The 139,703-nt window shown below is 38.7% G+C and overlaps 2 protein-coding genes and 1 long non-coding RNA gene across 15 annotated transcripts; 2 read left to right on the forward strand and 1 right to left on the reverse strand.

Moving 5' to 3' along the window:
• Positions 1-5,384: 5,384 nt before the first annotated feature.
• On the forward strand, positions 5,385-22,751 carry SERBP1 (SERPINE1 mRNA binding protein 1). 4 transcript variants are annotated; one of them, XM_025983250.2, is made up of 8 exons: positions 5,385-6,381; positions 10,017-10,167; positions 11,011-11,151; positions 11,280-11,351; positions 11,944-12,063; positions 15,227-15,404; positions 18,445-18,618; positions 20,535-22,751. In XM_025983250.2, the coding sequence occupies exons 1-8, from the start codon at positions 6,069-6,071 to the stop codon at positions 20,589-20,591; spliced, it is 1,206 nt and encodes a 401-aa protein (XP_025839035.1). In that variant the 5' UTR covers positions 5,385-6,068; the 3' UTR covers positions 20,592-22,751. The 4 variants fall into 4 exon arrangements, with proteins under 4 accessions (XP_025839035.1, XP_025839036.1, XP_025839038.1 ...); XM_025983251.2 differs by having other exon boundaries at positions 5,427-6,381; positions 11,262-11,351; positions 11,989-12,063; XM_025983253.2 differs by having other exon boundaries at positions 5,436-6,381; positions 11,989-12,063.
• A 9,648-nt stretch (positions 22,752-32,399) lies between these two features.
• IL12RB2 (interleukin 12 receptor subunit beta 2) lies at positions 32,400-104,114 on the reverse strand. Of its 10 annotated transcripts, XM_072730584.1 has the most exons (18): positions 104,038-104,067; positions 103,110-103,140; positions 101,973-102,028; positions 92,519-92,629; positions 90,701-90,988; positions 84,273-84,387; positions 83,172-83,356; positions 81,827-81,969; positions 80,654-80,804; positions 71,360-71,439; positions 60,637-60,856; positions 53,354-53,551; positions 48,511-48,609; positions 48,262-48,420; positions 43,704-43,841; positions 40,673-40,763; positions 37,783-37,882; positions 32,400-33,277 (listed from the first exon to the last, which is right to left on the reverse strand). In XM_072730584.1, exons 4-18 carry the CDS (start codon positions 92,592-92,594, stop codon positions 32,741-32,743), a joined length of 2,580 nt encoding a protein of 859 aa, XP_072586685.1. In that variant the 5' UTR covers positions 92,595-92,629; positions 101,973-102,028; positions 103,110-103,140; positions 104,038-104,067; the 3' UTR covers positions 32,400-32,740. The 10 variants fall into 10 exon arrangements, with proteins under 10 accessions (XP_072586685.1, XP_072586688.1, XP_072586683.1 ...); XM_072730587.1 differs by lacking the exon at positions 101,973-102,028 and having other exon boundaries at positions 104,038-104,062; XM_072730582.1 differs by lacking the exons at positions 101,973-102,028; positions 103,110-103,140 and having other exon boundaries at positions 104,038-104,114.
• LOC112907883 (uncharacterized) lies at positions 33,272-36,656 on the forward strand. Its single transcript, XR_003232831.2, has 2 exons — positions 33,272-34,706; positions 36,099-36,656. It is a non-coding gene; the product is annotated as an uncharacterized lncRNA (long non-coding RNA).
• Positions 104,115-139,703: the final 35,589 nt, after the last annotated feature.

A 139,703-nucleotide genomic window follows, 5' to 3' on the forward strand; every position in this document is an offset into this window, starting at 1 on the left:
CTACTGAGATAATAGCTACCATTTATTATGTGCTTATTATGGTTGAGCATTGTGCTTATAATTAATTATCTCTCCTAATTTTTCAGTTTTAGGGAGAACACCTGGACATATTCTGTCTCAGCTCTTGGTAATTCCTGATAAATAATATGATATCACTAGGAAGGCTTCTGCCAACAATCTTTGGTGTTGTTGCCTCTAATCCACTTCACAGAAGCGAACAACAATTGGAATATGGGGAGGGGGTGACTTTTCTCTTAGAAAATAAAAAAAGCAATGCTTAAGTTCCCATTGGATCAAGTAGGAATGGCTTTGCCCTCTTAATGCCAAAGGTATCAGGTTAGAACTTCCTCAAGAATGTGTTGATCTGGCCTCTTTAGAATAACAAATGCTAATTTTGATTATAGACTATTTTCCTCATTTAAATTTTAAACTGTATTACCATGTTAGTTGAGGATTCCTCTTTAAATAGGAAACTGGAAACACGCACAGTCTTAATTATGTTTGTATTCACTTCAGGAACTGTCTTCCAGATCGCCATCCCAATCTTGTGCTCATTTGTCTACAGACACTCAGATATTTGGTTTTGCTTTTTTCATCTTGGATTCTATAAGCTCCTTCCTATCTCTCGGTCTCTTGCTTGCTGTTCTTTCTGCTTTCCTTTTTTTTCCAAATCATTGCAAAGCTGGTTTCTTCTCATGATTCAGACCTCAGCTCAGAAGGCTTTCTGATCATGTAATCCAAGAAAGTTGTCCCTTCTTCACATTACACTTGCACAGGACTTATCACTCTGAAAATAATCTTAGTGATGTATCTATTTACTTGGTTTTAAAATATGTTATTAATTATTCATGAGAGACACACAGAAGAGAGAGACAGAGACACAGGCAGAGGGAGAAGCAGGCTCTATGCAGGGAAGCCAATAAGGGACTCAATCCCGGAACTCCAGGATCACGCCCTGAGCTGAAGGCAGATACCCAACCGGTGAGCCACCCAGGCATCCCTATTTACTTATTTTTAATTTATTTCTTTCCACCAGTGTGTAAACCCCATGAAAATGGAAGCCTTGCCTGTTTTGTTCACCAGAGAATCCTCAGGGCTCAGAATAGTGCCGACACACAGGTGGATGTTTAATAAATAATTGTTGAATTAAATGTCTATTCTTAGAATGACTAGATAGTATTAAGTGTAAACCATGTTTTCTATTTTCAAAGGGGTTTAGACAGATGTATTTGGATCTTCATTGGATGTGTTTAAACCTAAAAACTTGCTATTTATTGTAATATCCAAAATAAAAAAATTTTTTAAATAATATGAATAATAACAGTATCTTTTTTTTTCTTCTCAAGTTCTTCATTTTGGTTTGACATATTCAAAACTAATTTAAATTAAAAAGAAGGGAGGGGGGATCCCTGGGTGGCGCAGCGGTTTGGCGCCTGCCTTTGGCCCAGGGCACGATCCTGGAGACCCGGGATCGAATCCCACGTCAGGCTCCCGGTGCATGGAGCCTGCTTCTTCCTCCGCCTGTGTCTCTGCCTCTCTCTCTCTCTCTCTGTGACTATCATAAATAAATAAATAAATAAATAAATAAATAAATAAAAAGAAGGGAGGGGGCGCCTGGGTGTTTCAGTCAGTTAAGAGTCCAACTTTTGATCTTGACTCAGGTCTCGATCTTAGAGTGGTGAGTTCAATGCCCCACATTGGGCTCCATGGTGGGTGTGGAGCCTACATAAAAATTGAAAAGTAAAAAAATAAAAAAGTAGGAAATATATGAAACAAAAATAATTTTTAAATGGATGATAAGGGAACACCTGGGTGGCTCAGCGGTTTGGCGCCTGCCTTCAGCCCAGGGTGTGATCCTGGAGACCCGGGATCGTGTGTGTCCCCTGTCACACTCCCTACGGGGATCCTGCTTCTTTCTCTGCCTGTGTCTCTCATGAATAAATAAATAAAATCTTAAAAAAAATAAATACATGGATGATAGGCCTAAGTGTAAAAGCTAAAATTATAAAAATATATATATAAAAGTTTTGGAAGAAGACATAGATGACATTAGGGCAGCCTGAGTGGCTCAGTGGTTTAGCCCTGCCATCAGCCCAGGGCCTGATCCTGGGGACCCAGGATTGAGTCCCATATCGGGTTCCCTGCATGGAGCCTGCTTTTCCCTCTGCCTGTGTCTCTGCCTCTCTCTCTCTCTCTCTCTCTTTCTCTCTCTCTCTCTCTGTGTGTGTGTGTGTCTCATGAATAAATAAATAAAATCTTAAAAAAGAAAGAAGGCATGGATGACATTAAATAAATAGATAAAAGAAGGCATAGATGTAAATCTTTGTGATCTTGGTTTAGGCAAAGTCTTATTACATATGACAATAAAAATACAAGTGACAAAAGAAGAATGGAAAAATTGGACTTCATCACAAATTAAAAGCTTTTCTGCTGTAAAGGTTGCTATTAAGAAAGTGAAAAGTCAGCCCACAAATAGGATAAAACATTTACAAATCAAATAACTGCTAAGGCACTTGAAATCTGGAATATATAAAGAATTCTTACAACTTGATTATAAAAAGATAAATATACCAATTAGAACCTGAATAAATTTTCTCCAAAAGATACAAAAATGGCCAATTAATACATGAAAAGATGGTCAATATCACTAGCCATTAGGGAAATACAAATCAAAGCTCCAGTAGATAGTACTTCACAGTCACTAGGATGGCTATAATAAAAAAGACAGACAAAGCAAGCAGTAGTGAGGATGTGGAGAAATTAGAACCCTCATAATTGTTGGTGGGATTGTAACATGGTACAGCCTCTTTGGAAAACAGTTTGGCTCTTCAAAATGTTAAATGTAGAGCTACCATATAACCCAGCATTCCGTTCCTAGATATACATACAAAAGAAATGAAAACATGCCCACACAAGCCCTGTAAACAAATATTCTCAATAGCATTACTCATAATAGCCAAAAAGCAGAAACAGCTCAAATGTCTGTCAACTGGCAAATGGATAATTAAAATGTAGTCTATCTGTGTAATGGAATATTATTCATTCAAAATAAAGTACTGATACTACTCTACTATAAGTGAATCCAGAAAACATGCTAAGTGAAAGAAGCCACTCACAAAAAAACCACGTTATATAATTCTATTTATGAGATGTCCAGAATAGGTTAAACCTATGAGACAGAAAGTGGATTAGTGGTTGCCTAGAGCTGTGGGTGGAGGGAATGGGGAATGACTGTTAATTGGTATTGGTTTCTTTTGGGGGTGATAAAAATGTTCTAAAATCAGCGAGTGGTGATAGTTGCATAACTCAGTGAGTATACCAAAAACCTTTGAATAGTACCCTTTAGATAGATGAGTTATATAGGGTATATGAATAATATCTCAATAAATCTCTTTTTAAGAGTACAGTGCAGGGGAATAAAAGGAAGGGAAGTTTAAAATTAAGAGGATCAAACTTCAAAGTAAGTTTGAGTTGGCAAAATAGTGTAATATTTCTATTTTTAGCTTTGATATTCTAACTTTAGCAAGAGCGTAGACTTGCAATTTTATACTTAGCATTGCATTCTCAGATACAGAGGACTTGCCCTTTTCTTCACAAGTATCACCTCTATTGCTTTTGTTTTAAAGATGCATAATGTACTTAGAGTACACTAAATATTAGAGTCTTTTATTTACACTTATGTGGTGCCTATATCTAGTGTCCCCAAAGTATTATAATAATAGTTTTACTTTGCTAAAAGGTAATAGCAATATAAAGATGAAAGACTTTGTTCCCTCTGCCATTTCCCTCACAAGTATAACAGTTGGATGCTCAGACTGTGAGATCAGACTGCTTGAATTGTTTCAGACAAGGTGAACTTGGGAGAGGCACAAACCTCAGTTTCTCTATCTGTAAATGATACTATTTACTTCAAAATGTTGTTCTGAGAATTAAAGGAAATAACGCATATGTGGAACTTAGCACAAGATGTCAAGAACATAGTAAATGCTCAAATTGCAGGAATTGTTAGCAATTATTTTTAATTTAGCAATAGCAAAAAGGGATTGAGATCCTTAAGAAATGGGTAAAAAGTTGTAATGCGGTTGAGAATGGAGTATTACAATTCTAAAAATGAGGACTGGAAGGACGTATAATATTCTTACTCTCAGTTTTGTTAAAATTAGGTAACTATTCAACATTAATCAAGATATTTGAATAGTTTTAAGCATTTACTGCTAGAAAACTCTTTGGAGAGCTTGCTAAAGATAAAGCTGTGAAGCTGCCTGAATATTTTTCAGAGAACAATATGTGATTCAAGCATTGCTACAGAGACCTGATATTTTAGGCTACATTTCTAATCAGTGGTATCTTATCACTTGTCACTTTACAACTCAAGCCTTTGAGTAACAAATCTCCCAAGAAGTCTCCTTTCCTCCTCCCTTGAGGTTTACTCAGTCGATATTTTTCGCTATGGAGAGTAGCAGGAACTTCTTTTTTTAAGGACTATTTTAACTTCTTAGAAGAAGGAAACATGAGTGAAAATAATTACTTATAAAATAATAACTGACTGTGAATGTGAAAGAATTGCTATTTTGAGCTTTATTTGTATACTTTAAAAGTGGGCTTAAAAAGAAAAAGTGGGCTTTAAAACTTTCCCAGATTAACCGAAATTCCAGGAGATAAGAAAGGGAGAGAAGGAAGTTGAAAATATTTCGAAATTTCTCCCCTTTTCCCCCAAAACTTATTCTTATTTTTATATTAATAGGTAAAATTCTCTGAGGAGCACAAGTAAACCTCAGAAACTCATAGCCACACAATTCCTCTAAATGGGGCTTATCTGTAAGTATTCTTATTGTAATAACACTTGATAGTCATAAAGATCTGTTTGAGGAAACCAGGGATCTATACATAAGATAAAAATTGCTAAGTATAGTCCTACCCCACTCCCTAGCTTGTGGTAACAGTGGGTAAGTTAGTAAGAGTGTTACCAAATATGTTTGAATATGCACTGACATCATCTATTGCCTTACTGGACCTTAATATTCCCAACTAATATCAATACTTTTAGTAATGGCAATTAATTTGTTGACATATTTTCCCTACCCTCATTGCATCCCTCGGCACCCTTACACACTCGGATGCTTTAAAACGTTTCTTGAGCACATTTTGCTAACACCTAATCCTTGGCTTCCCGGACGCTAATGGACAATTGGATTGACTTCAGAAAGTGTTCCTACAAACAGTGCTTTTCGAGGCTTGCCCTCTGTCTAGTTAGTGCCGCACTGTTAGGAGTTAGCTGCGATGAAAGCACCCATCGCAACACTCAGGGAAGGCGCGCAACACCGCCCTGTGATACAGTTCAGCTCGTCTCTCATTAATTCTGCTAACCGAGTTCGTGTCCCCGCGAGAGAAACCGTATTCCTCCTCACGTTGAACACAAGAGTCTCGATTCATTATTGGCGGTGCAAGAGGGCGACTCCAGCACCTGGGCAGCTAGGGACTTGGAACGGATCTGGACCTGCCTCCGCGAGGCCCGCGGGGTACCTCAGCAACACCCTAGCACTAGAAGTTTGTAAAATCTGGAGTCACCTTGACCCACCCCCGGAGGTGAGGAAAGTTAGTCCTGGACTGGAGACGGGGTGAGTAAAACCAGAGACAGAGAACTTTCGCGAGCGAAAATCGCCGTCACGTTTTCCTGTTTTCGGTGTAGCTCAAGACCCAGAGAGTTTAAGGGTGGCTGGAGCAGGTGGCACGACTCCGCCCACCACCGCGCTTCCACTCCCTCTGCTAGCACGCTCCACTCCCTCCGGGAGGTCCCGCCTCTTAGGCGCGCGCGAAGAATTGTCACGCCACGCATCCTGGGAATTGTAGTCTTGGCGCCGGGGGCCGCCTCAGGAGAAGCGACTCTGGCCTACATACCCCATAGTGCCGTGCGGCGCTGGCCGCTCCCGGATGTGTGCCTGGCGCCGGAAGAGAAGCCGGCCCCCCTCTCTCGGCCCGGCCATCTTGTGGGAAGAGCTGAAGCAGGCGCTCTTGGCTCGGCGCGGCCCGCTGCAATCCGTGGAGGAACGCGCCGCCGAGCCACCATCATGCCTGGGCACTTACAGGAAGGCTTCGGCTGCGTGGTCACCAACCGATTCGACCAGTTATTTGACGACGAATCGGACCCCTTTGAGGTGTTGAAGGCAGCAGAGAACAAGAAAAAAGAAGCCGGCGGGGGCGGCGTTGGGGGCCCTGGGGCCAAGAGCGCAGCTCAGGCCGCAGCCCAGACCAACTCCAACGCGGCAGGCAAACAGCTGCGTAAAGAGTCCCAGAAAGACCGCAAGAACCCGCTGCCCCCCAGCGTTGGCGTGGTTGACAAGAAAGAGGAGACGCAGCCGCCCGTGGCGCTTAAGAAAGAAGGTAAAGCTGTGGTGGAAGGTGGGGGAGACCGGGATGGAGGGAAGGAGCGAGGGGGACTTGCGGCTACCACTTGCTTTCGGAGTTCCGAGGGTCCGCGGGAGACTTGGCCGCCGATTGCCTCCCATTTCTCCTCACGCTACAAAAGCCAGGTCCCGCGAAGGTGCCGGGAGCGTGGTAGCCCCAAGTTGAAGCCACCTGCGAGGCTCCTGGAGTCACCCCCTTCCCGCCTCATTTTCTGAGCGGAGGAGCGTGCTCCGGAGATAAGCTGCTGCTGCTCGAGCGCGCCGGCTGTCCTGGGAGGCTGTTGCCTTCCCGCCGGATTCCTTGGCGGGCGGGCGCGGCGACCGAGGTCTGGGCGAGCTGGCCACTGACTGAAGCATTTGTAGTTACGGGCAAGCGTGGGGTCCACGGCCCCTTCCCACTCGGAGCTCGCTCTCGGCGTGCTGCTTTGAGGTGCGCTTGGCTTCTCTCCTGCCATCTTGTCCCACGAGGGCGCGGAGTACCCCCCAGTGAGACGCCGGGGGTCCGAGTGCACCTGACCTAGTTCTGCGCTCTGTGGAGTGGGCTACGGCTTCAGGTGCCCCATGTGCCTTGTAGTCCCCTCTCCTCCCTTCAACACGTAAGAACAACTAACTTGCTGGAGCGAATTAAGCTTTTGAGAAGACAAATGTGCTTACACTGTGGTAAGCAGAAGCGGGAATTCTGAACGAAGACTGGTTATTGCAGGAAATCCTGAGCTCGTCCTCTCTCCCCGACACCCCACCCCACCCCCTCACTCAATATTTCATGTGGTGGCCCGGCCGGGGGCCTCGTGGTGAATTGAGTGCAGAGGCTGTCACAACGTTAGCCCCAGCGGAGCGCTTTTGAATCCGTAGCTTTTTTCTCCACATGTGCGTGAAGCATGGTCGGGGTTCATTGGCGGGTAATAGTTGTTTCCAGAGGTCACTGTAAACTTCGCGGGGTTGTCTTGAGGTTGATTTCTGCATTCACTTATTGCTGGTTTGCCTTCTGTGTGGACAAAAAAGCAAAACAGTTGGAGGATAAAATGTACCCGATCAGCTCCGGAACTTTAAAGTTGCCTTTTTATATTAAAGTTGAAATTACCTTTTACTGCCACGTGCTCCTGAAAGAAGTGGTTTCTCATTAGTTTTAGTTGAATTTGTAGCATACAACTGATTTTCAGAATCACCAATTGTGTTAGGTTTTGGCTTAAGTTTTTTTTTTTTTTTTTAATACAGAACTTCTGTGATGCTTGGAATGAAGAACCTATGATGAATAAAACAAATAATTAATTCTTGTATCAAAATTACAGGTTGGGGAGAAGCAGAAGTTGGAGTGTTGGAAAGTTGGGTATACTTCGTTTAGACCAAATATCTATTCAGTCATCTTAAGTTTTAAAGCAACCTGTAGCACAGCTAAATAATTATTTAATTTCTGCGTTAAGGGACACAGGCCTGTGTTAATTATTTTTGCTCAAGTTTACCTCCTTGATCTCATTAATCCAAAAAAGTGCCTGAAAACGTTGAGCCTAATGTATAAATCTTAAGTGTACCAGGTAGATGTGTTTCACCCATTTTGAATGTTTAAAGCATGAAGCCTGGTTTAAACCCCTCAGTTGTTTTGATCATAAAGCCCATCTTGGAGGAGGTAAGCACTTAACCTGGGACCTAGGATTTTAAATTACAAAGGTGGAGAATTATTATATGAGTTTATAACCAGAATGGAGTTCACCATTTAGTACTCTTTCCTTGGGAAAACTTCCATATTAGCTATCAACGTCTTCCTTAGATCAGCAATACATAGCAGTCTTGCTCTTAAATTGCATAAAATATAGTCTTAAAAGGGAAGTGTTGAATGAAAAAGATTTTTTTCAGACCCTACTACCTGTCAGTTGATGTTCGGGGCATTGGAGAAGGGTAGACCTGTAAAAAGTCTATCCACTTCGTGCAGTGGGAGAAATTGCTACCTGATGATGTGATCTTTGCCTTTGAATATAGGTCCTGGCAAATGCTAGACATACCTTAGATACAGTATTTAACAGGATAAGAGTTTTGTCGTTTGTCTTTTGTCCATTTGAAGAATTTGAGAACTGACACCACAGAATGTCATCGCTAAAAATGTAGACCAAGGCGTTTTTAAATTTTGGTTTTTTTTGTTCCGAAGCCTGGAATCGACTGAAAATCCAGTGAGTTTGCAAGTACATACAAGTAGGTTAAGAGAAGCTTGAATTTTTAAATGTCAGTCATTGGGTGAAATTTAGTAAATTTTTTAGGTTCTGTAGGCATAATAGTGAAATTGGGTGAGGAAGGAAGCCATTGTTCATTTGGGTGTGTTTGGCTTGGATATCATTGTAAGGACTGGTTCCATAGCTCCACCCCAATACACTATACCTTTGACAACATTTGTTTAAGATGCCTTAAGATCTAATATTTGTGGTTTATCCTGAGAGTTTATGTGGAATGGACCTTAAAATTTCATTTAACAGTTTGATATTTACCTTTTGACTTTAGTTACAAGCAACTGTATGATGGGATATATACTGATGATGGGTTACTTTCTTAGAAGGAATCAGAGTGAGTCAACTTAAGATCTTGCTATAAAATCGGTTCCTCAGCTGCTTTTTGACTGTGTAAGAAATTATGGTTTGGGAGTTACAACATACCTGAAATTTTACAGTCATGAACTTATTTACTTCAGGCCAACGATAATGCATGTTGGTTGCCTTTGTGGGCCTCAGATACCAACAGGAAAAAATGATACAGGGGGAAATCAGTAAATGCATCAGCCATCACTTAGTGCCACAAGTTTCTATTGCTTAAATACTGTTTTTAAAGGGGGTCCGTGTGTGTGTGTCTGTGTGTGGCTTTTAAAGATTCTTTTGAAACCTACCTGTTAGAGCAAAAAAAAGAGAGAGCTCTCTAATAAACAACTGAACTATTTTCTAGTTGCATAGCATTATGTTTTATTTAGTGCATGTGTATGAATATGGGTAGAAACATGTGAATACATATATAAAAACTAATAGAGGAAAACAGTACGTTTTTCTGGTTAATTAGTTATTTGATACTATGGAGATCTAACCTTCAGTGCTATTTGTTTTCCTTTCAGTTTTGTAATTTCATAGAATTATCACTTTTTACTGTAGTTTATTTCCTTCAGATCATGTAAATAGTGTGGCCTTCACTTTTTCTGAGAGTCCTTATCTGATGAGTATGTTGATTTCCTTGGGTATTACTAATGAATGGCCAGTGGTGTTAATCTTTTTTAATATCTTTAAAGCCGAAATGTATCATATACCTAAAATTCCTTAAAAATCAGAATTTTAAATTAAGACACTGGCATCTTGTGATGGGGAATAGTGGCTACCCTGATGACTTTCAAGTCAGTTACAGGTAGGGGGGAGGCATGATTTGGCAAACTAAACAAGTTTGAAACAAGTTTGTTGTCTTTAATAGGAATTTCTTAGATACTTTGTTATATTTTATAGAGATGCCCAGTTTTTGCCTTTTTCAGCAGCAAGTGCTCCTTACTGGATTAAAAGAATGGCTTTTTTTTTTTTTCATCTTTTAGTAGTCTGCCTAGTTTTTTTTGTTTTGCAAAAATAATTTGCTTATGCAGGTTATTTATCATTTCAGGAATAAGACGTGTTGGAAGAAGACCTGATCAACAGCTGCAGAGTGAAGGGAAAATAATTGATAGGAGACCAGAAAGGCGACCACCTCGTGAACGACGATTTGAAAAGCCACTTGAAGAAAAGGGTGAAGGAGGAGAATTTTCAGTTGATAGGCAAGATCTTTTTAATCTCTTCATGTTATGTCAGTTTATAGAGTCATACCTTAACTAACGCAAAGCTATAAATTGGGCATAATTAGCAAGGTAGCAGTGTGGCTGGTTACATTTATCAGTTTTTCAGAGAAATATCTGAGTGCATGCATTGTTCTACTAAGAACGTTTTAGTATCAGTTTTTTGTGTTCAGTCTTGGATTTCTTGTAATGAAACACTTCAGTTGAATGAATGGACAATTTCTTTTCCTTGTCATCCCCAGATGTTCGCAGGAGAGCCCTTCCTGTTGGGGAACTATTTATAGCAAAACATTACTCATATTATGCATGTTAGTTGTGTTTATTTTAATTTTGAAGTGTATTAGTAGTGGTGGTTTTACTGGATTATAACATGAATAATCATGGGAAAGTTATGGGCACTAGTAGTGAAGTTTCAGAGAAAACAAAAATGTTCTTGTTTGGTCCTGATTTCTTTTATGTGTTTAAAAGTAGATTATGTGTTTAGAAGTAGATTGTTTTGAGTTTTCTTTTTCTTTAAAGTTTTACTTTTTTGAGAGAGACGAGCAAGGGGAGAGGCACAGGGAGAAGGAGAAGCAGACTCCCTGCTGAGCAGGGAGCCCACCCAACACAGGGTTCCATCCCAGGACCCTGGGATCATGAGCTGAAGGCAGATGCTCAACGGACTGAACTGCCCAGGCTCCCCTGTTTTAAATTTTCTAAAACATGTGTTTAACTGTTAATTATTAGCCAGTAAATATGTTTTTACATTTGAGCCTTTGGATGCATTTGCTCTTTTTTTTCCCCCCTTCCTGAAAACCTTGGAAATATATTTTTTATTTGTTATAGACCGATTATTGACCGGCCTATTCGAGGCCGCGGTGGTCTTGGAAGAGGTCGAGGAGGCCGCGGACGTGGAATGGGCCGAGGAGATGGATTTGATTCTCGTGGCAAACGTGAATTTGATAGGCATAGTGGAAGTGATAGATCGTAAGTCTTATATTGGTTTTTATTGTTTTTACATTGGAATTTACTTCTTTAATAAAACAAAATTTGAGTTTCTAGAATTAAAGAGTATTATGTTAACTCAGTTTTGTTAGTTCTTTTTCACATTACAGTGGCCTGAAGCATGAGGACAAACGTGGAGGTAGCGGATCTCACAACTGGGGAACTGTCAAAGATGAATTAACGTTGGTATTCTGAATTTTCTGAATAAATAACTTTTAAATAAGATTGATTCTATGCTTTATTAGAGTTTTAGAGTTTAAGCATAACTGTTATATTTTACTTGTCCCCAGGACAAGAACAAATGCTCTCATCTCAGAGCAACTTCCTTATAATATCTTGTTGGATATGTTTGAGTACAATATGTCATATGACAAATTTTTCTACATTATGATACACATGAATTTTTCTTTTCATATGGCTATATAGCTTTTCCTGAAACCTTACAATTTAAGTTATTTGGGTATTCTGATTCTCTGTGTGCTTTTAGTAGTTCCTATTGTAGCAATTGGCCCTATGGTCATTAGAAGAATTTGATAGGCTGGGGAAGTTTTGTTTTAGAGGAAGCTACTCTGTCCTGCTACTTTCTAAATCAAATACTTGAACTATAGTTTGGATCATAATGTATTTTTAAATTATTTTTTCTTAGAGGTCTACTGGGAAGTAAGTTTAGTAAGAAAAGGGTCTTAGGGAATGTGAGGATTTTAAATATGTAAAAAGAATCCTTAAGCTACATGTAAATGGACCTAGCTGCTTTTCTCTTTCTTTTTTCCTTAGAGAGTCCCCAAAATACATTCAGAAACAAATATCTTATAATTGCAGTGACTTGGATCAATCAAATGTGACTGAGGAAACACCTGAAGGTGAAGAACATCCAGTTGCAGACACTGAAAATAAGTAAGTGGTTTTACGGGTAGTGGTTTTATGTATGGTTTTACTCCATAGCATTGGAAGTAGTTTGGGTTTTTACCAAGAAAATAACATAGATTTAATGCTATTATTTGGTGTCTTTTAACAGGAGACTTGTACCCCTATTCCTCAAATAGTATCTATTTAGAGGAATGCTTTACACATTCAGTTTATTGGGCTATATAACGGTTTGAAAAATAGAATGGTTATTTCTATTTGAAAATACCATTGTTATCTCTGAAAAGATAAGGAATACATATTTAAGTGTGATACCTGTTTGCCATAAGAACAAAAATTAACTATTTAACCTGGGAATTGGGAGTAAGAATAAGTTGTCCTGCATTTTACTTAGCTATACTTTACTTCGGAGAGAAGTTGTAATGAGTAATCCTGGTGACGATGGCTGTCCAGACTCTGAATAAGTGGGAACTAGAAGCTGAAGTTGGGGATTTCTAAAAATGTGACCAAATGGTTGTCATAAGAGAAATTATAGTATTTATTTATTTTAAGGTTTTATTTATGTATTTATTTATGTATGTATGTATTTATTTATCTATCTATGTGAGAGAGAGAGTGGGGGGGAGCAGAGACAGAGACATAGGCAGAGGGAGACGCAGGCTCCCCGCAGGGGAGCCCAATGCAGTGCAGCACTGGAGCCCAATGCAGCACTCTATCCCAGGACCCCAGGATCACGCCCTGAGCCAAAGACAGACACTAACCGCTGCGCCACCCAGGCATCCCCTTAACCAGCCAGGTGTCCAGAGAAATTATAGTATTTAGAACACATAATTCAAAGTCCTTTGAACTTTATATAAATTCTATTCTGAGACAGTTTAAACCAGAAGGTGTGACCTTTTTAAAATTTCTCTGGAATTTTTTTTCTTTCCATCAACATAGAATTTGGAACATAGCATTATTGGCTTGTTTTAAAATGTATGGGGAGAGCAAAAGGCCAGAATATGTTATCGATTCACTGGCTTTTCTTTTCTTAATCCTTTTCATTTTTTGAGTTTTTAGGTATAAGATTTGGTTTTGAAGTTTCTATTCAAGGGTGGAAGAATTGTAATGATAACAAGTTATTCTGGTAGAAGTGATTTAATGCCTTCCTCTAGTTTCCATCAACCCAGGCAGAAATTCTATGCCAGTCATTTCTTACAATATTATGGTTTAAAGTATGGAATTACCAGTTATTGAGGGCCTGTAACTCCTAACTGGAGGATATTTAAATTAGGGGATTCTTTGCTTTTTCTCCAAGAATTACTCCTACAGTGAACCATTACTGGTAATAGTATATTCTAGTCCATATTCCATTCAGTTGGTTTGTTGAAAGAAGGAATAGTAATTTATTTACTATTAGAGTAGATAAAAATATATGGTATTAAGTATATGTTGAACTTGGGGTAATATAAATTCATTTATATAAAACAGTATGAAGTCATAATTTTTAGTGGTAATGAAATTGTCATAGGTGACTGAAATGAACCTTAATATAAGTACTTAACAATGCCCAACACAACTGTTCCTTTAACAAAGCCCATGTTTAAGTGACCTTAAGAGTGATTTGCAAAGATTATAGCTGTTTATCAGAAGAAATGATATATATTGACAGTGTATTTCAAATAAATCCTTCATTCATTTCAGGAATGAAATAGGGGTTTTTAAGCTAAAGACCAAGGTGATATTAGAGCAGTCTCTAGTCTTACTCCAGGGTAGGGGAGAATGCAAATATAGCGTTGCATCTTGCATGTGAGCGCATGGATTTAAGAAGCACAGGATGACTTTGATTAACTCCCTCATATATAGTTTCCAGGACTTCTGTTTAATTTCATTTGATCCTTACAACCTCTGAAGGTAGGTGTTGTGGTTTCATGATGTGGTAAAGGTATGCCAAGTTCTATTCTTGGCTGTGTCATGACTTGGGAGTAAGTAGGACCTTTTCTTGATCTTTAGTTTTCTCATTTGTAAAGTGACAGAGTTGGACTTGATGTTGATAGCCAAGATCTTTTTTTTTTTTTTTAAGATTTTATTTATTTATTTATGAGACACACACACACACACACACACACACACAGGGACACAGGCAGAGGGAGAAGCAGGCTCCCTGCGGGGAACCCAATGCAGGACTTGATCCTGGAACCCCGGGATCATGCCCTGGGCCAAATGCAGATACTCAACCTCTGAGCCACCCAGGAGTCCCAAGATCTCATTAGTAAAATGTAAACTTGGTATAGGAAGTTTTAAGATAGAATTTGTCAAATGGTGAAGAGTAGAGTGGAAGGCAGATATTTGAGCTGTAAGGCTAAGTGAATCACCTGCTATCTTTGGAAGGAATCAGAGCTCCCAAAATAGCAAACAACTTGTTTGGTGACAATTGCAAGTTGAGATTAGACTAAAATAATGAATTCCTAGGCCCATGCTTTGTTTTTATAAATAGGGAAAAGGATAGTGTATAATAGTTATATCCTGAGACTTGTATTTGGAAATAACTAATTTAGTATTCAGTACTGAAACTGCTGTGTTTTGTGGAGGGTTCCAAAACCAGTGAAACCACAGCCTCTCCTGTCCATATACAGGTTGCTTGAAAGTTTGGAGAACATAGGATTTTGTTTTTTTTTTTTTTTTTTTTTTTTTTTTTGAACATAAGATTTTGGATTTGTGGGAACCTGGCTTTTAAAATTGTTTGCTGTTAAATGTTGATAAAAGCTAGAGGAACAGTTCTTTCATACTCTAAAATATGGATTTTAGTTCACAATCATCTAGTCCTAGATGATTGCCTTTATTTTTGTTACATGTGTTTTAGGAGAAGCTAGGTCATCTGTTAATCACATAAGGATACAGTTTTAAAGTAGTGTGATTTTAAGAAATGTATATTTTGGATAAAGACAAAGATTGTTTATTACCGATAGTTGATCATTTCATAGTTTATGAAGTTGAATTGTATATTCCTCAGTTATCCATGCTTTCACAATTCAACAAGCACTGAATTTCTAGCCTCTACCAAGTTATGTGTTAACCATTGGGTGACAAGACTGTATCCTCTTGTTCTTGGATAATCTTTTAAAGATTACCAAGCCAAGATTAACTTCTTCCTTTTGATCATAAGTTAAGATTTTATCAGCCCCTTACCGCTATAAAACATGTTTTTTCGCAGGGAGAACGAAGTTGAAGAAGTAAAGGAAGAGGGTCCAAAAGAAATGACTTTGGATGAGTGGAAAGCTATTCAAAATAAGGATCGGGCAAAAGTAGAATTTAATATCCGAAAACCAAATGAAGGTGCTGATGGGCAGTGGAAGAAGGGATTTGTTCTTCATAAATCAAAGAGTGAAGAGGTAAAATTAAATTTTGTGATGTCTGAAAATGTTCAGATGTTTATTGAATGGTATTTATAGTTTTTCAAAACATGGCTAATCCGTTTATAAAGAATAAAAGCTTTACATAGGATCATTTGGGGTAGATAAGTTGTTCAAAAAGGAAATAAACTGCATTACCATATATTTCAAGAAAGGTAGTCCTTCAGTCAATAATGTATTTAATGTGGTGGTTTTGTTGTTTTTTTCTAGAAAGCAATCAGGTGTTTATCATACAGTTACTAGTGTTTTAGAAATAAGGTAGGTCTTTTCAAAGTTGTGATAATATTTTTTAAAATCTTGCCTAACTGAATTGTTGAAAGGTTTGCATTTTCCTATGGTTTAACCTAAGACCGTAGCTTCATCAGTATTCAGTTTTTCAAACTCTCTGCCTTTGTCATTTATAATGATCAAGACTTTTTAATAAATGATGCTGTACTTATTGAGGACTGATGTCTTATAAGAACCAGCAAAGTAATTTACTAATGAAAATACTTGAGAAAGGTATGTTCGTGGTTTTTGATTGGGTAATCCCTGGAGCACGTTATTAGAGGAAAGTCTCACTGCTACATCATTTAAGGCTTATGCAAGTAGGAGATTCTAATCATAAAGTTAAATTGAAATGTTACTAAGGTAGTATAATTAAAAGATTCAATGAGATACTGCATCTTCATTTTCTAAACAAATAGCTGTGAAACAAACTTGGAACATTGTAAAATAAAATTAAGGTTGAGACACTTATGGTTTAGAAATGATTTTTTAACAACATTGACTCCATAAGATAATATAAACAGGGATATGTTGTAAAGTGTGAAGTCGTGTCGGAAAAGACATTCTGCTTCATTTGAATGCTTTTGCTTATTTAAAAAAAATTTTTATAATTCTTGCAGATAAAGTTGTGTATCTGGGTTAAAGTATTCCTGATTAAAGAAACAATGAAAATTCATCTTGGGGAGATTGTTAATTTGTAGTAATGATTAAACTGCTTAGGTTAATATGGAAAAGATTTACTTAAGGTACCTTTGGCGTAATTTGTAACTTTTTTGAGGTCCTGACAACTTTTCTCAAAAACAAGACACATACACAAAATACTGATACATTTTTCTTGATTCATTAATTACTCTGAAGTCTCTTCATGCATTTTGTAGACATCAGGTTAGGTATCATATTTTTACATTGAGCTTCTCAGAAATAACCGTTATATATAATTAGAAAGTTTTAAAATTAAAATGTGAAATTGATTATGAATAACTGAATTAGGGTATTAATTGACAGAGCTGAAGCCAAAGCTCTTATTTCCTGATTATCATTCACTGCTCTAGAAAAAAAAAACTGCAGATTTATCCTACTAGCTGTCTTAAAGGGATGTTCACCAACATTTAAACTTCCTCCATATTATTGTAATAAAACCTTTGAGGTGTTTCAGTAGTATATCAATTAGGTTTTTTTGCTTCTGTTTCCTAGAAACTTAAATGCTTCTAATTAATGAATTGATAATATTGTTTTGCAATAGCAAACAATTAGTATGTATAAATGACTTTGCAGGTTTTCTGGATTTACATTTAAACATTAATTTAAAATTGATTGTGTGTGTGTGTGTGTGTATGTGTGTGTGTGTATATATATTTAAAGATCTTATTTATTTATTCATGAGACACAGACACACACAGAGAGAGGCAGAGACACAGGCAGAGGGAGAAGCAGGCCCCATGCAGGAAGCCCGATGTGGGATTCAATCCCAGGTCTCCAGGGTCAGGCCCTGAGCTGAATGCGGTGCTAAACTGCTGAGCCACCCGGGCTGCCCTAAAGTTGATATTTTAAGAAGAACATCTACTGCCTTTAGATTGGCTTAGCACTAAGGAATGACAATTATTTTGGATATTAGACAAAGGGGCGAAGACGCAGATATAAAATTCATTGGTACTTAGAGTGGTAAGTTATTAACAGTTGTGGTGTTACAGGATTTTAAAAGAACAAAATGTTCATTATTCCTTCAGAAAAGGATTGTACCTGCATTTAGAAAAACTAAAACACACTCCAAAGTAGTATAAGAAAAGTTTGGAACTAGAAGGTGAAAATTTATTCATTCTAAACATACAGGAAGAAATTAGGAATTAAGCCGTGTAAAATTGTCTGGCTTTTGTTTTGTTTTTTTACAGAGTGGGTGGTATACCTTATATATAAATACAAAGGAGGACCTGGATTTCACAAATATGTTGACATTAAGGTTACCTGGCTATATTTAAGGCTTGGATTTATTTGTGCTTATAGCTTTTCAAGGTTCCCTGATTTCACTTTTGAGTCTGTAGTTCTGCAGTTTTCCCAAGTCAGACTTGGAAGAGCACAGAGCCCGAATTTTCTTTAAAACTCAAAAAGTGATTTAGTATTAATCACTGATACAGACCTCCCATGCAATCTGTACAAAAGTCTTCATCAGGGGTTCACATTGGAATCTAATCTGAAGGACATATTTAAAATGTACTTACCCAAACTTCACTAAAGATTATGATTTGGTAGGTTTCAAATGGGCCCTAGAGACTTGAGTGGTTGTGATTACATACCTCTGATCAAGACTTGCCAATATCTCATATAGTTTATAAATTTAAGAGAAAAGTGAAAGGAATTCATCCTTTAAGATCACAGCTGATCTCCAAGTTTACATATTACCTGTAGTGGCATTGATATTTTTAAATTATCATTTGTTGTATTTGTTCACGAAGTACAGATTGGATTTTTGGTCTTTTTTTTTTTTTTTTTTTTTTAAAGATTTTACTTATCCATGAGAGACCCAGAGGGAGAGGCAGAGACACAGGCAGAGGGAGAAGCAAGCTCTTTGCAGGGAGCCTGATGTGGGACTCGATCCCGGGACCCCAGGATCACGCCCTGGGCCAAAGGCAGACACAACCACTGAGCCACCCAGGGAATCCCGATTCTTGGTCTTTTTAAGAGAAACCTCAGTAATTAGAAATTTGCAGTGTTGCTTTCCTGTTAATCACCCCATGACCTACTCTTAAATTTTTAGGCTCATGCTGAAGATTCGGTTATGGACCATCATTTCCGGAAGCCAGCAAATGATATAACGTCTCAGCTGGAGATCAATTTTGGAGACCTTGGCCGCCCAGGACGTGGTGGCAGGGGAGGACGAGGTGGCCGTGGGCGTGGTGGACGTCCAAACCGTGGCAGCAGAACTGACAAGGTAATTTTAAGAATTCTTTTTAAAGTAATTTGAGGACCTCTTTTGGTAAATCAGTGCCCTGGGTCCTTTTGGGGCTAGGATTAGAAGGAAGAAGTAGTTAGATATACCTTCAAGAAATTACATTTTAGGCTGTATTTTTGCTTAAAAGCACTTAAATTGACTGAATAGTGCTGCTAGTAAAGTTAAATTTTCACTTTTTTGAGTATTTGGTGCTGGTCATGGTGGTGTGCTAGGTATTTTATGTACTATGGCATTTCATTCTTATTACTACATTGATATCCCCATTTTACAGAAGAGGAAATTGAGGGAACCAAGTTAACTTGAGCTTTAGCTATAAAGTCTACTTGAAATGCCAACTACCTCCTTTGCCTTGACTCTTGGCTACATTTTGAGTATCAGTGTAGCATTTGTGTGCATAATTGTGTGACACTAACCGGATGATTATTGGCACTTTTCCTAGATTATTATTTTTTGTTTTAGAAAAAACTAGACTGCAGTGTTGAAAGCTGGGATTCATTTTTGTCCTCTTTATAATTTAATGCCTCATACAGTGTATATGACAGGTTCTTAAATATTTTGATAGAAGACCTAGTGATTGATAAATTTTTACTCTGATCATTTGATGCCAAAGTATATGCTGTTAATGACTGAAATTAAAGTATTAGCAGTAACCTTTGCGTTAGGTTAATTCATGGTCTCTGGCTAGGAAACCAGTGACGTCCTCCTGAATTCTCAACCCCTGATATGCAAATTGGGGACCTGATTGAATCTGTCAGTGTATTATAGTGGTAGCTTAATATCATAGAATGGTCACCAGTAATAATGGAGTGATTTCTTTTTCTTCATCTGAACATTAGGCTTTTTAAAGGGCCAGTGTTGTGTGTATGGATCTTTTAATACATTTTTGTTGTTACTTGTTCTTTGATTGTAAATAGCAGTTGGGTCCCTTCCTAACATTGATGAATGAATCATTATATATAATAGGTTTCTTAGGCTGCTTTCAAATTGATGCCATTCTTATTTAGCAAGTGAGGAGAATAAAATACTAAAAAAGAATCCACATACATAAGTCCACATACATACATACACAGGTGAATCTACCTGTGTGATTTATTAGAAAATTAAACCCACGATATTAAAGAATTTTCCTAGTTTTTTTTTTTTTTTTTTTTTTTAAGATTTTATTTATTTATTCGTGAGAGAGAGAGAGGCAGAGACACAGCCAGAGGGAGAAGCAGGTTCCATGCAGGGAGCCTACCTTGGGACTTGATCCTGGGACTCCAGGACCATGCCCTGAGCCAAAGGCAGTGCTAAACTGCTGAGCCACCCAGGGGGTCCCCCCCCCTTTTTTAAAAAAAAGATTTTACTTATTTATTCAAGAGAGGCAGAGACCTAGGCAGAGGAAGAAGCAGGCTCCATGTAGGGAGCCCAATGTGGGACTCCATCCCAGGACTCCAGGATCATGCCCTGGGCGGAAAGCAGACTCTATACCGCTGAGCCACCCAGGCATCCCGTCCTAGGTTTTTTTTTTTTTTTTTTTTTTTTTTTTTAATTTTTATTTATTTATGATAGGCACACAGTGAGAGAGAGAGGCAGAGACACAGGCAGAGGGAGAAGCAGGCTCCATGCACCGGGAGCCCGACGTGGGATTCAATCCCGGGTCTCCAGGATCGCGCCCTGGGCCAAAGGCAGGCGCCAAACCGCTGCGCCACCCAGGGATCCCCCGTCCTAGGTTTTGACAGACATTCAGGACAAGACTCATTGCAAATATTTATGGTCCTGATCCTTAACAGTAAAGCTTTGACACATTTTTACATAGTACTTAATGTCAAGATTTTTTAGGGTTATATGCCTAAATGTAGACACTAGTAATCCAAGATTTGAGAATTGTTAATTTTGATTTGTTTCTTTTTCAGTCAAGTGCTTCTGCTCCTGATGTAGATGACCCTGAGGCATTCCCAGCTCTGGCTTAACTGGATGCCATAAGACAACCCTGGTTCCTTTGTGGACCCATCCCATCTGAGGTTTTGCATGCTTAAGGATCCCAAACGACTTAAGAATTTAAAAAAAAAAAAAAAAAAAAAGACTGTCATTCATACCATTCACACCTAAAGACTGAATTTTATCTGTTTTGAAAATGAACTTCTCTCGCTACACAGAAGTAACAATATGGTAGTCAGTTTTGTATTTAGAAATGTATTGGTAGCAGGGATGTTTTCATAATTTTCAGAGATTATGCATTCTTCATGAATACTTTTGTATTGCTGCTTGCAAATATGCATTTCCAAACTTGAAATATAGGTGTGAACAGTGTGTACCAGTTTAAAGCTTTCACTTCATTTGTGTTTTTTAATTAAGGATTTAGATGTTCTCCCAATTACAAACTGGTTTTAAATATTGGACATAATATCAGTTTTAATACCTGCTTTGCATTTTCACACATGGTCAGCTGGGTCATGTAAACTTTGATTTGTCAAATTTTATGCTGTGTGGAATACTAATACTATATGTATTTTAACTTAGTTTTAATATTTTCATTTCTGGGGAAAATCTTTTTTTCACTTCTCATGATAGCTGTTATATATGCTAAATCTTTATATACAGAAATATCAGTACTTGAACAAATTCAAAGCACATTGGTTTATTAACCCTTGCTCTTGCATGGTTCATTAGATTCAAATTTATAATTGACTCACAATTTCAACTATATTTACTTTTAAAATGTGTGACTTTCCCATTTTAAAAACCAGACTAGACACCTTATTGTTGAAAATTTAAGCTACTTATTGTTGATACACATCCTATCAAGTGAAGTAGTTTTATGGGTGTTGGGATTTTTTTTTCCTCCAAAGGGTGGGTGGAACAAGTTGATTTGGCTACTGCATAATATTTAAACTTGTGTAAAATAAGTGTCTGGCCACTCAGTATGATTTGTGTGTGTGGAAGGTCCCAAATCAAAATTGTTCTTCCATAATCAATAACCCTTAAACCTTTCCTTTTTCTAAAGAAACCAAAGGGCACTGGTTTGTATGGTAAGATGGGGGAGTATGTTAATTTTTAGAATTTGGAAAGCAGACAGCTTTACTTTATAAGGTTGGAACAGCAGCACCATCCATGAAATATACCAAAAATTTTACTGTTTCTGAATTTCATATATTGCTATTAATTTTGGTCTTAAGTTGATAGATGACTGTTCCACAGAAAGTGATAAGTATCTTTGACCTCTTCCTCCATTAGAAAATTAGATTAATGGATTCCTTAAATGGGAGCATCACCACTTACTAAAGCATACATGGAGAGAATTATCAACAGATTTTTTAGGATCTTTTTTTTTTACTCTTATGCCACATTTATTAGTAAACAGGAAAGGAATTTTCATGTACAGTTTTAAAGATCTTTTGTCACTCAGTATTTTCTACCTGTGTATGGTAATGTCCAGTTTTAAAATATTGAAGATCTTAAATCATAAAATGTCTGCTATTTAGCTGATTCATTCTCCCATATACTCCTAAAAGAAATTGTACAGTACAAGAGTTAATTCATTTGGATTAGATTTATTAATCTAGTTACCTGCTGGTTGGACATCTTAGGAAGGAGGTAATTGGTTTTTAATGATGGATAAACTTTTGTGCTGGTATTTTGGATCTTATGCTGAGCATGTTCTGCACTGGTGCTAATGTCTAATATAATTTTATATTTACAAACATACCTGCTACCCAGAGGCAAGTATTAATTTAGTCCATATGGACTATTGACCCCTCTTGAGATTGCAACATACACTCCTAAATCATTGTGGTTAGACTTGCAAGTATCTTAACTTGTTTCTGGACATGTAACGCGTTTATAAGCCTCTTGATTTTTAGCAACATATAGAAAACACCTATTAAAAACACTTCACAAGTTCTACTTAGTGTCAGCCATTGCTGGCATTCTGTCACTAGAGAATACAGCAATATCTGGTATGTTGCAAGCTTTCAAGATAGCCTCAACTTTAAAAAGTTGGTCCATTAGTTGTATCTGATGGATGTAAATTTGCCTCCTAGTTCACTTTGTGTCAAGAGCTAAAACTGTGAACCTAACTTTCTCTTATTGGTGGGTAATAACTGAAAATAAAGATTTTATTTTCATGCTCACTTCTTAAAAATCATGAAAACAATCAAATAGGAACCCATATATCGTTACATGTTTTCTGACCTGTGTGTGCACTCCAAGGTAATCATATTTCATCTCCCCCCCACCCCCCACCCCTTATATTTAGCGTTTGTCTGTGTGGAGTTTTTGTTAAACCAGGCCATCAGATCACATTTGGAAGGGATAATACCTACTACAATTAGAAAGTTGAATTTTTAACTTGTAAAATGAATTTCAAGGACTGACATGGCAATTGGCATTTCTTAGTAATTTACATAAGTGTTAAGGTTAATCATACTGAATGCCACTCTTTTTAAAAATAATATAATACTAAAAAAATCCCTTAATACACATCTCTAAATAATGGTAGCTGATATAATGTTTTAGTGAACACTTATCTTTGATGCTTTTACATAGGAATAATGCGAGAGTTCATATTAAGACATTTTCAGCTTGCATTGAAATGATTGGGATCTAGTTTCTCATTTAGTTGTCTTTGGAGACCTGTGTGGAATCAGGAAAGATTTTTAAATGTGCCATAGGTATTATATATCTAGTTATTTTACTGTACTTTAAACTGGAAGCATGACACATCATCTCCATGGTTGTAAATATATTTGGGGCTTATTTCTGGGTATGGGTTTGGAGGGGGCATATTAAGTACTCTGATTTTATTATTTTTCTAATTGTTGCTAGAGGTCATTGCACTGAAAAATTTAATTGTGCCATTAGGTAGTTGCATACAAAGTCTATAATGTATTGGATATTTAAAACATATCTTAGAGCACTAACATGTGGAAGGAACCAACAGCTATTAAAAGGTTAAAACAGAAGTGTGAAGCTTCTGGAACCTGAATGATTGTGACTTCAAGGTAAGATTTAAGTCAGGTATATTAATGTCCATCTTTCCCAACTTTGAAGTAACTGGTATGCAAATTCTAGGTTTCTCAGGTACATGTAAATTATACTTCCTAAAGAAAGTAAATTAATACTTAGCTTCCAACCCATACATCCGTAATTCTGAAATTACCTGTGTTTAGCGAGTCTAAACAGAAGCCACATCTCCAAATTAATTGGAGAAAGCCCAGAATGATTACTAGTACACTTTACAGGATATCTAGTAACAAGCTGTAAAATGATTGCTTACCAAATTTTCAGACCTAGTAATTATAGTGTACTAATTTATCAACCTGATTTGCAAAGTTGTCAAAGCTGTATCATTAAGATTATATTAAGTGACAGCTTTTAGGAATTGGGGTGGTTTCTTTTTGCTCAGCCTAGGTTACCTTGGAGAGGTGTTCTCTTCACCTTGAAAATCCTACTTGATTTTTAGGTTAGATAAATAGAGGTATGAGGACTGATTGAAGTGAGCCTGTTTCAGGGTGAGAGGAATTCATGAAATCAATATAAGGAAAGAAAAATTGTAACTAAGGAGGAAAAGCTTAATTTCAGAAAATGATTAGAGTATAAAAATAGAGGTATGGAGATTCTGGCCTCAGGAAGGGAACACTGGAAATGAGTGTTTAGGTTCTAGATCCCCAAACTTCAGCCTGTGGCCTGCTCTTGAACAGTTGATGAGCTAAGAATACGTTTGCATTTTTAAAGGGTTAAAAACTATAACTATACAAAGATGCATGTAGCCCACAAAGCTTAAAACTAATCTGTCCCTTTACAGAAAATATTTGCTGACTCCTGATCTAAGCTATCATTCCCAGGTCAACATAAAAGTTCTTTTAAATGAAAATTTAGTTCTAGGTACAAATTAAATCATCCTACCCTATGAGAAGTTGAGAAGTTAGAAGTATGTTAAAGCAAGTTACCTCTTCTACATTCAGAATAAGGGCATGAAATCTGGTAGCCTCAAAGATGGTCTTGTTATTTTTTAAAAGATTACATAGCTTGTAACTTAAATATATTCCGAAAACTTTAAGTATAAATTTGCTCTAAGAGTAAGCTTAATGCCACAATTAGTTTAGTGTTTTATGTTTAGTGCTAGTTTTTGTCAGTGCTAAAGTCTGTTCTAATTGTTTTTTTTCCATGAGGTGAGAGTTGTGAACATTTTGTATGGATGAGAAAACAAATGTCTTTTAATTAAACTCCATAGGTTGAGCTGGGGTGTGAAAGAAATACTGGCTTCCTAACTGCGTTTCTCAGCTTAGAATATTCATTTGGGCAGAATTTAGATTTTTGTGCCATTGTTTACCTCATAAATAATTAGGAGTCAATTGTTCATTTTAAATGGAGGGAAAGAAAAGATGAAAAATGACCATACAAGTTAGGAAATTACCAAATTACACTTTTGAGGTGTCAATTATATAAGTACTTACATGTTTTAAACTAGTAACAATGTCCCTTTTCCTGCCTGCTTGGGTAGGATGTAGTAGTTCCTAGTGTGCTTATGTGTATGCTAAGCTTTGTGCTTGGAAGACACAAAAAATATTTGGTGATAACTAATAGGTGATAATTCTGATTAATTAATGGATTTTTTAAACCTATTTTGGAAAACCGATACCAGGTGTTGAGAGAGTTCTTCTGACCTGATCTTGATAGGGCTTTTATTTCTTAAAGTGTTACTGGTATGGAAATGTGGAGAGGAGAGTAAAGGGCTAGTTAATATTCAGGATTTTGATACTCGAACTGAATGGGGAAAATGGGCAGTATTGATTATATTATCTCAGTTGCAGTTGTAGCTGATTATTTCTCTTAAAAGATTTTAGGAATTAAAGAGTTGCCTTAATTTGAAGAAATGGCACTGGTGTTCATCTACCTATCATGAAGATTTCTGTATGAGGTGGTCCACCTGAATATGGTTTTTGACATTTGACTGCATAGTTTTGTAACCTTGGGCCTAAAATATATTAGCTGATGAATAATGTCAAAATGTTTTGGGAACTTGAATTCCTTGTTTCACATGTTGGGTGTAATGTAATTTCCATAGGGAATTGTTGCTTTGTTTGGCAACCACACTGTCAAACTGCTCAGACTACCAAAGGTGGTTGTGGAAATTGATGACTAAATACATCAAAGAGGATGGTAGTTCTTGCCACCCACGTACCTCCCCTTCCAATTTTTAGGCTTTGGTGATTGGTGAATTGAACTAAACACAGGTAACCTTTCTGTTCAGAGAGAGATAGTTTGTCTTTTCCCTGGAAATCTTGAATTTCCAGTGAAGCTTCCACACTTTGTTCCAGTAAAGGAAAAAGTTTTCCAAAAACTACAGATAATTTTGTTTCAGCATGATTTTATGTACATAGTTACCAAGATTTCACTTAAGTGTTAAAGTCTAAAGAGCTGAAGAGTGAATGAGAAGAATGGACCTGTTTATTGGTCACTAGGAAGGAAATAAGCATAACTAGCTGGTATATTTTATTCATAATGGTATCCCTTGAAGATTGAGTGGTATTTAGTTACTGTATTAAGAAAATCCAGTAAATTGAAGTTTTTAACAATTAGACTGACATGTCACCCTCTTCCCCCCTGCTCCCAACACATCTTGGGTAGAACTCTGGAAGTCGTGTTGACTGAAGTAGAGAAGGGCTTTGGATGCTGTGTAATGCCAAGTGAAATAATCTGAGAAGACATTCTCTTCAGGAGAAAATGGGCAAGATTTATTAAGAGAAAATTGCCAATATATTATCGATTGAAGAACTGAAGTAACAAGCACCTCCCAGTTACAGGAGGCTGTGGATGTTCCCCTTTTTTTCAGGATCATCAGTCTTGCTACTTAAGAGTTATTAGACTTTAAAAATAACTGCAGGTTTTTAGATTAAAATTGAATTGATTTGAAGATTGCATCTGTAGCTGGAGAAATGACTTAATTATCCTTGCAAGTTATTTTGGTCTATTGCAAGCAGGTCAAAGTGGGTGTTTTCTAAAAACTTTGCTGCTGCTTTGAAATCTACCCTGCCATAGACCAGGAGGGATAAACTAAAGGGAGTATATAGGAATGCAAAGGAACCTAGTCATAATGAAGTTACAGTACAAGTATTAGGAGAAAAACTTTAGGAAAAATATTTTCTGCAGGGTTGTGGAAAGATGGCAAATGATCTTTTACTCTCTGTGATGGAATAAAGTAGGATTTCTGTTTCTAAATGAGATCTTGCGACACCCTATTTTTACTTCTAGAGTTTTTGTTTGGGAAGGGTTGGGAATGGGGGTTCCTAAGGTTTCTTGGTTTAGCTGGCACAAGAAATGTGCTCTGAGCATAGGCCATACTGTCTGCTATGATTGTCATTTTAGCAGGTGAATTTTTTCTTTTCTAAAGAACAAGTTATGTTACTGGTTTTCATCTGATTTTGAAAGGATGTTTTTGCAGGTTTTTTTTTTTTTTTTTAAGATTTTATTTATTTATTCATGAGAGGCAGAGACATGGAGAAGCAGGCTTGCTGCAGGGAGCCCAGTGTGGGACTCTGATCCTGGGACCCCAGGATCATGACCTGAGCCAAAGGCGGACTCTCAACCACTGAGCCACCCAGGTATCCCTGCAGTTTTTTGAACTAGTAAAAGTATCCTGCTATGCGATATTCAGGCCTTTTCAAAGACAGTTCAGGGCCTTTGAGAACAGTTTTTTTCTCTGAGAAACTCTTAATAGTTACTACAGTATTTCTCTTGGGTCCTATTGACCTATAGGTAGTCAAATATTGGACACTGACAAGGAGGGGTATTTTGAATCTCCCATAACATTCTTTTGCCTAGGGCAAGTCCAGGGTGTCTTAATAACTTTGGAAACTAAAAAGAGGCATGAATTGACATAAAGGGAACTCATGACAGCACATGAATAGGTTTGTAGGTCTTAGAGATGTGATTGAAATCTGGGAGAACCAACTTAATGGTTTTGCTGCTGTAAATAAATGACCACTAGCTAAATGTGGAACCAATTACCACAGAATGGAGGAAGGACATTTATGTTTCAACAGTTCACATACACAACAAAATTAAGTCAAATGCAGCCCCAAGAAAGCCTTCATGTGTGAAAAATTCAATAGGTCAGTTGGCTGGGGTAATAGCTGTTTTAATTAAAGAGAAAATCCGATGCTGTGGTTAATTTTCTATTTAAAAGGCATAATGCACTTACAGCCTTAAATACTAAATTCCTTAAAATAATGGACTTTACTGGGAGTGTTACTTCCTTTCTGTGGCCTACCTGTGCCTTCTATGAGAAGATTTAGATTAGCTGGGTAGATAAATTTGTAAATTCAGGGGTGCTCGATTTTTTTCTGGTCATTTAAGATTTACGAGTTTTAGGTTAGATTTCTCAAGAACCAATAATCATCTAGAACTTTAGAAGTATGGGAATGCACTTTTTGGCTACCTAGTAAAAATAGGCATCAAAGGTTTTTATGGAATTAATAGGCACCTAGAGTCAGGACCTTGGTTGATATAAATTCTAAAGGTTATGCTCTGAAACAAGACTGCCCAGTATCAGGTACCAATTGAGTTAATTTGTATGTTTCCCCACCTCTGTAGTGGTAAAATACCTTAACCAGAGTGAGCATTGTATTACGTCCTTCAAAACTGCATGTACTAAGGACTGTGTTAGATGTATTGATTATTATCCCTCTTTTAGACCTGGGGATTTGGGAAAAATTGGCTTGTGATATAAACTATTTCCAAGATCATTCTTTAAGTTACTACCCTAAAATTTCCAAACCCCACCGTCATTGAGTGTGTCCTTTACTTTGCCTCTATTACTCTTCTGCTATACCCTCTGACAGGAGTACTAATGGTCAGTGAACGTGCCAGACATGGTGGAGGATGAAAGTGGCATGGGCTTAAAGAAAGTGCTCAATAGGGTCTGTCTCTAGATCTACTGTTCAAAGTCTTCAGAAAGAAATTGGTAATACTTAATATTTATTGACTTTATCCAATTTTAAGAGTAATGAGTATTTATGAAAAAAATGCAAAAAAATGTAATTTAAAAAACCTGTGGCTGGAGATAACCACTATAGCATTTGGGTGTATATTCTTCCAGGTTTTTTTGGGGGGGGGGGGGTTGGCATTGGTTTATAAAAGATGATTCTATTAAACCTTTTGTAACTATTTCCATGTCAAATTTTGTTAAACTTCTAAGGAAAGATTGTATAGTATATTTGTCAGCAATTCTAAAATCCATTCCAATTTCTGCCATGTTAAAATGGTGGGGACGGGATCATCCACCATAGAAATTGACGGCATATGACAGTTTAATTAGCAATTTTTTCTTCTCAGAACATAAAGTAATGGTGTGTCCTAAAACTGGTGGAATCTTAGATTCCATGAAATTGAGTGTTTTATTATATAGATTATGATATAATCAGATCCTTACTGAAGGACATTTAGGGCCTCTCTCCATTTTAATCTGTGGTGTGATCAATCATTTATCCCACTTAATGATATTTATACTGTTCTTTGGTCTACAGTGCTAGGAGTGGAGTAACTTATTCAAATTTTGCTGAATATTACTGCCCAACTGCCTCCAGATAGGAGCCAGCTAACATTCCTGGTGTGAGCACCAGTTTCTCTGATTAATACTGGCTTGGTTTTTCTCTTGATTTTGCTAGTTTGATAAGTGAAAAACGGTATTTAACTTTCATTTCTTTGATTACAGGTGATTTTTTTTTTTCATGTTTCTTGGGCAATTGAGTTTGCTCAGTCCATTTTTCTTTAGTGTATGTGTTTTGCAAACGTTTTAATTACTGGAGATTTATTCTAATTAATCTAGGTTGTGATGTAACGATCTGACTTCTTTCCTCATCTCTTATTCTAGAGAAGTGATTTATTTCAGAGTTCACTTATAAGCCTTTCATAGAGTGGATAATGTGAATGTCCAGGAGTCCTGCAGGTTAGGAAAAGAAAAATGGGTCTCTTTGGAGGGTTTAGCTGCAATATTGGAACAGATCACAACTGTATCAGATGAAGGAAAAAGCCTAGTGGAGAAAAACCAAGAATCAAACATAAAGAGATTGACTAGAATAGAATGTGCCTAGCTTGGCTTGTCTTTCACTGGCCTCAGGGCATTGGTGAGTTGCAGCTGTGGGCTATTAATGGCAGCTGAGAAATTAGGACAGAATGGAAGGGAAAAGTCAGTAAAGGGAAAGAACTAGCTAACACTAGTTTGACTTTATTGCCAAAAAGAATGGTAGAGGTCCAGGAAGTAGAATCTCTGACTTTTGGCAAAGAGGGCCCTTTCAAGGAGCAATTTAAAGAGAAGGATCTCTACACAAGAATTAATGGTGGAGATTCCCATGAATGCACTAAGAGAACTTGGACTCTATTTGTAGTAGTTAGGTCTCAGAATTAAGGAATTTGGTGTGTTTCAAAAGAGCAGAGATTTCTGGGTTGGCTTTGCGAATGTACAGGAGTGAGGATTAAGATCAAAGCTAATTTTCCTGAGTAATGAAAACTGGGTATATGAATATACATGAGCCCCACCTAGTCCTGGTTAAAGGAGGCAACCTGATTTGGTATTTTGACTGCATCTGCAGGATAAGGGGATTGTGAAGACTACTACCTGGCGAGGTCAGAACAGTTACCTATCCTCTTGTTTGTGAAAAGGTTACTTTATCTGGTAGAGTGAGCAGCCAAAGGCATGCTCAAAGAGGGCTTTTTAAAATAACCACTGCTACATGTATTATATAGCAACGTCGTTAGTGAACAGTCGTGTAGAGTGTTGGGAATGAAGAACAAACACAAACTCAGTAGCCCCGGTAAAGAGGGAAGTAGGCACAACTAGACTGGCTTCTGGAATTGAAGGAACAAGGTGAAAACAGTAACAGGTGATGGTTCTTTTTATCGATAGCCTATTATGAACCAGGTGTGCTGGGGAAGCAAATTACCATCATTCTTGCCTTTAAGTTATTTAGTCCAGTAGAGAAAGTAAATGGTATGGACATCGTAATTACGAAAGCATTGAGGGGATGAGAGCTCTGTTTTCTTAAAAGGATCCTTTAGGAGTCAAGGAATTCTCTTTTAATTTTTTTTTTTTTTTTTTTGTATTTTTTAGGAAAACAAATGCAATATCCTCTTGGGAAAGGAAAAGCGCCTAGGGGGTAATGAGATGGGAGCTGGGTGTTGGGTCCAAGCGGGGAGGGGATGAATGACTAAGAATGGGCAATCAGAAAATCAGAGATAGGTAAAGCAGGAATTGTAAAAGAAGTTGCCTCTCATTGTCAAGAGGTGATAGGTTAACCAGCTTCTGAGGGGGTGGCCTTGTTGTATGACTCATTGTAAACAACAGGGACCACATCTTGGGTATAGACAAACCAACTCTGAAACTGCTGAGATGCAAGGAACCATGTGCAAGGGTGCTCCTCACCACCTAAATAGAATAGAGATGGAAAGAAGGATCTGCTTTTCAAAGAAAGCCTGAGGAAACTATATTATATCTGGAATGGCAGGAAGACTAGATAAACATGAATAAGCAAATATTCAGGAGTTCAATTTCTAGAGCTCTGAGGGACATCTGGTAAACCACCGCTGTCTTGGTGCCAGTGTTTGGGTTGGGGTCAAGGTCCGGGGCTTAACAGGGATTTAAGAAAAAGGTTCTTGGACTTTCATCTTGTTATTTTGGGAAGGGTACTATTAGCATTTTAAAAGACTTCCCTACCATCTTTGCCCAAGGGCCTGTAGTGAAGGGATAGAGGCAGTGATGGGATAGGGGAAGGGGCCACAGCTTTAAATGAGTAAAGCATGTATCATGTTCCAAGTTCATGCTGGGAAAAAGAAGTATCTTCTAGGCTCAACTTCAGCTGTCTGAGGACCAGCTCAGTCTTCCTGAGGAAGGAAAACAGGATGCCTTGGAGAGAAGGGGATGACACGAGTTTAAGTAACCTTGGTGGTTTGGGTCTTAGACCCGGAGACAGCCCTGATTCTGAAGGCAACAGCTGCTGCAGCAGAAGGAAGAAGAAACAAGGTGTCAGCCTTTGGGCCACTACTTTCCAAGACACTGGATTTCAGAGAAGGGAAGCTGTTGGCCCAGGTTCTTTACAGCGGCTTTATGGTTAACTTTCCACCATCAAGCTACTGTTGCTTCACTGAAATAAGACAAAATAAAGAAGACAAAATAGGAAAAAGGTACTTTTGTGTAGGCATTTGAAGAAGTCCTGGCTATTGTGGGAGGCCTTTTATATTGGTGTTCACCAGCATTTTTTATGTCCTCATCTGTAAAATTGGGTTGATCTGTTTTGAAAATTCATATTCTTTATAGTCTGTCATTTAGATTTGTGCCCTCCAATACAGTAGCCGCTAGCCAAGTGTGACTAATTACAATCAAAATCCAATTCCTCAGTCATACTACTACACACATTACAAAGTGGTCAGTAGCCAATGTGGTTCATATCTACTGCATTGAACAGTGAAGAACTATAGAAAACATTTCTATCTTAGTCCTGTTGGGTGCTACTGACCTAGGTATATGACCTGTTATAGAGCTACTTTATGAATAGTTGTACATGAACCTGTCCCCTGGACTGTTAGTGATTGCTAGTAAGAGCCTTGGTTTCTACTTTATCCTTTCCCTTTACTGGCCAACATAGCCAAGAAAGTTGTAGGAACTCAGATTGTAGATGCACATGGTGTACAGGTGACCCTTGAACAACATAGATTTGAACTGTGCGGGTCTATTTAGGTGGATTTTCTTCAGTGAATATAATAAGAGTACTATACTTTCCTTATGATTTTCTTAACATTTTCTCTAGCTTTATTGTATGAATACAGTATATAATACATACACAAAATATGTCATCAGTGGTCAAAAGGCCAACAGTAGTTAACTTTTTGAGGAGTCAAAAGATATGCTGATTTAAGCCTGTGCCCCTAACCCTCACATTGTTCAAAGGTTAACTATGATCCTAAGGCTCTGGAGAAGGCAAGTTGAGGTATCTGGGCTACAGCCAATTCTCAATCCCCAAGATTCACCCCGAGCTGCCTGTCTGCCCTCTAGTTGCAAACATGCCTGATGGCAGCACCCAGAGGTGATGACTGGGGAGGTGGGACACACTGCAGGCTTCACCACTCAGAGCATGAGGGAGCTGCACCCCATCTTTAACCGATCCAGAGTCAGCTTCTTGTCACAGGAGAAGGTGAGAGGGTGAAGGGAACTTGAAGGGAAAACAGAAAGACAGATGTGCTGAGGCTCCAGTTCTTCCAGAGAGTCAGTCATAGGATCCTCATGTGAAGGGAGATACTCTATGTTAGAGGGTAAGTATCCCTCATGAGTGGGAAGGTAGTCCACTGAGAGGACTGTCAAGGGGCTGGTTAGGTGTTCTGGCTTTGAGTCAGGGCCCCTGCTCCCCAGCATCTTGTACAGATCCACTAGTTGTCCTGTCTCTGCTATGAGAGCTTTTGGAGGTGGTAGGCTTGGGGCACTATATGCTGCGTCTTCCTCAGAGGTATAGTGACCTTGGACTCCTTGTCCCTTGTCTGGCCAGTTGGGGTGATGGGGATGTCTGAAGACTGGGGTCACTTGAAGGACTTCATTGATGACCAGGAGTTCAGGTTCTTCAGGATTAGACCAGTCTGTCAGGAGCCTGTCCAAGGGTAGCTGTGTCTTCTGAGAAAGGGGAAGAAGAGGCTCATACATTATGTAAGTAGCCCTTGACAACTGACTTCTCCAGGGTTCTGAAAGGCCTTGCTGCCTGCACTGCCTAGTTGGTTTGAGATGGGACACTGTGGGCCCTTGACTTTGTGACAGGTTTGAAGCAATTAACATTGAGAAAGACAGGAGCCATGAACTCCTCAAACCCACCACCCACCCCTCAAGCCAATGAGTGACTCACTACCCAGCTCAACCTTCAACCAGACTCTGATGAGTCCAACTGCACTAGCTCTTTATCTAGGATAGAGGGCAGGGTGGGTGCAAAGGAAGGCTGAGCTTGCTCCTGTCTGGGGGAGGCAGCAGGGAAGACTTTGAGAGTCACACTAGAGCTGAATCTTAAAAGATACTTCCCAGGTATGGAGGTAATGGGCAAGGACTGATCTGCTCTGGAACCTGCTAGTTCTTTTGATAGGCAAACTGAGGCTTTGGAAATCTGAGGTCACGTGATGAAATTTTTAAGGGCTGTTAATGAGTTTGGGCTTTGATGAAAGGTTGAGGGTAATACTCTATCAGTTCTGCTCTTAAGAGAACCCAGAGTAACTTTTGGAAAAATGTTCATTCTTTTTTCCTGCATGGCTAATTTTGTCTGTCTTCTGTCTTCTCTTTGTCAGCATCACATCAATTATCAGCTCTTCAGTGTCCTTTCCTTTCCAAACTAACTGCGGATTCCTGAGTCCAAGCCCAAGCACTTTGATAACATTTCTCTTTCTAGGCTTTATTGGGCTCTACCTACACCCTAAAAACTATCACACTGATCATTCTAAAGCAGAGTTCCAAAGCCTTTATCAATTCAGACTCACAACTGCAGTGAAGCCTCTAGCCCTTAGTTTGGTAGTCAGGTTCCTGCACCTTCCTCTACCTCTCCAAGTGTCCATTCAGAAAGGATTTCAGGTACACCTCAGTGTGCTTCCACTGCTAGCCTCCACCCTGCTCTGTTTGCTGCACCATTTCCTGCTTGATGCTCTTCCTCCCTCATGAAGCCACGACTGATTGTTTCCTACCCTGGACTCCTACAGCAGCAAAGAAACCACCATCAGGTTCTTGGCACATGATGATTTATACTGTCACTTTTTTTTTTTAACATGTTCATAAACCATCTACAAATGGGGATCATTCATGAGAGAAGTAGGATGACAAAAAATACCCTTGGGACGGGGAAAACCTGAGGACTAGTCTCAACTCTGATACTCTACAGCCTGGGGAAACTCCATCAACCTCTGGCCTTTGGTTCCATCATCTGTCAAATGCCAAGTTGTGTAAGAGTGGTTTGGTTTGGATTGGCCTCTGATGTCTGCTGCTTTCCTTGAGCACGGCAAGCATCCAACAAATGAATGGTGGTGCTGTCTCAGGACAGCCTTCTGTAAAGGACACTGACAAACTAGAGGTAAATGTGTGCCCTTTTCTGATCATTACCCATACTGGCCCTGGCATAGTGGTCTGGTTTGGTAGATGGCCTTCAGCTCTGGAAAGCAGAGCTAATCAAGCATTGTTACCCTAGATGTGGGAAAGACTATACAGGATGCAGAAATGGTTTGTTTTTGTTTTTGTTTTCATAAGGTGAGGCATCTGCTCTGCCTTCTTGAAGGCTTTGGCAGTATCGATAGAGCCTGCTCCTCCGAGCTTGTACAAGGCAGGCCTTCTGGCTAACGAGTCCTGGGACAAGGAGGGCCTCTGAGACCAGTGTTAGTTCAGGTGCCTCAGACACAGTTTGGTTTCTAGAAGTTCAAAATGGAGAACACCCCAGTGATCCCCCTTTATGATTTGGCCTTTTTCTCAAGAGCTTGAAGACCTATTTTAGCCCATCTTAAAAGTGGTAAGGGGGAATCTAAGGCCTGAGAACTCAAAAGAATTCTGAGAATTTTGTTGGAGGTGAAAGAATATTGTGTTTCTAATGTCTACCTCAGCCTGTCACCAGGAGAGCAGTTTGGTTCTTTTAAAATCGTCTACCCACTTTGGGGTTCAAGTGACATGGGGTTCTGAGGCAGCCTCAAGGCCATCATCACAGATGCCATGTTTAAGCTAAATTTTATTTTCTAATTTACCGGTTATTTTTACAAGAGATATATATGCACACAGTTTTGCAAAAAGAATTTAAAAGTTTGAAGAGACTTTGTTTTTTTTTTTTTTATGATAGTCACAGAGAGAGAGAGAGAGAGAGAGGCAGAGACACAGGCGGAGGGAGAAGCAGGCTCCATGCACCGGGAGCCCGATGTGGGATGAGGGAGAAGCAGGCTCCATGCACCGGGAGCCCGATGTGGGATTCAATCCCGGGTCTCCAGGATCGCGCCCTGGGCCAAAGGCAGGCGCCAAACTGCTGCGCCACCCAGGGATCCCTTGAAGAGACTTTGTAATGAAAATTAAGTGGCCCTCTTACCTCCAATCCACCACTTAAAGGCAACAAACCTTATCAGTTTCATATGTAGGCTTCCAGAAATATCCTGTCCATATACTGCAGTTGTATATGTATATAAAATCGCCCTCCTCTTTATACAAATGAGAACCCATTTCAGACAACTGTTACAAACTGTTTTTTTCACCTTTAAATTATCTTAGGGATTTTTAGATGCACATAGAGATCTCTTTTTTTAGTAGTTGCACATTATTCTGTTGTGGATGTACCCACATGTTTAACCTCCTCCTCTGGTGGCAGGTTATATTATGCCCAATTTTTTGGCTTCTACCATGAACATACTATATAGCTTTGGACACATGTATGCCAATTTCTGTTATCTTCTCCCTGTGTTACTATCTTTAACCCATTGTGTGTCTTTTTCAGCATTTCTTCTAGGTTTCTATGGGCCCTTCATAGGCCCTGGATGCCTCTGTATCTCCTCATGCCCAGGCAGAGGCAAACAGAGACCATGATGCCAAAGCTGCAAGTTTGGGAGCCAGGTGTCCGGGACTGACCCAGAGAGATGCTTCCCACTGTGCTATTTCAGGCTCTTAGGACATGGGACTGTGGAATCTCAGCATTGGAAGAGAGAGATCTTAAAGCTCAGCTGATTCAGCTTCTGGTACCTGAATCCCCTCTGACACCAGCAACGGCATCCTTATCGAGTGCATGCCCATAGGTCATCAGAAGATTGCAACCAAATGCATTGCACACTTAATAGACTGCAGTGTAGTATAAACATATGTACTGGGAAACCTAAAAATTCATTTGATTTTATTGCAATACTTGCTTTGCTGCCGTGGTTCAAAACCAAACCTGCAATAAATCTGAAGTATACCTGTATATATGTATATATAAACATGAATATATTAAATAATACAATTGTATCATGTATATGACATATGATGTAAAAATATATATAATTAAATATAAGGCTACTGTTGTTGTTATTGTTCTTGCTATTGTAACTTAACAGGGAGGCAGTCCCTCAATAGTGAAAGGAGATGTCAAATGTGAGTCTTCCTGGGAAGAAAGTGAACCACCTGTGCCTTGTCCGACCCACATGCCTTACATGGCCTCTTACTTAATCCTCACAACAGTTTACACTAGAGATACTGTCAATTCCTGTTTCACAGAGGGTGAAACTGGGGCTCAGATCATCAGGCAAGTTGCCCAAGGGCCATCCACATAGTGAGTGACAGAGGTGAAGTTTATGCCCCACCTTTCGATTTCAAAGGCACTGACACCAGTGACTCAGGTGCCCAACTGAGGCAGACCTGGCTGAAACCTGCTCTCTCCCTGAGCAGTGGCTGGTACCACTGGCTTGTGGCCTGAGGAAGGGTGTGGATGAGAGGATGCACAGCGTAACTGAGGAAAAGAATCTTGGAAGAGAAGCTCTAAGGTGTGAGGAAGAGTGCAAGGCTGCCAGGGAAGAACACTGTCATACCTCCTTCCTCCACTTTGTTCCCCTGAAATGCACAGTCGTGCTCCATGTGCAGAAGCCTCCAACTCCCAGACCCCTCACCCTAGATGACCATCTTGCCCACCGTGAGCTATTCTCACCTCCTCGGGCTGTGCAGCAATGACCTTCTCATCCTTTAGTCTCTGCTCTCCCATCTGCCAGCCGAGCAGCCTCTCCTTTAAAATCCTTTCCTTACACAATGGAATAACTTACTGGCTTCCTGCCAACACCAAAATAGTCAGAGCTCTATTTATCTGTTCTATGCTCAGGACAGGAAATGTCACGTTATAAAGCTCCAATTCTCTTGAATTTGGATAAGTCAGGCTAGTGCTCAGAAAATGGCAAAAATACTTGCTTTTTAAATTTCTTTTGAAGTAGTTGAGGTAAGGAAGGGAACATAAGGCATAAAGAGGAATGAAAAGCTATGGGTCTGTCTTTTGGTCATAGGCTTCAGAAAATTCCTGTGCATGGAAGGGGGTGACTCAGTAACCTAGCAAAGGAGGCTTCAGCTCATCCATAGGAAGTAAGTACCTAGGTCTCCTTGTAACTACAATGGGGAGTTCGCTGGAATCCTATCAACTCACCACTAAGGCCTTATCACCTTACCTCCATGATGGGGTATTTCTTGGCCCAAGTGCTGTTCGCTGGGTCTGGAATTTCTTTACTACACCACTGAGGTCTGAGGGCCGAAAGAAGAACAAATACCCTGTAGATAAAACAATGACAGCTGATTAAGTGTGTATATGGTGGCATGGAAGCGTTGGGACTTAGTGCACTGATTTCATTGTAGAGGTGGTTCAGCATAGGGGTATGCAAATGAATAAAGTAAAAATCCTGAAGGAGAAAGATGATGCATCATGCAAGGCTAGACTAGTTTTCTGTGAAGTTTGGATAGATGATAGAGTTATGATGCAGCCATTTGGGATTTGCTAAATAAACTATGAAACTTTTACTCAATGTAATGTTTAGATGTCACTATCCAGCAATGCATTCATACCGCAAACATTGACTAAACCCCTAATCTCTGATGAGTATGTGCCACATACTGGGGATGGACTAGCAAACAAGAAGACATAGTTCCTATCTGTGGAGAGCTTACTATTTAGTTTAGAATGTTTATAAAGAGTTTGTATTAACAGGTAAACTATTATGCTAAAGGTAAAGAAACAAAACAAACCGAAAATCCTTGTAAAGAGCAAAACAGGATACAAGGACACCTGGGTGGCTCAGTGGTTGAGCATCTGCCCTTGGCCCAGGGCGTGATCCCAGAGTCCTAGGGATTGAGTCCCGCATTGGGCTCCCTGCGAGGAGCCTGCTTCTCCCTCTGCCTGTGTCTCTGCCTCTCTGTGTGTGTCTCTCGTGAATAAAAAAATAAAATCTTCAAAAAAAAAAAAAAAAAACCAAAACAGAATACAAATGGCATAAGTAGCTTGAACATAACCATGTTTTAAAAGAATGCTGAGAGGGGATCCCTGGGTGGCTTAGCGGTTTGGCGCCTGCCTTTGGCCTGGGGTACGGTCCTGGAGACCCAGGATCAACTCCTGCGTGGGCTCCTTGCATGGAGCCTGCTTCTCCCTCTGCCTGTGTCTCTACCTCTCTCTATCTATCATGAATAAATAAATAAATCTTTAAAAAAAAAAAGAATGCTGAGAAAAAAAACAACAAAGGAAAATAATTCAAACTGTTAACCATAGTTGTATTTGATGATCAGAAGAAACATGGTCTTTTTTTTTTCCTTTATCATTTCTGGGTTTTTGAAAATATTTTAAAATGTGTTTGTATTACTGGAAGGAAAAAAGTCCTAAAAATGTGTCTTATAAGTGCATGTGACTTAAATGTTTTGATTATTTATAAAAAACTCAAAACTAGTAAATATTTTTGAAGAATTTGCTTTAATAAGCTTTGATGTTTAATAAGAATGGAAGGCTTCCAGGATGTTCAACCCTTTGAAGCAAGAGATGTGCCCATGTGACTAGTTTTTCTCCAAACGAATGTGAGCAGATCACGCAGATGAGGACAATGCCCAAGGAACGGAAGAAATGCCAGTAAAGTGGAAGAAAACTGGGTCCCTAATGACTGTGTGGAGCACAGCTGCCAACCAACCTGGATGACTTACCTCAGGACTACTCTATGGGAGAGAAATAAACTATCATAAAAGCCATATATCTGGGGACTTTTTTTTTAAACAAAAAAGCCTTCACCCTAACTGATAATATTTCCCTGAAGAGGATAAATGTGATCCTACTTGACTATTTAAATTAAACTTTTTCAAAGTCTACCTAAAGAGAGGTCTGCTTTGAAGTATCTTTCACATATGAGAGCTCCAATACATGTAAAGCCTTTTAGACAAGTTCAATGACTAGTAGGATGACTCTGAGTTAGTTTTATTTTGGCCTCTTCTCTTACTTTACACAACACGATGAAGACTCTGTGTTGAATAACTCATTATAAAATTCTCTTTATAAAATAATACTTGTTTAAAGAAATTGTAGAAAATTAGTTAAATAGAACTAAAATCACCTCTTATTCTATCCCCTGATATAACCACCATTATTATAACCACTCTCTTCCTCAGGAAGAGGATCCTGATTTACTGGGATGACAATCAGCCAAATATAAGACCACAATTTTAAGTCTCCCTTGCCTTGCCAAGTTCTGGCCAATGAGGTGTGACCCAAAGTGTCACGTCTGACTTCTTCATGTAAAGGCTCTTGAACAGGGAGGTGTGGGCACCTTCCTTCCTTCCCTCTGCAGTTGTAGAATGCAGGTATGATGGCTATAGTTCCTGCAGTCATTGGACCAAGTGAGCTTGAGGATGGAAGCTAAAAGAGGATATTGGCACAAAAAGATAGAAGGAGCCTAGATTCCTGACCATAGAGCTACTACACCAGTCTTCAGCCTCAGTTTACTTCCTTGACTTGGATGAGAAACTGTCAGCTAGTTTCAGTTATATTATTTTGGCTTTTTATGTTATATAGAGCCAAATTTAATGCTAAGATACATCTTGCATATGAGGGTATTTATATGTACTTTTTAAAAAGAGAAAGTTTGTACCTCTTTGTAACATTTTTAAAATGTAATATTGCAAATAGTATACCATTTAATTTTCTTCTGCCTCTTTAATGGATATAATATGCCATACAGCATGAGATATATTTTGATGCCTTCAGCTCAAGGCATGATCCCGGGGTTCTGGGATCAAGTCCCGCATCAGGGTTCCCTCAGGAACCCTGTTTCTCCCTCTGCCTATATTTCTGCCTCTCTCTGGGTGTATCTTTCATGAATAAATAAAACCTTTAAGAAAACAAAAAAGGACTGAATAAGGAAAAAATATTTTTAAAAAAATTATCATATACTGTTGTCCAAGAAAGTTGAATAAATTTAGTCTGCTACCAGCAATGTTTGAGGAAGCCCATTTCTTTGACCCATAATGGCAACAGCTATTACCGTTTTAAAAAAGTGAATTTACTGAAATTGGAAAAAGTAACCAACTCACTTTTGCCGGAAGTAACGCATTGAGAAAATGCCCACTATGACGACAGCAACGCAAATGCTTGGTGCCACAAACACACTCCAATTGGCTTTACCTGAAAAGTTAGCAAACCCTGTGACTGAGTTATCTGCAATGAATATCTAAAAATACTATTGTGTGAACCCTCTGGCACCTGCCCACAGCAACTAGGTAGCTGGGCTCAGGAATGAGGCCAACTTGTTTTTGTCCCTTCAGTTCCAGGGAAAGGGCCCTAAGGGGGCCAGCCCTACAAGGGCTCTGTCCTCCAACAAAGGCAAAAGGAGAAGGGGGTGTGGTATACAAAGCACTGGCTGTGAACTGGGAGCCCTGAACTCTAGTCCTGGTTTTGCCACTGACTGCTATGTGATCAGTGGACTTCAGATTCTTGATCTATAAAAGAGGAATGATGACATCTACCTTGCAGGTTGTTGTGAAGAGTAGAGATGGTGTATATAAAGCATGTGGTGATGTATCTGAACATAGAGAGCCCTTGAGAAATGGTAGTACTGATTTTCCCAAACCACTGGATAAGCCTTCTGTCTAACTAGGGTCTTTGAAGTTGTTCTGATTCCTTGCTATGAATAAGTGTTTTGCTCTGCATCAGGATTCTTCACTAATTCATCCATTTATTGAGTTATTAATATATCAGGCAGGCCCTTGTAGGAGCTGGGATGCAAAGATGAAAGGACATGGGCTCTGCTGTCTTGGACTAGTCATGAAGCTAGTCCAGGAGACAGATGTGTAAACGCGTAAGCCATGATGCCATGGGATACACATTTTAAAAAGGCATGTACAAGGCAGTGTAGGCTTGGACCAGCATGGGAAATGACATCAAAGGCAACCCAGGATGTTCTCCCAAAGGCATGTCAAAAGTCACAGATTTGAAGGATGGAGCTAGCAAAGCAGACAAATTTAGGGAAACGGACTACACAGAACAAGGCAAAGGCGCAGAGAGCAAACAGGGCGGCACTTTCAGGGGACTACAGGTAGTCTGGTCTTGCTTTCAAGTATGAATGATGAAACTGTGGCAGAGGATGAAGCTAGATGAGTGATCAGGAGCAGATCATGCAGGGTTTGAGAACGGAGCAGTTTGAATTCCAGCTTGAAGGCCTTTGGGGAACCACTGATGAGTTGCCACAGGAGGTGAATGCCAGCAGGGATCAAGGTGTCTTGCAGAAAGATTCTTCTGATAGTGTCAGGATAGGTGCAGGTGGAGGGAGGAGAGTGAGCAGGGAGGGACAAGAAGCCACAGACCTGCCAGCCCCCGTGAGAAATGTGTCACCAGGGCTGAACAGGGGAGTTGACGCAGGCAGCTTTGCTACCACCTGGCACAAATTGACATTTATTTAGCATCTGCCTTCCTTCCTGGGCAGATGGGACAAGTCTGGAGTACTACAAACAGGAAGATGTGGAGTTGTTAATCCAATTGCTTGCCCACAAGTTAACTTTCATGGGAGTACTAGGGGATGAGAAGAGGGCTTGCCAGCTTTCCCAGTGGAGAGGTACCTGGCATAGAGCAACAAAGTCCTGGATGATCAACTTGATACTCCATGTTGCAAAGCAAGAATAGCTTGTTTCATACTTGGAGCAGACGCAGACAGGTGCTGCCAGAGAACACAGCACCATTTAAGCAATGGAGGGAAGCCCATGTTAGCTAGTCACTTCTTTATATACTCCAATTTAACTGAAGTCACTATGATCTGAGTTTGATTTGTAGTTTTGCCACTTACCACTTCTATGACTTTGGGTAATCTTTCTGTACCTTCTGGACCTTATTATAAAAGTTATCTGAATCCCTTTTTATTCCTTTATTCATCTTGAATTGAGTACCTGGTACTGTGGCCAGGTAAATCATGTAAAGCAAGGACTTCATGTGGCTATGGTCAAGGATTAAATGAGTAAAAGTAGTGTTACGCAGGTTGAATTGTGTCCTCCCACCCCCAAAAATCCATATTGAAATTATAACTTCCAGTACCTCAGAAAGTAACCATTATTTGGAAATAGAATCATTGCAGATGTAATTAGTTAAGACTGGGTCAGACTGGATAGGGTGACCCTACTCCAGTATGACTGGTGTCCTTATTAAAAGACAGGAGATTTGAATGGAGACACACACAAGGAGAACTCCATGTGAAGATGAAGGCAGAGATCTATAAGCCAAGGAACACCAAAGACTGTCACTAGACTTGAGGAGGAGAAGCAGGGAACTGATGCTCTCATAGGTCTCGGAAGAAACCAACTCTGCTGATACCTTGAACTCGAGACTTCCACCTCCCACAACTGTGAGAAAATAATTTTCTGTTGTTTGTGGCACGATGTTACAAAAGCCCCAGCAAACTAATGCATTACGCAAAGCACTTAAAGACTGGTGCATGGTATATGTAATAGCTGCTATTATTATTGTTGAGATTATTTTCATTGGTCATTGGAACAGAGATTTAGTGAAAAAGTACTATGTGCCGGGTACCATACTAGACCTTGAAGATAAACAGGTAACAGTTTCTGCCTATTGGATTCAGAGTTTCGTTTTTGTTTTTGTTTCTTTTTAAAGATTTATTTACTTGAGAGAGAAAGAACAGAAGTGAGCACATGGGGGAAAGGGAGAAGCAGGCTCCCTGCTCAGATACAGGCCTCAATCCCAGGACCCTGAGATCATGACCTGAGCTGAAGGCAGATGCTTAACTGACTGAGAAACCCACATGCCCCAGGATTCAGAGTTTTTAATAGGGGCCAAATGTAGTGCATTATGAAAGAATTATGGAGGTGCATTTGGGAAGGCTTCCTGTAGGAGGAAACATTTAGGCTGAGTTTTGAAAAATAAGTAGGTACTATCTTCAAGGAGACATGAAGTGATAGGATACTCCAGTTAAAGGAAACAGCAAGTGCAAAGGTGTAGCAGCAAGAAAGTAGCTAATGAATTACAGAACATTTGATCATCTCTATGCCAGACACAGTGGGAATGTAGGCCTATGTATGAATCCAGGATGGACGCACCATCTTTAAAGTTGTTTCTTACCTGGCAGACAAAATTCCCTCTTGTTTCCTGGGGGGCTTTCACCAGCAGCTGTCAGAGCTGTCATCCACAGGACATATGTCACTCTGGGCTGCAGATTGTCTATTGAATGTGAATTTGGTGATACTCTATAGGGAATTTCTGAAAGGAGGATAAAGATAAAAAAGAAGAAAGGCTTCTATTAAAGGAAGTATTTTAATGTATGATTTTACTTGTTTTGTTCTTGTTGTTAATCCTGTAATTAATTTGAAAGAGAAAGGCACATTGCTGTTTTAAAACAGTCCTGATTCATTAGTACATACTTTACTAGGCCCTAGACAATGTCATTTATGGTGGTCCCACTTGACAGCATACTAAAATAATTAAATGCATTTCCTGCGGTAAAATCTTTTGAAAGAATTTTTATTATTCTGCCTTAAAAAAAAAAGATTTTATTTGGGAGAGAGAGAACATGTCCAGGAGCATAAGTTGGGGGAAGGGGCAGAGGGAGGTAGAGAAGCAGACTCCTCACTGAGCAGGGAGCCCAATGTGGGGCTCAATCCCAGGACTCCAGGACCGCAGCCTGAGCCAAAGGCAGACGCTTAACTGACTGAACTACCCAGGCGCCCCTATCTTTCTGCTTTTGAAATTATGTAGCTGTAGTAACTCCTTTTATTTTCTATGACTATAATGTTTCCAACATTTTTAGATATAGTTGAGAACTCTTGGGGAAGAAGTCAAATACACAAGTTGTTTTCAATGGAATTTTTAAGCAAGCTAAGTTTAGCAGTTAATGAAATAGACATTTAAGTAACATTAATTTTGATTTTCTGCTTTTTTTTGGGTAGGTTCTAGATACAAGTCTTAATGGGTTTAATATGATGATCTGCTTTAATTTGACATAAAATCTAAAAATAGGAGCAATGGTACCTAGATTGGATATACTTGGCTGTTTAAGCCTAGATTATCAGACTCTTTTGCTTTTGACACTCCTGGGGGAGTCTCAGCAGGGAAGATTTGGGGTTTTTTGAGCAATGCACTGATGTTGTTTTCCTCCTCCATTAGTACAGAGCCATTCTTCTCTAGTGATCTGCTGGGTGTGAGCTTTGGAGTGACTTCTCAAACGCTGGGGATACAAGATCCACAGCAGAACTCTGGCAGGAGTAGCCTGCTGGCTCCCTCAGCAGACACGCCTGTGCTGGTGATCAAAGTAGAAACTGGGACCCAGCACTTTGAACCTCAACATCAGTTACCAGCTCACAAACCTCAGGGCAGGTCAAATATAGCCGTTCGCTATATTTATTTTAACAGCCACAAATATTTATTGAGCTTGTGCTCTGGACAAGTCACCAAGTATATAAAGGCACAGAATCTGCCTCAAAAAGTTCACCATCTAGTGGGGAAAACAGACCCCTCATACTTCCACACCCAGGCTTACTATGGGTAAGCAGCGAGGAGTCCTGTAATATCATGGCCACTCCACCCAAAGGGACTGAGGCCTGAGCAGATCACTTAACAGCTGTGACTATCAGAGCAATTTCTATATTCAACATCCTATTGAGAAAATGTACCATGTGGAAAATTGCAAGATGACTTTAACCTGATGAAATTGCTTGCACAGACTTAAGTGGTGTGATTAAACTCAAAATCTCTTTCTTTATTTCTAAGGCAGGAGATTAAAAAATTAATTTTGGAGAGACCTTCTACTCATCTTGCTGCAGCAAAGCATCAGTGAGCATCAGAGTCAACTGTCCAACTGTGTGAAGGCATCATTAGCTCTGAGAGTGAAATGAGACTTTAGAAATGAGAATTTACACTTTAGAAGGGATTTGAATTGTTCGCTGGGCCAAAGAAGTTTATATGCAAACAAACACATACACATATGTATATTTGAAGATCAAAAATAGTAACTGTGGAGGGAGCAGTCAGGCAGGTGATGGCGCCAGCAGTTTGGCTAGCAAAATAGGTTGCATTGAGTAATGGGAGAAGGCGTGCCAGAAATACTGGTTCTGCTGCTTGGTCTGGACAGAGATCAAGGGGGGCATTCAATCCGTGGGGGTCTGAAACTTTAGGCTCAGGGTGGTGAAACAAGGAGGTACCAGTTTAGGAAGATGGGATAGTTGCCAATCATTTGAAAGGCTGCAGGTCGGAAGGTCAAGCGCTACCAGACAAAACAGCTGAAATTACTGGGAACTAGTTATAACCTAACAATCCACATTGGTTTAACAAAGTGTAGGGCAATATTCACTCATGTGTTAGTCAACGAATACCATTTTTATTAAGCACCTCCTGTATTCCTGGCTGTATTGTAAGTATGGGGAGATACCTTCTGCCTTCATGATGCTTAGAGTCTGTTGACAAAGACAGCCAAGTGGTAACAAAACACAATGTGTGTGACAGTAGGGAAATGCACTCCTGGTGCACATGGCAGAGGAGTGGCTGTCCACCAGAATCATCTGTGCAAGGTACTAAAAGGCAGACACCCCACTCTAGCTGTAAGCCGCCTTTCTGTACAGGCAGGACTAAGTGCTCCCACTGCACTCCCCATGGGCCATTAGTGCTGCTGCCTGCTAGACTGAGGACACAGAGAACAGGACCCCTCCTTCCTTGGCACTCCGTCCTCCTCTTCCATTTGCAATGCTTCTCTCCGCTGTCTCTTTCCCTTGTCTTCAACCTAATGCCCTCTACCACTCTCTAAAAACTGTACTTGTGGATTTGTCAATGATTTCTGGTTGCCAAATACAATAGGTTGTTGTCAGTCCCTGAGTAAAGTGGCTATATCACTTCTACGTACTTTCCCATCTTCCTCAGTAGACTGAGAGCTCTCTGAAGATGGGGGACAGGTCTAATTCATCAAGTGTTTACTGAGTAAAAGGAAAACTTAATTTAAATTGGTGTGAAATAGGACTTTGAATCTGCACCTTGCTTCAATGTATTTTAAAATGCTCTTACATAGGGGGTGCTTGGCTGGCTCAGTCCATGAAGGGTACGACTCTTGATCTTGCGGTTTGAGTGTAGAGATTACTAAAAAAATAAATAAAACTTAAAATGCCCTTACATAGACTTTAGATGATCAGATTTGTGATAAAATAAGGTAGAGGTTTTCTTCAATATATATAAGATCAGCTTTAAGAACCAAATGGCCATGTTGATTGTAAATAGGCATCATGGTTTAAATTCTGCTAAAATGACAATAGGAGGGTGGGGAGCAGAAGCAAATTTCACACGGAGAATTCCAAAAGGCCCACAAAGAGGTCAATGAAGTCATTAGGTTCTGGGGCGCATTTCAGAACTGACTTACATTGACAGGCCCGGTAGGAAGCAGTTCTGTTCAATTATATGTTCTATTTATCGATGGCAGATTAGTGAAGAGACTGATTGCAAGGACTTATGAATGAATTCTATAGAATTCTATATGAAGAATTCTATAGAGCTGTTTTAAAAAATGATGTAAATCCATATGGAATGATGTGAACTGATGTATTATTGAGAGGTAAGAGCAAGGTGTAGCTCAGAATACAGATGATTATCCCAAATATATGCTTGTATGTGCATTAAGTTTTTCCTGGAAGACATGTGAAGAACTGCTATTGCTTAAAATGGAGAAAGAGATAATTTCCATGGTAAATCTCTCTGAACTATTTGAATATTTGTTACCATGTGCAGGTGTTATTTATATAATAAAAATTAACTAGAATTAAAAGTCATAACTTTCAGAATAGCAATAATGAAGATCTTCTAAGGTCAAGAGAAAGGACCATCCTGTAAAGTTTCCCAGGTAAAAGTTGCTCTTGCAGGCAGCTCTCTGGCACCCACATCTCAGGGTGGCCTTGTTGCATTCTTCCTGGACCTAACAGCTCTCATGAAGGGATAAAAATATTGCTTCTTCATGATAAATGCTCCTGAAAGAAAGCCAGTTGTTTATGAAATAAAAAGAAGGTCAATCCAGGAAAAAAAAAAACAAAAACAAAAACCATGATTCTGAATAAATCAAAGATTAGAACATCAAATCTGGCAAATGACTAGGAGCTGCTACATAAATGAGAGATGAAATCATTTGGGATAATGCTCTAGCCAGAATTTAATTGCTTTCATTTTATAGTTATAGAATAATTATGGGTCATAAGAAGTTACTTAAACTGTATTGTATTTTACCCATTTTAAGGAGAAAATAATATGCTCTGATAGTATTTATAGATGTGGGAGTTCAAAATTTCTCTAAACTCATCCCTTGCAAACCTCAGGGGTATATATAATAGTACTGAAGTGCTATTACTGCTTTCTGAAATGCCATGTGCCCACATGAGCGGCTCCTGAGAGCCTAGTCCATTATCTTCATTTCTTCAATTTGCTTTGCACAAATCATATTCAGTAACTTTGTGTGTGTGTTTAGATATCTTGTATTTTTCTTTCTTTTTTTTGTATTTTTCTTCATTCAATTAATTTCACAAATATTTATTGAGCACCTACTGTGTGCCACTCACCGTGCTAGCACCTGTGTGTATGTATGTGCATGGACATACTTATGGTTCCCCAACAGCTAAGTAAGAAAGATCCCACTGCATTTGTTTCTCACACATACCACAAAGTTGAGGCTGGGAATTGGAGTCCTGTTCCTTCCAATATATCCTGTAATGGAGGAGGCAGCCCATTTGTTCTTGGGCTGGAATTTCGTTCCATGAAATTAACACGCTCCCCTTTTCCTCTGAGATGGCATTAATGTAGGGGCCCCTCCGTGGTGCTGCAAAGTAGAACACAGGAGGCTTTTGTCATCCTCCAAATCCAAACTGTTGAACTAAAGCAAAATTTGACAAAAGGTCCCAAGACTCACCTTTGTGCTTAGAATTACCCCAGGTGGAGCTACATCCTCTCTGGTCCCCTGACAGTGCATACACATTGATTTCATAACAACTGTAGGGTTTTATGTTCTCTGCAAGGAAAAGGGAGTTCTTATAACAGGTTTGGCATCACATGTGAGTCACTAAAGGGAGACATTTAAATGTCTGATATGGATGCATTCAAGGCATTTCTTTGCTCTCCTTAGTTTGAAGACAGCTCAAGTACAGTCTGGAATGAGGGTGAAGGAATGACCTAAGTCACAAGATCTCAGCATCCTGTTTGCCACGTTGGGCTTCTAGAAGCCACTGTTCCCACCTCCCAAGTTTGCCTCATGGTGAACAGACAGGCAAATCTGAAGTTTCTTTCCAGGGTCATCATGATTAAGGAGACAAAGCTGTTCCATTTCCAACAAAGATTTAAATATAACCATAGAGACTGCTTTTGAAACACAACTCACTTTCAAGAAAAAAACCACTGACTTCTACAAACAAATCATTTGCTCTTTACAGAGAAGTATGGCTGGTGTTTTGCAGGCATAGAACCTGGACAGATCTTCTAACTCTAATTGGTGCTTATCTGGATCTGACATGGCAGCAGGGTGATACATTCAGGTGTGACTTAACCAGGGCACGTTCAGCTCAGTGCAATCCAACCTCTCTTTCTGCCCCTCCTTCCTCATGTTCCCCTCCATGCTCCAGTCAGATTTCACTTGCTTCACAGCGTGGAGATGAGGAGAATACCTGGGAATGGTAATGCGACTCCCTAGCTTTTAAAATGCCACATTTCGCTATCTTTTGTCAGTCATGAAGTTTTTTGGTAATTGGCTCTTTCCTATCAAAACTCCTTATTTGCATGAATTTCAGATTCTACTTCCTGTAAAGAAAAGGGCCTTCTCATAGATACTGTGACATGTCTTTAAATTCCCAAGGAAATTTAAAGGGAAAAGAGAAAGAATCCCTATGAGGCAACTATAGGATCACATGGTCAGAGTAAGGACTCCCTCCCATAGTGTTTAACACCCAGCCACAGGCAGATCTGGTCCCCTCCACTGACAATTGATTAGGGTATAACATTTTATTTTTGAGGGAGAGGAATTTTATATCACAGAATAATTTACTAAATAATGTGTATTTTCTATGAAAATCCATTGTCTCTTAAATATTCCAGTAAATGGCATAGGAAAAGAATGTTAGAGTTCAAAGCCAATAGCCAAGGAAGAATTCTTGAAATGCCTTTGGTGCAAAAAAGTGATTTTATTAAAGCACGGGGACAGGACCCATGGGCAGAAAGAGCTGTGCCAGGGTCATGAGGAGTGGCCCATTATATGCTTTCAAGTTGGGAGGGAGTTAGGGAGAGCGTAAGGCTCTGAGGAATTTTAGAAGCAAGGTTTCCAGGACTATGAGGGGGTACCTATTGTTAGGAAAAGGTCATTTATTATTGTCTAATAAAACCTGATGTATATCGGTGGGTCACATGCTTGGGGGATGATTGCCAACACGTATCTTCAAGTTCAAAGATAAAGGAAATTTCTAAAGGAATTTTTATATGTTAAAGTAGATTTACAGGATCCTTGGGGTTGGGCTAAGATTGACTTTAGCCCTTGACAAAGAAAGTGTTAACATCAAGGCAGTTGAGTCCCTAGAGGAATGTCACTCTGTCTGTTTCAAGGACTTGTCAGTGGGCTGTAGGCAGTGAGGAAATTTAATAACTTTACTTCTGCCTTTGTTTCCCACATCAGCAAGTACCCTACATAAAGCTCAGCTGTGCAACCAGTACTGTCAGAAGAGACCATGAGGAGATCCAAACTCACACTGTGGTGAGTTCCTATTTGTATTCATGAACCAAGTGATATGGACAAAAGGACACAGTCAGTTTAGTCCAGTCATCCAAAGATTCTTTGTAGTGGCATGCAGACCTAGAAGCCAAAAGGGCAACACGGAATATGGAATCATATTTCATTTGGGAGAGAGTAGGGTCTGGCTGCTACCTCTAGTCCTAGAAGCAGCTGACCAACTACCATGCTGTGTATAGGTGTGGGAATTCCAGATAAGCTCATTAGGCAAATGCTATCATTGCATTTTGCCATGCAAAATATGAGTTCAGGGTGGAGGCCTTGGGACTGCTATATCAGAAGCTGTGGAATTCTTCTTGTGAACAGCCTACCCTTAGTGGAGGAGGGAAGAAAGTGTGGCATCGTAACCTAGCTGACACTTCCCTTTGCAAGAAGGGAGAGACCTAACAAACTTGTTCCCTGGTTCTGACCATAAGGACTCCTGTTTTATTGGCTAATTCTTACACAAACACACCCTAATCATATCTAATTCCTCACCTCAAAAATTCCTTAGCTTTGTTGTCCACTGCACAACATCCACATTCCTAAGATTTTCATTTCTTTCTACAGTCTGGCCCCAACTGGCTCATTTCCCACTACTTTTGTGCATATACATATATCTGGCACCCTTGGGCAAAGGCTCTGACCTTACATTTATAAACCAACCCTTTGGTGGATTTTCTGCAGAAAGCTGTTTTCATCTATTAGGTATGGGAGAAGACAAACAATAAATGATCAATAATGAGGAGAGATCCTAGAGGAAGTACAGTGAGAGAATGCAGAAGAGGGACCCAAAGAACCAAGGCATTGGGGAAGGCATTTCTAGACACCTACAGATTTCTACATACTAAAAGGAGTGGCTCTAAATGGTCAGAATCATTTTTACCTAATAAGACAGTACTGATGGTCTTTAGCCTAGACCCACCAAACTATAAGCAGGAGTTGAATTATATTCTGGCCTCCTGAATATACTCCAAAACACCCAACTCTGCCCCAGCCAGGTTCTGGGAAATGACTTAAAAAGATCTGATAGCAATGAGTTACCTCACTTACTGGAGAGCACCATATTGAATTTGTAAGTATAGATTACCTAATTTTTTAAGTGTTTTTTTGTCCCCCCAGAGTATAACATCAACACTAATAGCTAACCAAGTGTCTTCAAGCAGGGGAACAGCTTTAGTAGTTATTTTACCCCAGTATTATACTGATTTCATTCAAATGAGTATTTCTAAAGTACTTAAAAATATTTTAGTTCCCTAAATATGCAAAACATTCTCTCTCGTCATCTCTTTTATGGTATTTGGATAGTGTTATAGAATTTCTAAAAGGAGGAAAGTATAGGGATCACTGGGTCCAAACTATCCCAGAGAGGTAAATCCTAGTGTAGTTTATAAGTGTTACAATTTTGTAGCAGTTTAGAGTTCAGTAAATGCCTTTTCCACCCACTGTTTCATTTGATTTGATGGGCATAACAGCCCTAAAGGGAAATTGGTTCTACTGCAACAATTCTAGGGACAGGGAATGCACTACCTTGAGGACCAATCAATTGTCCTATTGCAGACTATCACATGTAAGGAAAATTGAGCTGAATCTGCCTTGTAATTTCCATGTAGAGGACTTAGTTTTGTTCCCCACAGTAACAAAGGACACATACTCTTTCTCACATATGCATCAAAGCCAGCAACAGCCATTAAACTGCCCACCCACATCTAGAATTCTCTTCTACAGGCTAAATGGTTCCCACATTATTATGGAGCCCAGCATGGAGCCCAGTGTAGAGCTTGAACTCAACGACCCTGAGATTAAGACCTGAGATGAGATCAAGAGTCAGATGCTTAACAATCTGAGCCATCCAGCAACCCTAAATGGTTTCAATTCCAATTAAAAGTTCCAGACCCCAAATGACTTGTTCATCTTTTCTGATGTTCACTGGGTTATCTAGACGACATTATCTTTAAGCGTAGTGATTACAACTGAATGCAATCCACTAGAAGTTTGAGCAGCTAAACTATAAGAGACCCACAGTTTAGGACTAGATCTCATATTGCCATGTAGTATGTATGCTTATTTAATTTATCTTGTCTCCATCCTCTTGGACAGGTGTAATGATTGCCATGGTGTAATAAAAATATAGAATTTAGAGTCTGAAATCCTGTGAGAAGCTTAGCCATGTCACATATAATAACAGTGACAGCTAAATTATCAAGTACTTATACTGTGTTTTCTCTACATTAATTCAGTTAGTCCTCACAATAACCCAATGAGGTAGGTATTATTTCCCCCCTTTTACAGATAAGGAAACTGAGGCAGTAAGAAGTTAAATAATTTGCCTGAGGTTACACAACCTAGTAAGTGGCAGAGCCAGGACTTAAACCCAGATAGTCTGGCTGCAGAACCTGCGCTTTCTACTATGCATCACTATCATCAACTTATTCTAAAAGTGACATTGACTAAGTTCTGTCCAATCATTTTAATATCTTTTCAGATGCTATCACTTGATAGAAAACTCTGACAGATTTAGATTTGAGGCCTGAGATGCCAATTATTCTATAGATAATTCTGGATTTATTATCACACAAACAATATGCAGCAGAACTAGGAATGAAAGATCTCCTGGTCTTCTCATCTGTATAATGGGTATAATCAAACACTCGCTACACATGATTGTTCTGAGAATGACCTACACTCCCAAGTGAAAGGTGCCCATCACACTGACTGGTTACTACTTAGCTTTTAGCCATGCTTTTTGGATTTAATGATGCATTTGTCTTATATGGCTCTGTGCCAGGCACTTGACTTTTCTAGAGTTTTTAGTCAATCAGTTGGTCTTCTATGGCTGCAGTGGTGTATTCTGAGGATCTGTCCTGAAGAACACTACGTCATCACTGTCCCTCTTACGCAGTTTCCTATAATTGAAGAAGGTTCTGGGTTCCCACCTGTGACTTCTTAAAAAAATAAAAGTGAACTTAGTAACTCCCCAAAACGAAGGTGAACAATTAAATACCTGAAATCAGAGCAGACACGTTGTAGGGGGTACTCCGCAGCCAGTTTAGAGGGGGCGTGTCACCCCTGGGATGGAGCTCCCTCCATTCCACCACATACTCCTGGACAGCAGGAGCAGCTTTCCCGGGATGCTCCCACGTCACCATAATGTCGTCCACACCCTTCGAGTTTGCAGAGACCTGGCGAGGAGCCAGCAACCCTTTTTGAAGAAAAAGGGGGAAGCACAAAAACAAAATCACAGGTGGAAAAGATGTAAAAAACAATTCATCCCAGCAAAGTTTTAGGAAGAACCAATTTCCTGTTAAGAATTTCAGATTTGTTCTTAATTAGTGTAAGGACTCGTGTAAGGTTAGTTGTAGAGTTATTTTCCCCTGCACCTTCCACTTCTGTGTCCCCAAAGGTACCTGCTTTATGGATACATGCATCCTTCTAATCCACCTCCCACATGTTTATTTAGGTATTTGTGTATCCTTGAAAGTTAATGTTGCTTTGTGCTTGTGTTTTGTATTTTCATGAAATGTGCTGGGAGTAAATTTAATGCTTTTTCTTACTTTTTCCTTCCTACTCAATATTATATTTCTGGAATATGTCCATCCTGCTATATGTAAATCCAGCTTGTTCCCTCCAACTGCTACCTCAAACATTTTCTGTCCAGTCCCAACTGATGATCAGGAGGTTCTTTCCAACTTTTTGCTAACATAAACAAAGATGCAATGAACATTCTCTTGCATGTCCTCAACTGTGCTTGTGCAAGAGTGTTTCTGAATATATCTGTACAGAGCTGCTCAATTATAGAATCAGTCCACATATTATTTCATTAAACACAGCTGCTCAATTATAGAATCAGTCCACATATTATTTCATTAAACACAAACACAGATCTCTAAAGTGGCCAATCAGTTGATACTCCAACAAGAAAAGCATGAGGATTCTTATTTCCCCATCAGCACTTGGTATCCTCTTTCAAATTTTGGCCAACCTGCTACCTGCAAAGTGGCATTTAACTGTGGTTTTATTTTTATTGTCTGATATATTTTTTTATTTTTAAAGATTTTATTTATTTATTTATTCATGAGAGACACACAGAGAGAGGCAGAGACATAGACAGAGGGAGAAGCAGGCTCCCTGCAAGGAGCCGGATGCAGGACTCAATCCCCGATCCTGGGATCACACCCTGAGCTGAAGGCAGATGCTGAGCCACCCAGGCGTCTCTGATTTATTTATTTTTAATAAATTGCTTTTAAATTTCTTATGAAGCTGAGCTTTTCTTTATGTATTATTAGCTATCTGACTTCCCCCTCTGTAAAATCCCTGCTGACATTCTTAACTCATTTTTTGTCTTTCTCTGATCTACAAAAATAGGTTTTATACTCTAGATATCATTTGTAGTTTTCAACACTAGAAATATTATACTCCAGTCTTTCAACGTTCTGATAACTTCATGATGTGTTTGCTGCACATAATTATTCACTTTGACATATGTAAACTTATTTATCTGTGGCTTGTGTATTTTGAGTCTTGTTTTTTAAATTCTTCCATCCTGGGATCACAAAGATACTCAATTACATGTTCTCCTATTGGCTTTTGGTTTTACCTTCCCCAGTTAAAGTTTTTTTTAAAGATTTTATTTATTTATTCATGAAAGACACACACACACACAGAGGCCGAGACACAGGGAGAGGGAGAAGCAGGCTCCATGCAGAGAGCCTGACGTGGAACTCAATCCCGGGTCTCCCGGATCATGCCCTGGGCCAAAAGCAGGTGCTAAAACACCGAGCCACCCAGGAATCCCCTTAATTTTTTAAAAAGATTTTATTTATTTATTCATGAGAGAGACAGAAGCAGAGACACAGGCAGAAGGGAAGCAGGCTACCTGAAAGGAGCCTGAAGTGGGACTCGATCCCAGACCCCGGGATCACGCCCTGAGCCAAAGGCAGATGCTCAACTGCTGAGCCACCCAGACATCCCCCTAGTTAAGTTTTTAATCCAAATCTAGCTAAAAGGCTTTTTAAAAGGTAATAAATTTTATTCTTTTTTCCATATTGTGAGTCAATTTTTCCAAATGTGATACTATCCCTACCATATACCATATACCATATACCAAGTTCCACTTATTCATGGGTTTGTGTCTTTGCCAGAACACACTGCTCTCATTAGGCCTTGTGATGTCTAATTATGTGGTTAGTAAATCCCCTCCTCATTCTGTCCTTCATTTTTCAAAGTGGTCCTGGATATTCATGACACGTTTTTATTCCATATAGCTTTTAGAAATCAGTTTATCAGAATCTTTGCTCTCAGCCCCCCTCCACAGTTAGGTGTTGGGGCTTCTTTGAAGTTACTGTGTTCTGCTCTCTGGATTTCCCTGCTCCATTGTAGAAATGTCCAAGCAATGTTTATATCAGGGCAACAAGAGCAAGGAGGACGACTAAAACCAGAAAGTGCTACCTCAGTGCTCCCCCTTATCACTATTCACCACTGCACTCAGCCATCTATCCTGTCCCTCCTGTGGCATCCTCAGAACTGTGCTTGGTTGGTGGTGAGAACCTATAACCTGTGTACTGTCTATTTTGCCAGGGAATGGAATTCCCTAGTAGAGGTTCCCTTACATTCATTTGTCTTGGAATTGTATGTCCTGGCTATGCCATAAGATTTTTTTTTTTTTGAGAATGAAATGCATTCATTAAGTAAATATTTATTGAGCACCTATAGGTTCCAGTACACTTTGCCAGGTGATGGACTAAAATAGCCAAAGAACCCTTCTGACCACTGCTTTCTCTGGAAAGAGAAATTAGCCAAGCAAATCAACTTGGCATTGCCCTGCCTGAGTCATCAGTCATCATATTTACCAGGAACCAGCCTGAATTTTCAGGGCACATACTCTCCTTTAGAACTCTGCTGACAACTCACCTTATTTCTATCACCTTTGAAAATTATTTCTTTAGCTCAATCATTCCCATCTCCTTTTTCCCTGAGAGCCTCTGAGCAGAGTTATAAAATTCATAAGGTATTTAGAATAAGTGCCCACCTAAGAGACAGGTGGCTTGGTTTTTCAGTCCAGCTCTGCCACTAATTGGATGTGTGGTCCTATCTAGGTTATTTATTTCACCTCCTGAGGCCTCAGTCTTTGACATCTGTGTGGGTCTCTGTTTATGTTTGTTTTGGCTTCTGACTCTCCGTGTGGTTTCAAGAATTCTTGCACAGGGACTGGTCTGAAATATTAAATATGTTTTTACTTGTTGACCGATGGGTTTAGCACACATTCAATTTTCATTGTAAATCAACAAAATCATTCTTATGCTTCTTTATAGGCAATGCTGTGGCAGGTGCTTTTTACGACAAAGTTGTCCCTACTTCCTCAAAATCAACATAATTCTGCCCCCCCAGGGGTGGAGGGAGGTGCTATTTTTCCTTCCTAAAAGGAAAGCTATATATGTGAGTAGTGTGAACATATACTCAAAGAGACAAAGACAAAATCATGGTATGCTATTCCTACAGATCATTCAGAATATGGGTGAGACAAGAGTACTCAAGGATGGGACTGTGTAATTTGCCAATGTGTCCTCCATGTCACTCTGGGATACAAAGAGTATTGGGTAGTTGTATTGGGTGGTTCAGATGCGGTCTTAGAAGACACAACAGACCCTTGATATTCCAAGATTTCCAGGACCAGGACCCTCTTAGTTACAGCTCAGTTCACGTACTGTCCTATCTTACTTACCTCCTTTGCATGTTCATTCTTATTGAGTCTTATCCTTATGCAACACCTGTCCAATCTGGGAAGAACAGGTTTCCTCTTTCTTTGCCATTGGTTTCCATCATCTTCCCACTCCCCATGGACCTCATTCCATGAGGTCCTCATTCCACTAACTAGCCCTCTGTCCCCTTTATCTCTAAATTCTTCCCTACCCAATTCTTTTCCTCAACTTCCATGCTTGCTCAGATCTCACTTTAAAGCAAACCCTCATGCCCACATATCTCCACTCCCTCACCTGGCTCCCACCAACTTGTCTCTCCATACCCAGTCACATATTGCCTCCCTCCCTGGCATCCTTCAAGCCCATGCTTCATCTTTTGTCTATTCCTAGAATTACCTGGGCATCCCTCTAATCTCACACTTATACTGCACCACAGTTTACTCATTTATGTCTGTCCCTCTCATGTGACTAAATATAACTGGAGGACCTCAACAGTATTTCTAACCTATTGCTGGATGCTAGCTGCCTTATGTAGTATATGCTCAGTAAATAACTGTTGAATGAATAAAGAAGCGGCTAGCTCTAACATAATGAATGTGTCATTTTAAGAAGTTGTTACCAAATCCAAATAAAGCACCTGGAACAGACTCAGAAAATTCATCAAGTTTATAGTTTCAAGACCCATCTGCAGTGACATTTGAAGAAGTAAAGTATTCTGAAATACTACATTTTAACGATAGCAGGATACTAAATAGTGGTAAGAGTTCAATTTCCTCCACAGAATTCACTTTAAAAACTATATATGCAGAACTTAGCCATAGAAGAAAAATTATAAAAATATAAAGCACAAAAGGGAAGGAAAATCACTTGTAATCCCATGATGCAGTCATGGTCTCTATTAACATTTCTATATACATTCTACTAGATTTTTTATCAGGCAAAAAATGGGTACTCATGTAAATACATATTTTAAACAGCATCATCCCATATATACTATTGAAAGCCTATCTTTTCACTTATTATGTACATCACTCCTTGTCAATAAAAGCATAGCTACAACATGGCTTTAATGCTAGTGTGCGGTTAAGGCAGGTGAGAGTCATGATATATTAAACCAGTCTCTCTATTATTTTACATTTAGGTTGTTCATAGTGTTTCACTATTTCAAAAATTTTCCACGATCATCTTTGTGCCTACACTTCTAAGCACTTACCATTTACTGAGGATACATTCATAATGATAAAATTTTTGGTCAAAGATACATTAGTATTTAAAGTTTGTTACATATGGCCAAATCGTCTCCAGAAAGTTATACCAATTTACATACCCACCAGCAGGGTACATACAGCATATCTTTTCCCTATACACCCACACGGGTTATACTAATTCTACTTACTCTTTCTCAGTCTGATTTGGTTTCTCATGTTTTCTCAAGATTTGCATCTGACTGATTGCTAGTTAGACTATGCATATATTCATATCTTTATTGCTACTCTTCTATTTAGTTTTTGAGTTGCCTGTTCATGGCTCCAATCTCTTATTTATTTGAAAAAGTAGATAGATAATCCATCTCCTTTGGTCAAAAAATGTGACATATACTTTTCTTAAATTGCTATTTACACTTCTAAAGCTTTGTTTATGGTGTTTTAAAAATTTTTATTTAACTATGCATAGAGTTTGAGCTTTCTCCACCCCCCCCCCAACTAATTCATCTTTTCACGTTTCTGCCCTACATACCTACCAACAATAGGCAGAAATTACCAGTTGCCTACCAAACATTTTGTCCTTTTTTAGCAAGGGAACATTGCTGCCTGAAATATATTTCTAAGCCTCCTTTGCAGCTAGGTGTGACCAGATGACCAGTTAGAGACAATGACCATAAATGTGTTGTGTGACCTGGAGCAGAGCTCCTCAAGGGTGAGGGGTGGGCCCTTCTCTCCTCTTTTTCCTAGAAGGAAGTAGATAGAGCTCTGGCAGCCATCTTAGACCATTTCCATCTTGAGGATAGAGGCCAAAAATTTGAAAAAATTTGGCAGAGGAAACAGAAAGAAGGAGTTTGGAATCCTAATGATGTCACCAAGCTGTCACACCAGCCCTGAACTGTATACCTCTGGACTTCTTTTATGTGAAAGAATTAATAAGCCACTGTAGTCAGGTCTCTAGTAAGAGCAACCCTTACTCCTAAGAGCAATTCCTAATTCATATACCAATTAGAAGTTACATTAATATTTACTTGTACTTTCTTTTAGTTATTTTTTATCTACTCTATCATCTCTATGTTTATGGAATATATGACTGAAAAGATATATAACTAGAATTTAACAGTGTATATAAAATAATCATATTTGGGTAGAAGCTTCTTTCAAATGATGATTGCTAGGCTCATATGTAGATAAAATGTTCCACTGAATTTTTAAAAAGGATTTAATTATAGTTTTATTAGATATTTTTGGAAAAGTTAGGCCAATGATCTGACATTGAGAAACAGCATTTATATCCATTTTATTGACTAATCATAGGCTTTTATCTTGAAAAATGAGTTTTCTAAGCATGCAGCTTAAAATGTGTATCACTAGCTGGGAGATTTCAATGTAGATAATTTGATAAATGTCTACATTTGTGTAATAAAGTGCTGTAGTATAGAAAATTTTTACTGCAGTTTCATTACAGCCAGAATTTCATTTTAGTATTATTGGTTTTAAAATATGTTTTGCTGTGGAAGGAGCCTCAGTGTCCATCGAAAGATGAATGGATAAAGAAGATGTGGTCTATGTATACAATGGAATATTACTCAGCCATTAGAAATGACAAATACCCACCATTTGCTTCGACATGGATGGAACTGGAGGGTATTATTCTGAGTGAAATAAGTCAATCAGAGAAGGACAAATATCTTATGGTCTCATTCATTTGGGGGAATATAAAAAATAGTGAAAGAGAATAAAGGGGAAAGGAGAGAAAATGAGTGGGAAATATCAGAAAGGGAGACAGAACACGAGCGACTCCTAACTCTGGGAAACAAACAAGGAAGGGGTGGTAGAAAGGGAGGTGGGCAGAGGGTGGGGGTGACTGGGTGATGAGCACTGAGCGGGGCACTTGATGGGGTGAGCACTGGGTGTGATTCTATATGTTGGCAAATTAGACACCAATAAAAAATAAATTAAAAAAATAAAATAAAATATGTTTTGACTATAAGTGCAGAATGTTTCCTAGATCTTGACATCACATAGTAGTCTTACACCTAGAAAAATTAGCTAGACATTAGTGTTCAATTTAATGTAACTAACATTTTCTTAATAACATTTTTAAGCACCTGCTATGTTTGTCTCTGTATTTAATCTCACAATGACCTGCAAGACAGATAATATAATTCCTACTTTAGAGAGGGAGAAATTGAAGCTCAGAGGTGTTAATTCACTTGTCTAAGGCCACTCATACTCTAAGTGCAAAAGAATTCCTGTAGGCTGTCAGCTCCAAAGTTGAAACTCCTGTGCTATTTATGCCAGGCCCTAAGCTGAGCCTATGGGAGATGAGAGATAAGTAAGAAACAGTTTCCCATAGGTAATATGAAAGGAAAGTTGGTACTTACCTGCCCCACACAGGTCTGTTATGTTAATATAAGTAGGCAGGGTACTGCCTTTTGAGTTAGTTGCAGACACAGTCACAACCCAATTCCCAGTTCTGGGAATGACCCAGGTCCAGAAGGTATGTTCTGTGATGTTCTGTAGTGTGACTTTCACCACTGCCACCTCCTGCAAGGTCACTCGATAGTGGAGGATTTTTCCTCTTGCCTCGGACATACTCATATTCTGCAACAAAACATATCCACTTACTTGTGTACTCCCAGACAAGGTCACTGGATGCTTTGTGGCTGAACGTGATGGCCTCCACAACAGGAGGTTACATATGAGTGACCTTTTTATTTACATCTTATCATCTTCTCCACTGTGTATCTCTACGTCTCCACCCAAACCCACCATTTAGGGGGAAAAGTAAATTTATATTTTTAAAAGCTAATTCTTAAAAACACATTGAGTTTCTTTTCTTGCTTCAAAATGAAATTTCCTAATAGTAGAAAACTCAAATACATCCAATGGAACAAGAGTGGAATCTGAATTCCAATGATCTGGGTTTCAGTTCCATCTATACTAATCATCACTAGCTGTGTGATCCAGAGCAAGGTACTCAGCCCCTCTGAGTCTCCATTTTTAAATCTGTGAAACACACACACACACATACACACACAACTTTTTATATAGAAAGTGTAATGCTGCTCATTAAATCAAAAATGAGATTTTCAAGAGCTAAACTAGTAAAATTCACACTTAGTGAACTGGATTAACCATCTGTGCTAGGAAAGTAAGACACTGTTTATAAATGTGTGGCTAATGAGTTTTGAAATTGCAAAAATTCCAATTGAGATCATTTGGGAGCAATCCCAGAAAATAAGCAGAAAACTAATTATTTGTATTATAACCCTGTTTGGATAAGGACCATGGGAAACAGAAGCAATGAATATGAAGAGCCGCCAAGCGCAGCGCGGGCAGTGCCTATCCATGCTTAGTGCATGGAGAGAGAGGTTGAGTTCACTAGACTTAAGCATGATGGTTTTCTTGGCAAGGCTATTCCTTCTATGGGTTCAGGTGCTATAAGACACATATTAGGACTGGCAAATGCCCCTTTCTCTGGTTCCTCCCCTTAAGCATTCTTTTAATAATTTGGTTTCCTGTGTATTTATCTGTCAGAAGAGGCTGGGGTAACATGAACATCTGGTTCACTTAAAATTAGTATTTTTCACTTTAAGTGAATAAATTGGCCTACTGATGATAATTTGGCTTCTGAAATAATTAGCATGCTGAGAAAGAATGTTCCTATCTGCTGACTCAAGCCTTCTGGGTAGCCCAACAGCTGCATTCCTCATTGTAAATTAATCCATGAACATTTAGCTTTTTATATTTTAGTCTCTGGGAACTTGATTAAAGCAGGTCCTACCCTGGGTGCCCTTCTGGATCCTCAAAGTCTGGGACTGGATCTTAAACCATGGTCAATGCACCGGGTGAATGTCGTGTTGCTGAGAGCTCTTTTGGGTGCACTTTCAGCCTTTCCCTAGAAGACATCTTTGTTTTCTGGCAGGAACCAAGAAAGTTAGCATTTTCATTGTCCATCACAGTCAATCTTGTAGGCCTGTTGTGTGGATTAAAGTAAGTGACTGCTTTTGAAATTGTGATGTTCTGAACTGTTTATTAATAAACAAGTCCTTTGTCACAGGAGAAAAGCAGGATAAATTAAAGCAAAAGCTGGCTGGAGAAGACCATTCCCTCAACTCTCTATCCTTCCCTGTCTCCTCTGCAGGTTCAGAGGTAGGACTATTATTTCACCTCCACATCATGCACCCTTCCCTAAGGCACTCCTCAAGAGTTAACTAAACTCACAAAGTTCCTCAGTCTTGTCAGGAACGCAAGGGGCTTCAGTCTTAATCTGACAACTGAAGACCAGAGCTCTAATTGAAAAATAACACCTTGTAAATCAGCTCTTACTACCTTCCTTTCATTGTCCATCATAGACCTCTCAGCAATCTCATTTAATCCTATGGTAGAGCACTGAAAGAAGAGGGAAATGTCAAATCATCTTACAGGAAAATTCAATGAACTTGCCTCATGCTGCTGTGGAAATCTAACTGAGGTCCATGCACTACACACTACAGTCATCTTGTAAAGAAAGATGTGGATCTGAAAGATGAGTAAAGGTTCCTAGAGGGTAGTGAAGGGCCTGGGCCTAAACCCTTACATCTCCCCTTCCATATCCCATATTTTAGAGTTGAAAATCTCATTGAGAAGGTAATGGTGAGTTAAGGTAGTTAGAGAAATAAATATGGTATCCCATGAATTATGCTTGTATAAAATATCAGGCTCAAGTTTTGGGATAAACATTAGCATCTCTCAGGCAATTGGTCTCTTTCACCAATTTGAAAATGGGCCTCACTTGTCCAACATGGTCCATGGAACAAAAAACCTAATAAGACAATAGGGAAGTAGGTATTTATCCAGCTGGCATGTAGTCTCCTGAAGCAACTGAAAAGTTTAATTTGGTTTTAAAAAAACAGCAATATAAAGTTTGCAAATAATGCATATATCTGGATTATATTTGGCCCTGATGTAATGGAATATCATCACAAAACTACAGAACCAGGAAGGATTAATAATTAATTCAACATTTCATTCTATCAATAGGAAATAAGTCCAGGACATGAAATGACATACTTAAGGCCACTCAAGGAATAGATGGAGGAGCTGAGAGTGGAATCCAGGGCTCCTGACTTTTAGACTAGCAATCTCTCTCCTCTGATGTGCTACTCCTTATGTTGGCAAGCCTGAGACAATGAACTGGTCACCACAGGACACTATGTTTCATGCTGGAATCCCCAGTTACCCTTCTGGCCCAAAGTTGGAAAGCAGCTTGTCTAATTGTGAGGTTGTGGTACATTTTAATGTGGAGCATCAACAGAAGACATCAGGTCAGCAATTTTGGGACGGTGGAGATCCAGAATTCTTTGTTCCCAGAATCAACAGGCCTTGGGTCACTGGCTGTGAACCCAAAACTGTCACCTGAAGAGCCAGCTGGGTCTTTTCAGATGAACTTACTTTTGCTCTAATGTTTACATATTTGAGTGGGAGATAGGGAGAAACTATCATTTATTGGAACATATCATGAGCCAGAAGCTTTACATCTATTGTCGCATTTAGTCCTCATATCTCCTTGACCTTGAGGGAGCTTGGAGAGATTAAGAAACTGACTCAAGTAATCCCCACAGAAAAGTAAGGTGAGATCTTAGTGTGCCCCCTGGTGGGCATGAGAGAGGAAGGCAATGTCCGGGATGTGTGTGGTGTCCTGGTACTTCTTGTACCTTTATGGGCAGTGCTGAAAGGGGTGTCAAGCCAGTGTTCCTGTCATTGTCACCCTCTCCTACTGGTAAGAGTGTGCTAAACAGGAAAAGCTGTCTTATTGCCTCCTTCAGTTTTTTTTTTCCTCTGTGTGTGAGAAATAATCTAAACTTAATAAACTTAGCTTTTCTGACTTAGGTTTATGAGAGAAGCGGGAATGTAGCCTGCTGCCTTATAAAACTATTGTGAGAGTTCTAGTGGCTGAAAAGGCTTTCAGCACCAAAAATTACCTGGTGAATATATCCATGACAGGACAAAAGTCTGGTCCATTTTAGAATGCAAGACCTCTGTGTTTTGTTTTTAAGATTTTATTTTATTTTTTTAGGTAATCTTAGACCCACTTGGGGCTCAGACTCACAAGTCTGAGATCAAGAGTCTCATGCTCCACCAACCAAGTCAGCCTGACACCCCTGTTTTAAGTATATGGGAAGAAGGGTGTTTCTATGAATTGACAAAAATTTCTTCTTAGGACTTAAAGAAAAAGCTACTGTACTTGTCATAAAGTGATCTTTTATTCTGAACTCCCCCTGATGCAAACAAGCAAACACACACCGTTTGTCAGAGCTAAGCCTACATCAAATAAGAGAAGTTATAATCAAGACCTCTTTGAAAGCTGGGGAATTCGAATATGTCACAGACTTTTGGGGGGATGAGGTTAGTTTTTATTATTAGAGCAGATCCTTTGCTTTCCTGCTCCATCACAGAGTAGCTCTGTGACTTTGGGCAAATTATTTTACTTCTCTGAGGCTCAATTTACTTATCTGTAAAATGAGATAATTCTATGTACGGCATAGACTTACAGGAAGATACAATGGGTTGAGGGAGGCAATGGTTTCAACGAGTACTTGGGATATGGTAGATGTCAGACACTTGATGAGTTTCCTGCTCTCTGTTACTCAAATATAAAAATCTTCATAGTTAGCACTTTTCCCATTGTATTCATATGACTCTTCTACCAGTGTATGGAAAGACAGGCCATCTTGACTCGGCTCCCACCATGGGTCTGTATGGAAGTCTCACCAATGCCATACAGTTGATTACAAAGGACATATAATTTGTGAGGTAAGCCTAGGTACCTTGATTTCAGAACTCATGATTGCTTTCAGCAACCCTAGTCCAAAGTGAGGGAGCAACTCAAAAGACAAGCTCATCTGGAAGTTTTAAAAATCGATGTATTGAAATGATCCATCTGTGGATCTGTCCTCCCACTTGTCTATCAGCCCATCTTTGTGTCTCAGCGTCCTGTACAATGTTTGCCTCCTAGTGACTCAGTCAACACTTTTCATGATTCTCTCATTAATCTTTGCAACAACCTCAGGTGGTGTATGCTATTACTATCTGCACTTTATTTGTAAGGAAAGAAGGCACAGAGAGGATAAGCACCTTGCTTAAGAACACACAGCCAGTAAGTGGTGAAGCTGCAACTTGAACCCAAGTAGCACAGCTCTACCTAGAGGATGAACTCTGAATTTCAGCTGTGTTAGTGCTCAGTAGATACCTGCAGATGTTTTGCTACCCTGAACTTATTTAATTGATACTAATACCTCATGTTAGTTATCCTGACATAATGATTTCTACCTTACTTTGCAGCAGAAAAACAGCAAAATAATAGAAAATTTGTTAGAGCAAAACTTGAACCTCCCTTCCATCTGTTTTCTATCTTGTTAATGCTCTGCTACCCACTTTATCTTCATCATTGACCACATTCTGTTACTCAACTGAAATTCCCTACATTACAGTTAGTATAATATGTACGACTAGTAAGCAAGGCAAAACAACCCCGTTCTTTCCAAAAATACCTTCAGAAATGCTGTGCCAGCCTGTTGGGAAAGGGAAGGAGACAGAGCTGAATATTACAACAAAACTATCAAAAGCTTCCCATTTGCTGCTTTTGTATTTAAATATCATTTTTTGAGATTGGATGCTTCCTCTAATCATATAAAGGCCTCAGGCTCCTGATAGCCAATCTTCCCTGTGGATTTATGAAAGATCTTTGTTTTACATCAATATAAATCAGATTACAAATAATACTTTCCCTCGTTTACAGGATTTCTTTCATATGAGAAGCCCAAAGCACACATCCCCTCAGTGCAATGTGATATGGATTGGAATATTCTTCATACAACATAGAGAGATACAGGGAGAAAAAGACAAAGGAAATGTACTAAAGAAGCTTCCTCTGAGGCTCTGCTGTAAACTGGTGTACGGGTCTTGTTACTTTCTCTTTCCTTTAGCCTTCTGTGGTTTGAGGGTAGCTGTTTATCCGAATGAGTTACTTCATTTAGCAAATGATTAAAACCCACCGAATCTTTCCCCCACTTTTTGGAATCAAGTTTGCCTAACACTCTTCCCTACTGCTTGTGAAGACCCTACAGGGGCGCTGTTCATTACAGTAGGGAGCCACCAGCCGCACATAGCCGTGGTGCTCTTGAACTGTGACTAAGATGTATTGCTTTCTGAGGGTGAGCTCTTAGCCAACATACCCACTGGCACTTAGTAGACACATTAGTTTTCAAAGATTTAGTAGGATAAGGAGAATGTAAAATAGCTAATCAATAATTTGTAAATATTGATTACACGTTGAAATGATAACATTCCATACATACTTGGGCTAAATAAAATATATTGTTAAAATTAATTCCACCTGTTTCTTTTTTATTTTTAAAAGTAGCTACAAGAAAATTTTAACTTATAGATGAGGCTCTCATTTGAGGTGTGTTTTATATTTCTATAGTGATCCTTCATATGCTGAATCCACAGTCCCCAGTTTCCTGCCAAATGTTCTCCCATCTTTGTCCCAGCTAACTCGTTCTTCTGGGGTCAGTTCTAGCATTACCTTTCAAGAGGTCTTCTGTGATCCCTCACCCATTCCCCTGATCTACTGGTTGACCCTGATCATTATTCCCCCAGCTGAATCTTAAACTCCTTAACACCTGAACGCCCTAATCAGACCCATTTTGTCCTTCTGCTGGTCTATGAGCTCAAGCACCTGAGGACTGCATTTGTCTTATTCACTTCCATATCCCTGGCATGCAGCACAGTGTCCAGTATTAAAGAGAGGCTTGAATATGTTTGTTGAAATAAATGAATGAATGAATAAATAAATAAAGTGGAGTTGCCTTCATTTACAAACACATATTTCTCTTCTCGATCGATGGCCTCAACCACAATTTCAGAAAGTTTATGATCTGCCATGATTAAGAAATTAACAGAGGAAACTGGAAAGGTTAATGTGGTTTTAACCCTTTGTCATATCTTTTCATATACTGTCTATCAGGTGATTTTCTTCTTAAAGAATACATGTGTTAACTGGAAGAAAGGTGTATTGGAATCATGGGTTGAAATGCTTAATCGAAGCAAAGGAAACATATGAGACTTTGCACAAAAGGAAGATACAGGGGATGTGAGAGAGAGGATGCTAAAAGCCCCCATGAAGGGCTTTAACACGACGCTGAGGCTGTTCATTACAGGGCAACACTTTCTACTTATTATTGCATTTATTGTTTTAACAATACCTAGGTGTTTTTGTTTTATTTCATAGATTAAATTGTACTTTTTGGCTTAAATATAGAAAGAATTTTTGTTTTAAAAATAGCTATGGCAAGAAATTATACAAAATATTTTTTAGGAAACAGAACTTTCAGAAGAAACCTTTTTAAGAGAAACCTGAAGTAGGTAAGAACCAGAACAAGAAAGCAAAGGTTTCCTTCATCTTCAACACATTCCCACACTCACATTCATATACACACACACACATTCACAAATACACCCACACTCATACCCCCCACACACACCTTCCACACACTCATACTCACTGCGATAGTCTGAATGTGTGTTTGTGTCCAAGATTCACATATATGTTGGAGTCCTAATGCCCAGTGTGATGGTATTAGGAGGTAAGGCCTCTGGGAGGTGATTAGATCATGAAGGGTGGAGGCTTAATGAATGGGATTAGGGCCCTTATAAGGAGCTCACTAGCCTCTTCTGCCACGTGAGGATACAATAAGAAGTCTGCAGCCCAGAAAAGGCCCCTCGTTGATGACACCTGGTCTTGGACTTCTAGCCTCCAGAACCGTGAGAAACCGATTCCTATTGTTTATAAGCCACCCAGTCTGTGGTATTTTGTTATAGCAGCCAAATGGTTTAAGGCACTTACCTACATGCACCCACACTGACATGTATATTTACATACCCACACTCATATTCTCACCCCACACACATATTAAAAACTCACACTCATTCACACACATTCACACTTATCCATTGTACTCACACACATCTACAATGCACTTGCACACACATCACTCACATACATGCATACTCACACACACATACTCACACTCACCTACATCCACACCTTGTTCCCTCAAGGTGTGCTGATTCCATTTAGCACCAATTACTCTCTTCTGATGTAAACATCCTACAAAAATGAAAGGACATCTCACATTTCCCCAGCTGCAGGAGAAACATGTCCCACTTTATTCATAGACTAATGGGGTTTTACTTGGTGCTAAGACCTGAAATCCCCCTCTCCGCAGTGGCAGGGTGTCCCTCTCATTGGGTTTCCCAGTATTGATCAAAGTGAAAACAAACAAAAAAAACCAACAAACCACCACACATACGTCTTTGCTTTCTTTCCTGAGGTCTGATTTGGGTCCTACCACAAAGCACCTGATCTGGCTGCAGTATTTCTTTCTAGTCTGACATTCAGATGAATCCCTATGTCATGGCACCATCCCAACAAATTCCCAAGCCTGCCTAAGAGTAGCATAAGAAATCCTCAGTTGGATGAGTGGGACAGGAAGGGTTCCAGACAGAAGGGCAGTGATTTCTGCCAGCAGCAAGCATCATAGTACCTGAAATCCTTTCTCTGGCATCACTCAGCTCCCTAGACCTGTATCTGTGTTTGTAACATGAGGTAGGACTGCATGCTGCTTACATTCCCTCTAGCTCTTGGGCTCTGTAGTTCTGTGGTCCAAAGCAGGCCTGCTTGTCTCAGTAGTTCTGGTCAGTCTTTCAATCTCACTGCCAGGTGAGTGGCCTACTTGAAGCCACTAAAGAAACCCAGGGTTTTGCAGGAAAAGACTTACTTCTCTATCAGGCCTGCAAAACTGAAGACTAGATCCAACACTCCTTAAGGAGATTCTCAGGCTGGACTCAGGAGATTCTAAGGTTTTGAAGATGCCCTGTCTTGATCACCGTCAGGTGCCAATTTGTAGAAGTTTCTAGTATTTACATTTTTAGGATCTTAAGCCAGTACTGGTCCAAAGCACTCATAATTCTGACTCTGCAAAAGGGAAAACTTTCTTTCTTTTTTTTTTTTTTAGAATTTTATTTATTGATTTGAGACAGAACGAGCGCTTGTGAGCAATCACACAAGTTGGAGGAGAGACAGAGGGATGAGGAGAGAATCCTCAAGCCGACTCCCCACTGAGCATGGAGTGCAATCCAGGGCTTGATCCCAGAATGCTGAGATTGTGACTTGAGTCAAAATCAAGAGTCAGCAGCTTAATTGAGAACCTTTCCCAGGTGCCCCAAAAGGGAAAATTTTCTAACAGTAAGAGATGCTCACCATAGCATGGATTGCTTACAAAGTGAGAATTCTCTCTGTCCCAGATGGTCCCACCAGAGGTATCCGTCTGTCCTGGCTGGAGTGGGAGCAATGTTTATGACAGGAAGGGTAGACTAGAAGAGAGTTAAAGTCTTTTTGAATTCCAAAACCTCACTTTAGAATTTAGGCTTTTCGAGGATTAGGGACAAGATTAAAATGAGAACCAGAGAAGAATTTGCATATGCACCTTGGCTGAGCCTTACCTGTGGCTAACAAATGTTTATTGGAATGAAAACAATATATTTTTTCAGATCACTGCTGAGGACATTTTGGGAGACGGAATCTTTATGGAAGGAGGAATTTTGGTTTTGACCAGTTGCTTACTTGTGAAAATGAAAACCAACAGCCAGGAACTAAGCTGGGTTCTTCTATAATATTCATAAATTATGGCTGCTCTAAATGTCTTGCTTTGAGAATTATCTTGCTCTTAAACAAGGCTTTATTTTAAAATAAATCTTAAGCTGCAGTTTTAGTTTCAAAGTGAAGAGCTTGATTATGACTCACTAAGCTATTTATAGTAGTCTCATACCAGACATTTTGTGTGCATGTGAGAGAGAAAGGAAAAGAGGGAGAAAGAGCTCATTTCTTGCCTGGCTCATTTCTTAAAACTGAAGAAGATTGCAGTTATCAAAATCTATCCTGCTAACCCCATCAGAGGACTTTATATTCATTTCTCTGACTGTTGGGGTTTCATGCTCATCAGCTTCATAATTGCAAAACTGTTGATTTACCCTTAACTGGAAGAGGTGTAATGAGAGGAATCCAGGCTTGGAGAAGAGGAGTACAGCTCACCTGAAAACCTTTTATTATGAGCATGTCAATCAGGAGTTCAATTCAAATAGTATTTTCTTTTCATAAAGATGAGTCACAATGTAGCAGAAAGAATTCTGGATGGGGTTTTAGTCTCAATTCTGCACTATGTAGCTGGGTGACTGTGGGAAGAACATCCTTCTCTCTCTGACCATTTTTCCATTTGTTAAATGGGGATACCTAGTACTTACCTCACAGGGTTTTTAAAGGATTAAGTGAAACAACCACACCAGATTTCAGCATTTTGTGAAACTCTCACATCCTGTAATAACATTAGGCCTCATCATTTTCTGGAAGGTTGTTCAAGTGACTACTGTTTTACTGCTATTCCTGAGGAAGAGCTGTTTTCCCTTCTGTTCATAATATTTTCTACTATTACTTGAGTTCTTGAGGCAGAGCAGCCTTCCTTCAGAGAGAGCCTACCCTCTCCCTTTTTGGTGACTATAGAAAATATATTTCTGAATATCCATATACACAGACTTCCCATCTTTAATTTCCCCAAAAAGTGAATAAGTAAAAGGTGGTATGGTCACTGCTGGGCAGTTTGTATGTAGGGGACATAAGGGTGGCGGGGAGGGACAAGAGCCCAAAGAAATGATGCAGTGGGGTCAGAGGATGGACATGCCTGGAGGTGGGAAGGGATGGAAGTGAATGAGGAAAAGACATAGCTGTGTGTGGGACAGAACTCAGAGCTCTCACCCTTCTTTGGCAAAGGTCAATGGCATTGAATCAAGTGTCAGGAGGATATTGGTGAGAAAATGAGCTCCAACCAAGTCTCTGAAGCCTCATATAAAGCCATTATGGAAATAAAACTTAATTTTTGGCCTTGAAACATTGTTCAAATATATAATTCTTTTTATATATCAACTATATCTCAATAAAAACAAAGACAAAAAACCACAACTAAGTATATAATTCTCTTAAATTTTACATTGACACTGAAGACTTACCTTCCAGAAAAGAGAAATCTGTTGTCTACTGTAATCAATGTGCTTTTTCATGTACCAGACATCTAATGTACCTGTAGGTTCTGTTTTGAAGGGGGAAAAAAAATATATATATATACACACACACACACACACACAGATATATATATATATATATGCACAATATAAGACCTTTCAAAGTCAATTACTTATTTAATAAACATTCTAGAAGAGTAGGATTTAGGACAATTTTAATTTTCTTTGTACCCCAGTATTGTTTTCTTTCTGTCAAACAGTGAACATGTATATTGTTGGTCATAGAAAAATCAAGGTTACTTAAAAACAAATTTTAAAAAATGATGAGGAGGAAATTAGATTCCTAACTTGCCCTTAAAATATGTATTAATAAAATAACTCAAAGAAGGTATGTGTGGTTATTTCTTTTTTGTTGGAATGCAGAAAAAATTCTCAGCAGAAATATAACCTAAATCACAAGGAGCACATTTTTTTGATCCTGTAAAAAAGGCAAAAAACAAATGATAATCTCTGTGTTCACATCTATTCCTGAACTTATCATGTTGTGGCATAATTATTTGGTTTTATGATCATTAGGTAATGATCTACTTGAAAGGAAAACCTATCTCACATATCTTAATATATCCTTCATACCTACACAGTGCCTAGAATGTAACAGGCTCTCGATAACTCTTTGTTAGGTGATGAATGAACAAATGGAAAATTCAGACAATATTAGCTACTTGATGCAAAAACACAGGCTGAACTGACAGAAGGAATGACCATCAATCTATAAGACAATGGTCAAATACGACCTACTTTAATTTGAAAAAGTCAATCAAATAGACTTGAAAAGAAACTGAATAATCAGCTCCTGTAAGAGAGAGTTTGTGTGCACGTGTAAGTGGGTGAAATAGTTTTATTTCTCCCATTATCAGATTTGTTTTGATTTATAGTCAGGGGTGGAATCTATAGAAGCAGCCACTGAAAACAGTGATAAATGTAACTTGTTTATCTCTGACACTTAGAGTGTATTGAGATGAGGCTACACAGAGGTTCCTTCTGGAGTGGCAAGTTCCACTTAACCAGATGTAAGTTTCCAGAACATTAAGTCTCACTGGGAAAGCAGAGGACAAGAAGTTAGGGAGAGGAGAAGAGAAGAGGGAAAGGAAGGGAGCACATGCACCCACACATAATATGTGCAGGTCCTATGGGGGCCCACTCACAGTTACATCCATGTTTTCCTCAACCTTGTGACATACACAGGTCAAGAGCAGTAGTTAAAGAGTGAGCGCCAGAGCAGGACTATATGGGCAAATCCCAGCTCTGCAATCTTGAACAAATGTTAACCATGTCCTTAAGCCAGTTTCCTCATCTGTTGAATGAGTGTCATAGTTCTCTGTTACATGGAGCTGTTGTGAGAATTAAATGAATAGAAGAATCCTGATCCATGGTAAGCACTCAGTAAATTTAGCTGTTGCTATTTTCTTCATTTGGAAAATGAAGTGCTGAGAACTAAAGGAGCTTGTTCAAGGCCCCAGAACTAAAAGTGGAGAAGCCAGGTTTTGAACACTAGTCTGTTTCATCCCAGAGCCCGAGCTCTTTGCTTTGCACTTTGCATTACCTGGCTCTGAGAAAGCTTAAAATTTCTCTACAACACTTCTACCCCCAACAAGTTCCCTTTCATGTTCTACTCTCTTCCTTTGTCACTTCCTTTTCCTGCCTCTCTCACCTTCTTCCCTGTTTTTTTTTTTTTCTAAATATTCACTTATTTTCTTCCCTTCTCTTCCCACTAGTGATAGCTTCTATGCTTGCAGTGAGGACCTAAGACATTCTGAAAATGCTTTCCATGCTGCTTCAGGATTATGAATAGTGACCCAGAAATCAAGACTATGACTTTTTTTTCCTGCTAGTCCAGATGCAAAAGGGAAAAAAGCATAAGCAAGAGAAGGAAAGGGGACCTGACCATTATCAACCACATACTATGTGCCAGAAAATATTTGGACACTTTAAAATACTGTACATTATCTTACTTAATCCTCACACAATGCAGGAAGTGCATGTGACTACACCTGCTTTAGAGCTGAGGACAAGGAGCCTGATGAAGGTTAAATGATCTACAGAACACGTGGAGCTGGTAAATGGTAAAGCCAGGGGCTGAGCCCAGGTTTCACTGTTTCCAAAGATCCTGCTCTTCTATTACAGTTCACTACATTGAGCAAAGATCTGAGCAAACTAGATTATCCAGACATTGATTACATAATCAGTATTTGGAAACTTGGGTGTGCTCAATGGCAAAGCCAGCTGACTTGTTAGTGCTAATGTCTCCAGTTAATTACATGTTGGTAAGAAATTTAAAGGAACATTCATTGCCTCATTAAAGATCTATAACCTACCAGATTACTACAGAGCTAAGAATTGAATTCTAGAATCACAGTCTCTTCAAAGGAAAAATTGCAAGTGAAACTGAAATTTTAATGGTGCCCACCTGCAGTGTTAGCCTCTATGGGAGAGAAATCATTAGTTGAATCTGTGTGAGTTTCAAAGCGTAAAATTTCATGACCAGGGGTGTCAAACACTGCTGCTTAAAAGCAACATAAGAGCTGATATTAAAGAGTATGTTTGATATTCAACTGACACAAAATCACTTGAAGTTCTAACCTCAGTGTTATCTAACAAAGGCAGGTAAAACTATTATATGTAGGCCAGAAAAGGAAAGTCAAAGGCCAATATCCAAGTGAATCCAAAGCAAGTGGGTACAAATTATTAAAAATACAAATATTGAGAAATGGAAGTCAGGTCTCCTGAGATGAAATTACCTCCTATATAATAAATGGGGAAACTATAGGGTTGGATAGAGTCACCAGTGTGGAAAAAAAAAAAAGCAAAGATACTAAATTAAGCAGGAGATTCGCCTAAATGACCTTGAGTGTGCTTTCAATTCTAAAAGCCCAAGATTCTGTGATTCTGTGCAACAGTACGTGTGGCAAACAAATCAGAGCCAACCAATGTGCTTCTGAAATGAGCATCCATATCTGAAGCCAAGGCAAGTGCAGGAACGTGGACAACAGCAACTGAATCGCAGGTGAAAAGCAATCCCTCAAAAAGAAGTTTTTGCAGGCAGTAAGGAGGAGTATAAAGATTTCCAAGAACAGTGAAAATGGAGAATTTAACACAAAGAGAATATGGAAAAGGTATTATCTTGGGAGGTTTCAGGCAGTGAACTAAATGAAACACACGAGAATTTTTTTGGTCCAAGTCATGCTCCCAGCATGGCAAGGCAGAGATAAGTTATTCACTGCCTTGGTTCCTTGATGTGCACTTTTTGGGGATGACACATTTATCTAAAATCTAGTTTTAAACAATTTGATTCAAACAGATCTTACAGGTATCTATTTGGTTAAACAAGTTTTACATTGAGACATTATGACCTGCTATGCCTGCATGGGAAGCCCTATACAGACTCCTACATTCCTCTTCCTTCTTGATTAATAATATTTAAAACTTGGTTCACTCTCTCTTTTCACCTTTTTCTGTCCACTCTTTTTAGTCATGATGTGAAGGGCCACCATCCATAGGTTGTTTCTGCCCTGGAGCTGGTACCGTCAATCCTTCCACCTATCTACTTCTAATGATATGTTTCTCTTCAGTTGCTGTTCTTGTTTCATACTTCACTGAGCAAAAGGAAGTAATCAGACAGGGATTCTCTCATCTTTCCACCATGAAAACCTCCAAATTTTTAATTAATTCCCAAACATAGCACCCCTACTTCCATCATATTTCAACCCCTTAACCTGAATGCTGGATCCCATTCTCTTGCTTTATCAAGGACTTCTCCCCCACTTCTCCTGTGTCATTAATTTCACCCTCTCTGCTGGGACTTTATCATTACCTTGAAAATATACTATATTTCCTCTGATCCTAAAAACAAAACCAGGCAAAGCATTTCCTGATACCTCATCCTGCTTCAGCTACTGCCCTGCATCTCTGCTCTCCTTCACAGAACTTCTTGAAGAGGTGAACCGTCACTGACCCTCACCTCACACTCACTCTCAACCTTTAGCACCTAAGAGTGTCTTCCCATCATTCTACTGACACTGTCTCTGGTTGGCAGTGAAGTTTGTGTTGCCAAATCTAATAGTTACTTCTTTATTTTTATGTTATTGGACTTCTCAGCAGCCTTTTCTATAGATGAAGACTCTCTCCTTTTTTTTTAAAAGAAACATAACCTTTTAGCATTTTTTTTAAAAAAAGATTTATTTATTTATTTGAGAGACAGCCAGGGAGGGGCATAGGGAAAGGGAAAGAATACCAAGCAGACTCTCTGATTAATGTGGAGCCTAATGTGAGGCTCAATCTCATGACCCTGAGATAATGACCTGACTGGAAATCAAATGTCAGACACTGAAGCAACTGAGCCACCCAGGCAACGCAACTTTTTAACATTTTTAATATCCAGGTCACAAGTGAAGACCTTGTTTCTCAACAGAAGCATGAATGTTTTGCCTATACTAAAATTAATGGAGGCATTGTGCCAGAGTGGTAATGGGAAAAAAGCAAGTTACATATACAGTATATAATTTTAATTAAGCTCAAAAACAACCAAAACCAATAACTGTTTAAAGATAGATACATTTCTGAAAGCTATGAGAAAAGTACTGATAAATGTACAGGATAATAGTTACCTCTGGGGAGGCATGACAAGGGTAAGAATATATTGGTAATTTTATAGTATTTAAGTTGAATGGTGTGTTCATAACTGTTCATTTTGTTGTTATCCTTTGTAAGTAGAAAGTAGCTTAAACTAGGATAATCATAGTGGCAACAGAAGGAATGAACAGATTTTGAATATGTTTAGGAGAGTCAAGTGCTGATATAGGGAAATGGGGGGAAAGGAGAATGTTTTTAAAAGAGAATTTAAGGAAAATTTCTCAATTTTTGACTTCAGTAAGTAGGAAGATGGTGACAGTGTTTACTGAAATAGAAAATATTGAAACTGAAGTATTTTAGAGACATTTTGTTTTGGAGAAAAAAAGTTCTTGTCTAGGCTATGCGGGGTTCAGAATGCTTGTTGATATCTTGGTGAAGATATGGAACAGGATACCGGAGCACAAATTCTGGATAAGGTCATCTCAGAAAAGAAGGAAGCCCTGGGTAAAGCCATAAGGACTGATACTGAGAAGAGAAAAATTACCAGCAATTCTGGCCAATAGAGCAGAATAAAATCCAGGAATATGAGATTTCACAGAATTCAAAAGAATCTAGTACTTCAAGGAGGAAATAGCTCCCTTCTACTGCAATGATCATGGAAACCATATGTTCCAGGTAAGGGAAGGCCACAAGATTCTCTTGAAACTGTGAATTTCTTCTTGGTATTGTATCCTCCAGGAATCTTCCCCTAATGTTTCAATATAGATGATAAGCCCCTGAGTCTGAGGATCTGATTGTTTTTCACTGTATCCCAGCACCTGGCATAGTTCTTGATACACACTTTCCTCTAAGATCCTCCAGAGGAGCATATTTTTTCATCTGTTTTTGTTTGGAAGGCTTCATGGAAAGCATTTCTTCCTATTGGGATAATCACCATCTTATCAAATAATTGAGCCCAGACATTGACTTCTTCCAGGATAAGGATTGGGCTTAGAGGGCACCAAAAGAAGAAAGGAGAGCAGGGCCTGTCATTGGATTTCAAACCTAACATTTTCCTTCTAATGAAAATGTTTGCATGTAAGTCTCTTTTGAAGGCTAAGAATCTTTCATTCTCATTTTCTTAAGCCTTAGGCAGAAAGACACAAATATGATATTTTCAAGTTTTGCTAGCTTAGGAGTCAGCAAATTCTGGCCTGAGGGCCAAATCTGCTCCCTATTTTGGTACAGCCTGTAGACTAACAGTGGTTTTTACATTTTTAAATGGCTGAAAACAGATAAAAGAATATTTTTTCATGATATATGAAAATTACAAAAAATTCAAATTTCAGTGTCCATAAATAAGGGTTTATTGGAACACAGTTTGTCTATGTATTTATATACTATCAATGGCTGCTTGCACACTAGAATAGGAAATTTTAGTACTTATGATAGAGATATGGTCTGCAAAGCAGACAATATTTACTGTCTGGACCTTTACAGAAAATGTTTGCTGACCCGCGAGCTAGATTGCCATGAAGTACTTGCTAACTAAAATGGTAAAATAACCTCTAGTATTTAATTGGCCTCCTCAGAGCCAGGTAACTGAGGGGTGCAGAGCAAAGAGCTTGGGCTATGTGATTAACAGACAGACCAGTGTTCAAAACCTGGCTTCTCTGCTTACTCGTTCTAGAACCTTGAACAAGCTCCTTCAGCTCTCAGAACTTCATTTTCCAAATGAAGAAACAACTAAATTTACTGAGCACTTACCATGGGTCAGTGTTTTTCTATTCATTTAAATTAACCCATTTTAGCAATATTTCAGAGTTATGAATGAATGAATGAATGAATTGTCTAGTCTCTCAATGTGAGAAGAGGTGGCTACAACTGGTCTGCATCCTCTTTGGGGGTCTCTAACCAATCACCCATGCCATCACCTATGATGGGGGAGGATTACTCTTTTACTGCTTCGGCATAAGTTTGAGGATGTAGCATTTCTTTTATTAAATTGTCCATAAACATGTAAATAAGACTTTAAAAATGGGGAATGAACAGACAGAACACCTAATTCATACTACAGCTCTAAGAAATGGCTTGTTCATCTTTATTTTGGAGTCTCCTCCCGGGTGTTCTGAGTGGTGAGGGAATCAACTTCCCCCAATACCTGGGCATATTCTCAGGCATGTCTGGGTGCCATGCAGCCCAAACTCAAGAATGTTTTTCCACTACAGTCAAAATATGGTTACTCAGTTCCCAGTATCTTGCTTCTGACAGATATCAAAGAAGGGGCTGTCCTCCTAAACAGAGGAAAGCAGTTTGTTCCTTCCTACTCCATACTTAGAGGCCATTTAAAAAGTGTTTTTCATGGAGGACCATGACAGGAGTTGAATCTAATGACATAGGAAAGGGCCATATGGAGTAAATAAAGCCCTCATTCTCTGCTGACATGATCTAAATAACTGTGCCCAATCCACCAGGAGATAACATTGCTCTCAGTTTTGAGCAGCAAAGGCTACAAAGAGCTCTATTGTAAGGTCATTCACAGTTTTAAAAACTAAAAAAAAAAAAAAAAAAAAAAAACCTAAAAAAAAAGCTTACTAGTAATTTTTTTTAAATGCCAAGTTACATATGAGTACGCATTCAAGGGTTGTAAAGGAAGAAGTGCTAAAAAAAATTCACACCTTTTTGGCTGACATCAGTTGGTGTTTCATAAAGAAACTGATGACAGAAACAGCGGTAAGGGGCAAAAACCATGCCACTCAAAGTAAGAGGGAAGAGGTCTTGCATCAACCCACAGAAAGATCAAACACAGACAAGGGAGATGCAGACATTGAAAGGAAGCCCACAGAGCTTGGTAAAGGTGGTGTCTCAGAGGATGGGTTTCCTCACAAACGCCTGTGAGTACTCTGAATGAGCCAGTTCCTTGGTTCAATTCATAACTGTCCATGAGTTCACAACCCTAATTAGTACTGCACTCATTGTTACGATAGTGGTTTATCTTAGGGGCTATGAGAAAGTTATTGTCCTACCTTGAAGTCTTTTCAAGTCAAGAGATAGACACTTAAAAAAAAAAAAAACTTTTTCACACATCTCCAAACCGGTCGTTATTAAATGTTAGTAAGAATGACAAGAATTCACAAGCTCAGAGCTTCCCTGGTTTATAGATTTAAGCCTCATGTGACAGAACCTGAAAACTTCTCAGCTTATTTATTTACTACCTTGGCCTTGGACATAAAATATGGCCCACTTTCAAATATTTTATCTGTAGACATATACACAAAATCTAATCCATGAAGTATTTAAAGAAACACATTACTTTGACTATGTATAATAAAAGAATAAAAAGAGTAAGCTCTGGATTATAAAAATGACAAATATTGAAACAGAGAGCAAGTGGCTCAACATTAGTTTAAGAGATTTGTATGATAAAATGAGAAGGAATAAATTATAATGTATTGGATGGATTTATTTTAAAATATTTTTTAAAAATAAAGAAATGCAGTTAATATAAGAAAGGAAGAATATACAATTATTCTATAACATATATTAGATATTATATCTTATTAATAGGCCCTTGGGTCCTTGAAAGTCAGTCATTGGGTATCACTGATAAGTGTCATCAGCAGTCAAAGTCCATTAGCAGCTCACAGAAAATGAATGTAACTTATTATGAGACTAATAGGCACATATATCTGTAAGTTTTATAAATAAATATTTAGATTTTCTTACATTAATACTTCAAAATAGTCACATAATAAAACAATGGATTATACTACAATAATTTTTCTTCTGAACTAAATTTATAGATTAAGAAACATTATAGTATGTCACTAAATGAGTGCTTTTAAAAATTAATATTCAGATGGCTACTTCTTGTGTATCCAAAGATTTGCTAATATTGACACAGAGTTCATATGGGTAATTTTGTTCCAATAAAATGTTTGGTTATACCTTAGTAAGTTGTCTTCCCTATAATTGTCAGAAAGAAAAGCCCATCAGACTGAGAACTATATTTGACATCCTTTCCGTAGCTATAAGCAGTCTGGTGGCCATCATTTGAGCAGTAAGTATCAAAGGCATGATGCAGTGCAGTGCCATAATATTTGGAGGAGAGATGATTGCTGGATGTTAAATTTTATTTAAAATGTTATATCTCCAGAGTCTACCTTCTTTCAAGCTTTTAATTTTCATAGAATCCAAAAGGTAAAATGTATCAAGTTTTAACTATAAAGGAATAAAATTACTGGTAATGGTTTTGTGGAATGAGAGAGTTCCTAAGATAGGAAGTGAAATAGAAATAAAGTTATAATCAAACATTACTGAAGCATCAACTTGCAACCAACACGACAACATGTGGCAAGCAGGAGTAGGACTTACCTAATGTTAAAAATTTCCTAGCAATATAAACACTTCACCCTGGACAATTACAGTACTTAAACTAATGTAAAAATTAGTTTGTTAATTAATGTACTCATTTACTTGTTAGTTAATGCTAATGTTAGTAAGAGTACATTTACTTGTTAGCAATACACTCGTTTACTAGTTAGTTATTGGTACTGAACTTGTTGATTCAGTACCAGTATTTTAGAGATCCTGATCCAAAGAAATCCCTGTATCTTCCTCTCCCCCTCCTACCTCTCCTTCCACTCCTCTCACTCTCCTCTTTAAAATACATACCTTCTTCTGGTGTTTGTGTTCTCAACGATTCACTCCAATCACTCCAAATACCTTTATGTAGGTGTAGCTTAGAGGAAATCTGAAATTCATACTCTGTAAATGGTTTCAGATCCAGTAAATCATATCTTCCTTTGGCATTTGTAGCATGTACCTTGAATCAGATAAAATTTTTAAGGTGGTCTATTAATATTAAATTAAAGGATTTTGACACACATAGGTAAGAAACGAGTAGATAACTTATTCCTTTCTATTTTTTGAGATCTGTCATTCATTGAGAAGAAAGATCAATGACAGGGTTACTGAACACATGACATTATCTGAATCAGCTTTTCAATAAAAACAAACTCTGGGGACTAAGAACTCATCTCTAAAGGCCCCAAGAGAGATCCTAAAACAAGCTGAAAAATGAGTAAAGGCTTAAAAAATACCAATTTTCAAAAAAAAAATTACCAATTTTCAGAAAAGCCTTGGAGAATTTTCTAGAGATTATTTTTATTTGGTCACAAATACAATGTGTAAATGTTTTAACATAGACATAGAACTGGCCTCAAAAAGAAAACTTTAATTGTATTAAAAAATTAATTACTATAATTCTCCTGAGTTTCAGCTATATGTGAAACTTATTTTTTTGCTATTATAAGCCACTATGTTTTACAAATATACTAGCAGAAATTATAATCTTAAAATTTAATTGTAAAAAAAATTGATGTCTAATATTAGATCAAAGTGTGGGTCTTTATCTTTGGAATATTCAATTCCATATAAGCCTCTATGCACATTCCCTAATACTCCTCTTTCTAATATGTTAAAAAACTACTAAAAAGTAATGCAGAGGGAGGGGTAGCATAGCAAGGTGAAACGAATCCTTTACTAGAAATAAATTGCAGAAAATTAATATTTTAATATTAATATTAAATATTACAATGTATTAATTAACATTAATATTTCAGGTTTATAGAAGCCTGTGGCTTAAAAAATTTCAGAATCAATGATCAAAATTCAAGATATTTCTTAATAAACAAAAGTGTATATGTCTATCTGATCTATCTCAAGTGTGTACTTTTGGACTAACTATTCTTAAATCACATACATTGATGGCATGAAAGACAGAGATCTGTGCAGTGATATTAAGAGCCCCTCCCTAGTTTTCCCCTTAACTCTAAAAACCATTACCATTTTCCAGGACTTGCTGCTGTTGGGGCGATATCTGAGTCGATTAAGCAACACCAGCCCCTCATCTCTCCACTGAAGGATACATTTGTTCACAGAAGCATTTACACATTTGATTCTGATGTCCCATGGAGGGAGAGGCCTCACTGGTAATCAGGACAAAGAAAAAGAGTGTGATTCAGGCTCCCAATCAGAAATAACATTTATTTTTACATGAGCTAGAAAGAATTGAACAAAATGCATTTCTAAGATATGTGACCACCAAAGTTGGTAAAATATATAAAAGAGAAACCCCTGGCTTTTACAGAGAAGAAAAAGTTTGATTTACTACTAAGTAATTTAAATAATTCTCCTTAACCTACCCTCATTTTTACCAAATAAATTACTTCCAACATTAGTAATAGTGTCAACTGCACTTAATCCAACGTATAAAGAAAACCAATGTGCCAAACCTGAGAGTTCTGATGGCTGAGAAGGCAGAGGTGGCTAGTAGTGAATCACCTCTCAGAGAAGAAATGCTAGCAGGAAAAATACAGAAGGGAGAGAGGAGCAGAGGAAAAGAATAAGAGGAATATTCTTTCTAGGAGGAATAGTCAATGTAAAGAAATGGAACAGAAGTTGGGGAGAAGTATGACAGGAGACGGTATAGTAAATGTCTATGTCCAGACTCATAGCAGTATGTGTGCAAAGAGGTGTTGTGGGAAGAAAGAAGAGACACACACAGTGAAAGGCCAGAACTTAAGGCAGGCCAGAAGCCCAATCCTACCTGGGATGCTCAGAACTTGAGGATGCTTGAGATTGGTGTCTGATTCAACTGGGCTAATTATATTTGCTCAGAAATGTGCCAGAACTGGTTCACTCCAACTTCCAAGGTGATGAGAGGAATGGAAGTAGGTATTCTCAAAGCAAGATGCATTTGTACCTTGACACACCCTATTGATAGTTGGCACCTCTGCTCTGGCCCAGCAGGCCCACATGTAGCCTATCTCAGAGCAGTGGCATTAACTGTAGAGGTAAGAAGATGCCTCTGCTGAGAAGTGCTTACACTGAACTTCATGAATAACCTTGCAGGACACTTTCCTCAGTTGAATGGTATCACTGGCAGCTCGTGCCTCCAGGGGACTGGGTTCTTTTTTCTCCAACAGGGAGAATAATGCTGACTATTCCATTTGTATGATCATCTCTATAAAGCTCTAGGATTTGCACCCTTTTCCTTGCATCAAAGTAATATCTATTCTTTGTGCCACTGTCCCTCTTGAAACAATCACACATAGAATATTCGAGTGATTTTAAAGATAATGTTCATGTACCAATGCACGACACCTACAAAAAGTGGAATAAAATGTACCTATATCCAAGAAGGTAAATGTGGATGGGAGTGAAGAAGCACTTCCAAGGCTATTGATAGCAGTAACCTGGGCTGTGTAGCTGGATTCAGGCAATTCAGGTGTTAGGTTGACTCCAAGGTCCAAATGGTCACAATAATGATCATTACATTGCTTCCACCAAGTTAAATTTTTTGGTCCATTTAACCTGTAAATAAAAGATAATTGTGTTTAGCATGATACTTTATGAGCTACTTGCTCCTTCTATTACAGAAGAATAGAATAACCAAATATTTAAAATTCTAGACATTTTGTTAAGGTCAGTCTTATTACTAGAGGATACACTATGGAAATATTTGTATTATATGTTCATAAATAGGACCATATTTTCTCCCTTCTCTCCTTTTTTTCCCCCTCTACCCTTTTTTGGTAGGATTTGATGTTCATATAGCTAAGTAGCCATACATATACTGCCTAAATTCCCAAAACCCTGGCTAGCATCCTGTCTCCTCAGGGCAGATCTAATTGTTATACAAAGGACCCATGGCCATCGAGGCATTTTCTGTACAGAGTGCCAGCTTCTAGTACAGACTGGAACCCTGGGCTCCACTTCCTTTCCCTCATTTCCTGCTCACTTAGGCATAGTGCAAACAAGCTGGATCTCTGGATGAGATTATGGGATCAACTCCAGGGAACAGGCTCTCCCAAACTCTCCTTTGTGTGGACTTTCAGGTTAGGCAAAGGTGCTTTAAAAAGAAACTCCTCCAAAGCTAATGGAAAGCTACCACAAGGATGAATCTATTTATATATTATGAACCCAAGAGTCTGCAACCGCAAAACAGAGAAGGGATATAATGCAGCCAGTTTAACTCTATTAGAGCAAGGAAGAACATCCATATCATGGGCCTTGGATGCCCTGAAGAGAATTCCAAGTTATATCTCAGACCCAAGACCTCAGTTCACACTTCAGATGAAATGATAGAACTTTTTCTTTTTAAGTACCTAATTATCTAGAGGTGTCTATTGCTTCTTCTCTCTGGTAAAAATAAAACTATTAGATATTTCTAAGTGTAGTCTAAGATAATACCTACAAAACAGCTGCAAAAATACAATCTCTCACTCACTGTAAAGTATATGCAGTATATAGATGGGTGTCTCGTCCTCTGTCCCAGATGCAGGTCACAGTCCCATGTGCTCCCTTCTGTATACAAGATAAGTTTTGAGGTTGTTCTGGAACAACTTTAAAAAGAAAGTGCAAAGCACATTTGATATCACAATTGCATTATTATTATTTGGCAATAAAATAACAATACTTCCCCTACGTCTAGATTCTGTCAAGTTCAAATTTGCTTCCAAGGCATGACATCTTCTAATAACAACAGTGAATATGGATCAAACACTACGTGCCCAGTCCTATGCGTTACATGAGGTTTTTCTCAATTAGACATTGGAGCAGCTCCATCACTATTATCCTCAATTTACCAAAGAGAAAACTAAGACTTAGAGGTTCAGTATCTTGTCCCCAATTACAAAACTGTGAAGTGACAGAGTCAGAGCTCCGGCCCAGGCATGGCTGACTTGAGTCCAAGCCTTTTACTACCACATTCCACCATTGTCCCTGACAACTGAACATCCAGTGCTAGATCTATTACCACTGGTGATGATGAGCTTACTGATTTAGAGTCCATTCAAATATTAGATATCTCTAAAGATTAGGGTCACTTTCTTTCCATAGGCCTGATATTTACAGCCAATTCCACCCACTGGCCCTAAGCATGTCCTTCTAGGCTGTACCAGAAAAATCTAATTTCTGCAGCATCACTTGGAACACTTCATAAACATTTATGAACTAATTCTTTATGTACATGGACACTGAGTACCTCTCATGGGCTGGGCATAGTGCTAAACATGGATATACAAAGGTGGACAAGGCAGGCAAAGTCCCTTTACCAAAAGTGTATATTTGTAAATTAAGCCATTTTATAGTCAAAGGTAAACCCAAAGCTATGAGTTTCTCAGATTACATGGAGGTAAGAGAAAATATTCTGTTATTCATTCATCTCATTCTACTCTAATACTGAGACTCACATGTAAGAGATGCTTCCTTTGGGTGAGATTAAACAAGTATGCTACTAAAGCCCCAGATGTTGTCTACACCAAAAAAAAAAAAGAAGAAAAAAAAGCTGTAATTGATGGAACAAATGACTTTTTTTTTTGGTCCTTAGCCAACATCACAAACCTGGACACAATTGCCCACTCTATGGTAGTGGGCAGGTTAACTTTTCACAGGTTCAGTTTCCTCATCTATAAACTGCATATGATAATATGTAGCTCATATGGTTTTGTTTAGTGGAATAATAAATTTTCATTTTCTGAAAGAACAGAATTTTTCATATACATATGAAATATGTTTATCTTATATTGAAATACATATGAAATATATATATATACACACACACATATATACACACACACATACTCTGTATACACTGTATACAGTTCCCCAGGAAAGGGTACAGAGAAGGAAATATTTTGAGCCTAGTTAGGTTTATATATATATATATATATATATATATATATATATATATACACTGTATAATATCTGTATACATAACTACTTATGACTGATCCACTTAGACTACTACATTAACTTCTTACTTTCTGTACTTTTTGTTTATCTCAGAGCCAACACAAAACTGTCTGGTTTTTCTATGAGTTTTCTTGTTACTAATATAATTCCAAACTCTCAAGCCAGTTATCTGAATCACTGTTCAACATATTAAAATGCTATTTCATTTTCCTGAGACCTCTTTCTTGGGGCCTTGGGAACTGCCCAATAAGATAGGTTTGCCTCTGTGCCTGGTACACAGCTGTTACTGCCAGTCCTTAATATTATGGAAATTCCTTCACTTTCCAGTGTTAGATTTCTTGTTTCTTAAATCCAATTCTTTCTTCTCCCCTGATTTAATTATTTGTGTTGGTGGGGTATATCCTCCAGTAGTTCCCTGGAAACAGGTACGGGGAAGAAATATTTTGAACATAATTAAAAATGTCTTTATTCTACCCTCACACGTGACTGATACTTTGGCTGAGTATTGAATTCTGAATTGAAAAGAATTTTCATCCAGGATTTTGGAGGCTCTGTTGTCTTCTACATTCTAGGGTGTTATTGAAAAACCTGATGCTGTTCTGATTCTTTTTTTTAAGATTTTTATTTATTTATTCATCGAGACAGAGAGAGAGAGAGAGAGAGAGAGAGAGAGAGAGAGAGAGACAGGCAGAGACACAGGCAGAGGGAGAAGCAGGCATCATACAGAGAGCCTGACATGGGACTCGATCCAGGGTCTCCAGGATCACGCCCTGGGCTACAGGCAGCGCTAAACCGCTGTGCTGCCCGCTGTTCTGATTCTTGAACCATTGTTTTTAATTTTTAGAAGACTGTAGAATCTTTTCTTTGTTCCCACTATTCTTTCTCAGTTCAGCTGAGATTTCCCAGAAAAGGATGTTCTAACTTGAGTAGAGGAGGGTACAGGACTGAAGGGAGCTGAACGTCAATGTTCCTTTAATCCCTGTTTTCCAGCATGGTACTACCAATCTCAGCTGAACTGGTTGGAAATAGTTTAGTGATCCTTTAATGCTAAGCCTCCAGTCTTATGCCAAAGTAGTGGAGAATCAATGTTTAGCTACATGGAATTGGGAAAGAGATCTGAGAATATGTTTTTCAAATAGATTTTCAATTAAAATAGCTCATTTTTAGTCCCATTCTTACTCTCACTCCCAGAAGGTCATGTTATCACCAATTTCTGAGTCGTTCTGGTTGGGAGGTTCTACATTCAATCATGTTGCATCATGATGTTTCTCACTGCCAGCTGCTGCCTGAGCCAATTATCACTGGTCTACCTACTTTCTAGCTTCCAAAAGTTTGTTGATATGTCTCCCCTCCGATTCCTTTTGTCCTTTAGGATTTATACCTCTAGAAAACTTTCTTTACTGCATCTTGACAGATTTCAATCTTGACAGATTAATTTCATGGGGGATCAATGTAAATACATGTTTTCAAACCACCATCATTACCTTAACCCTTCATAGGGTCTTTTGATGACCAAATGAGATATAGAGCGTGTGGCCCCTTTAAGTAATGAAAACATTTCTCACTCATACCTTTACTCCTAAAAGTTTGCAGAGACTCTCATTTTAAAGAGTACAGAGGCACCTGGATGGCTCAGTGGATGAGTCTGCCTTTGACTCAGGTTGTGATCCTGGGGTCCTGGGATTGAGTCCTGTAACAGGCTCTCCACAGGGAGCCTGCTTCTCCCTCTGCCTATGCTTCTGCCTCTCTCTGTGTCTCATGAATAAATACATAAAATCTTAAAAGAGCACAGCTTTTATTCAAAAATCAAGTCAACTTTCCCAACATGAGGTCCCCATACCATGAAATCAAGGTGTCTACTTCAATCCAGGACTTGTTTTTGGCAGAGACAACCTGTCCCAGGGGAAACAAAACTTCATTCTCTTCAATATAAGTATATAATAACTGACACCAAAAAAAAAAAAAGGATAGAAATCAAAGACTCTGAAAGTTAAAATAGCTTGCGATATAACAAACTGTTATAAGTATTATGGTTGTTAATATTTTGGGGTGTTTTAGAGAGCACAATGAGGAGAGGGACAAAGGAAGAGGGAGAGAGACTCCCAAGCAGGCTCCACATGGAGCCCGATGTGGGGCTCAATCCCATGACCCCAAGATCATGACCTGAGCCAAAATCAAGATCTGGATGCCCAAATGACTGAGCCACCCAGGTGCCCCATGGCTGCTATTGTTTTTAAAAGCCCTACTTACTATGGGAAATTACATTGTCTTAGAAAAACAACTTTCAGAAATATCAGCAATCAAGCATATATTGAAAACAACCAAGCAAGGATCCACTGTCTTTCATTTATTGCCTTGATTTTCTTACTAGTTTGTGGACCAATCCTGTGAGCTTAAGCTAGAGCACTGATTGCTTAGTTACTACACAACTTGAAATGAGGTCTTGGTGGCAGAGCAGCCCAAGCCTAGGAAGGTGCTGGGGAGAAAAGGCTAAATTACCCATTTCCAGTTCTGAAAAACCAGCCAGCTTTATGATAGCATTCTCAGGATATACAATGGCACTTATGGACACCACTTATCATAAAAAGGAAGAGGGGCTGTTTACTCCCTCACTAGATAGGAATAAGTTTACTATACTAGATGAAACCAAAATTCATTGTGTCTTTTCTTGGAATGACTAGCCATTATCAGAAATAAGTGTTGCTTCCAGTCAGTCCTTCACCTCAAAGTGCTAAACTTGCTCAAAAAGCAGCCATTTAATGGTGTGGTTACCATTTGAGAACACTGTATAAGCAACATTCCAGCAGTACCACCCAACTGAGCTGTACCATAACAGATCCTCTTAACCATCTCCCTAGGTCTTCTGATGCTGCAAACTGTCACGAATGCATCTGCATACTCTAGATGAAAAAAAATTTTTTAAGTAGGCTGCACATCCAATGCAGAGCCCAATGTGGGGCTTGAACTCATGACCCTGAGATTAAAACCTGAGCCTATATCAAGAGTTAACACTTAACCAATTGAGCCACTCAGGTGCCCCACTGGGTGGAAAACTTTAAAAGTGAAAAGGGGTTGCAGCACTCTAACACACCTGAGAAAAGGTAGGAAATAGAATGGGATGGCTAAGGGCATGTGCAAGGATACTGACTTCCAAGGCCTAATATGTAGAAAACATCAGCAGAACCGTGAACACCTGCAACTGGACATCACAGGACTGGGAATATCTAATAAAAATACATAATATTTATCTACTAAGATGGTAAATTACGTGGGTATAACATTCAGGTGTTCTGAGGACAAAAGAGGTGAGGACCAATGGTGCTTTTTAGATAAATTTTCATTCGTTTATCACTTTCTTGTAGTTTCTTTTAAGGGAAATGGACTCACCTACCTAACATGATGCACACAGGAAGAAGAGTCAAGCTGGATGAAACTTCCACCCTAGAGCTTATCACCTCAGCTCCTTCTTCGTGTTTCGTATGAGATTAAGTACTATGCATACCAGGTGTCATCTAATCACTACAACCATCTTATGAAGTAGATGTTAGTATCTTCATAACACAGAGAAAGAAACTGGGGCTCAGAGAATTGAAACTGCCTAACAGTACACTGTTAGGTCACAGGGCTGGGCTTCAAAGCCCACATTCCTTTTAGGACATCCCTGGCAGGCAGAGCTGAGAGTACATGATCCATAAGTGGTATAAATAAGAGGCTACAACTGGGAGAGGAGGCCTGGACCTGGTTTCTGTCTCATTAGCCTCCACTGATTCTTTGGCTGTTTGTTTGGTGTTCTGCTCAGTGCTTCTGGTGGCTCTCCAGCAAGATTGCTCAGCACCAACCATATTCTTATAGGTTACAGAAAAGTGGTTTCCAACTTTCCTGAAAAGAGTCTCATTGAGCTCTGTATCAGTGTCTTCATGTCAGGGGCTCTGACAATCCTGACATCTTGGTCAGTCAGCCTGCTGTAGCAATTCCTCCTACTCTCCCCACTCCAGAGGTTCTCTGGAACCATGGGGGCACAGAGTGTCCTGGGATGACTCAGAGCCCCTGCATGCTCACTGGCTTGCCTGGCTGGGCCTTCAAGTCTACAGGTTTAGGCTGCTGGCTACAAGCTTTAGGCAGGTGGACTGCTGGCTCACTCTGGGCACTGTGGTTCATGCCATAGATATCGACTCTGATGTCTTAATTCTTACGTCCAGCAGCTGCCTGGAAAGACCAGCAGTGTAAGCCGGCATGGAGGAGAGTTGATCCCTGATGGGTGCACTTTGACCAATGATAGTTGAATTCTTCTTTCCTTGTCATTGTATTCCCATATGTTTTTATTCTGGGAATGTTCCTAGCAACCAAGCAACCAGCTATATTTTCTGTTGATGGCATGAGCATATCAGTTCTGCCTCATAGAGCTTTCTAGAAAACTCAGGAAAAGACAGTGTGCCAAGAGTTCTTTCTTAACTTCTGCTAAGTATGATAACCAGTGGTCAGGAGTGAAAGTGGATGTAAGGATTAAATTAGGGAAAAAAGTGCTCAGCCTTGTATGAAGTCCAACCTGGACTTCATAAGTCAAAAAATGTATCTCTTTCTTCTTTTTAGGATATTGTAGCTTTGAACAAATTCTCACAAATCTAGAAGGCATGAAGATTCAGCTCCAGAGATTCTCCTTCCTGCCACTAGAGTCTAAGCACAATAGGTTCTTGCTCTTAATGGGCACACACACACACACACACACACACACACAAACAACTGGTTGGGGGCAGGGCAGAGAGAGAGAACACTTCTAAATGAGATCCCAATTCTATTGATTTCTGGATTTCTCACATTGAGGTACTCATTTTGCTATTAAGATAAAATATATTCATGTGGCAGGAGAAGAAAGAACACTACCCTATATTTGGACTTCTGTCTAACACATGACAAATACCAAAAGATGACTAGTTTTTAAAAAGTTCAGAATGGAATGCTCACCACCAACTGAGATCTCTGCCCCACATATTCGTAATTCCTTGTTTTTGCTACAGGCCAATTTGCATAGAAACACTGTTGTACCCAGAGGAAGACCTGTGACTTGAGAACTGAGGAAGTGACCATGCAGAAAATTGATTCTTCTGTTAAATTTGTAGAGGATTAACGTGTTAAAACTGGGATATTGTGAGCAGCCTTGTTCGGGCTTCAAAGAACATGAAATATTGACAGCTGATCCAAGTGAAATTACATGAGAAGGCTCCACAGTCACATCTCCTCTCTTGCATGCATCTGCAATAAGACACAAGTCAGCACATAAGAAACCCATTTCAAAATGGTGGGTTTGCGTTATTATCAAGAGCAGGATAAAATTAATCCCAACAAATTGTGGAAAAATAAATAACCCACATTGCTCTGGGTGTATTGGTGATGCACAATGAGAACAGAAGGCACACACATTAAAGTCTAACTGTATTTTAATTAAAAGATGCATCGTTCTCAAATCAGTAAGACTAAAAGTGCTGAGAAAATAGGGTTGGAAGACATTCAGGAACAGAGCACCAGGAGAAAACCAATCTCTCTTATATGCAAATTATTCACCAAATTATTGAAAAGTACTTCCTACATTAATCACATTTGCTTCCATCCCCATTTCTGATTTATAAGACTTATTTCAATACACAGACCAAAAAGGAAACATACAAAACAAACGACAGTTTAAAAGGTTATTACATACTCCTAGGGGTCGATTTAGGAATAATACTTTCTCTTGCTATATTAGTGGTATAAAGTATGTATGATCTATAACATAATTTTATAACAAAAGAAAATATTCAGTAGCTCTGGTATATTTGTGGTTGGCATCAAGGATGAAAATGCCACACTTTGGTATTCCTTCAAGATGCAAGACCCTGGGCTAGATGAACCATAACCCAATATAGCTAATATGACATTACATGAATGTATCCTTCTTTTTAAAAAAGTTTGTTTGCTTGTTTAATTAATTAATTAATTGCCAGATACCATACCATATTAAACTCATTAAAAGAGAGTTACTCTCTAGGAGTTTTTATATAAATAAATATGACAACTATTCAGAAATGAACAAGTTTTGGTGGTACTGCCAATGAAAGAATCTCAGAACTATAGATTTGCCCTGAGTTTTCAGATGTGATAGAAAGCCTCCACTGAACGTCTTTTTTTTTTTTTGTAATTACAAGATTGCTTTAATTAACTACCCTAAACAGGAATTAGTTAAAAAGTTATTTAAATCAAATAAAGGAAATGCTAAAAATTCATTTTTAATAAAAAATTCTTTTTTATTTCCAGAACTAAAACTAAGCCCCTCTCCCTCTCTCTTTTTCTCCTCTCCCATTCTATTCTATGTTTTTCCCCTGCTTCTTTGAATTTCATTGATTGTAATGAGTTAGAAAGTAAAAAAGTAAGCTCCCATAAAGAAAAGGCAAGGAAAATGTCAGCCGTTATTATTTTTAGCATAGTTGGATTCACCCACCAATATCCTCTGTTAAAAAGCACTATCATTTTTCATTTTAGTAAAACATTCATTCATAATTCCAGTTTTGTGGTTACCTAGCCACTTTTTAAAGAGAAATTACATGATTGGACTTGTACATTAATCAGCATAAATTAAATAAAATGCATTGTAGTTATAGATAATGGAACCAGACTTACCCATTTAAAATGAGAGAAGATTGACTACAAAAGACTACCAGAACGATTCCCACAAATACATTATTTCATCTGTAACTGATAATTTAAACCACAAATCCTTCCACAGATTCAATTATAGAAATATCTTACCTATATTTGCTTTAACCAACAATAACACAATGATAAAAATAAGTGCCAATGAGCATCCTCCAACTGTATGTGCCATGAACAGTCAACTCTGGAATATACCTCTGTATTTTCCTTGTAAAAGAAGACAAATTTATCCATGTTAAATACATTCAGAAAATACCAGAACCAACATCATCCAGAAGGGCTTAAAATGCCCCTTTAATTTCTCTATATTGTTAAGATTTTTTTTAAATGAAGTATACCTTTAAAACTAGTAAATTAAAAATCTTAGCCAGTTCTAACCCCCATTCACTTAAGCTTCTTGGAGTCAGCAAAGGGTGAGAGAAGAGACATGGCCTTTGGTGTCCTTTAGAACTGGGTTTAAGAACTTTGAGACTGTGGGGTGCCTGAGTGGCTCAGGCCTTTAAGGTTGAGCATCTGCCTCTGGATTTTGGCTCAGGTCATGATCTCAGGGTTATGAGACTGAGCCCCGTGTTGGGTGTGGAGCCTGCTTAAGATTCTCTCTCTTCCTCTCCCTCTGCCCCATCCCTAAAAAAATAAAATAAAATAATAAAAATAAAAAAGAACTTTGAGACTGTGGGCAAGGTACTTAACCTTCTGAGTCTCAGTTGCAAACAAAATTTTTTTTCTTCCAGACAGGGCTACGTTATCATACTCAAGCGTAAGTGTTGAATCCCTAGAGTAATGAGAATTTCTGATCTATTTGCGTGGTTCTAGAAGTAACAGGAGATTAAACAGCAGTCCATGGGGCACCTGGGTGGCTCAGTTGGTTAAGCATCTGCCTTTGGCTCAGGTCATGATTCCAGGATCCTGAGATGGAGCCCCTGAGTCAGGCCTCCTGTTCAGTGGGGAGCCAACTTCTCCTTCTCCCTCTGCTGCTCTCCCTGCTTGCACCCTCTGACTCTCTCTGCCAAATAAATCAATAAAGCCTTTTTTTTCCTTCAAAAAAGTGGCTCATAACTCTCTCCTAGAACTTAGTAAAAGATTGATCTCTTTGGTCATAAGAAACAGAATTGCTGGAATCTTCTAGAAGTTCAATTTTACTTGTTTATTTGCTTCTTTATTCATTACTTATTCATTTTACTAAGTATTTCTATCTTGAATACTTCAGAAAATGCAATTTGGTGATTTCTGATTGTTTTCAAGTTTAAACCTAAAGAATGGCTCTACTACATATTAGGAAATTGTCTAGATTCTATTAAAGGTGGGCCAAAAATCCATAAAGTAGGCTGGAAAGTTCTGTGATGTTAGGCTACTGGGAACCAGACAATGCAAATGTTCACCTCTTACTCTCATACCTAGAGATATGCCAGAGCATACTGACCATTCTCAAAAAAACTCACTTATTCATTCAATAGGCCACCTTTCCTGCGCCAGGTACAATGGTAGTGCTAGAGGTAAGATAGTACTACTCTAGTGGATATACAGAAATATGCCCACTTGCTTCTTTGACTCTTCTCCCTCTAGACTAGTCATTATTCAGGAAAGCTCCAAAAAATTTAGCACCTTTTCAATAGTCTTTGCTGGTTGCTCCTCCTTCTCCTCCTAACTTTCTACTCTGGAAGGATGTCCGCTCACTCAAGACATTATTTTTTTTTAAATTTCTACTCCCTCCCCAGAGGATCGCATCTGGTCACCTGGCTTTAGAAATTATTTGTATGCTAATGACTCCCAGGTGCATATCTTCAACTCAGACATCTCTCTGTGCTCCAACCTGTCCCCTTGCATTACATGTTGGGCTTCTGATAGAGTGCTCAATATTCACATGTTCTGTTGGAACTCTTGGTCTCCCTTCCCCTTATTGGTTCTTCCTAGTTTTTTTTAAATTTCAGCAATTAACTGAAGTTGCTCAAAAACCTACAAGTCAAAAAAAAAAAAAAAAAACACCTACAAGTCATCTTTGATTCCACCCTCTTTCTTATCCCCTACAACAAAACCATCACTAAGTCCCATCAATTTTGCCTCCAAAATATATCACAGATTGATCTGCTTCTCCCCATTCCTACTATGCTCACTCTAGTTCAAAGACTGTCATCTCTTCCCGAGACGGCTACAGGAGCCCCTCAGTCTGTCTCTCCAAACCATCCTTATCCCTTTCTAAGTCATTTTCACATAGTGACTATCTTTTAGAAGTATAAATCAGATTACATTACCTGTTTCATACCATCACTATTTAAAGTTCTTCAATATGTCCATTGTTGTTAGATTAAAATCCAAAATCCTTACCGCACATGATCTCTCAGGCACTGCATGGCCTCACTTCTCCTGTCTTGCCACCATCATTTGCTCTACTTTTTCTGCCTTGCTTACTCTGCTCCATTTGCACTGGCTTTCAGACTGTTCCTTGAATAAGACATATCTTTTGCTGCTCTGAGACTCTGCACTTTCCATTTCCTCTGCGAGAATCCTCTTCCTCTGTTTCTTAGCAGCTGGCTGACTTATACACTTCAGACCTCAGATCATGTGTCACTTCCTCAGAGAGCCCCTCCCTGACCACCTAGCCAAAGTGGTCTTGCCCAGCTACTTTCTACTCATCACCTTATGTATTGCCTTCATGGAACAGATGTAATTACTGTGTTTATTTACTAGACTACTTGTTTGTCCTCTATCTTTGGGCTAGAATTTAAGCCACCATGAAAGTAGGAACACTGGCTATCTTGCTCACTGCTGTATGCCAGCACTAGGAAAGAGTACTTAATAAGTGTTCATTAAAAGAAAGGGGAAAAAAGGGAGGAAGGAGGAAGGAATATGAGCTATAAAAAACTCCCTATAAACAACCACATGGCTGGGATGCCTGGGTTGCCCAGTGGTTGGGTGTCTGCCTTTGGCTCAGGGTTGATCCCAGAGTCCTGGGATCAAGTCCCACACCGGGCTTCCTGCATGAAGCCTACTTCTCCCTCTGCCTGTCTCTGCCTCTCTGTGTATATATATCTCATGAATAAATAAATAAAATCTTAAAAAAAAACACAACAACATCCCCATGGTAGGCAGAATAGTGGCCCACCAAAGATGTCCATGCCCTAATCCCTAGAACCTGTGAATATATTACATTACATGACAAAGGGATCTTGGAGATGCCATTACAGCTAAGGATCTGAGATGGGGAAGTTATCCCATATTCTCTAAATGGGCCCAGTCTAATCAAGTGAGTCCTTAAAAGTGGATAAGGGGGGAGGCAAAAAGGTCTCTCAGAGAGCTGTGATATGAGAAGGACTAGATCTGCCACTGCTGGCTTTGAAAATGGAGGAAGGGGGCCATAAGCCAATGAATGTAGCAGCCTCTAGAATCTAAGGGTGGTTCTTAGTTTACAGAAAATATAAAATGTATTTCTTGTGTCTCTTGATTAAAAATATTTGAGAAACACTGATCTAAATAAAAATCTGACAGTTATCCTTTCTCTAAACCATACAGTTCAAGGTCATGGCATATAACAACCTCCGTGAGCTAATTCCTGCTTTTATTACCAACCGCATCTACCTGTTTATTTTTTTTTTTAAAGATTTTATTTATTTATTCATGAGAGACACAGAGAGAGAGAGGCAGAGACATAGGCAGAAGGAGAAGCAGGCTCCCTGTGGGGAGCCTGATGTGAGACTCCATTCCAGAATCCCAGGATCATGACCTGAGCCAAAGGCAGATGCTCAACCACTGAGCCACCCAGGTACCCCAACCACATCTATCTCACATAGTGAGTCACATACTCTCTGCTGGCACTCTACTGTCTAGTAACAGTTTCCCTGCACATCTCATGCAAACGTATGCTTCTGTAACTTTGCCGATTCTATTCTCTACTTTTCCACTGTTCTTAGAATGGCTAAGTCTTACTCATCCATCCCAACTCAGAAAATTTTATTCAGCCATTTATTCAACCAATATATATTAAGCAGTTGCTATGTGCTCTCATGGAACCAACATTCTGGAATAGGGAGACAGAAAACAAAGAAATAACAAATTCTTTGACAACATTAAAGAAAAGCATAAGAGAAGCTAAGGGGAGATAAAGCCTGGGGAGGAGAGAAGCTGGTCAATGAAGGTATTTCTAGGAGATAAAACTTGAGCTGAGACTGGCACAGGTCAAATGAAGACTTAGAATGAAACCTAGAGGCAGAGAAACAAGCTGGCTGTGGGCGAGGCATAGAAAATAAGGTCAGGGTGGCAAGGGAAGTGACTGTGAGGAAAATGGTAGGACATGAAATGGAGAAGAATCTAGGAGCCAGATCTACCATGGGCTTGTTTGTCATAGAAGGGAGGTGGGATTTTACTCTCAAATCTATAGGAAACCACTGATGTTTAACTCAAGGTTTTATTTATTCATTTAACTGAGTTTTAATTGGGGGTGTCACAAGATATGAATTATCTTAAATATATACATGTAAAGGCAAAAAACAAACAAAAAAGTTAGTCTCGGCTTTGTGTAGGGGGACCAGAGTGGAAGCAAGCAGACCAGTTAGGAAGCAATCGCAGACACCCAGTAAGAAATGATGATGTGGACTACAGCTATAGTAGTAGAGAAGGAAAAAAGTCATCAAACCTTAGGAAGCCTTACTTATTTTTAGGTCAGACTGAAGCCTCTTTCATGGCATCCTGGCATCCTCATATCTTAGTACTTGCCTATTAAGTAAGACTAATTTATTTAGGTATCTGCCTGTCTCCTCCATTTGCTGCCAAATTTCTTATGAGCAGAGGTCACAATTTACGGTACATTGTGGGTATGTGCTGAACTGCACAAAATTTATTTTCTGTGTTCATCTATTTTATTTCTCATTTAAGGTAACTACATTATAACTACATTAAATCTGATTCTGCCACATTGTGGTTGACATCATTAATAGTAAGCTTTTCTTTATTACCACTACTTTATTTTTTTAAAGATTTTATTTATTTATTCATGAGAGACACACAGAGAAGAGAGAGAGGCAGAGACACAGGCAGAGGGAGAAGCAGGCTCCATGCAGGGAGCCCGACGTGGGACTCGATCCCGGGTCTCCAGGATCACGCCCTGGGCTGAAGGCGGTGCTAAACCATTGAGCCACCTGGGCTGCCCTATTACCACTACTTTAATTGCTTCATTAAAATTTGGAATATTTTGGCATAAAGGAAATGATGAATTCAACTAGAAGATAACTGAATTATGAAGGAACAGTTACACAGGGATTTTTTTTAAAAGATTTTATTTATTTATTCATGATAGACAGAGAAAGAGAGGGAAAGAGAGAGAGAGGCAGAGACACAGGCAGAGGGAGAAGCAAGCTCCATGCAGGGATCACGAGGCGGGACTCGATTCCAGAACTCCAGGATCAGCCTCTCCAAAGGCAGGCGCTTAAGCCACTGAGCCACCCAGGCTGCCCCATACACAGGGATTAAATAAGTTTCTGCTTCCTGACTACAAGGGCTATCTACAGGGTATCTTTCAATATCCACTGCAATCTATGGAGCTATGATATTCTCCAAATAAGTAACATATTTAATACCAAAATACTTAATTAGTTATTATAAGAATTTTAAGTGTATGAATATGAAATATGTCCATATGAAATATGCACATATAAAATACATATGAAATATGCATATAAGAGATATATATGAAATATGCATATGTATGAAATACACACACACACACACACACACACACACACCTATATATGAAATAGGCAAAACAGAGGATAAAGTTGAGCTTTTATAGTACATTCATCCAAACATGAACTTGCTCATTTTCTTTGAATACCCTATAGAATACTTTCTCCTTTTATAAGAAACTCAGAACCCCAATGACTTTCAAGTAAATGAGGTATCTTCCAATAAAATGAAACCTCCTATCAACTGTAAACATCTTTCAGATAGCCTGCCTGGAGGGTTGATAATGAAAATTAAAACTACAACTCTATCTTGAATCAGAAAATCAAAGAGTATGCTATGCTATGTCACTGACTCATCACTTAAATGATGAAAGTTTCAGATAGTAAAAACAACGTCTCAGTGAGGGGGACAAGGACCAGCCAGAAAAATAGCAACTAGCAGGAAGGCAGAGGCAACAATTACCCTTCAGTGAGTCTCTTTCCCCACTACTCCAGGAAGAAACACAAAATATGCACTACTGCAAAATCAAATTTTACTAGGCAAGGAAAAATCTTTACCACAGTGATAATTTCATGCAGGCAGGAACACTATCTACTTCCAAATTACTTCTCTCCTGTAGCACCGTGTTAAGTTCAAGGGACAATGTGGTATTGTGGAAAAGAAAAAGACTAGTGAAGCTCAATCCTAATGTGTGCCATTTCTTCCAATGGGCACAGTAACACAGACCAAGACAAAGTTATTGATAAGATTAATATGATAGTGTCATGGACCCATGAGAGTACCTAGAACGAAGTAGTCACTCCACTGAGGCTAGCTTCCCTTCTGGGTCCTGCTTTTGCATTTCTTTTTTAAATCACTTATGACTTTTACTGTACTGGAATTATATGTTTTGTTAAGGGAGGTAAAAAAAAATCATGTTAGGCTATCTTTATTCTTAACTCTAGCTATCAAATAATTTAATAAATCAAAGGAGGAAGGAACTGCGAACTGCAAAAGTTAGCTATTAATTGCCCTGGTCCTACTGCTCTCTTCTCCTTTCAACAGCTGACATTTGAATCTGGGCCACTGCAGAACAATCAAGTGATTGTTCTAGATGTGCAAGATGTGCATCAAGGCTGGCTGTCTTACAAATGAATGCTCTTACTTACCCACTTGACTCCATGAGGCAGAGTATAAAAACCTTCCCTTCTGTTGGCAAAGCTGCTTACAGACATGTCTTACTGGTAGCAGTTCAGTATAAACACAACACTTTGGAGGTCATCTCTTCTACCTTCCCCATTTTACAGATGGATAAATAGAGGCTCAGAGAAAAGACGGGCCTTGCCAAATGTCATTAAGAGCAGAATCCAGATCAGAACATAGGCTTTGTGATTTCTAATCCAACATTACTTCTAGTATGTGAGACTGCTTCTGATCAGTAGCAACAGGAGCAGCATAATACTAAGAATAGTGCTAATGCTAATTTTACCATTAATACTAACGCTATAGTTTGTTGATCTCATACTATATTCCAAACACAATGCACATTACATACAACCTTTGTGATATACACTAGTAAAGCAATTATGATGCCTGATGCTTTAATCTTCAGAAGTTTGAATCATTATTTCTGATACCCTCTTCCCTCTCTCAAAAGAGAATGAAACAAACACAAAAACCATATATATACAACATATAACCACCTCTAATGATCTATTCTACTATGAGGATAGAAAAGGATAATCAAATCCACCAAGTAATTAATTTGCAACTTAGCCATTGGAGCCAACCTTCTTCTCCATAACTTTTTATGAGCTAAGTCATAAAAAAAGAACAGTATCCTGACTGAAGCATTATTTCCTTTTTCCTTCTGAGTCTATCATTTGGCGAAAAATCTCACAAGCCATAACACGGACAAATCCTGGCCTGGTAGATCCTGATTATCAAATCAGCCTCTCCGTGATGTCATGTTAGGTGGTGTGACAGGCAAGGAAAGTAACATCATCTCAACCCTTTCTGCTCTTTCTTCTTTCTATGCAATAGTCCCAACTCCCTTTATGTGAGCCAAAATGGACAGGACAGACACCTGTTTTCCTTTCTTACACACCTGCTGAAGCTTTCCTGATTTTTTTCTCATCTCACTGGTAAGTATTTGTAGTCCTAAGTTATATGTGTTAACATACATAGGAATATTCTTTTCTTGCTTGAAATCATGTTTTGGTACTTAAAAAAAATTCTATTGGAGGGTCTTCTTTCCCTCTTTATGACCTCTTTATCATTTTCTTTTTCTTTCTTTTTTCTTAAGCAGGCTCCATGCCCAGTGTGGAGCCCAAAGTGGGACTTGAACTCTCAACCCCAAGATCAAGACCTGAACCAAGATCAAGAGTTGGACGTTCAACCAACTGAGCAACCCAGGCACCCCATTTCATCACTTTTCTTAAAAGTTCCCTTATACTTTTCTCCTTTCTTTTATATTTTTCTGAAATGTCCTTTTGTCAATTCTATTTGCTTTTATTTCCATTTCAGGTATATCACACTGGATGTAATAGACAGGTTTTGAAAAGTTGCATGTAAACAAATTACATTCAAAATGCATTAGGGAATCTTATCCCATCCTAACCCTTGAATCAGTTGTAGTATGAATTATCTTATAAACTGAACAAACATTCCCACAAGAGAACTACAAAAAAAGAAGTAAAGGAGAAACAGGACATGGATGGAGTCTCGAAGAAACAAGGTACTTTCAAATCAAGTGGTGTTGTTATGTTTCCTTTTTTCTTCCTTGGATTAGCTCTACAAGTCGACAATTTTCATAGCACTTGTTCAATTAAGTTTTAACAATCAAACCTTCTCTATTTTCATTTTCTGAATTCTTATAGAGCTATAAATAACATAAGCCATTTACTTTTGGGAAGGATTATGTACTGGAAAGAGCATGGTGTCTAGGGCCTGAGGACCTGTGTGCCATCCTGTTTCTTCCACTTCTATCTGTGTCACCGTCGCAAGTAACTTCACATTTCAAAGCCTCTTTTCCTTGTTTGAAGAATGGTAATTGATATTTACTGAGAAAATTATATCTCTTTCACTAAAATTTTCTTCCTTAGTTTATTGGAAAGATCTCTCTTTGAACATCCTCAATCTTAAAGTCTATCTGTGGACAGTGGCATGAGTGGGGAGTTTATCTCTGGATCTTGAGTATTGTGAAATCCTGGCAACTTTTGCTTCACCTTGCAATATCAATCACCTAGTTGTTTCATAAAGTGCTATGAGGCATGGCAAATATTAAAAAATAATATAATTACTTTGGGGATTTTTTAAGGAATTTCGCAACTAAAGATAACGGAGGGTGGTGAACTAAGACTAGGGATCATTATCCCACAATTTTCCTCAAGATTTCTTATATAAATGAAGAATTCAGTTGAAGTCTCTACACAAACAACCCCATGGCTCAATATATGTGCCTGATGTTTTACTCAATGTTTATCTCTTCCTCTGCATAGCACTGTAAAAGAGATGTAAATTAAGATTCTAATCTTAATCATCTTTATAGGCATTTACTTAGCAATTTATCACAACACAGAGCATATAGTTGAGTTGTTAATATTTGGTCATCTACTACATAAAGCAACTATTGGTATCTCAATTCTATACATATGAAAATCTGCAAGCTGACCAAGATAATACAGAAAAGCCAGAAGTAAATTCAGAATTAGGTAAATTAGAACCACTTTTCATACTTGAGTTTCCTCATCTGTAAAATGAGAATAAAAATAGCACCTCCCTCACGGAATTCTTATGGGGGTAATAAGAAGCTCTTATCAGAGGCCTGATATATAGCAAGAACTCAATATATACTATCAGCTATTATTATTATAAGGAAAAGGATAATATCACTTACTTTTCAAGGATAGTCCTGCTTTTTTACTTCTCTTTGCCTATTTTTCTGGCTCATCACTAAAAGATTAATTAAAACTAGATTTAAAAAAAACTAGATCCCATACCTCCTTTATAACAGGTGACTTTATGCCAACTATTATCCTTGACATACTAAGTGTTCTCATAATTATTGTCTTCCCAAACAGTTTTAACTTCTTGAGGACAAGAACTGTGTCTTACTTTTTTTTTTTTTTTTTTTTATTCACTACAGTGACCAGCACAATGTCTTGGACACATAACTATTCAATACGTATTTGTATTTTTAAAAAATCATCGTTACCATTAACAAAGACCACCACAAGATTCCAAGAGCAAAGGGCACTGGACAAGCTTTCTTTGGGATTTGGCTTTCTTTTTACGTTGGTCTGCACAAATTTACACGTAGAAGTTAAGAGGAATGCTGTTAGTGTATTTACAAAGATGATAGATAACTTGGCAGAGAACAAAGCAGGTTTAGTAATACATAAATAATTCCACATTTGAGAAATGATGTACAACATCTACTAAGAGGATCCTTCTTCCATAAAAATCCTACATATGCTTTAGAGTTTTTTTCACCCTAGAACTCATTCTAACACAGGATTCAGAGCTTACCAAAATTTGGGAATTGACCGTCCCACATAATCATCATGACATTCAAGAAACAAGACATATCAAAAAAGAATGTCGTAGAGGGCAGCCCTGGTGGCGCAGCGGTTTAGCGCTGCCTGCAACCCAGGGCGTGATCCTGGAGACCCTGGATCGAGTCCCACATCAGGCTCTCTGTATGATGCCTGCTTCTCCCTCTGCCTGTGTCTGCCTCTCTCTCTCTCTGTCTCTATGAATAAATAAATAAAATCTTAAAAAAAAAAAAAAGAATGTCGTAGAGCCTTTCCTGACTAACAAAGTGCTGGTAATGGCTGAGGATTTTACATTACCATGGCGGAGGAGAGTGTCAGCTCTTTGCCACTAAGGCCCCCTTGGTTATACGTTGGACAGAGAAATAGCGCACTGTACCATTTCTAATTAATGGGAAATGAGAATATAATGTTTGTCCAAGTGGAATGTTACGAGCAAAGATAAGAAACACAGAAGTTGGAGCCAGAAATCTGTAACTTACCAGCTCTGTAAAAGTGTGAAAATTTCCATATCTGTAAAACGAGAATACTAATAACAACTTCATCAGCTTTTCAAAGATTTATATCTCATAACAATATATACCCAAAGTCCAGGTATAGAGTGGAGGCTCAACAAAGGCTTTTATACACACAGGATATACACTGTGAGGGACTATAACAATTATCCAGAGTGAAGGGATAAAGATTAATTTTGTCCTGTTCTCCAGACATACCTGGGAAAAGTCTTTTTGCATTCTTCTAGGTCACTGTGTTTAAGATGTCCATCTACTCATGCAGATACTTAACCTCTTACAGTGCGTATATGTACTGCCCTTTAACCAAGTGGGAAGCGCCTTCCTAAAGCCATCTCATCCCCGAGAAGATGGAATCTGGCCAGCGGCTAGCCAGTCGGCCTGCCCCAGAACATTCCACTAGCGTAACTAACTGGCCAGGTAGGGACTCTGGGTTTGTCTACAGAGGACACAGGAAAGTGCTGCTGACAATGGAACAGTACACTCCCCAGGCGAGACTAAGACTTCTGGAAATCCTAGTCAGGGAAGGCCTGTTTTCTATCCCGAGGCACGCCTGAGGGCCCGGACCAGCACTGGCCCCCGAGGGATGCCCTCAGCCCTTCCCCAGAGCCAGCCCTCCCTGCCCCACGCACCCTCCATCCTGCGTCCTGCCCCAGGGAGCGCCCGGGAGGCTCGGTCTGAGTCTCCGTCCCCCTTCAATCGGCCCAACTCCAACCTGGCACCCCAAGAGCACATGAGCGCCCAGAGAGCGAGGACCTCGGTGAGAAGCGCAACCGCACCCCGCTCCAGCCCCCAGCCTCCGGGGGAAGAGAAGCACAGAAGCCCGGGCGTGCAGACCCCAGCCAGGGCCACGTCCCCTCGAGCCCCCTCGAGCCCCCTCGAGCCACCGGTCACTCACTGCGCGTCGCGGTCCCGCGGGCGGCGGCTTGGGCAGGCGCGCACCCCCGGGCCCCGCGCTCCCGGGCACGTGTCGCGCTCGCCCCCGGCGCCGCCGACTTCCCGCTGCCGGCGCGCGCCCTCCGGCCGCCGAGTCCGCGGCGCTGCGGGCGACCCGAGGCGGGGTGAGGGCGAGGGGACGCGGCGGCGACCCCCGGCCTCGCGGGTCCCTGGCCGCGCTCCAAGCTGCGGGCGCCCGTGCGCCCCCGGCGGCTTCCAGCGGCTCCTCCAGCAAGGTGAGTTACGGCCCCGCACCTGCCTTCGCCCTGCACGCGGGGCGGCCGGGGGGGGGGGGGGGGGCGGCCCTGGCCTACGACTGGGCGAGGAGCGACTGGACTGGCGCGGGTGCGACCAGCGCGGCCCGTCCCGGGGCTCGGCGTGCGCGGCCACCCCGAGGCGCTGTGTGTTGGGGCGAGAACTTGGCTCGCACGTTCTCCCCCTGCGCGCTCCGCGGTGCCGGCTCTCACCACGCGCTCCCGCCGGCCCGGCCAAGGCACTAGCGCCGTCCTTAGGGTTAGGGTCGGCTCCGAGAAATGGACGTTTAGTAGACGACGTGACACCGACCCTGAGCGGCCCCACGTTCAAGAGGCTTTGTAAGTGGAGTTCGGGGGGAAGAGGGAAAACTGCACCAAATGCAGAGGGGGCTGACGGCGGTGCCTTAACTTAGGACACTATTTCATTGAATCTAGGAATTCATTAACTGTACGACGTACCATTTTCTATGTACCAGTAAGAAATAAGAGCAGTCACATAAACTTTGACATGGGCATTCTTTTTTTTTTCTTAAGATTTTATTTATTTATTCATGAGAGACACAGAGAGAGAGAGAGAGAGAGAGAGAGAGAGAGAGAGAGAGAGAGGGAGAGACACAGGCAGAGGGAGAAGCAGGCTCCATGCCGGGAGCCCGACGTGGGACTCGATTCCGGAACCCCAGGATCACGCCCTGAGCCGAAGGGAGATGCTCCACGGCTGAGCCACCCAGGCATCCCGACAGGTGCATTCTTATCACTTCATATACTTAAGATGAAAATGTCATTTATTGAAAGTACCTTTTAGTTTATTTAGAAACACGCTTATTATCTAACACTTATTCATTCACAAAAGGAAATAGAATAAATTGGTTAAAGTATTCTTCAGATACATTCACAACGAGTCCAACACTCCCGATCACTTTTTTGTTTCACCCAGTATCATCCTCAGTGACATTAAGAGTTTTAATAGCCAGCATTTCTTTTCTTTTTTTTAAGATTTAATTTATTTATTCATGAGAGACACAGAGAGAGAGGCAGAGGCACAGGCAGAGGGAGAAGCAGGCTCCATGCAGGGAGCCCGAGGCGGGACTCGATTCCAGGACCCCAGGATCATGCCCTGGGCCGAATGCAGGCGCTCAATCACTGAGCCATCCGGGGACCCCTAATGGGCAGCATTTCTTAGTGTCCCAATATTGTCTCTGGGATATTTTTCCAGCCGGCTAAAACCAACCCAAGTTTGTTGAGCATGCACAGAACCAACCACATCTACATACTGTTTGGGCAATAGGCAGTAAGACTTTCAATTTTTGGATATGTTAAATATTTTAAAATGTGCGTCTTAGAATCAGCAACATACGCCAGATTGCTTTTATGAGAATGTGACGTATTGTAGTTTACATACTTTGGCAATTTGTCTCCATAAATAATTTGATAAAAATAAGATTTTTAAATTACAGAAGCTTAACATTACTGTGCAGTGAGATGGTGATGATTGTGAAAATCATTTGCAACAAAGTCAAAGAGTTATCTTTGTTAAAAGTGAGTTATTTTTTGTTATCTTTTTCACCAAAAAAGGCAAATATTGTACATTTGCTGAACTTTTCTGTAATGTTGTGCATCTCTCAGTATGTTACTGAAAAGATTTTTTCTGAAAAAAAAAATCACTGTCACTTCAAGGTAAAGAAAACATTTTAACACTGAGTGAGAAAGTGCTACGAAGAGAACATTTGAAAACAAATATTTCAAAATGTTACCATTATTGGGTGTGGGTGGGGTGGGTTGGTAAAATTATATGTTTGTCACCTACAAAAATAAATGCTTAAAAACCTTGGAAACCATTTGCTATCTTATTTCAATGTTTCAGTAGAATAGTTCAGCAAATGTTAAACCCATTTGTTAAAAAATAGGAAAATGTGGCAGTTTCTGGAAGGACCACTAATCAATATCAGAAATAATAAAATTATGGCAGCCAAATGTTAATAGTAAGCTTGTACAATTCATGAATTGGCTTACTTTTTAAATATTTTTTAGTAAAAAATAAAGGCTTTTATTTAGTTAATAAATTATTCCAAAATGTATTGTACTCTTTATCTCATTTTAAAGTTTATATTTTTGTGTACATCTTACTATATATAGTAAATATATATTTGCAACACATATTTATTTATGTACATATAAATTTTATAAAGAAGTGTAAAAACAGCTAAACATATATTGGCAATGTATTCTCAAATCCCTTTTTCCCTTAAGGAGTGCACAATCTATAACATTTCAATGCCAGCATGTTACAGGAATAGTGTTCCTAAGTCAGATACAGGATAGTGTTCCATATGCATCCTGAACTATTTTCTTTAAGAGAATAGATGAAAGTACTGGAGAAAGGACTTGAATCTGATTGTTAAGCAAACAAAAAACAATTATAAGAATATAATAAATGCAGGTAACAATGATGGCCCTAGTTATTCTCTTCCTTAGATGAAAATAAACAAGACAACCGTTCTTATATAAATATTATTAGAGACGTTATCATCTGAGTCCATCAGTATATCATTCAGTTAGGGTTAAATTTTGAGGGAAGATTTGTGCTAATAGTTTTGATAACAGCAGTTCTCTCATCCTTCATGCTCCCTCCCTGTATTGTAAGTTCCATGAGTGTGAACCACAGCTATTTTGCTTGTTCTTTTATCTCCAGCACCTGGCACAATGAGTGGCACATGGCAGGTACTCAACAAATATTTATTGAACCAAACTGACTTGTTCTAGAGAGATCTAACTCTCTTTGGTCAACCAAATTTATAGGTGATGTTGAATCTTCAAAACTTTCAAGTTAAAAGAAAAGTAGTTGGAAAATTATATGTAGTTTTCCTTAGCAAGCCAGTGACCCGTCCGTAGGGAATCTAACCATCCCATATTTTAAAAATGGTTCTTTATTTGATAGACTACAGAGGTCTTTATATTTTCTTTCTTCCTTTCTCTTCCTTTCCTACTCCTCTTTCTTTTAATATCTGGGAGTTTCCCTAGTAGAAGCATGTCTATTGTCAGCAGCTGCCTGCGTAGTTAGAAAAAAAAAAAAATTGCTTCTGTGTTTCTGAGAATAAGCTCTAAATAGTGGAGAATACCTAATGAAGCAAGAGCCTAACATACAAATCAAAATATCAATCTAGTATGATTATTAAGTCTATGGGTGTGAAATGGCCTCTGTAAAGCTGTAGCTAGATGAATGTACTTGCAATCAAAACCTCAATTAAGTGAATAACCACAGTGTCAGTGACAAAGACTTTTCTAGGAAATACTAGTTCAGTTTCCATTTCTGGTACTTTTCCATTCCTTTACATGTCTGTTTTATTTCATTGTTGTTACCAAAAGCCCCCAAAATGCTTAACTCACAAGGTGCTATGACAATGGTGTGTCATTTGTCAGAATAAGTAATAAGAGATGGTTGCCAACACAGGGATTTAGTGCATTGGACAAATGCTGGCACCAGTTAAACTTGGTGAGAAAGTCTTGACATATTTTTTAATCTTTTGCTTTAATAAGGAGTCAGAATCCAAGATTAATTATTCATCCTTGCTGCTTCACTTTGCAAAAGTTTCATTTCTAAAAGTTTTCACTTAATTATTCATCTATCCAAAGTGTTACACTTATAAGATACCAGTATAGCTCCTAAACATACTTGTAGTGTCATATGTTGAAAGACTTATATAAAACACTATATTTTCAGATTCTTAGATTATTACTAATCCCCAAAGATTCTTAAAATACAGAGTTATTTTTCTATAACTGACATTTATCATCAAGGACAGATGTTGTTTACAGATGAACAAACCACATGGGAAATGCCATGTCTTGGATAAGAGCGATGTCTATTCAAGAGGTTTCGAGGTTGCCATAGGCCTTATTAAATTAAAATAAAGGTTAAAGAGTAAAGTGAGACATGAGGCAAATTTAAAACACTGACACAATATAAACTTGTTTATATAAAACACCCACACGATATAAACTTGTTTCACAATCTGGCTCTGCTATTCTCAATAGCTAAATCTAAGAAACACATGAGGTAGAGGATTAACAAATTCCGTAATATAATGGCTTGTAATCCTTCATCAGAGGCAGGATTTCAGTGACCCAACAGAAAGTGTTTTATAGAAAAGAGAGTGTTTCACATAAAGAACAAATTTCCTACAAATATTTCTACATAAAACCAAACATATTTTCCATTAGTTAGTTGGCTAGTTATAGAGCTCCTTGATGAAAGCCTAACAAAGAATACTCTAGAACGTGGATGCTTAGTGAGCATTAACATTCTATTCCATTTCATTATTTGAGGCTCCAAATATGCCTTTGCTCTGTGCTTCCCATATATAGAAGATAGTCTCTAATTTCCCAAGTGAGATAGCAAAAATCCTGTCCTCTCACTGCATTCAACTCAGAGCCAAGCTCTCTGGGTAGCGAACACGAGTGGCTACCTACTGGGATATGACTCCTCTGCTTGTAATCCCAAAACACATGTTATCTATCCCCCACACTCCTCCCATAATGTAAAATGGTAGAACAGGACCAGGGAAGGCTCCCCTTTGGAAAGGAGAAACATGCGAGATGCCAGAAGTCACTGATCTGATCTGCTGGGCCATGTGCTAGGGTTTTTTAATTTTGATAGGATCTCTACTAAAACTGAGACAGGAAGAATCTCGATTAAGTGTCCTTTTCTGCAAGTCAAACACAACAGAGTAATACCAAATTTTAATAATTTGCTCTCCCCCCCCCCCAATCTCTTCTCCAAAAGTAATAGTTTTGTGAGAATCTTTCCACATTTTTCTTCATGCCTTTATTGGTGTATAAAAACACAACATGCTTTTTCTCCCTACATTGAAACAAAAACTGAGCCATACTATTATCATCTATCTTTGTTTTATTTTTCTTTTCCACATGGCATAAACTTCATTCCATAACATACATAATTGATCTAATTATGTTTTCAATAACTACAATTTTCCATATTATGTATGTACTAAGATTTAGTTACTATTCTCTTATTTATAGGTCTTCAGGGTTTGTTTTTTACTTTTCCCCCCAAACAAAATATAATATAGTCACCAAAATAAAAATATTTTTATACATATACATATACAGATATATGGAAATTTTATTTGTAATACAATAGATAGATTCTGTTTGTAATAGAAGTCTATTTGTAATAGAATCTCACATATGGTTTGTTGAGTCAAAGAGCATGAGCTTTTTCACTTTAATGGATAATGCTAGATTTTTATCCAAACTGTAGCAATTCACCTTCTACTAGCACACATTATCACTAATAGTGAATGCTATCTATCTTCTGTAATTTTTATCAATCTAATAGATGAGAAATGGTCTCATTATTATAAACTGTATATCCTTCACTACAAACATCTTTTCATATGTCTGTTAGTTTTTATAAAATATGTATTATCAGTTTGTCTCAGTGTATCTTCAAATGGTATATAATTGAAGAACTTTACAATACACTTCTATTTTCATATCCTCTGTGCTATTTCACTGTACATTTGACTTTCATAGATAATATAAACCCACAACATATTGTTACTACTCTTGTTTTAACTATTAATCTTTTAAAAGAAATTTAAAAATAGAAAACAAAAGTTTTCTACATTTTCCCACATATCTATGATTACTAGCACCCTTCATTCCTTTGTATAGATCAAAGTTTCCATGAGGTATCATTTCACTTGTGCCTAAAAAAATTCCTTTAACATTTTCTATAATGCAGATATGTTGGTGACAAATTTTCTCAGTTTTTGTCTAAAAATGGTTTTATTTCATCTTCATTTCTGAAGAAATTTTTTACTGTATATGAAGTGACAGGTTTCTTCTCCCTAGCACAGTAAAGATATTATTCCACAGTCTTCTGGCTTGCATTGTTTCTGATGAGAAGTCAATGAAACTCTCATCTTGTTCTCTTGTATGTAATGTCTTTCTTTCTGTCAACCTCTTCAAGATCTTCTTATCACTGATTTTCAGCATTATATTTTGATGTGCTTTTGTGTGGTTTCCTTTGTGTTTATTCTGCTTGGTGTTTGTTGAGCTGTTAGAGCTGTGGGTTTTTTTTTGTTTATTTGGTTGTTTTTTGCTTTTTTTTTCCCTTAGTTTTTGCTGACTTTGGAAAGTTTTTTAGACATTATTTCTTCAAGTATTTCTTTTGTCCCCACTTCTAGATTCTAATTATACAATTTTAGAGTGCTTCATAATGTTCACTGAGGCTTTGTTCTTTTTTTTCCTCAGCTTTCTCTCTCTCTCTTTTTTTTTTTTTTAGTTTGGATAGTTTCTATTGCTACGTCTTTCAAGTTTATTGCTCTTTTATCTTCAATGTCAAATCTTTTAAATGCATCCAATTAGTTTCATATAAGGTGTTAAAATATTTATCAGCTCCAGCTCCAGGTCCCATTTGATTGTTTTTTATAGTTTCCAAATCTCTTATTTAAATCTTAGATTACATTTATAATAGCTGGGTAAAGTCTTTGTCTTCTATTTCTGTCATCTCTGCTATTTCTAGGTTTATTTCTATTGTCTGATTTTTCTCCTACTTATGAATCACATTAATTGTGCTTCTTTGCCCATTTAATACTTTAGTTTACCAAACTCTAGAGATTGTAAAAGTTATGTGATCTACCAAGGCTAAAAACATTTGCTATCATGTCCTTTATAGAAAACATTTGGTGACCCTGTCCTAGATGTACAGAATTGTATTGAGTATAATTGTTAGTGTATGAAGTACACAGCATGCAGTTGTCTTTTAAAGTCCTACTCCTGGGCAGCCCGGGTGGCTCAGTGGTTTAGCGCCGCCTTCAGCCCAGGGCGTGATCCTAGAGACCCGGGATTGAGTTCCCTGTCAGGCTCTCTGCATGGAGCCTGCTTCTCCCTCTGCCTGTGTCTCTGCCTCTGTGTGTGTGTGTGTCTCTCATGAATAAATAAATACAATCTTTTAAAAAAATAAAGTCCTACTCCCCCCTTTTACTGCATCAGCCCTTCCCCCCCCCCTTTTTTGGTTAAGATTTAAGAATACAAAAGAGTGAAAAACAGTATGAACAATCCCTTTGTTCCCCACCCCCATCACAAATTCAACAATTGTCAACCTTTGGTTTAGCGTGGTTTGAGTTCTTTCATCATCTCCATCAGTCCCCTACACCCATACTTTGAGAGTGACACTTGCCGTTTTTTCAATTTATGCAAAGTTTTAAGCAAACACAACTTTGGGGTCTACTGTTAACAATTTCTAATCTCTACACCACCTTCTGTTCACTGTATTATCAAAGATACACCTTTATTTGCGTGAGTGTATTTGGGACTATAGAATGTGTATTGTTCCTTTATTACCATTATTCATCCTAGAGTTCTTTCCACGTCAAGGTATATAAGTTTACCTCATACTTTTCTTAAACAATTTCATTTCATCTATAGTACATATAAGCCACAATTCATGAACTATTTCCATTCTAATGGACATTTTATTTGTAGTTTTCTATTACACATGATATTGCAAGAAACACTCTTTATGTAGCTTACATATATGTTTATGAACATGTGTAGCTGTTTCATAGGATTTTGGAAATAGAATTTCAGCATCAGGGAAAGTGCATGTTTATAATTTTTTATTCAGATTTATAATTGCTCCCTGGTGGTCTAATGGTTAGGATTCGGCACTTTCAGATATATAATTGACATATAACATTATATTCACTTTAGGTGTATAAGATAATGCTTAAATATACGTATATATTGCAAAATGATCACCACAATAAGTCTAGTTAATATCTATCATCACATATAGTTGCAAATTTGTTTTTCTTGTGAGGAGAACTTCTAAGATTTACTCTCTTAGCAATCTTCAAATATATAGTACGGTATGATTAACTATAGTCATTGTGCTATTATTATATTCACAGGACATATTTATTTTATAACTGGAAGTTCGTACCCTTGACCCCTTCACTCATTTCACCCACCACCCACTCCCTGCTTCTGGCAACTAGCAATCTGTTCTCTGTAGCTATGAGTTCAGTATTTGTTTTTTAGATTTCACATTTAAGTGAGATCATATAGAATTTGTCTTTTTATCTGACTTATTTCTTAGCATAATGCCCTCAAGATCCATCCATGTTGTAAGTGACTTAATAATACTCTGGGATGTGTGTATATACCACAACTTTAACCATTTATCCATCAATGGACATTTAGGTTGCTTCTATATCTTGGCTATTCTGTATGTTGGCTATTATAAATAATGCTTCAGTGAATATGGGGGTGCAGACATCTTTTTGAGTTATTGGCTTTGTGTCCTTTGTTTACTCAGGAGTAAAGTTGGTTTTACTTTTCATTATTGAGTATGATATTAGTTGTGGATTTGTCATATATTGGCCTTTATTATGTTGAGATGTGTTCCTTCTATACCCACTTTGTTGAGAGGTTTATTATTTTTTTTATCACGAATAGATCTTGAATTTTGTCAAATGTTTTTCCCAAATCTATTGAGAAATTATCATTGATTTTTATCCTTCATTTTGTTAATGTAGTGTATCACATAGATTGATTCATAGATGTTGAACCATTCGCATCTCCCTGGAATAAATCTAACTTGATTGGTGTCCTTTTAATGTATTGTTGAATTTAGTTTGCTAGTGTTTTGAGGATTTTTACATCCATGTTCATCAGAGATATTGGCCTGCAATTTTATTTTCTTATAGTGACCTTTTTTAAAAAAAAAAAAAAGACATTTTTTTTTTTTTTAATTTATCTACGATAGTCACACACACACACACAGAGAGAGAAGCAGAGACACAGGCAGAGGGAGAAGCAGGCTCCATGCACCGGAAGCCTGATGTGGGATTTGATCCCGGGTCTCCAGGATCACACCCTGGGCCAAAGGCAGGTGCCAAACCGCTGCACCACCCAGGGATCCCTTCTTATAGTGACCTTGTCTGATTTTGGTATCAGGGTAATTCTAGCCTCATAAAATGAGTTTTGACAGTGTTGCTTCCTCTCCTATTTTCTGGAAGAGTTTGAAGACTGGCATTAGTTCTTTATAAATACTTGTTACAATTCACCAGTGAAACCAGCTGATCCCAGACTTTTCTTTGTCGGCAGGTTTTTGATTACTGGCATACTCTCCTTACTAGTAATCAGTCTGTTCAGATTTTCTATTGGTTCATGATTCAGTATTGTTAGGTTGTATGTTTCTAGGAAGGTATCTATTTCTTTTGTCTGATTTTGGCATATAATTGTTCATAATAGTCTGACAATCCTTTGTATTTCTTTGGTATCAGTTGCAACATCTACTCTTTCATTCTGATTTTATTTAAATCCTCTTTCTTTCTTTCTTTTTTTCTTTCTTTCTTTCTTTCTTTCTTTTTGATGAGACTGGTTTACATCCCCTTTTAACTTCTTGTTTTGTCTTCTTTTTTCATCCCTTAACCTCCATTTCCAGATCTATCCTCCCTCCCACCCCATTGATGTTCTCATTTATATAGTCTTTCCACTCCATATTCCTAGTGTTTATGTACATATGAATCTGTGATAAATATCTAACATTTTTATATTTTAAAATTTAAATGAATAGTATTATTTTATAAATTTAAAGTTTTAGTTTTCTCCTTAAATGTTTTAAAGAGAATTTTATTCTTCTTTAAACATGTTTTTTTTTTTTTTAAGATTTATTTATTTATTCATGAGAGACACAGAGAAAGAGAGAGAGAGAGGCAGAGATACAGGCAGAGGGAGAAGCAGGCTCCATGCAGGGAGCCCGATGTGGGACTCGATCCCAGGACTCCAGGATCATGCCCTGGGCCGAAGGCAGGTGCTAAACCACTGAGCCGCCCGAGGATCCCCCCTCTTTAAGCATGTTTTAAAGAAATAAAATTATGATCAATCCATGTTGTTAGTAGTTTTGGTTCATTGTTTCAGCTTGCTGCATGGTATTCCATCAAAAGCATAACCCAAATTTCTACATCCATTCTCATACTAATGGGCTTTTAGATTGCCTCCAACTCTTTGCTACCACAAATAATACCCCAATGAATAAACATCCTTGTATATGTCTCTTGTGCATGTATTTGGATGTTTCTCTGAGGTGTATACCCAGAAATAGAAGTGCTGGGTTATACTTCAATTGCACCAAGCCCTAAAATATTATTTTCCATAACTGTCTGTACCAGTTGCCATTCACAATGAGTGATACATGAAGCTGTTTCTCCTCATTCTTTTCAGGATTTATATTATTCAATTGTTATTACTTTCCTATTGCTTTGCAACAAATTACTACATGCTTGGTGGCTTAAAACAACACAAATTTTTACAGCTCTGGAGGTCAAAAGTCCGAAATGGGTCTTACTGAGCTAAAACAATGTGTTGACAGGGCCACATTCTTTTCTGGAGACTCTAAGGGAGAATCCATTTCCTTGCCTTTCCAGCTTCTATAGTCTACTTGCTTTTCTCAGCTCATGGCTCCCTCCCACATAAAGATAGCAATGGCCAGTCAAGTGTTTTTCACATTGTATCACTCTAACCTCCATCTTCTGCTTCCCTCTTTCACCTTTAAGGATGCTATAATTACATTGGACTTGCCTGGATAATCTCCCTCTCTCAAGGGCAGCTCATTAACAACTTTAATTCCACCTGGAGCCTTGATTCTTTTTTGCCATTAACCTAATCTAGTCACAGGTTCTGAGGACTAGAATGTAGGTGTTTTTGTTGTTGTTGTTGTTTTGTTTTTTGTTTTTTTGTTTTGTTTTGTTTTTTTTGTTGGGGGGCTATTTTTCTGCCTATCACACCAATTTTCTATTTTTTTGCTAATCTATAAAGCATCTCAGTGTAGCTAAAATGTACAAAGAACTATAAATTGGTAAACAAAAAATGAAGAGAAAACCAGTTATGGATATAAATAGACACTTCACAGAAGAAAATATCTGAAAGGCAAATAAATGTATAGATGCTCAACTTCACACTTAATAATAGCAATGCATATTAAAACTACGATGAGACCATTTTTTGTAACAACTTGAGATACATTCAGATATTTCATGTACCATATAATTTAATCATTTAAAGTGTATAATTCAGTGGTTTTAGTGTATTTACAGAGTTGTGCAACTATCACCACAATGAACTTTAGACTGTTTTCATCACCCTCCAAAAGAAACGTTGTAACCTTTAGTTATCCCCTCCAACCCCTCCATCCCTCCTGACCCCAGGCAACTACTTATCTACTGTGTCTCTGGATTTGCCTATTTTGGAGATTTCATATAAATAGAATCAAATGTGGTCTTTTGTGACTGGCCTCTTTTACTTAGCATATGTTTTTAAAGTTCATCTGTGTTGTAGTTTTTCTTTATTCCTAGTATTTCTACTATCTAGTAGAAATGTAGTATTTCTTTATTCCTTTTTATGGTTGAATAATACTATTGTAATGATATACTACATTTTGTTTATCCATTCATCAGCTGATGGACATCTTGGTTGTTTATATCTTTTGGTGGAATGATGCTGCTATGAGCCTTTCTATACAAATTTTTTTTTTTGTGGGCATATATGTTTTCATTTTTCTTGGGTGTATTCCTAGAGATAAATTTCTGGATCAAATAGTAACTCTATTGTTTAAATTTTTGAGAAACTGCCAAAGTGTTTTCTAAGGTGGCTGGATCATTTAAAATGTCTACCATCAGCAGTGTATGAAGATTCTTTGCCGAAATTTATAATCTGATTATAGTCTAGATCCTAGTGTATGTGAACTGGTATCTCTTTGTGGTTGCCACTTGCATGAGACCATTTCACCTGTCATATTGACAAAGATAAAAACTTTTTAAAAACACTGAGGTAGAGAATATATTGAGAGAAAACAGCACTACATTGCTGATGGGAAAGTGCATTAGTGCAACTTCTATGGAGGCCTATTTGGTTATCTATCAAAATTATAAATGCACATACCCTCCAACTTAACAACTCTTCTAGTAATTTGAAATTGAGATATCCTTACACATGAAATTGTGGAAAACAATTTAGGTACAGAGATTTTTCACAACCGTATTGTATGTACCAACTTCCATTTGTATAGAATCAATTGTATAAATGAAATACAATGCTACACTTAAAAAGAATTAGGTAATTTCATGTGTCTGGGTATGAAGTTATCCCCAGATATATTGATAAGTGAAGAAAAGTGGAGTGCCAAGCATTCTACTATGCTGTCATTTTGCAAAAAAATAGCAAAAAAATATATTTGCCTATGTATGCCTAGGATATCTCCAAAAGAATGCATAAGAAAATAAGAATGGTTGCCCCTGGAGAAGGAAATTGAGTGGTTAGGGAAGAGTGGGAGGGAATTTTTAAATAATATTTCATTCTTTCTGTATTTTAAAATTTCAAATTATACATATGCTATAGTTATTTTATAGATAATTTCTACTTAAAATTTTCTATATACACACCAGGTGTTACTATATTGATTCTAACTTACTTTGTTCTTTTTTGCTATTATAAATGAAATCTTTTGGCTGTGTTTTCCAATTGGATATTGCTGAAACCAAGGGACACTAATGATTTCTTTGTACTGATCTTACTTTGATAAAGTATTCTAATAACCTTTTGCCATAGCTTATCTTATTAGCTATCATAGTTTATCTTTTTTTAATAGTTTAATAGTAAATATAATGAAGTCTTTTGTATCTTCACTTCTAATTCTTCTACTAATTTGTATTAATTGTCTTAATGGTTAGTTTGATAGAGTTTTCCTTGTCTCATTTTCACTAACAGGACAGCCTTGTGTCTTCCACAGGATTATTCAAGCTTTCCATCAAGCATGGGTCTGAAGCTGTCCACTTACCCTCCTCAGAGTAGTAAAACTCTCGTCCCAAAGTTCTTATAAGTATCTCCTTTACCCTGTGAACTGAGTAAGAATTTTAACTCTTACTTAATGCTTTTACTTTTGGCCTCACTTCATTTCTTGCCAGTTGGGGTTGTGCTTTCCTGCTTTTGGTTTGGCTCTGTATTTTATGTTATGTTATGTTGTTATGCTATTTTCCTTTATCTTTTAAAATATTTTATTTAAATTCAATTTGCCAACATATAGTATAACACCCAGTGCTCATCTCATCAAGTGCCCTCCTTAGTACGCATCTCCCAGTTATCCCATTCCTCCATCCACCTCCCCTTCTGCAGCCTTTTGTTTATTTCCCAGAATTAGGAGTCTCTCACAATTTATCTTCCTTTCTAATTTTTCCCCACTGTTTCCCTCCTTTCCCTTAATAGTCCCTTTCACTATTTCTTATATTCCACATATGAGTGAAATCATATAATGATTGTCTTTCTCTGATTGACTTATTTCACTCAGCATAATACCCTACAGGTCCATCCATGTCGAAGTAAATGGTAGGTATTCATCCTTTCTGATGGCTGAGTAATATTCCATTGTGATATATATCATATACATCATATATCATAGCATTGTATTTCATTTATACAATTGATTCCATACAAATGGAAGTTGGTACAAACAATACGGTTGTGTAAAATCTCTGTACCTAAATTGTTTTCCACAATTTCATGTGTAAGGATATTTCAAGTTCAAATTACTAGAAGAGTTGTTAAGTTGGAGGGTATGTGCATTTATAATTTTTTTTAGATAAGCCAAATAGGCCTCCATAGAAGTTGCACTAATGCACTTTCCCACCAGCAATGTAGTGCTGTTTTCTCTCAATATATTCTCTACCTCAGTGTTTTAAAAAGTTTTTATCTTTTTATATCTCTATATCTATCTATCTATCTATCTATCTATCTATCTATCTCACATCTTGTTTTCATTTGTCAAAGGACATCTTGGCTCCTTCCACAGTTTGGCTATTGTGGACATGGCTGCTATAAACATTGGGGTGCAAGTGTCCCGGCGTTTCATTACATCTGTATCTTTGAGGTAAATACCCAGTAGTGCAATTGCTAGGTCATAGGGTAGCTGTATTTTTAACTTATTGAGGAACCTCCATACTGTTTTCCGGAGTGGCTACACCAGCTTGCATTTCCACCAACAAGTGCAAGAAGGTTCCTCTTTTCCACATCCTCGCCAACATTTGTTGTTTCCTGTCTTGTTAATTTTAGCCATTCTCACTGGTGTGAGATGGTATCTCCTTGTGCTTTTGACTTGTATTTCCCTGATGGCAAGTGGTGTGGAACATTTTTTCATGTCCTTGTTGGCTACGTGTGGGTCTTCTTTGGAGAAATGTCTGTTCATATCTTCTTCCCATTTCATGAAGATAGTTTGTTTCTTGGGTGTTGAGTTTGGTAAGTTCTTTATAGATCTTGGATCCTAGCCCTTTATCTATATGTCATTTCTAAATATCTTCTCCCATTCTGTACATTGTCTTTTAGTTTTATTGACTGTTTCCTTTGCTTTGCAGAAGTTTTTAATCTTGATTAAGTCCCTATTTTATTTTCCTTTAGAGAGAAAGAGAGAGAGTATATATGCATGAGTGGGGGTATTGGGAGGGGGGGAGGGTGGCATGGAAGGAGAGGGAGAGGAAATCCCAAGCAGGATCCGTGCTGGATATGGAGCCTGTTGTGGGGTTTGATCTCATGACCCTGAGATCATGACTTGAGCTGAAATCAAGAGTTGGGCACTTAACTGACTGAGCCACCCAGGCGCCCCTTGGCCCTGTATTTTAAACAATTAAAAAAACATTTCAATTTCTGTGTTTTGAGTTAAAGACAGCTTCTTGTGTCAGCTGCTATATTATTATCTAGAAGTCTCCACCTGCTTTGGATGGTATGTTTGGGTTTCCCCACCCCAGATTCATATGTTGAACCTTTAATCCCCAATGTGATCATATTTGGAGGTGGGGTTTTGAGAAGTAATTAGGTTGGGATGAGGCCATTGGGTGGAGCCTCCAGGGTGGGGATTAGTACCCTTATAAAGGGTTGAAGAGACCAAGCTCTCTCATACTGTGATGAAACCAAGAAGACTCTTACTAGCATCTGATAATGCTGGTACCCTGATATCAAACTTCCAGCCTCTGGAATTGTGAGAAATAAATGTTTAAGCCACCCAGTCATCAATATTCTTATTATAGCAGCCCAACCTAAAGCAACCACCCCCTTTTAATACCCACTACTGTCCCTGTTTCTTTTCCTAGACATTCAAATGTAGGTATATGTGTCAGAATTTTTTTTAACCCTCTTTGGTTCTCTCCATATTCTTCTTCCCTTGGGGTGTTAGTATTCTACTGTTGCATCACAAATTGCCACCGATGTAACAGTTTAAAACAGTAGATATTTATTGCCTTACAGTTGTGGTGAGTGAGAGTCTAGGTACACCTCAGCCGAGTTCTCTGCTCAAGGGTTCACAGGCTACAAAGTGTTGACCAGGGCTGTGGTATAATTTGAGTCTTGGGGTCTTCTTCCAAGCTTAAAGTTGTTGGCAGCATTCATTTCCATGTAGCGATAGAACTCATGATGGCTTGCTTCTTCAAGGCCAGCAGGAGAGGATTTCTTTGAACTCAGGAAGGGCTGTAGTCTCTCTTTGAAAAGGCTTATCTAAGGTCAGGTTCATCCAAAATAATTTCCCTTTTGATTATCTCAAAGTTAACTTATTTGGGACCTTAATTATATCTGCGAAATATTTTCACATTTGCCATATAAAGTAACATAATTATAGGAACAATAGCCTATCATCTCTACCATGTTTTATTGGTTAGAAATAGGTTGCTAGCTCCACCCAAGGAGAAAGTATTACACAAAAGTGTGAATACGAGGAAGCAGGAATCATGGGGCCATTGCAGAATTCTACTTATCATACTTAGTAATATCATACATAGGTATGTGAAATTCACTTCTCAGCAGGAATGACTCTCAAATCCATATCTTAATTTCAGTTTCTTTTCCAATAATTATTTCAACTATCTAATGAGCATCCCTGCCTCCGCAGCCCAATAGCATTTCAAACTCAACACAGTAAATCTTGATATTCAAGATGAAGAAATGTATCTACTAATTTTCTCATAAAGAAATGCTTGTTTGGATTCATAATTTAAATTAGCCTTTAAAGTCATGATTTTCTTTTGCATCTACCCATTCCAAAGCTGATCTTTTTCACTTTGTTAGGGAAAGTGTATAAAGAATTTAAGTTTTATTTGCGGGGTGCTCAGTTGGACTAACTTCTAAGTGACTTGCTTATATAGCAGTGCCTCAGGATTCAAATATGCTTCAGCATTCTTAGAAACTATACATGCTCCCCAAAGGTCTCCTCGAAGGTGTCAAAACCATGCACACTCTAAGGTCTTGTGTATTCTCAAAACCCAACTTCCCTCCACTCCTCTAAACCAGCTATTTTTCAAAGTGTTTGGAGAGGGTTAATTTTGTAACCATCCTCCAAACCATCTATCTAATCTCACAACTTTAGAGTAGCTGTGTGTGGACTTCAGTGGGGGGTGTTTAGGAAGGGTATCTCCTGATTTCACGTGCAAAAAAGTTTGTGAATGAGCATATATGCGTTTTTTAAGAGATCATTTATTTATTTATTCATGAGAGACACAGGCAGAGGGAGAAGCAAGCTTCCTGCAGACAGCCCAACGTGGGACTTGATCCCGGGACCCCAGGATCATGACCTGGGTGGAAGGCAGGTGCTAAACTGCTGAGCCACCCAGGGATCCCTGCATATATGCATTTTAAAAGGAGTGAATACCCTTAACTTTCTTCAGATTTTCAGAGGTGCATAACTGAATAAAATCGACCTAGAATAATTTTGTTTGTTCTTTTTTTTTTTTTAAAGATTATTTATTTATTTATTCCCTAGAGACACACACAGAAAGAGAGGCAGAGACACAGGTAGAGGGAGAAGCAGGGCTCTATGCAGGGAGCCAGACGTAGGACTTGATCCCCGGTCTCCAGGATCACACCCTGGGCTGAAGGCGGCACTAAACTGCTGAGCCACCTGGGCTGCCCGTGTTTGTTCTTTCTCCTTAACTTTTGCTTGATTGTTAAATCCTTTTAACCTTGCCACCTTGATATTCTTAGTATTTCTATCAATACTAGAGCATAGTTCAGCTCTCAATTGTCTTTGTATTTTTTTAAATATGTATTTATTTGAGAGGGAAAAGGAGAGTATGAGTTGGAAGGGCAGAAGAAGAAGGAGAGAGAATCTCAAGCAGGCTCTCAGCTCAGTGCAGAGTCTAACACTGGGCTTGATCTCATAATCCTGAGATCACAACCTGAGATGAAACCAATAGTCTGACACTTAACTGACAGTGCCACCCCAGCATCCCCATTGTCTTTGTATTTTACTCCTAATTACTCTTTTGCCAATTTAGCCTCCCTAAAGTCTATATTTAAACATTTGTTTAGCCATTCAACCACTCATTTGGTTTACAGTGCCAATTACTAATATGTAGACATTTCATATCCTCAGTTTTTTCTCATTTTTTCCCTTTCTGATCTTTTTTTTTTTTTACATTTGTTTTTATTTAAGTTCAATTTGCCAACATATAATATAACATCCAGTGCTCATCCCATCAAGTGCCCTCCTCAGTAGTCTTTTCTCATTTTGGTGAAGAAAACAGATATAAAGATATATTTTTTGAAACCCACAACATATGTGTAAGTTTTAGAATGTATGCATTGCTATGGGAATAATCCGAAGAGTATCTAACTTATTCTGAAGGGATCAAAAATAGAGTTGCACACGATGTAACACTTGAAATGAGTCTAGAAGAATGAATAGGAACTTTGCAGGTTCAAGGAGTGTAGAATAGTATGGTTAGAATAAGGAGTTGGGATGCCTGGGTGGATCAGCGGTTGAGCACCTGCCTTCGGCCCGGGGTGTGGTCCTGGAGTCCTGGGATCGAGTCCCACATTGGGCTCCCTGAATGGAACCTGCTTCTCTCTCTGCCTATGTCTCTGCCTCTCTCTCTCTCTTTTTGTGTCTCTCATGAATAAATAAATAAAATCTTAAAAAAAAAATGAGTCAAAGTGCAGGTTGAGCTTGGGAAGGTTAGAGTAATTTCTGTGAAATAAGATTCATGGGATAGAGTACTGGGAAATGAGCTGAAATATAGGGTGAATCAGATTGGGAAGATACTCATTCGTCCTTTGTGAGGACCTATTAAAGATTCGGCTATTCATTTCATTAGTAACAATTTGTGAAATGCCTGATATAGGTTGAGGATTATGATAAACTCACAGGAAACAAATAAGAGACACACTGAAATTTGATTAGAGAGCAAACTTAAAGGTTCTTACACAAAAAGATAAATGTGTGAGAAGATATATGTATTAATTAACTTGATGGTGGGGGGATCCTTTCACAATGCATATTTATATCAAATCATCATGTTGTATACTTTAAATATCTTCTAATTTTATTTCTCAATTATACCTCAGTAAAGCAGAGGAAAAAAGAGACCTATAAATAAGTAATCACAATAGAGCCTGATAAATTCTATGAAAGTGGCCATCTTGTGCAATGGGGAGACAGGTCCCAGTGTTTAGCACATGAAAAGCACTCATTAAAGTTGATTGGAGAATTATATGGACAAGAGACTTGCAGATTGATAAAATGGGAAGGGTCTTCCAGGGAGAGAATAAACGAAGGGCATTTTATGATTAGGGAAGGATAATTATCTTGAAGGATATAGAGAGCTATTGAGGGGCTGAAAACATTGACCCAATCCTCTTTTTAAGTCACTAAGTTTTAAGATAGAGAGGAGAATGACTTGGAGGAAGGAGAGTGAGTACTCTGCAAATGGGGCAGAAAGATGCAGAGAGGATGGAATTAAGAGACATTTAGGGACATACTCTAAGGTTTGACCTGGAGATTATGGTATGTTACAGAAAAGAATGAGTCTAGGATGGCTTGGGAGATAAAGAAACCTGAGGTGCATCATTTCTGGTAAAGAGGATGATGAGTTCCGCTTTGGACATGATGAGTTTGAGGCAGTTTGGGGTATGAAGCATGTCTAGTAGGCAGCTGGCTATGTAAGCCTGAAACATTGAAGAGAGATCTGGTTTAAGGCTTAAGATATTAAAGGCATCAGCATGAAGGTAGTAATTGAAAACATGAAAGTATATGAGATCATCCAGGGAAGTTCTATAAAGTTCTTGGGACCCTTAGGAACACCAGCTTTTAAAAGATGTGAAAATATGGACTGCGTGGTTGGCTCAGTTGGTTAATTGTCCAATTCTTTTTTTTTTTTCATGAATAAAATTTATTCATGAGAGACACAGAAAGAGAGGCAGAGACATAGGCAGAGAGAGAAGCAGGCTCCATACAGGGAGCCCCATGTGGGACTTGATCCTGGGACTCCAGGATCACAACCTGGGCTAATGGCAGGCACTCAACCACTGAGCTATATAGGAATCCCAATTGTCCAACTCTTGATTTCAGCTCAGGTCATGATCTCGAGATTCTGGGATTGAACCCAGCATCTGGCTCCATGCTCACTGGGGAGTCTGAGGATCCTTTCCTTCTCCCTCTGCCCCTCCTCCCCTCAAATAAAAAATTTTTTGAAGTAAAGGATATGAAATATGAGATAGACAAGAAGCAGTGAGAGGTAGGGCAGAGAATAAGGCCATGGAAACTGAGGAAGGAGCTAGCTTAGGAAGGGAAGGAACAGTCCAAAATATTAAGTTCTGCTTCAGAGGAATACCTTTAGTCCTTCAATTTGTTTGTAAAAGTTTAATTGGGAACTTAGTCTGTGTTAGCTTCTAAACATTAAAAATAGAAGCAGTTGTAAACATAAAGGATAGAAACTAATAGTTAGGCAACTTACATTTTAATAGAGTGAGTATATACATAAGCAAATGTGTGTGATGAAATTTTAGGGTGCTTGATCAAAATTTCCATAAGGTACAAAAAGAGTACCAAGGCAAGCAAAACCTGCCTACCTGTGGAAGGCAAGGGGAAAGGAGAAGGTGATCATTTATATCACCTGCTGTGATATAATCAAGTATCAATTGATTTGGCATCAAGGAAGTCAGTTATCTGCATGAGAGGAATTTTTTTAGATTTTAGGTAAGGGAAAAAATCAAATTGTAGTTGGTGAGGAATAAATGAGAAATAGTCAAGAAATATAAGTTATTCTTTCAATAAACTTGGGTCTGAAAAAAAAGAAATTTCAGATTCTATTTCCTTCTCTCTCAACTTCTCTCTACTGCTTCAGCTTCTGGGGACTTCTGTCTGTATTAATCTGCTTTTCATTTTCTGTATCTTATGATGCTTTGACATTTGGGGACCTGAGGGCCCCAAGAGAGACTGCCCCTCCCATAATGAACTGATTCCTGACATAGTAAACAACTTGCCTAAAAACTCCTTTCATGTAAAAGCCAACTATCTGCATCAGCTCAGGCTGCTATAACAAAAATACCACAGGCTAGATGGCTAAAAAACCAGACATTTATTTCTCAGAGTTCAAGAGGATTGGAAGTTTAAGATCAAAGTGTCAGCAGATTCCAGTCCTGGTGAGAACTCTCTTCCTGGCTTGTTTATGGCTACCTTCTCACTGTGTGCTCACATGGCCTTTCCTCAGGACATGTGTGTGGAGAGAAATCTCTCTTTCTCTTCCTCTTCTTACAAGGGCACTCATTCCACCATGAAGATCCCACCTTTCTGACTTAATGTAAATCTAATTATTTTCCAAAGCTCCTACCTCCAAACACCATCACATTGGGGGTAGGGCTTCAATATATGGATTTGGGGAAGATGACAAACATTCAGTGCATAACACCAAATAATCCAAAGTTTGTATCTACAAACATGTAATTTTACCTAATTCCCACACATCAAGCCAGTATTTCCCCTGTCTTAAACTATCCCATGTTCCAGCACCAGACAACCAAAGACTATCCTTATAGTCCACAGCCCACTGAAATTATTCCAACTATTCCAATTCTAAACTTGGTCAAATTTGTCCATTTCTTCAAATACACACACTCCCCACAAAAAAAGTCTCCAAACTTTTGTCACATAAGGCTGCTCACAGAGAGTGCTCATGATGCTGGCTATACTTACATCTGAAGCCCAACTTCATGATGAAGTTTATTATATAATTTAAAATATATACAGATTTGGCTGAGGTGTTGTGGAAAATGAGTGTTTTTAAAGCAGTAATTCTCTACAGATGTAGTGAAATTGCACCCTAATGCAATTAGGACTCCTGCACCCTAATGTTCACAGCAGCAATGTCCACAATAGCCAAACTGTAAAAGGAGCCATGATGTCCTTCGATGAATGGATGTCCAGATGAATGGATAAAGAAGATGTGGTATATATATATACAATGGAATATTAGCCATCAGAAAGGATGAATGTCTACCATTTGCCTCAATGTAGATGGAACTGGAGGGTATTATGCTGAGTGATAGTAAGTAGGTAAATAAGTAAGTCAATTGGAGAAAGACAATCAGGATATGGTTCCTGATTGGAATAGTGGAATAGTGAAAGGGACTATAAGGGAAAAGAGGGAAATTCAGTGGGGAAAAATTGGAGAGGAAGACAAACCATGAGAGACTCCTAACTCTGGGAGACAAATAAAGGGTTGCAGAAGGGGAGGTGGGTGGGGGAATGGGGTAACTGGTTGATGGGCATTAGGGAGGGCACTTGATGGGATGAGCACTGGGTGTTATACTATATGTTGGCAAATTGAACTTAAATAAAATATAAAAAAAATAAAGCAGTAGTGCTCTAAAGAATTTTTTAAAGAGTTTATTGATTTATTCATGAGAGACACAGAGAGGCAGAGATATAGGCAAGGGGAGAAGCAGGCTCCTTGCAGTGAGCCTGATGCAGGACTTGATCCCAGGACCCCAGGATCATGACTTGAGCTGAAGGTAGATGCTCACACACTGAGCCACCCAGGTGCCCCTATTTTTTGTTTTAAAGATTTTATTTATTTATTTGAGAGAGAACATGCCAGCATATGCCAGCGGGATGGGTGGGGGCAGGGATGGGGAGAGGAAGAAGCAGGTTCCCTGCTGAGCAGGGAGTCCAAAGCTGGCCTATCCCAGGATCCTGAGGTCACGAACTGAAGTCAGATGCTTAACCAACTGAGCCACCCAGGTGCCCCAAAAAATATTTTTTAAGATTTACTTGTCCCTAGGTGTGTGTATTCCAGCCTTTTAGAGAGCCATGTGATTCTTCATGTACAATGTTTAGAACTCAATAAAGAATAACAAAGCTTACAGATATAATGATTGACCTAAATAAGAAAGAAAATGGAAACAGAGCCAAGGGAGATACAAATATTGGAGTTTTTGTTTTTATTTTATTTAATATTGGAGCTTATAGACATGATTTTAAAATAACTAGTAGGGGCATCCCGGGTGGCTCAGTGGTTTAGTGCTGCCTTCAGCCCAGGGCCTGATCCTGGAGACCCGGGATCGAGTCCCATGTCAGGTTCCCTGCATGGAGTCTGCTTCGCCCTCTGCCTGTGTCTCTACCTCTCTCTCTCTCTCTCTTTCTCTCTCTCTCTCTCTCGAATAAATAAATAAAATCTTAAAAAAAATAAAAACTAGGAGAATATGTTTAAGAGATTAAATGACAATATGGAGAATTTTGGCTGAGAGCTAAAAACTAAAAATCAAGTGGACGTTCTAGAACTGAAAAATACAAAGTAAGTACTAAATGGATTGATTTAATAGTAGATTAGATGCGGCTAAAGAGAAAATAAGCAAATTGGAATGTAGGTCAGAATAAAATATTCTGACTGAAGCTGGGAAAGATCAAAGATCTAGGTAAAGGACATATGGGATACAATAAAGAGGTTTAACATACATCCACCTGGAGTCCAGAGAGAAAAGAGGGTTAATAGGACAAAATCCAGAATGTGTAAAAAGCTCCTAGCAGCAAACAACTCAAAAGAAAAATGGGCAAGAGACTTGAAAGACATTTCTACAAAAAGGTGTTATGGGCTGAATTGTGCCCTCCCATTGATATGTTGAATTCTTAATCACTATTACCACAGAATATGACTGTATTTGGATATAGAATCTTTGAAGAAGTAATTAAGTTCAAATGAGGTCATTAGGATGGGCCCTGATCCATTATGACTGGTGTCCTTATAAAAAGAGGAGATTGGAACACAGACACACACAGAGGGAAGACCATGTAAAAACAGGGAGAACCAGACATCAGCTACAAATCAAAGAGAGAGACCTTAGAAGAAACTAACCCTATTGACACCTTGATTTTGCACTTCTAGCCGCTAGAATAGTGAGACAATAAGTTTCTGTTGTTTAAGCCACCTAGTCTGTAGTACTTTGTTATAACTGTCCCAGCTAACTAAAGAAGATATTTGCAAGGTCAAAAATACACAAGGAGTTCTACCTCATTAGTCATCAGAGAAAAGCAAATTAAAACCACGGTGTGATGCTCCCATTTAAATGTCTAATAGTGCCAAGTGTTAATTATTACTAAAATTATTGGCTCAGTTTATAGATATTTATTTATTTATTTTTAAATATAATTCAACAACTTTATTATTTTTTTTTATTTATTTATGATAGGCACACAGTGAGAGAGAGAGGCAGAGACATAGGCAGAGGGAGAAGCAGGCTCCATGCACCAGGAGCCTGACGTGGGATTCGATCCCGGGTCTCCGGGATCGCGCCCTGAGCCAAAGGCAGGCGCTAAACTGCTGCGCCACCCAGGGATGCCCTAGTTTATAGATATTTATAAAACATCCCAGGCACTGTTGTAGAGAAAGGAAATTAAGGATGTGGTAAGCATTCAGGGCTCTTCTAATGAGATATATGGGTTCCACAAATAGGCTAACAACTGGTGTTCCTTCAGGGAGATGGTTCTAAAATAGAGGCTCAACATTTGTACAAAGATGAGGCTACATCTGTTTGGAAGAACAGCAGAGAAGATCACAAGATCTGCCTCAACCCCTCCCCTACTATTCACAGCAATCCCACTCTAGCCTCAAACTCATCAAAACAGAAGTGTGCAAATAAGGCTGGCTTTATGGGTGTGTGACCTGTACAGTTGTACAGGCCACATACTGAATAAAGACCTGTGCTTAGTTTAATTTTTGCTATTGACTTCTAGGAATTCTTAATAATTTTTAAATGAGGGGCCCCACATTTTCTTTCTTTCTTTCTTTCTTTTTTTTTTTTTTTTAAGATTTTACTCATTTATTCATGAGAGACAGAGAAAGAGAGGCAGAGACATAGGCAGAGGAAGACGCAGGCTCTTTGCAGGGAGCCCAAAGTGGGACTTGATCCTGAGATCAAGGGATCAAGGGACTCAAGATCCCAGGGACTTGACCTGGGATCATGACCTGAGCTGAAGGCAGATGCTCCACCACTGACCCACCCAGGCATCTCAAGGGCCCCACATTTTCATTTTGCACAGGGCCCTTAGTTTAGGTAGCTGGTCCAGCCTGCAGCTTGCAATTCTTATAGCCGTTTAGCACACTCCTTAGGAGTTTTATATGGCCAGGTTGTTGTAGATGCAGATTCTGTGGGTCTACTCCAGAACTACTGAATTAGAATCTGTATTTTAAAAGTTCCCCTGGCAATTTAATGCTCATTAAAGTATGAGAAGTGTTCCTTGAGTGCCCCTCGTCCCCTATATGTGCTGATAGTAAAGCTAACCCCTCAGCTCCTTTGGTGGGCATGTGACTTGGCATGGCCAACAAGAGCATTGCATTCCTGCGCAATAGTGATTGGTTTAGAGATACACACATGATGCATGTAATGCCGAACACACTATTGGAATTTATGTAGGAACTACTCAGCTGAGACCATCTCTTTTTCCCTGGGGCTGCTAGCAGTAAGAGTGACCTGAGTCTGGAGTTGTTGTGGCTACTGCATGAAGCCTAAAAATAAAACCAACATTATGGAAAGACAAGCTAAGAGATTGGGGAAACTGAGACTTGATGCTATTGCCTTAGCACCTGGGTCAGAGTGTACTTGAAGTTAAATCTACCCCTGAACTTTTGAGTACTTGATCCAATAAATTTCCATTTTCATTTAAGTTCGGTTGAGTCAGGTTTTCTACTCTTTAGTACCCAAAGAGACCTGATGGATAAACTCCTGTTCATTTCTACATAAGGTGACTCTCAGAAATAGGTAAATATGTTTCACTGTAATCATATGTGCACATCAGTATAGGTGCACTTTTTGCTTGAACTATCCAGTTTGGTTATCAAGTTACAGAAATTCAGTGGATAATTGCCAAATTTCCCCTTCATTTTACGTTAAGTGATACCAGTCCTGGATCAAAAATATTTTTTCTTTGCTTGTGTTTTTTTGCTATTTCAAAACATGCCTTTCAGTTGTAGTTATTAATGAATGACCAGTCAATTTTAATGTGTAAATAACATGTTTTCTTTTGGGCTATAACTTCCTTGGGCAGGAAGGACAAGCAGAAATTGGACATTTCTCCAATGCCTGCCCTTCCCCTCACACCCTTATTCTTTTTGACCTTTAATTGTTGCGTAAGTTCTATTATCTTAAGGAAATGATTAACCAACATTTTTTCTTTAATACAGTATCAGAGGTTTTTTTCCTTCAAAACACGCCAAACTAAGTTTTATTTATTTCTGACTACCTGGTAGGTAGCTCAATGCCTTGCATAAAGTATTTTCTCAATATGTGTTTACTGACTTCTGTTAAATTATGTCTACACACACTCATAAGCAGGCTAAAGTTGATAATGTTTGTTAAGGTAACAAATCTAACTTTGAATATAGATCATTAGACCTGGAAGAGACAGAGATTCTTTAGTTGAACCCTTTTATTACACTCTCTGTTTCTCCCTCTGTATCTCCCTTCCTTCCTCCTTTCCTCTCTCTTTCCCTTTTCCTCCCTGCCTGCCTTCTGTCTGTCTTTTAGAAATAAAATGTTATAGATACAACTAAAGCCTGTACTGCTCTTCTCTCTCTTTCTGCCCTCCCCTCTAGGTAAGCTGTATGGTGAAGTTGGTGTGTATCAACCCAGTGTATGATTTATACTTTTATGATGTATTTTAATGTCTGAAAAATTTTACAAATGGAATCATATTAATGTATCCTTCTGCAGTGTGCTTTTCCCCCCCACTCATTCTTATATTCTTGAATTTATCCCCATTGATAGATGTGGATTAGCTCTAGAACAAGCTTGTACATGAGCACAAGGAAGCATGTATATAGCTGCTCATTGTGACATTGTTAGTAATAGTGAAAAAGTCAAAACTACTCAATGTGGGGGAATGCATGAGCTATTTCCTATAATAGAATGCCAATCCACATTTAACACAGAACTTCTGTGTTTTACATGGTCCAGAGAGGTTATGTGAAATAACAGATGCCACTCAGGTGCCTAATGGGAAACCTTAACCTGTACTCAGGACTCTAGGTTGAAACCTAGTACTCTTATATTTCGAAATAACTTCAAACAGAAAAATCATGAAAACAATACATACAAAGAATTCCTATATCTTTTACCAGTTTATTTTTAATATTTTATCAGTTTTCTCCCCCTCTCCTTCCCTCTTCTTTCTTTTGATAAAATTTCTCTCTTAAAAAAAATTATCTGAATATAGTTGACACAGAATGTTACATTAGTTTCAGGTATACAATATAGTAATTCACCTTCTCTGTGCTTTATGCTATGGTCACCACAAGTGAAGCTACTATGTGTTTCCATACAACTCTATTACATCGCTGATTATATTCCCTGTGCTGTGCCTTTTTTTCCCATGATTTATTCATTTCATATCTGGAAGCATGTTTGTTAAAATTTCTTTACTAAGCCATCTAAGAGAAGTTGTTTGCATATATTATTGTCTTTTAGCTATACTACAATATGTGTTCATATAGATAAAGATACATTTTTAAGCATTCATATTACAGATATCAAATGCAGGAAATTTAACATCGATACAGCATTTTAAAAATAATCCAGTTTGTATTACTGTTTTGTTGACTGTTCTAATAATAATCTCAACAGAAAATCTCCCCTCTTACTTACTCTTGGTGTGGGATTCGATTCAGGATCATGTGATGCATTTGGTGGTCAAGCCTAGATTTTAAATGATTGTTATTACCAAAGCTGTAACTATTTTACAGGTGTGCCCTATGTAATTCCTCTTTTCACAAATACCTGCTGACTTTTATTCTTGGTGTAATTGCTATATTCTTGGTGCTGTACATATTATTATTACCAAGAATAAGATTCCAGCCTTGCATGCAAATGTTAATTTAAAGAACAATTTAAACAGCAACTCCCATACCATGAGGAATTCACACAGTGAGGGACATGGTGGGACTGAGGTGACCTATTTCAGAAGCTAGGTAAGAGATGCAACATCTCTCTGACTCAGTCTCCTCAGCTATAAGATAGAGATTATAATGCTTCACAAGAGGCTGGGAAGGTAAATAAGGCATGAGAAGAGCCCAGTATAAATTTGTAGAACTCATTTATAGTAGATACTTTTTTTCAATTTGTGCACTGAGATTTAGTTTGCCAAGTGTGTATGTGCTAAAGGTTATGGCAACTAGTAGCCTTCAAGCTTGTTCACACCAGGAGACGTGGGAGGTGACACTCAAGTCATTTTTTCCCCAGTTTATGACAAAGTTACCTGATTCCTGTGCAAACACAGATAAACTGCTTTCTCTTTTACACGTTTTACCACATAAAATTTCGTTCTGTGCAAAAGATTTTTGTTTATGTCGGCATAGGAAAAGAAATTTGCATCACTTCTCTTGAACATTTTGGTTAGCCCTACTTTACTTACATTCTGAAGCTCATTCATGTAATTTAAAAGGATTTTTCTCTTCTTAGATAACGTGCAATATCTTTATCCAGGCAGAATTATTGAGATGGAAAGATAATAATTATATCCATTTATAAAAAGAAAAACATTAGAATTTGGTTTCTATTTTAGTCTTCCAAATAGGACCCACAATGAGTTGATAATGAAAGCTAGTGGTCCTTCACAGGCTTTTAAAATTTATATTGTTTTCTTTCAGCTGAAAAGCATTTATTGCCGAGCTCTCTGTAATTGCAAAGAAATTGAAGTAGGGAGAAGTTGTCAGGATGGCTTGAGATTTAACTCCAGTAATTTACTGAAAATAACATCAAATATATCTTTGTGTTATAGTCCCTATTCATATGAGGTAAATTAGTGTACACGATAAAACAAATACCATCATTGCTAATCATTATTAAAAGAAAGTGATACAGATTCTGGGAGCAAAATAGAAAGCTTTTTTTCTTTTTTATTCTAAGGGATTATAATAGGACTCTCTCTTTTTAAAAAAATTATTTATTTATTTATTTATTTATTTATTTATTTATTTATTTATGAGATACAGAGAGAGAGAGAGAGAGGCAGAGATACAGGCAGAGGGAGAAGTAGGCTCCCTGTGGGGAGCCCAGTGTGGGACTCCATCCCAGGACTCTGGATCACGCCCTGGCCAAAGTCAGACACTCAACTGCTAAGCCACCCTGGTGTCCCTATAATAGGACTCTCAATCATAAATAAATGCAATTTAAGAAGCAAAAAACTGTATGATAAACGTTTTTCATATACTGTAAATCATGAAAGTGATTGAACTTTATTAATAATTAAGACCAAGGATACAGGTGCATTTAACATTCTCATTCCATCTCTCCTCTTTGGCCTTTTCTGCTCATGTTTATTCTTTTCACTCTATGTTTGCAGACCGTCCTCCTTTTATTCTGGTCACACGGAGAAGAATATGATTGACAACAGCTTCTAAACTTTGCATCTAAAATTCTGTCACTGAAGAGAGTCTCTTTTTTCTAAAACTCCTGGGGAGAGACTTTGGCCCAGCTTAGGTCAAGTTTGCACCTCTAGCCCAATTGTTATGACCAGAGGCAAGTCCTGGGGCAGGACTCATCCATATTGGATGAGGATACCTCACATTGATATGGGAGAGCTAAGTTTTTGTCTCATGGAGTCGAAGAATGAATCTTGCGGACAACGGAGAATGAGTAAAGTGATAGAAGTTTATTAAGCAAAGATACAGAGAAAGCTCTAAGAAGTGAGAGGGGACAACCCAGCAATTGCACTGCTGGGGATTTACCCCAAAGATACAGATGCAGTGAAACGCCGGGACACCTGCACCCTGATGTTTATAGCAGCAATGTCCACAATAGCCAAACTGTGGAAGGAGCCTCGGTGTCCATGCAAAGATGAATGGATAAAGAAGATGTGGTCTATGATACGATGGAATATTACTCAGCCATTAGAAAAGACAAATACCCACCATTTGCTTTGACGTGGATGGAACTGGAGGGTATTATGCTGAGTGAAGTAAGTCAATCGGAGAAGGACAAATATTATATGGTCTCATTTATTTGGGGAATATAAAAAATAGTGAAAGGGAATAAAGGGGAAAGGAGAGAAAATGAGTGGGAAATATCAGAAAGGGAAACAGAACATGAGAGACTCCTAACTCTGGAAAACGAACAAGGGGTGGTAGAAAGGGAGGTGGGCGGGGGTTGGGGGTGACTGGGTGATGGGCACTGAGGGGGCCACTTGATGGGATGAGCACTGGGTGTTATTCTATATGTTGGCAAATTGAACACCAATAAAAAATAAATTTATAAAAAAAAAGTGAGAGGGGTCTGGACAGGGTTGCCACTGAGGGCTTTTTGGCTGGCCTTTTATTGAGAACCTAGCCAAGGAGCCCACAGCCTTGAGATTTCTTTGTTCTGTCTCGAGTGATTGACATATGGCTTTTGGGGTCTGGTGAATCTCTGTGATTGCTTGCTAACCATCAGAGGGAGGTACTCTCTAATATTTTGGAGCTAGGGAGCCTAATTTATTTATTTATTTTTGTTTTTATTGTCTTATCGCTGTTTCCTTGGGATGGGTAGGAGCCTGACTCTGGGACCTCTCCAGTGTCCTTGGGATTTGTAGGAGCCCACAGATTTATGGGAGCTCTTTCCCTGCCTAGCCCCATCTGCCCCTAGCTCATTCCTACAGTCAACTGCAGCCAGCTGACCAGGGTGACACCAAAGAAACATGTGGAGAAGGAAAGGGGTAGTTTTTAGAAAAGGGAAAGTGGGGAGACAATATATGACCACCATAAGGGTATACTCTATCAATTCTTTGAAAAAATAATTTCTGATGGCCTATTGCATTCATTTTGATTAATTCAGATACGGATAGCAGGACAAGCAGTGACTTATTTTTTATGTGAATTTATTTATGATAGTCACACACACACACACACAGAGGGGCAGAGACACAGGCAGAGGGAGAAGCAGGCTCCATGCACTGGGAGCCTGACGTGGGATTCGATCCTGGGTCTCCAGGACCGCGCCCTGGGCCAAAGGCAGGCGCTAAACCGCTGCACCACTCAGGGATCCCCACGAGCAGTGATTTAAACAGTGATTTAAAAGTATTATTCTTGGGGCACTTGGCTCGTTGAGTCAGAGGAGCATGAACTTTTGACCTTGAGGTCATGAGTTTGAGCCCCATGTTCAGTGTAGAGATTAAATAAATCTTTAAACAAATAAATAAAAATAGTAGTCTCATCTTAAAAGTAAGAGATAGGTGCTCCAGGGAAGCTCCTCAAAATCATCTGGGACATGGCCTTCTTCCATCTTTCTGCTCCACTATCCCCAGTGGATAGCTTCTATCTCCAGGACACCTTATGGTCCCACATGGCTGCTGGAGCTCTAGCTATCATGCCCAATTTACAGTCAGGAAGGAGGAAGAGGGGAGAGAGGAGGGGAAAAGATTTATTCATTTGTCTGACTCCCTCTTTAAAAAAACTTCCTGGAAATCCTTCTAACAGCTTCTATGTATATTTCATTGAGTGGAACTCAGTCAGTCACATGGCCACACCTCATGACAAAGGAGGCTAGAAAATATCTTTTAATGGGATGCCTTGTTGCTTCATTGCTGGAGGAGCTCTGTTAAGTAAGAATGTGAGAATAGATGTTGAATAGACAATTAGAAGTCTCTATCATATTTACTATGAGACAGATACTGGTAAATGGGAACACAATGAATATGATATTCCGTAGCCAGTCCCTAAGGTGGCACAAGATGAGGGGAAGAGTCCATCCACTACCAGGTGGAGACATTAGCCTGACAGGGAAAATGTGTACCTCTTTTGTTTTATGGAGCTAAGGGGAGAAGATAGGTGAACACAAGTTTGTAGATGGGGTAGAGTGAGGGGGAAGGGCTTCCATTGATCCACATCAGTTGTCTCTGAGAAGAGAAGGTGATGGAAAAATTGCTGCTAAAAAATAGTAAACAAAGACAAAAAGTTTCTTTTCACAAGGAGGAACAATTAAATGGATGGTTCTCAACCCTAGCAATGCATAAAATACCCACATGAAAAAATATCAATGAGGCTGGCATGGTGAGCAGGCTTTGGTAATTTTTTTCCAGGTGATTCTAATGTTTAGGTGAGCGAGAACCACTGGTCCATTTCTAAACAGCCAATTTGGTGTAGGTTGTAAGAGATCTGGACTAGGAGTCAGGAAAGTAGGAATTGCCCCCTGCACATATCACCAAACCAACCCCCAGCTTCATTTAGAAAATGAAGATTTTCTAAATTGAAACACAATTAGATGGCAACATTTGAAACATTTGAAACAACAAATAAATAAGTACATTCTATGCAATATCTCTACTTGGCTATTTTAGGTAGAATTTAGTGACATTTCCTTAAGCTAAAGTCCCTATCAACTATGAGAATGCCCAGTCTTTTAGAATTCAGCTGTTGTTTTTCTGAGTAAGCTATTTAATTAATGTTCTGTAAGGTGAAGCCCCTGTTTGCTCATTTTCTTTAATACATTATGTAATTCATCTGGCCCTGGTTATCAGCCAGAGAGCTATCTAATTAGCACGGTGGCTCGAAACATTTCCTCTTGAAGAATTGAAAGATATTGTTTGAGTACTGAGGTATTGTTAACTCCACCATATGCATCCCTTTGAAATAACGGTTTTGGTCAAAAGTAAAAAAGGTGGTTGAAAAACCTGTCATGTTGAAATGATCTAAGGAATAAAAGAAAACTGCACAGTTGAAAAGAAAAATGCTTCTGTTTATATCATATGATTGCTTTCTCATCAATTAACTCAGTGGCAGAGAAGCAACAATGATAGTGATAAAATAAGAGTGTTATGATAGAGCCTCAGAAAATACATTGAGGTCTGAAAGCTATTGGATACCTTCATGCAATATTGATTTCCTTCTCATATGAAGCAGATGGAATTAATATATTGGACCATTGTTTATTCATTCATTCTTTCAAGAAACATTTGTGGAGCACCCCACTATGTGGCAGGCACTCTTCTAAGCATTAAAGATTTATGGTAAGAAAAAGCAGACAAAATTCCTGCCCTCCTGGATCTTTAATTGTAGTAGGTGAGAGTGAACAGATTAATGTCTAAAATATGCAGCATACTTGATTTTAGATAGTGATGAGTGTTTTGACAAAGGAAAAGCAAAGGAGTAGGAAGTATGGGCTGTGGTTGGAGGGTTGCGATTTTAGATAGAGTGACTAGGGAAGGCTTAAAGGTAGTGTGTTCATGAGCATTGCAACAGTCTTAGAGAAGAGCATTCCAGGAAGAAGGAATAGCAAGAGCAAAGGCCGTGAGGTGCTTACTGGGTGGCCAGTGAGACAGACAGTGGTAAACTAGGTAGGGCCTCATAGGTCACCATAGTGACTTACACTGCTATTGCTTGTGGGATAGGAAGCTGTTCCAGGTTTTAAACAAACAAGTATTGTTTTAGCAGGATCTTTTAGGTACATACAATTGTGCTGTTGAAGATAGACTTTAGGAGACTTTTGCAATAACCCAAGCAAGGGGTAATAGTGATTGAACGAGGGTGATCAAATTGAGGTAGTAAGAAGTGATTTAGTTTCTGGATATATTTTGAAGCTAGGGTGGATAGGATTTCCAGATAGAGTAGACATGAAGAATGAGAACAACAGCAACAAAAAGAGTCAAGGATAATACCTAGATTTGTGAGCATTGGAAAAATGTCAATACTATTTACTGAGATGGGGATATCTGTGAGAACAGAAGGCTTAACAGGTCATCTCATTTGGGTGTTACGGGCCATGAGGACGTACGAATGGATGTCAGACAGACTGTTGAGTGAGTCTGGAGTTCAGGGTAGAGGCCAGACTAATCTGTTTTCATGATGTGTAGATAGATAGTGCTTAAAGCCACAAGAATTGATGACATCACTAAAGGAGAAACGAAGGCCTGAGCTGTGGGGTCTCCAATGTTTATGTGACAGAGACACTAGGGGAAAGCAGACCAAGAGGCTGAGAATGAGTGGTCAAAGAAAGAGGTCATGGCTTGTGGTGTCTGTGGAGTGAAGTGAAGAAAGTATTGAAGGAAGCAGAAAGGGTCAGGTAATCAAGTCTTTTAGCAAGGTACACCAAGGTCAGAATCCCTGTTACAGAAAATAGGACAAAGAGAGAACACCTGAAACTCCAGTGATTGCCCAAGGTGACACAGTTGGTATGGGGTAGATCTGAAATGAAAACTCCTGGTTGTTTGACCTTAATCCAAGGTCTTAAAGGGAAAATAAAAGAAGAAAGTTTAGTTCACCTACTTGCAACAGCAGGTATATTTGTAGTTCTATGAGCTTTTTTGCAATTTCTTTGCTAAATGAGGATTTTCATTGCTTAGCAAAACAAAAGAAACAAAATGGAAATTTAAACCCCACAAGAGTTTTAAAGAGCGTTTTTGAAAATGAACATTTCATTGAAGTGATGAAGATAAGTTAAATCTTTTTTTTTTTAAATATTTTATTTATTTATTCATGAGAGACACAGAGAGAGAGAGGCAGAGGGAGAAGCAGGCTCCATGCAGGGAGCCCGATATGGGACTTGATGCCGGGTCTGCAGGATCACTCCCTGGACTGAAGGCGGCGCTTAAACCGCTAAGCCACCAGGGCTGCCCTGATAAGTTGAATCTACCATATATTGTGTTTCCAAAGCAATTCTGGGTTTGTCTTTTGTGTGTGTGTGTGTGTGTGTGTGTGTGTGTGCATTACAATTGCTTTTCCACGTTGCTCAGGGCTTTAGTAAGCTCCCTCCCATCTCTCACAGGGTTCTGCATAGGCTTCCTCTATTCAATCAAATGCAATCTCTAAAGTGGCACATTGAAGGGAATGTGCAATGAATACTAAAAAAGGAAAAATGAACCTGCAAATACGTGACAGCTGGCAGCTTCTTAAAATCCTAATCTCATTTAATGAAATACAAGTGATATTCAGTTTCAGCAACAGAGACCAAAAAAGAAAAAAAATATATCTTCTACATTGAATACCAAAGGGCCAAAATGAGGGCCAAACTTCATTTAAATCCAGATAAGAAGAGGTTTGGGGTGAGTATCACATCCTTTAGTATCTAGTGAATATCAAATTTTGCATGCTTACTAGGAAGTCCTAAACACCGAAACAAAAGCAGGAGTACAGTGGGAATTGAGGGTCAGTGCTGCTTACTAGGTGGACAGCAGTGGTCCTGCACTCCCTAACAGTGCTTGCTTTGCAGGTCCTCTAGTGCTCTTTCCTCACCTCCTCTTTACTCCACATGTCTACCAGCTACCAACATTCCCTGCCTCTCTCTACTGTCCCATACCTCATATTCCCATTCTTGCTGAATCCATTTAGGCATCTACCCTCCCTCCCCCACCCCACCCGCCAACTGGTTTTCATGTGTCTGTAAGGATTTATATACAAAAGGAATTATTACAGGAATTTTTAAAAAAGATTTTATTTATTTATTTATGAGAGACACACAGAGAGAGGCAGAGACATAGGCAGAGGGAGAAGCAGGCTTCCCTCAGGGAGCCTGTTGTGGGACTCGGTCTGCAGACCCAGGATCACCACCTGAGCCAAAGGCAGACCCTCAACCACTGAGCCACTCAGGTGCCCCCAGGAATGGGTTTAATAGTGAAAAATTGGAAGCAATCTAAATGTCCATTAATAGAATAGGAAAATATATTAAAACACATTTATTCTATGGAATACTATTCAACTGCTGAAAAGAATAAGACAAAGCTATATATAACAACATGTGAGGATTTCTAACATATATTGCTAGGTGAAAATAGCAAGTCACAGAGCAATACCATATGTTAACCATTTGGGTTAAAAAAAAAAGGAAAGAAAAACATTAACTTGTTGAGCGTCACTACTTGAGATGAAGGGGGTGGGGCACAGGAAGCCGGGGTGTGAAGAGGTACTGTCACTTTTCATCCCATTTACAGTTTTTTAAAGTGTTTTTTCATGAATTACCATGTAGCTTAAAAATTAAGTTTAGAAATGTCACTGTTGTATTCTTTCTCACTTCTAATAATATTCTCAAACAGGATATGAACAGAAAGAAAACGGTCAGGTTTACTGACTTCCGTATCTCACAC

The sequence above is a fragment of the Vulpes vulpes genome, chromosome 12 (assembly GCF_048418805.1).
Source record: "Vulpes vulpes isolate BD-2025 chromosome 12, VulVul3, whole genome shotgun sequence".
Taxonomy (NCBI): domain Eukaryota; kingdom Metazoa; phylum Chordata; class Mammalia; order Carnivora; family Canidae; genus Vulpes; species Vulpes vulpes.

Excerpts from the sequence above, each read along its gene's own strand:
- SERBP1 (XM_025983249.2), top strand. The coding sequence starts at position 6,069 with ATGCCTGGGCACTTACAGGAAGGCTTCGGCTGCGTGGTCACCAACCGA. Across the intron at positions 6,382-10,016 it reads CGTGGCGCTTAAGAAAGAAG|GAATAAGACGTGTTGGAAGA; the intron begins GTAAAGCTGTGG and ends TTATCATTTCAG. Across the intron at positions 12,064-15,226 it reads GTTGCAGACACTGAAAATAA|GGAGAACGAAGTTGAAGAAG; the intron begins GTAAGTGGTTTT and ends GTTTTTTCGCAG.
- IL12RB2 (XM_072730582.1), bottom strand. The coding sequence starts at position 92,594 with ATGGCACATACAGTTGGAGGATGCTCATTGGCACTTATTTTTATCATT. Across the intron at positions 83,357-84,272 it reads TATACTGCATATACTTTACA|GTTAAATGGACCAAAAAATT; the intron begins GTGAGTGAGAGA and ends TTTTATTTACAG. Across the intron at positions 40,764-43,703 it reads GAGGGAATTTTGTCTGCCAG|GTAAAGCCAATTGGAGTGTG; the intron begins GTAAGAAACAAC and ends CTAACTTTTCAG.